This window comes from Lemur catta, chromosome 8 (assembly GCF_020740605.2).
Source record: "Lemur catta isolate mLemCat1 chromosome 8, mLemCat1.pri, whole genome shotgun sequence".
Taxonomy (NCBI): domain Eukaryota; kingdom Metazoa; phylum Chordata; class Mammalia; order Primates; family Lemuridae; genus Lemur; species Lemur catta.
Genome location: NC_059135.1, coordinates 28,826,601 through 28,970,779, shown reverse-complemented (window position 1 = coordinate 28,970,779; position 144,179 = coordinate 28,826,601). Strand labels below are relative to the sequence as shown.

The 144,179-nt window shown below is 39.8% G+C and overlaps 1 protein-coding gene across 2 annotated transcripts; it reads left to right on the top strand.

The window, feature by feature from the left end:
• The first annotated feature begins 70,554 nt into the window (after positions 1-70,554).
• Positions 70,555-108,623, top strand: CD28 (CD28 molecule). 2 transcript variants are annotated; one of them, XM_045559677.1, is made up of 4 exons: positions 70,555-70,757; positions 91,288-91,644; positions 93,601-93,725; positions 98,712-101,436. In XM_045559677.1, the coding sequence occupies exons 1-4, from the start codon at positions 70,703-70,705 to the stop codon at positions 98,838-98,840; spliced, it is 666 nt and encodes a 221-aa protein (XP_045415633.1). In that variant the 5' UTR covers positions 70,555-70,702; the 3' UTR covers positions 98,841-101,436. The 2 variants fall into 2 exon arrangements, with proteins under 2 accessions (XP_045415633.1, XP_045415634.1); XM_045559678.1 differs by lacking the exon at positions 98,712-101,436 and adding an exon at positions 108,436-108,623 and having other exon boundaries at positions 70,615-70,757.
• The last annotated feature ends 35,556 nt before the right edge of the window (positions 108,624-144,179 follow it).

Below are 144,179 nucleotides of genomic sequence, written 5' to 3'. Positions count from 1 at the left end.
GATATAGAATGGCAGACCTGACAAAGCAGACCTCTGGAATCTTGGACAAGTCATTCAATGTATCCAAACTTCATCTGTGAAGCTCATCTGTGAAATGGGGGTTATAATGATACCATATGGGGTTACTGTGAGGATTAAATAAGATGATCCACATAAAAACAGATATTTAGTGCAGTTCCTGGAGCCTAGGGCTCAAAAAATGTTTCCTGTCATTATGATTTAGCTCAGTGGTTGAGTGCATAGACTCCAGGGCCAGCATGTCTGTCTTTGGATCCTGCGTTTACTATTATACTTACTGGCTGTGCAACTTTCAGCAAGTTACATAACCTCTCTATTCATTTCCTCAACTGTTAAATGAGGAAAAGACTACCAACTACCTGTATGGTTATTGTGAAGGTTAAATGAGATAAGCCTTTGGAATACCATTGGGCAGACAGTGAACACATATTAAGTATTAATTATTTTCATTATTCTGTAAATAGAACTTTGTTGATTAGATGCTTTTCCTGTCTGCTCCCCATTGCCTACCTCAAATTTTGGAATTATCGGACTGTATAGCTCATCCTCTCTTTTTAAATTTGAGCTATTAGAAAAGCCCCAATTCATAACCCCTGTGGGGTACTGTTCCCTCTCTCCTGAGGGACATTCTCAGGGGTGCGTTAAGTGGTGGAACCAGAAACCTTAGCTGTGCAAGAGCCTTGATAGTTTCTGTCTGCCTTCCACTTCCCCTACCCATTTCCTAGTTTAGTCCTGGAGGCTCAGGGATGGCCCCAAGGATCTTGGGGGCCCATTGAATTTCCAGTGCCTCAGCTTAACCCAGGTTCTTGAGGAAGACCTAGAGGCTTGGGGAGGACCCCAAACCATAGAACAGAGAAGAACTTCCAGTTCTGTTTGCTAACCAACCTGACCTTTGGTGAATTCCACAGTCTGGGGAGAGTCAAGTCTTAGGAAGGTCACCCAGGGCTGGATGAGCTGGACAAAAAGGCTTCTAGCCTGGAATTTCACCCAGGGATAGACTTTAGCAATTTTCTAGTGGTGGCAGCAGGGTGATAGTGTCTAGATTTTCTCAACTAAATTGCTTCATTAACATACAGCTTCTATTTGCTATTTCTCTCAGTGTTAAAACCCTCTGGGTCTTTCTGCTCATGATCTGTAGGAAAGTCAGCACTAGCCATGAGGGGGAATCCAGTGTAAGGAAACAAGCACAGAAAGGGAAATTGACCCTGAATGGGAACTGTATCTCTTTGAACCCTTACCAGAGCCCTAGGAGGTAGGCAACATAATTATTCCCATTTTATGAATGAGGATGCTGAGATTTAGAGAGGTTGAAAGAGTCACAATGATAGTGGTGGAGTCTGGAATCAAACTTCATTCTTTATAAAAAAATATTTTTAATTTTTTAATTTTTTTAGAGACATCTCACTCTGGCACCCAGGTTGGAGTGCAGTGGCCTCATCATAGCTCACAACAACCTTGAATTCCTGGGCTCAATCAATCCTCCTGCCTCAGCCTCCTGAGTAGCTGGAACTACAAGTACGTACCACAATGCCCAGCTAATTTTTCTATTTTTTGTAGGGATAGGAGTCTCACTCTTGCTCAGGCTGGTCTCAAACTTCTGGCTTCAAGCAATCCTCCCACCTCAGCCTCCCAAAGTGCTAGAATTACAGGCATGTGCCACCACGCCCAGCTAATTTTTGTAGGGAGGAGTCTCACTATACTGCTCAGGCTGGTCTCAAATTCCTGACCTCAAGTGATCCCCTTACCTCGGCCTCCCAAAGTGTTAGGATTACAGGTGTGAGCCACTACGCCCGGCCCAAACCCCATTCTGATTCCAAAGACTGTGTGCCTGGCTGAAAGTTTCCATGATTAGGTGTCGTATCAGGAGCTGCCTTGCCTGAGTCTCTGTCTCACAGAAGCAACAACGGAATTATTCTGTTTCTGGAATCCCAGTGCAAGCGCTACCGAGTCCTGTGATCACCAGAGCCTTAGCTTAGCCCAATACTGCTCTGTTAATCCTGTACCTTGTCGCGGTGAGGTGATGCTTCCAGGCTCCTTTTCTACCTACACAGGTGATTTATAGTGAATTTTCTGAGGAAAATTTTCTGGAAAAAATGGTTGTTTTTGCATATACTCAACTAAATGACCCAGAAATGGAGTTGAAGCATTTCATGGTCCTAGAGATTTCATAGGATATCAGTCCTTCCTGTTTCAGGTCAAACCTCCAAGATAAATACTCAAAATACCCCTAAAATAATTATTCATACTCTCTTGAAAGGAGTCAGAGTTTGTAAAATATAAGAGGGAGCCTCTTACATGGAGGCTTATTTGGAGCCTGAAGACCATTTGCCTCATGCGAGGTTCTCTGTAGGTTCTGTTGACAGGCACCAGAGAAGGTCCACATGCAACGTGCATTCAGTTCTGCTGCAGAAGACAAGAAAGCGAATGGAAGGGTGAAGCACACAGGAAATGTTGAATACACATGGAGATTAAGCTAGCAGCTGACAGGGTATTGGTAAAGCTCCCAGGATGTTAAGTTTAGATAACGAGTAAGGAAATAGCTTGTCAGACAGGCAGAATTCATAAGATGTGTTAAATATAGATAAGAAGTTAGTAATCTGTAAAAGATATTACAGAAAGATGGAATAAAGGAAATATATGATGGGAAAAGAAAGACTGTTACTTATGGATAGAAAGGGATGGAAAGATCAAGTCTTGATAATGCCACCCCTGGGCTGATAGCTTTGTCATTCCTAAATTGGCCATCCATTGGTGACACCCATCTTGGTCATGTATGTTCTCTGTCCAAGAAATGCACATAAAACTCAGAGCTGCTGAGTAGACTAGCTGGGAAGTTACAGCTGTGGCCAAGCCTACTTGCCCCTGCATCCGTCTGAGAGAGCAAGTGTGTGTCATTGGCCCAGGGCACCTTCTCTCTGGGGTCCCCTTGCTGCAACCTCATCACCTTACCTCTGGTCCTCATAACCACACCATTGATGGGGAAGGCTGATATGGCAGAGAGATACAGGAACCATGAGCATTGCCTATCCCAGGACTCAGGTGGTGTGGTCCTTCCACCCAATGCACCCCATCCTACATGTGTTGACTTACCCATCTCTTTTCCTTTGCTTTCCACAGTGTGTTTTAAACTGATTTAATAAATCATGTGATTTGAACATATTCAGTTTTGAGGCTTTGAACCTTTTCATCAGGTAAGTTCTCACAGGACATCCGTATTAGATGGTTCCCATTTGAATCTTTTCACTAGTATCATGTGTTTTCTTGGATAAGACGCCAACAGTAGAGGCTTTCACTTCATCAGAGGACCTGGGAAAGGGCTGTGCCAACAGAGTTTGGAATGGAGGCAAAACTAATTTTGGAGAGCTCCACTGTGTTGAAAAAAAAAGCAATCAAATAAATGTGTTGTATCACATCCTGAATATGGTCTCAGGCCCTCTGCCAGGTAGTCAGTGAACATTTTTTATGAATTTGATTTTATTTCCATTAGGAAAATTACCAAACCTCTGATTCAACCAGAGTAGCTCAAGAGGAACAGCATGGGCTCTCTGCATTCATTCTGAATACACTGGGGAGGGAGGAAGAATGATGGTTTGTAAAATGGGTCCATACATAACAAATGATGTTAATAACTCTGCGTATCTTAGAAGATCACATTGAGTAACCTCCTCAATATATTATTTATGCCTTTCATGTTTTTTCTAGTATAACATCTTTTTCCCCTCTGGTCACAGTATTATATTGCTCATTTGCTGTGTTTTAACCATGAACTTCTTGCCACTAACAGTCACATGACCCTAAATGAAATATAGATTATAAAAGGAAACACTCCCCACACATTTATGAAATGGTTTCCAGCTGGTCTTAAAAGTGTCTCCAATTCCCTTTGGATGTAAGCGTTTATCTGCTAATGCTTATCACTTGGGACATTCCCTGCTCAGTTTCAAAAGTGGGAACATGGAGATTAAAGCCAATGTTTTAGGAGATTAGAACAGTTATGGGCCACATAACGATGTTTCCATCAATGACAGACCACATATACAATGGTGGTCCCACAAGATTATAATACTATATTTTTGCTGTACCCTTTCTATGTTTAGATATATTTAGATACACAAATATTTGCCATCGTGTTACAGTTGCTTACAGTATTCAGTACAGTAACATGTATAGGTTTGTAGCCTAGGAGCAATAGGCTATACCAGATGGCCTAGGTGTGTAGTAGGCTATACCATCTAGGTTTGTGTAAGTACATTCTGTGATGCTCACACAATGACAAAATTGCCTAACATTGCATTTCTCAGAGTGTGTCCCTGTCATTAAGTGATACATGACTGCATTTGAGAAACATAAAATTGAATGGAATACTTATGGCACTTCTATAAAAAGAAAGCTGTAAGCACTATATAGTGAGATTATGTCTCATCCCCCAAACAAACAACAAACATAGAACAATAACCATTTCAATGTGTCAGGGAATGCAAGGTTTGGTCCTTTTGTGATCAGGAGGAATAAAGTTGTGCATTCAGAATGGTAAAGGATAGGTGTGATGAAGTCCCAAGTGATTGTTAAATTCCTGCAGAGGACCCCAGATTGCCTGGTGGAATCTTTATAGGAAGTAGTTTGACAAAGAGAAAAGGATCTATCAGGTACCCCATGTACTGTAGGACCACTGCAGACCGCCCTCTGTGCTAGTGGCTCTGAAGGTTTTTCATGTAGCTACAGATAGTTTGGTCTTGGAGGTGGCTTCTTGGGGACTTGCTAACAGGAAAGGAGTTAGGGATTCATCACTTCCAGGCAACTCCACGGAACAGGGAGATCCCTGTGGCTGAAATTTATGGCATTAGATAAATATTCATTTTCCTTCCTGTTACACAACTTGGTTTTCCTGCCTGTGGTGCTAGGTTTATAACAGTTACAGGGTTCATTTAAGGCAATCCAGCTTTGGAGTTCAATAAGATAAACGGTGGTATCTACCAGAGACATAGTAAAGAAATCACCCTTAATGTGATAAAGCATTGAGATATAAAGTCAAGTCCAGAGAAAGTCTACAAGCTACAACTTTGCTTCTAAAAGTCCTCTGCCTTTGATGTGTCCCATAAGGCCCATTTTGGCTTTGTTTTAGCTGTCTTTGGCTAAAATGGGTGGGGTGAGGCTCTTTGGATAGCAGTAGGTAGTTTTTCCTGTTTTCTATTAGTGGGCAAAGAAGCAACATTTATATCAGGAACACTTGCTGAAAAGAATGGATTGACCACCCAGTTCCTTAGCAGTAATCTTCCAGCTGAAATCATGCTGCCTTGGTGAGCTACAAATCAGGTTGGCATTTCCCATCAGGGTTCCCCAGAACTCTAGTTGCTTAAACTGCTAGTATTTTTGTTTTTTTTTTTTAAACCATTGCATATGGTCAAAAAAAAAAAAAAAAAAAAAAAGGTCCTGGGTTAAACAAATTTCAAGGAATTTCTTTTTTTGCAGGACATTTCAAAATATTTAATGTTCTAATATGCATTGCAGGTCTTGGAATTAATGATTTGCAGAGAGCTGTTTGCGAAACAGGGAACATTGGAAGGAACCTGGAAAGGTGGCCCATGCGAGGGCAACAGCTGATTTCTTGACTGTTAATGGTTAAGCGATGCCATTGGACAGCCCCAGGTATGACTAACGTACAGGTATGAAGAAGGCAAAAAAAGAAAGGGAGACAAAACAAAAATACAGAGGAAAATATAGAAGAAAACAAAAATTCCTGCTTCATACTACCCAGAAATAAGCATTTTTAACTTGAAATGTGTTTCCCTCTAGTCTTTTTACTCCACATGTGTGTATATATGTGATTGTGCTCATTATGTAAACTATAATTTTTATATTATTATAATCATACTACATATATCATTTGACATTCTGCATTTTAAGTTTAATACTTTATATACACATATCTACTTTAAAGCATAAACTAAGTACAGTACTTCCATACAATTATTTTCCTATGAATTGATATTTAAGTTATTCCCAATTTTTCTCTAGTTTAAAAGGCACATTGAAGAAACTGGGCTCATAGGAAACAACCAGGAGGCAGCCATATTTTTGTCTCTCAAAATTTTTACTTTTAAAAATTTATCCAAGGAAGGAAAGTGTTCCCTTGGCCCTGAATGAAAACTTGGGCCGTCCATGGCTTTTCTGATGACAAAGTTGCTTTGAGTCTCGTGATTCAGAAACCAAAAGGTTGAGTCCAAAATATGAAGCCACATTTTAATCTTCATTTAAAGGGAAGTCTCCTCCCATCCCCAGGCAGGCCAGTGGCACGTGGTCGACTTCTTGCTTACCTCCTGCCCTGCTCAGTCGCTGCTGTTGCTGAGCTGAGAGGCAGGGCGGGGAGAGGGATGAGAGGCAAGGGGCTGGGGTGGAAAAGCTCTTTCCTGGTGTTCTCATGAGAAGGGCTGGCAGTTTGGGCTGCCCACTCCTCGGGGGTGTGCTCCCTGATGGCAGTGGTGACGGGCTCCTGTTGGGCTGGCTGCTGTCCCGGCCCGTGATTCCAGCAGTCCATTCCATACAGGCTTTCTCTGTGGGGTTCTGTTATTGCCACCCACGGGCTTTGGGCAGCATTCCTTTCCACAGGACCCCAGGCAGATGGTTCTCCCAGGGGGGTCTGCGTCTGGTTCCTGAGAGACCCACACTATTGATCCACTGCGTCACTTCCCAGATGAAACCCTCCTGCTGCCAGTCACGACTACTTTCTCAGACATGAGTTAGGGACCCGTCTCTGCATCCTTCAGCTGCAGAGGCCACATATCAGACTTTCAAAATGGTCTTTTTGAATCCTCCTCCCTCCGCTTGAAGTGAAGGGGGAAACACCCCTCCCCCCAACACTTAATGGTGGGGAAGAGGGAGACAGCACGATTTCTTCACAAGAAATGCTCTTCAAAAACCTTCTTTCTCCCTCTTCTCTCTCAGTCCTTTTATATCTTCAGTGTGAGTCAGGAATTTAAAAGAGTTACAGAACTAATTTTCAGCTAAATCCTTTAAAAATTTTGCATGTGGACTTCAGCCTCCTTTGGAACATAGCAACTGTTCTTTGTGCCTCAGTTGAAGCTTCAGTTTTAATTCCTGTGACAAAAGTATTTGTGCATAAATCTTTGAATTTCTTTAGGAAGGTAATTTACCTTAGGATGACTTGCCGGAAGAGGAATCATTGCCTCAAAGGATTTGGAAAGAATATTTGCATTTTGAACTTGTGGTTGTTTTTTGCAGTTCAGAGACTGCAGGGGAATGGCCAGGCCGACTTCGGGATGAAGCATGTTGTTACGGAGAAGCTAGACCCTGTGCTAAGTGGTGTTAGCGTGGGTATCAGAATTTTTCTATGTACCTATAATTTCCTTACCTAGTTAGTGCCAATAGTTTGAGGTTTCTTACGCTATAGTTCCTCTAAGCAAATCCCAGGGGAGGAACACTTAGAAAGGGACAAAGCCTGTGTTTGTAATGGAAATAGGAACATCTTAGATGTCAATGATTAGTGGAAATTTTAACAATAGCTAACATTTGTATAGCACTGAGCATGTACCAGGCCCTGTCAAAGCTACATTAACATAAATCAATTCATTTAGACCTTTCACATCAACTCCATGATGAGGCACCATTATCATTCCCATTTTACAGATGAGGAGGCTGAGGCACAGTGAGTTAAGTAATTGACTCATCTAATAAGTGGCACAGCTGAAAATTGAACCCAAGCAGTATATCTTCGAATTTCCACTGCATAGTATGTGTCTAAACTTGCATGGAACTGCCTCTGATGCTACACAAAACACTATCTGTTGGGATTGTCCTCACAGGTTTGGTTACCTTCCCACAAAGAAGACTGGGAAACATTTACAGAAATTAACCTGATTTCCAGGGGCCACAGACTCGAATGTGCAAAAAGAGGATTGTAATCTGGTTGGGTGGATACCAGCTCCACCAGCTTTGGTTTTATTTCTTTTCTCCTTGATGGGGAAGTGGGACCCCACCCCAGTAATGCTTGGTGCATAACAGATGCTTAGTAAAATGTCATTGTATTACTGAATGAATGGTACACAGTTCAAATGCCTGCTTTCCCTATTTATGTTTTCTATCTCTGTATTATTAATATCTTTAATTATTGTAGCAACAATAAAAGGTAGATATTACTGCCTCTGTATTACAAATGAGGAAGCTGAAGTTTAGAGAAATTAAGGGCTTTATCTTGTTCAGGGCCAGACAGCTTGTCAACCACACATGCAGGTTCCAGACCATTGTCAGTCACTCTTGTGTTCACCTGATGTCTGCAACCTGGGACTGTTGCAAGAGTAACATTAAGTGTTAGCTTATGCATTGACCCTTAAGAGACCTCATTCACAAGACCTAGCTAGTTTATCCTCATTTAAATTCCTCGAACTGAGTCTTGCTATTAAAGTAGTTCCTTGTGTCTACAAACTGATTGTTCACATCCTTTTCATTAAAATTAAACCAGAATAAATTTCTACATAATTCAGAACACTATTGTTAGAAAACCGGCTATTGCATTTTTCTCACATGACATCTTTTAAAATTAATTATCCCATTCTGTTATGTCCTCCTTCTGAGCACAAGTCCAGCGGCTCTCCTCTGTGAGGAGCCTGGGAAGAAGGCTTTCTTCCTCCTGCCTTCTGAGGATGAAGCTGTCCCTCCTCCAGCATTGCAAGAATAAATGCTTTGATCTGACATCAGAGGGCCTGAGTCCTCTTCCTATTCTATTCTGTCCCTCACTAGAGTGGGGAAGTATTTTAACTGTTCTTGACTCCAATTTTCTCCTAAATGAAACGAAGAGCTATAACTAGGTCAGGGAAAGTGTTATGTGGCCCAGGGAAGACATCACTCATCATTCCAGGAAGTTCTCCTTACAGACTCAATGCAAATCTCCAAACAGTTTCCATGGATCCACAGAGGGGGCACGTAAGGTGAAAGTTGATTGCTGTCTTTGGTAAATATGAATGCTCAGCTTCCATACAGGTCTGCTCTAACACTTGCAGGTCCCTGGGCATGATTATAAATGGAGGACACATGCTGTGTGTCTAAATATTTAAAAGTTATGGATCATGGGTCTTGAAAAGATATTTGTGCACCCATGTTCATAGCAGCATTATGTCAATAGCCAAAAGGTGGTAGCAGCCCAAGTGTCCATTGACAGATGAATGGATAAAGGAAAGGTGGTGTATATGCACAATGGAATATTACACAGCCTTAAAAAAGAAGGAAATTCTGACACAAGCTACAACATGGATGAATCTTGAGGACATTATGCTAAATGAAATAAGGACAAATACCATATTATTCCACTTATATAAGGTACCTTGAGTAGTCAAATTCATAGAGACAGAAAGTAGAACAGTGGTTACCAGGGGCTGGGGGGAGGGAGGAGTGGGGAATTATTATTTAATGGGTGCAGTTTTAGTTTTGCAAGATGGAAAGAGTCCTGTGGACAGATGGTGGTGATGGTAGCACAACAACGTAAGCATACTTAAGGCCACTGAACTATGCACTTAACAATGGTTAAGATGGAAAATTTTATGTTATGTATATTTTACCACAATTTAAAAAAACAGCGGGGCAAGGTGGCTCACACCTGTAATCCCAGCACTTTGGGAGGCCAAGGCAGGAGGATCGCTTGAGCCCAGGAATTCAAGACCAGCCTGGACAGCACAACAAGACCTCATCTCCACAAAAAATAAAAAAATGAGCTGGGCACATGGTATTGTGTGCCGGTATTTCTAGCTACTCAGGAGGCTGAGCCAGGAGATTGTTTGAGCCTGGGATTGTAGGTTGCAGTGAGCTGTGATTATACCACTGCATTCCAGTCTGAGTGATAGAGCCGAGACCCTGTCCCACAAAAAACAAAACAAAACAAAACAAAGCAGTGTTATCCTACGAGACCTGGCAACCTAAAATTTTATACTTTGCTAAGCTACCATTAAAAAAAAAGAAAACAAAACAAAGATATTTTTATACCAAAAAAGCTATAAATCAATATAACAAACTGTTAAATATATGTTTTTCTCTCCTACCTTAAAAAAATACAGCTTCATAATAACCTGGAATTCCAGATTTGAATTAGAATTCTCCTATCTCCCACTCCTAGAGTTCCATATTGGAATTCCGTCTTGGAGTTCCTGTTGGATTGTGGCAGTATGGGGAGAAACACCACTGGCCACGGCTTACCCCCTTTTCTTTTCACACCTGGCTGTAGCCCTTGCCATGAAGGGTCTCCTTGCAAGCATGTGGTCACCCCAATCTGTGTATCAAAGCTCTGTGCACACGTGTGTAAATAGCTGTCCTCTCCCACTCTTCAGGCCTAGGTATGAGCAGGTGGTGCAGTCTACCCTCAGGATTTGGATAAGAGGATTCTACAAGCTTCAGAAGGCTTGAGGCCATTTGGGTGGTGTATACTGGGGTCCTGGCCTTGAGGAGGTTATGGTTGGTGCACAGGCCCTGCAGACTCCTCGCCCTGTGAGAAGGGGCATAGCTGAAAGAGGGCCAGAGTGGGCTCTCTAAAGCATTAGGCTCCTCTGGCCTTATTGTTTTTCCTCCTCTAGACACTGTCAAGGGCGAGTTCATCCTTTTTGCCACTGGTCACTTATGGCCACCTAAATGCTGGTTACTACCACACTTATATTTCCATGCTAACCAAGGGAAGAGAGAGTTTCACAAAGGAGGGAAACGTCGATAGTGACAAATGCAGCAGAGAAGTTCTGTAAATGAAGGACTGGGCAGTATTCATAGGGAGGGGAAATTGGAGGTCATTTACAGCATTTGATAAAACAGATTCCTATCGAAGAGTGTTGAAGGGTGGTGAGAGGTGAAGAAGTAGAGGCAGACAGTGATGTTGAGGCAGATTGTGGTTGCTTTAAATTTTTTTTTTAATGATGAGATAAAGCCACATACTGAGAATGAAGGGAGAAAAATGTGGATTTAAGGAGAGGGTTGAAATTCTGGAAAACCAACTGCTTAGGAGAATGGGTGAGGTTGCTACTCAAGAAAGTTAAAATAATTGTCCACTGGCACAAGGGCAAAGCTGAGTTTGCTGAACATAAACATTAAGTGGCAAAAATCTGCAAGTTAGCAGCCCAGGTGGTGGGCAGGGGAGAGAGTCTGTGGAAATGACTCAGGATGGGAGTTTGTGTGCTCACGTGCAAAGTAGAAGAACAGATGTGCAAGGGCATGAGGTGTGTGGGAATGCAGCGAGCCCGCCATCCCATTGGCTAGGCCTGGAGGCTGGGTAGGGGCAGAAGGGATTCCAGCAAGGGGGTGATCCGCCCTGATAAGTTGGAGAGGTTAAGGAAGAGGCTGTGTAATCTGAGTGTGGGTCTGAGAGAACCGGGTGGAAAGGAGAGTCCTGGATGTTGGTGCTTAAGGTTCCAGAGGTGCAGCAGGTGCTGTAGCCAGAGTGAGATTTAGGGTGAGAACGCTCTGGATGAAGCCACCGGAGTGAGTGGCTTAGGTGGGGTGGGAGTGCAGATTAGCTTGAGGAGATCATGGAAATCTGATGCCAATGCTGGTTAGGTTTTACACATTGTAGTAAAAGGATGACACAGGGCTTTAAGAAAAGAGGAAACCTGACAACACCATATAAAACTTTCTCCTCATTTAAGACACAGGCCCTGTGGCCATGGTATCTACTCTGCATTTTCATTTCTATCACTTCTAAGCTCCTGATCATTTTTCCTCAGAGACTTGGAAGACTCTGGCACTAAGGTAGAGAAGCAATAGGTTGGAATCAGCATTGGGAAATTAGGGGAATGTATAACAGATCTGGCTCCCAAATGTAGGAGCATGAACAGCCTCCCTGGAGAGAGTGTCACAGGAGGAGCCTGGGCCTCCAGGCAGGAGTAGGTCTCAGGCAAGGCCTGATCGGGGAGGGGGTGCTGCCTGAGGAGCTGCAAAGACCTTATTGCCCTTGAAAAGGAGCCTCAGAGGACGGTGGAAACACATGGGAGTCGGTGGGGAGGTCGAGAGCGGTCAGAGCCAGGAGTGGAAGTGTAGAGCAGAGTTGAGATCATGGGAATTTGAGCCCAGGCTAGTTAGATTTAACAAATGGTAGCTAAAAGATAACACAGGCTTGAAGAAAAGAGGAAACCTGATAACACCATATAAAACTCTCTTCTCATTTAAGACACAGTGCTTGGACACGCTCTGCAGCTACCCTTACAGAGGAAGTGGAATGCTGTGAGGATCTGGGGATGAAAGAACAGGTGGAGAGATGAACCGAGAGGGTGTACATTGGCTCCTGCCCAAGCCTGGCGGGGATGCACGCAAGTTCCAAATGGGGCAGTGGTCACAGTGCCCAGGGCCTGGTCAGGCTGGGGAGGCTGGGCTGGCAGTTTCCACATAGCCTGAGCAGCCTGGGAGCTGGGACTGTTGAGTTGCAGAAGACTCAGTTTAAGAGGATGGTCCATTGAACTGGGATTAGGGTTTGGAGGGAGCAGGGCGAGAGGGAGGAGGGAAGGTAACTCATGTTTATTCGGGCTCTGTGTTGGGCACTTCACCTGTTCTCATTTAATTCTCGTAATAATCCTACAAAGGAAGCATTAGTACCCTCCATTTATAAGTGACAAGTCAACTTGCCTGCAACATAATGTGAATTTCTATGTGAATGGAGATTTTTCTCTCCAAACACCAAAACTAGACTATGCATAAATAGAAAATAAAAAAAATAGAATAATAAAAAAGGCAAGTCAATAAGCATATAGCCTTCATAGCTACCATTAGTTTTTAGATAATATTTTCTTGTACCTTTCCTGTCTCCTTTGTTCAATCTTGGCTCAGGGCCTATCTGTTTTATCATTTGACAGGATTCAAAGTGCTATTTCTAACCTTCGCCAGTAAAGATATTCAAATCATATGCTTTAAAGAGTATTCAAATCATATTCACTTCAGATTGCCTCTCTCTGGGGTGACAGCTCTGATGCGCTGGAAGCCCTGGATCGGGAATCAGAGCTGTGGATTCTGGCTCTGGTCTTTGCTACTGATTAACTGTGGGAAGCTGGCAAGACACTCAACCCCTCCAGCTTCCTGCCTCCAAGACAGGGATAATGGATAAGGATATCTGCATTGCTTTAGGATTGATGCCTAGGTAAAAGAGCTATTAAATGCCCTGCAGATGCAAGCACGGTGTTCTTGAGGCAGGGGCATTCTGAAAACTTTGGGGCCAACTGTGTTTCAGAATGACTCAGATTTTTTCTAACTTTAGAAAACAGAACAGCGCCCATATTGCATAGTACTCAACACCCCCGTTAAGGTCTGGAGCAGCACCCTACAACCCCACACATGAATATTTCTTTAGTGAGACATGATGATTCACATTAAGAGGATCTTTATCATTGATAAAGATCATAATAGCCTTATTTGCATATAGGTTTGTGTAGTAGGCTCATAATGGCTATCTAAAGATTTCAGATCCTAATCCCTGGAACCTGTAAATGTTACCTAATTAGGAAAAATAGTCTTTGCATATGTGATTGAGTTAAGGAGTTTGACATGTGAGATTATCTTGGGTTATTTGAATGGATCCTAACTGTCATCACATGGATGCTTATAAGAGAAAGGCAGAGGGAGATTTCACACATAAGGACGAGAAAAAAGTGATGTAACCATGGAGGTAGGTAGATTGGAGTGGTGTGGCCACAAATCAAGGAACGTGGGCAGCCACCAGAAGCTGGAAGTGGTAATGACAGATTCTCCCCTGGAGCCTCAGGTGTGAGTGTGGCCCTGCCAACACCTTAATTTTGACTTAGCGAAACTGATTTTGGACTTCTGGCCTCCAGAACTATAAAAGAATACATTTCTATAGTTTAAACCACCAAGTTCGTGGTAATTTGTTATAGCAGTCATGGGAAACTAATACAGTTGGGTTTTGCTGTCAAATGAGTAATGAAAAAAAATGGCTGAGTTTTCAGATTTTGTGGGCCCATATCTAGAACTGATATCCAAGTGTCTTTCAAAGTGGTGGTTGTGCTGTCTTGTTCATTCATTGCCTGTCCGAATGGCAGGGAGGGGCCTGGAACTGCTGCTATCATTGCTCACTATGGCAGAGAGATGGGCATCGAGGCATGTTGGGGAAAGGGGGGTGAACAGGCCTATCTAATAGTGAAGTTTGAGCTGGGAGGGCAGGTGTTTCACCCAAGGGGCACAGCAATATTTATCCTCAGTGATTCATGGAGTAGCTGTGTGTCTCCACAGGTAGGTGACTGTCAAGAGCCCAGGTAAATAAGCACAGGTAAGGGAGTCTGGTATCAGTTATCAGTTGAGGTTCAGAGCAAGGGCTAGGACATTGGGGGACATTGGTAGTAGATAGATTACTGCTATGGTTTGAATGTATGTGTCCTTTTAAATTCTTACTTTGGAAATTAAACCCAAGGTAATAGCATTAAGAGGTGGGGCCTTTGGGAAGTGGTTAGGTTATGAGAGCTCTGTCCTCACGAATCGGATTAATACCCTTATAAAAGAAGATTCAAATTCAGAGAGCTCCCTGGCCCTTCCATGGCTTCTGCCATGTGAGGACAGCAACAAAGTGCCATCTTGGAAGCAGAGACCAGGCCCTCACCAGACACCAAACACCAAACCTGCTGATGCCTTGATCTTGGACTTCCCAGTCTTCAGAACAGTGAAAAATAAATTTCTGTTGTTTATAAATCACTCAGTCTAAGGTATTTTTTTTATAGCCACACAAATTGCCTAAGATAGTAAACTAGAATAGAAACTGAAAAAACAGGGACTGATACAGAAGCGTAGTTGTATGAACAGGTATGCGTGTTCACGTGCGTGGCACACTGGCCAGTGTACTTTGGTGAGAGAGGCTCTTTATTAGAGAACATCTTGGGGCGAGGTGGAAATGATGACTTGGGAAGAACGTGGGCTCTGCCATGGTCCTGAGCTGGACTAGCAGCAAGGAAAACTCGAATGCACCCCACAGGAGAATGACTTGGGGAGCAGAGCAGGAGCCTGGGCCAGCAATGGAGTGCTCATCATGGACCAGGACAACAGGAAGACGTAGCCAATGCTCAGCCCAAGGAGGGGTGCTACGGCCCTGGAGGACCTATTGCTTCACGCCCAGGTTGACCAGGAAACTGGGCTAAGCAGGGTATGGGGTGAGAAGGTGAGTGGTCCCAGCAGTTGAGAGCTACAGGCCAATGAAGGGAAAATCTCTGGGGATGGGGGTGGGGAGAGGAGACCTGCTGACATTGCCAAAGTCTTTGTCTGTTTTGTTTGTTTTAAAACCAACTTCCTGATGATAAAATGGTACTCATATCATGAGATAACTGTTGGTCTATGATGAAATTACTTCAAAATCTCCAATTAAAAACTTACCAAGTTTATCTGAAGACTATTTAAAAAGTTATGATCTAACCGAAAGGGACAAAACCAGGCCTGGTTAAGTAAACTATGGGCATCTATACAACCAAATGTTTTGTAGCCATTAAAATTGTGTTTATAAAGAGTTTCTAAAGGGCTGGGAAAATATTTATGCTATAATGCTGTGTGAAAAAGGCAGGATATAAGACTGTTTATAGAGCACAAAGAAACAAACAAAGTTAAAACTATGCACGAAAAACAATCTAGTAGAAAATCCATCCAGATATTAGTATAGTAATAGCCTCTGGATGGTGAGATTAAGAGTATTTTTTTTTTAAAATAAAATTACTGCTTTTCTATTTTCCAAATTATCTGTGTACCACTTTTCGTTTCAGTTGTTTTCCTGTTTTACATATATTTATATATGTGTGTGTATGTATGTATATATATATATATATATATATATATATATATAACTTTTGTCATAGGAAGGATCCAATAAACTCTCCTTTCTGAAAGGGTTGACACATTACTTTCTTTAAATTAATATGGATTCAAAGCATTTTGTGTTTCAAAGGGCAATACTACCTACAAAGAAAAATGCTATGCATTAATACTTCCAATTATATGAAGTCTAAGTACAAAAGGCAAAAAATAAACAGATTCTTCCCCTAAAAATCAAGCCTGAGCTAGGCAAAGTGGCTCACACCTCTAATCCTAGTGCTTTGGGAGACAGAGGGAGGAGGATCATTTGAGGCCAGGAGTCCAAGATCAGCTTGGGCAACATAGTGAGACCTCTATCTCTAAAAATAAAAAAAAAGTTAACTGGGCGTAGTGGCACGTGTCTGTAGTCCCAGCTACTCAGGATGCTGAAGCGAGAGGATCCCTTGAGCCCAGGGGTGCCCAGGAATTTGAGGTTACAAGGAGCTATGATCACACCACATTGCATTTCAGCCTGGGTGACATAGCGAGACCCTGTCTCTTAACAACAAAAAAAAAAAAAAAAAAAAAACAAGCCTAAGGAGAAACAATGTTATTTTTTTCTTCTCCCAAAAGGCGAAACTGGCAAGAATCTTCAAGCTGTGGGAAAGCACCAGAAGATCATAATGTGGCGCAACATGGCTTTAATTTTCCCATTTAAACTGTTTTGCTGCAGGAAGAGGCTGCTTTTAGAGAAAGGTGTGGAAGAGGAGAAGCTGTCTCTCTCGCACTAGCCTGTGGATTTCCCCGAGGGAGTGAATGCTTCAGGATCCTTTCAGGCATTATTTCTTCCAGGTGCTTTTCCTTAACCCCGAGCTGGAATAAGTGTTCTCACTTCCCCAACACCCTGTACAGACCTCTTTCCCTGTCCTTGTCATGTGTTGTCACCTCATGACAAGGCTATAAGAGTCCCAGAGTGGCAGAGAAGGTGTTTTATTTATGGTGCTCTTCACAGCACCTAGCAGAGCCCCTGGCAGATAGTAGGTGCTAAAGAAATGTTTGTTAAATGCACTGAGTTAATTCCCCAAAAGTGTGAGAGAAATTGTATTCGCTTCCTAGGGCTGCCATAACAAAGTACCACAAACGGAGTGACTTAACCAAAATGTATTCTTTCACGATTTTGGAGACTAGGAGTCTAAAATCAAGGTGTTGTTTCTCTTTGAAACTAGAATTTAAAAAAAAATGTTTATTACTCATTGGAAAGAGTAATTAATGTTAGTGAATTTTGAAATGATCTCAGTAAACGAATACCCCAAATGGGAATAGTTCCTATAAGCTATTCCTTTGCAGGAGTCATTTTTCCTAAAATCTCAAATGAACTGTCCACTGCTTAACCTGAGAGGGATGCAGAACAGAACTTTAACATTTCCATGTAAGAGACTTAAGCTGTTACATTTGTGATCCCTTAGTATAAATTACTTGTCCCAAAATATCCAAGTTTATGGACATTTTCAGACTTGAATATCAGAGAGCAAAATGAAAAATTAATGAGCTAAAATGCCTTTGCTTTGATTAGAACCATGTCTTTTAAGTTTAGTTTAGTTGAAGTAAACATATTACAAGCCAAGGAGAAAGACAAGGCAAGTCCAAGACAAGGCCTGAACCAATAGAACAGGGAACTCCGGGATGTGGATGTATCAAAATTCCAGGGAAGACTGTTTACTTCCCAGACTCCTGAATAGGAGATAAAAATTTGCAAAGCAAAAAAGATGAAAACTGGGCCTTGTCAAGCAAAGACGGTTTTCAGTTACTTCATGCATGCCTGGGGTCTGTTTTGATAACCAACCCTATCTTTTGTAACCCAGGCAAAAAGAAAAAAATATTTGTCCTACTGAAGGAGTTGGACTGGATTGGGAGATGGGTTCCAAACATTCCAGCCTCAAAGATAATTAGGACTCAAGAAGTTTTCTTCTTGAGTAAGAGTTCAAGAAAAGTTTATGCTGACTTCACAACTGGCTCTAACCAAAAGTCTCAGCACCCTTTTATTTGAGAAATTAACTTACTTGACCCTAGTTTGTACATAAAACTGGCTAAGGAGAAAGGAGGCCATATGAAAACAGATTTTAAAAATCTGGTTTTGAACTATGCCTGGCACGCTAAAATATTTAATTCTTCAAATCTTGGCATTCAGAGAAGAGGGTGGATTTAAATAGAGGCTAACCAGCTGGCTAATTACACGTTGCCAATGTTCCCCTGGCTACTTATTGCATGGGTCCTGTTTATGTCAAAGGCTTGCTCTGTCCTTCATCCCCTTTCGTGGCCAAGAAATGGAATGCCATGCATTTTACTTAACGTGAAATGTTCTGGTGGAACCCAAAGCAACAAAGGCTGTTTCACTCTCTTGGTGAGCTGGACAAGGCAGGTGGTACTAGGGAGACAGTTGTGGAGAAGTCTCAGGACAGGCTGAAAGTTAGGAACAACTAAGATTCCAGCTTACACCCTTCCCACTTCCTTTTAGTGAAAATAATTTATTATGCTTAATTAAGATACTGTGAAGCCAAAAGCCAAAAAGCTAGGTTTTTCAGTGTGAAAGCAGACACTGACTACTGGAAGCCCCATCAGCCTTTAACCCTGGCTGAGCCCTGTGAATAAAGAGATGGTTGAGCTAAGCGGAGTGGATGAGTATGAAATGCAGTGACCCCTTCTCACTGTGTGATTTAAAAGAAATGAACCTCTAGGGACATGTACACTGGATTGCTCGGGGAAGGAGCCAACTATAAACTTGATGGAGCCTTGAAGAGAATGATGTACCAAGGTAGAGTGGAAATGAGGGTGTGTGAGCACATGCTGCGTGGATCACCAAAGGCCATGCATAAAAGGCATTTTAGACAAAGAGGCAAACTCTAGTAGGAATTCCAAACTCAAATGCCTCCAGGAAGGGACCAGTGGATAATGTAAATATAAGAGGGTGTAAGACAATAGGGAACGGTGGGGACTATGTCAAACTGCAGAGCACATATCCAGTGTAAAGGCATTTAAATTAAATTTTTAAAAAGTAAAACCAGTGTGCTGACCAGACATATCTGTAAGCTGTATTTTGCTCAAGAGCTACCAATTTGTACCTGCTATCTATCGAGAGCTCAAAGTGAAAAATCAGAGATTTTGGATTGTACTTTTTTTTTTTTAAAGTAGTTTGTAAAACTGCATTACACAAGGGGAAGCTAGTGTCTAAACTTTATGTCACAATCTAAAATTGTGTAAAAACTTTTTTTCTGTCCTGTTTCTAGTGCCATGAAATGAAGGACATGTCCTTGGAAGGAAGATGTTCATCTTGGAAATTGTTAGGGGGGCTGCCCTTCACTTTCTCAATGAATAGCTTCAGGCAAACACTCAGAGTCTCCCTCCAATCCCACCCCAACCTCAGGCTCATCAGCACACCACTCGGGGCCTCTCCTTAATCCCAGGCATGCTTGCTTTCTCCTACGTCCTCTCCAAATCCCAGCGGCATCATAAAGGAAGCAAACCATCATAACAGTGAGTGTTAAGTCAGTTTTGTGAATAGGGCTGGAAGTTTTTCCTGATCAGAAGGAGAGATTACTTTGTTGCTTTGTATAAATAAATCAAAATAAATTCCTCTTAAGGTGGGTGCCCCTGTGGGGGGGACGTTTCAATGCATAAGATTTACAGTTGGAATAATATTTAGCCCAAGACCCAGCTATGGCTTTAAAAATCCTCTGGGGCTCTAGAGCCTTATTTTTAGACCTCTTATCTGAGAATTTCTTGGTAAAATCCTCAATAGGGATATGACACCCACCCAAAAAAGCTTTAATATCCAGTGTATATGCCTGAGCACATCTGAGACTAAGCATTGTGGTAGATCTATACTACTGGCCTTAGGCGTACCCCTGTTTCTGCTGCCGAGTGGTCAGGTTGGAGTTTCTGTGCAAACCTTTCCTCTGGCTGGATTATAGCCTTCAGGATGCTCTGCTACAGTTCGACATAAATATGCATACTCCAGGCTGCCACAGCAAAAATAATACTGGCAAACTGTTACTAACCACTTACGTTGTATCCAGTAGTGTGTATATGAAAAGTGAAGTAGGAATATGTATCAAGTAGGTGATGCAAAGAGGGCTATCAGTCTAGCTGGAGGAAAGAGTTGGAAAAGGGTTTGGAGCCAGATTATAGGAAGTTTTGTAAGCTAGATAGAGGAGTTTGGAGATTTTCATGGAGATAGGGAGCCCTTGAAAGTTTTTGAGCAGGGAAGTGAAATGGTGGAAGAGACTTTTTGGAAAGCTTAACTCGGCACACATCTGCAAGGCGGTTCAGAAGGGTGTAGAGGCTAGAGGTTTGGCTATCAATGATAATAAATCTAAGCATTAACGCATCTAGAGACTTATAGCAACAATGGGATACTGAATTATAATGAGGAATGGCTATGATTAACTGTATGCTCTCCGTATGCCAAGTACTGTTATAAGTGCTTTATATGCATTAATTCATATTTGCAACAACATGTTGAGGTGGTTATTATTAAATATCACTCTTTTCAGATAAGGAAACTGAAGCTCAGGGCGGTAAAAAACTTGTTCAGTGTTATCTGGCTAGGTAGTGTCAGAACTGGGGTGCACACCTAGGTAGTCTGGCTTCAGGGCCCTCAACCCCTCCTCTGACATTGTGGTGAGGCTGGGACCTAACCTGGGACTGTTGATGTCACCCGATCACATAATACTCATTGTCTATTATGTCTGCACACAGACCTCTACCTCAGACAGCATCCTTGCCCAGGTTTTGACTTCAAGAAACTCCAAATACATGCCAATGGTTGCATCTATTTCAAAGGAGACGTATGAGCAAAGCAGAGAACAAAGATGAGGTATAAATACTATGAAAATATCCCCCATTACTGCTCATCACATTCTAGGAGAAGAAGGAAGGAAATTCGGATCTTTCTGCCTTCTTGTTTGCCATTAGACATTAATGATGTTACTCGCCTGGCCTGGCTGGCCTTGGTACAGTGGTTTTAGGATGCATTTACTTCCCAAATGGGAGATTCGGAACTCACCTAATGTGAAAATGTTCGACGTTTTACTGGCATCCTTTAATTACCATCAGATGAAGAAAACATATTGTGCACTCGAACTAACTACATGTTTTTCTCAAAGCTATGTGAAAGATCCTCAAACTTTTTTTTTTTTTTCCAGAGACAGGGTTGCACTCTGTCACCAGGCTGGAGTACAGTGGTGCAATTGTAGCTCACTGCAACCTTGAACTCCTGGGCTCAAGGAATTCTCCTGCTTTAGCCTCCCAAGCAGCTAGGACTACACATCACACTTGACTAATTTTAAAAAAATTTTTGTAGAGACAGTCTCACTATGTTGCCCAGGCTGGTCTTGAACTCCCAGCCTCAAGTGGTCCTCCTGCATCAGCCTCCTAAAGTGCTAGCATTATAGATGTGAGCCACTGCACCTAGCCCCCCAAACATTTTGAGCCTGTAGATGATCCAGGCCAACACAACCTTGTAAGAACAAAACCAATAATAAATGTTTGCCATTGAAGTTTCTTTTAACACTTGTTCTTACACATTAAAAGCTTGATGCAGAGTCACCCAGAAGGTGAACTAATAAGATTATGCTTTAATTGAGGTAATTACATATGGGTTGCATAGAACAATTTATATTTTTTTCTCATTACAAAACTTTCCTATATATGGATAGCCATTAACTCAGAGAACATTAAATTTGGCTAGAACTCTAGATTTAAGTGTTTACTCTTTTAATACGACCTAATAATAAATGCTACAGTGTTAGAGGAATTCTATTGTAGAAAATCAGAGAATACTTTAATTGTAGACTGAAACTGTTTACAAATTATTGTCATTAGATCCTATAGTAGAGTTGTGTAACACTCAGGTTGATTCACATCAATTTTGCAAACATTTATTGAGGGTCTGCATATAACTAAATCCATGTGATGGGGTATTATTGCTAGGTTGGATTCTCTATGCTGAATTACATCAAGAATAAGTTGTTTACTGTTTTAGCAGGATGACCTCTGGTCAGGACTAACTATACTTTACTTGCATCAGCAGATCAACTTATTGATTAACTGTTGAGTCTATTTTAACGTGTAAACTTTGGCCAGGCAGTGATTGAAATGGATTTATTTTTGCAAGTAAGCAGATTACAGAGGCAAGCAGCCTCGGAAGGACTATTGAGAAATCTTGTAACCATTTTGTTTGGAAAGTTAAACAAATGTGTTTATTCCACAAGATAACATCTAAATCAGAGTGACTGCACAATCAGAAATTCTCTAGTTGTTGACATTTAAATCTGCATTGATACACTTGTCAATTTTCTATAAAAATATGTTACTGAGACCTGTAAAGTCAAAGATATTAGAAAACTCATGAAAACCAATTTAAAAAATTTTAAGTAATCCTTATTTGATTTAGTATGGGTCCAGCTTTAGTCAGAACTGGTATTAAAAAGTAGGACATTTCTTTCTTTTTTTTTTTTTTTAACAGTAGAGAAAGTTCATCAAATCCTTGAGGAAAAGTTTAACATTTGGGTCACTCTTCCTAATAATATTGAGTTTGCAGAATTGATATTGATCGAGAACTAAGAATTCCATTTCTGCTTAGGAGCTTTAAAAATTGATTTCAGAGAATCAATTTTTAAAAGCCAACCTTCTCCAAGTCTACATTTCTTATTAAATTTTACTTTATATTATTTTACTGTATTTCCCTTAATAGTTTGCCCACAGGCTTAAGCGTTTTTTTTAAAAAACACTTTAAACCCATGTAGTATATAAACATCTTATAATAAAAAATTCAGAGGGTATTGTTTGAAAGAGCCCCTCCCTACTCTTCCCTTCCCCATAACACACCCCCCTAGCTGAGTTTGTGCTCAGCTCCACTTCTCTTTCTAGATGTTGCCATGCACGTACAGCTATATTGACACACAGACAAAAGGCTTTCAAGTTTTTTCCCTACATTTCTATTCCATTTTCATAAAATTCATTTTGTTGATAAAAGCAGTAACAGACTTAATATGATAATGTTTATCTGTTAGTCTACTAGTTTGGAGGTAAACAGTTGAAGCAACTGATGAAACAGATCAATTTCATTAGGGAATCTTTTCTCTGGCCATATTACCCCTGTCCACAGTTGGGTAATTCTTTTTTGTGTCCAGGGGAATGTAGAGGTGCATGCCACACTGTCAGCACCATAAAACAATTTGTTTCTGTCCTCTATTATTACTTTTATGATCAGGAAGAACAGGCCTCTGGAAAGACTTCCAGAGAGAGTCGCCTGAAACATTTTGATGACCTTCAGCCATGCCCATCTTCCTTCCCCTCCTGTCTGCCTTGCCCTCCCCTCCACTCGCCTTTACAGTCACTCTTTTCTTTCTTTACTTTTTCCTTTTCCTGATACTGTCAGGCACCCATGATTGTTGCTGATTTTGGGGGTAAACCCCAAATCTGTTTCAGTCAGGGTTCTTCAGACAGACAGAACCAATAATATACATATATATGTAGAAAGAGACATATGGAGATGAGAAAGGATTTATTAAGGGAATTGGTTTACTCTACTGAGGCTGAGAAATCCAATGATAGGACGTCTGCAAGCTGGAGAACCAGGGAAGCCAGTGGTGTGACTCAGTCCAAGTTCAAAGGCCTCAGAACCAAGGAAGCTGATGGTGTGACTCCGAGGCCAAAGGCCTGAGAGCCCAGGAGGCAGCTGGTTCAACTCCCAGGGTCCTAAAGTCCAGAGAACTTGGGGTATTGACGTTCAAGGGCAAGAGAAGAAAGATGTCTCAGCTCCGGAAGAGAGACAGTATATAACAGTATATACTTTACGCGTGTAGTCACATTTACCTTGTGGATTATACCTAGATACTACTGATTTAGGGGTATTGTGGTACAGTGAGTTCTATAGTCAGAGAGACCCATGACTGAATCCAGCACTTGCTTGCTCTGTGGCCATAGCAAATTGCTTAATCTAGCTCACATCGGATTCTTCAATAAAGTGTGGATAATAAGATCTGCTTTCATATGGCTGCTGTGAGGAAATAATGAAAGAATGCATCTCACATCTGCTGGCCTAATCTCTCAAACAGTGGTTATTATGACCAGAATGTCAGCAGTACTTGCTTGGGGACGGTGTGGAAGAGATAGGCAAAATCTCAGGAGCTTTGATCAGTGGCTTGGCTTCTAGAAAGGCACATCCTGAATTTGCAGGAGTTTGTGTGAGGAAGTGGAGAAAGGAAGGATCAAATGTAAAGTGACTCAGGCAATTTCTTGGGTAAGACATTTTGAATTAGAAAAGTTTGAATGGGGTAAGTGCAAAAAGTTTACGGGACAAAATCAGAATGCTGAGGGGCAAGATGGGGAAAGGTGGACTTCAACCTAGTATGGCAGCCCTGACAGAATGAGTTAAGTAAGTGCCGTTTATTGACAAAGCCAATAAGATAGTGATATGCGTGGAAGGCAAAGGGCAGGAAGTGGCCTGTCTGCTTTTCCCAGCACTGGTCTGACCTCAACTGTGGCTACTTTGTGTCTCCCATTCAGGAGGATGTGGGGAACTGGCAGGACTCCAGAGAAGAGCAAATGTAATTGAGGCTTGGAAAATAAGGGCTATGAGGAAAGGCCAAAAAGCTGTAGCATTATTTAGCTTAGAGAATAAAGGTCCAACAGATTTGAAGAGTCATTGTAAGAAAGACATCGGTTGTTTCCCATCTCCCCAAATAGCAGGACGAGAGGAAAGAAGCTTACAGTGCACTGGAGAAGGTTTTTGGCTGTGAGAATTGTTAACAAGGAGGCTCTCAAGGCTCAGGCTGGCAACTGAAAAAGAAAATGGATTGAAGTGCAACTACTGTGCATCTGTCCACCCACTCACATTACCTGCAAGGGAGAATTAAGGAGGTATTCAAACACCAGCTTTTGCATTAGTTTGAAATCAAGCTGTTACTTACTCTTTGTTTGGAATCATTCAGTTGTTTACTACTTAAATCCAGATATTAACGAAAAGCTAGTTTGAAGGTATAGATGCAAATTAGATAGGTTCAGAACTTTCTGAGACAAGGCCTTGCCCCATTAGATTGGTTTTGGCCATCACCATACTCTTTGAGGCTAAGTTTATTCGCTGCTTCTCAGGAGAAACTACATTGGGTTGTGACTTTTAGGAAGAGTCTGCTAAACCCCAGCACTGGCACCTATATTATTGCACAGCAAGGCTGCAATGCTCCGAAACTGCAGGGCTCTCTGTCCTTCATTCTGGCCCTTTGGCTGAGGGTAGGGAAGGATTATGAGGAGTTTCAGCTCAGGATGTGGTGGTGCCCAAGTTAGAGGGAAAGGAGTACATTTTCTTCTGTAAATATATGGTCCTTTGATGCTTCCAATTTAGGTGGCTGGTGGCTGACTTCAGTTTGGTCTAAGGGAGGGCATGCTTGGTGAGGTTTTAAAAAAGATTCAAAGTGCTTTGTCTATCATATACCTCTTCTCCTTCTTTCCCTCTACCATTCAATTATCATTTCTGTTATTAATTTTTAACTACATCAGTAATACAGAACAGTATGTCTTGGGAGCTTTCCATGTTAGTATGTATAGCTCTATCTCTATGTTTTAACTACTTCTTTTTTATTCCTTGGTATGGATATACTGTCATTTATTTTTGATATCATTTAAAATATTTAGGATTAGGCTGGGCGCGGTGGCTCACACCTGTAATCCTAGCCCTCTGGGAGGCCGAGGCAGGTGGATCGCTCGAGGTCAGGAGTTCGAGACCAGCCTGAGCGAGACCCCGTCTCTACTAAAAAAATAGAAATAAATTATCTGGACAACTAAAAATATATATAGAAAAAATTAGCCGGGCATGGTGGCGCGTGCCTGTAGTCCCAGCTACCCGGGAGGCTGAGGCAGTAGCATCCCTGAAGCCCAGGAGTTTGAGGTTGCTGTGAGCTAGGCTGACGCCACGGCACTCACTCTAGCCCGGGCAACAAAGTGAGACTCTGTCTCAAAAAAAAAAAAAAAAAAAAAAAATTTAGGATTAGTGATAGTGGTGAAAGCAGAATAAGGGTTACCTCTGGAGGGGTGTTGATTGGAGATGACATGCAGGATTCCCCTGGTGTGTGTGTGTGTGTGTGTGTGTGTGTGTGTGTGTGTGTGTGTGTGTGCCGTAAATGAATATTCTATGTTTGGCTCTGAGTAGTGATTACATGGGTGTATGCACTGATAAAAATTGATGTTTGTGTTCTTTACATACCTTATTGTATGTAAATTGTACCTTTTTTGTATGTAAATACAACAGTTAAAAATGAATTAAAATCATTACACTTTAACAATATAAAGTAGTAAATTATATTTCTAAAGAAATAGGGCAAGGAGGCAGAAAAGGAGAGCTGGGGAGGAAGGGAGCTAACATTTATTAATCACCTCTTATCTCATAAGCATATTATAAGTAATTCCTCATTTAATTATCAACAACAACTTTGTGGAGTGAGTACTCTTATTCTATTTTTGTAGATGAGAAGACAGACTTAAAAAGGGTAAGTAAATTGCTCAACTTCACACATGCTTGGTAAATAATAGGATCAGGATTTGAACTGAGATCATCTGACTCTGAAGTTCTGAATGTAGTTCTGAAAAGAGGCTGTTACAGTTGACAGAAGTAAAGCTCAGAGGCTGAGTGAATTGCCTCAGCTCATGCTGTGGGCAAGTGGCGAATCCACTGATCCCCCACTGCTCTTTCGTGCAACAACCCACTGCCTCTCTATTTAATTTTCAGAATGTTCAACTAAGTTATTCTTTTTTATATCCTGGAAAAATATGCTAAGTGAGGATTTACTGCTGGAGAAATTTCTAGAAATTTCCTACTGTCAGAGATTGAAATATTTAACATTCATAAAAGGGCAAACTAAACTACTTGCAAGTCTGAGAACTTTCTTTTCATCTTGGCCCTAGGGCAACTTGAAAATTATATGCTTTTATAGAAAATGATTCAGTTTTTAACCTCAGATACATGTATGGCAGTTAAGGACTTTTCTTGTTTTGGAAGCTGTGGATGATACATCATTTATTTCAGGGTGATGAGAATTGCTCAGATTGACCAATAGGAGCATCTGGGCCAGATTCTGGATCAATTTAGGAAAATTCATATTAAAGTATGAATTGAGTAAATCTCTGTATCATTCTGGTTATAGAGACTGGCTTTCCCTTTTCTGGCTATTTCCCCTCAATTCAATTCATTTAAAAAATTTTACGGTGCTTTTTCTACAATTTTTTTCTTTCTTTCTTTTTTTAGAGACTGGGTCTTGTTCTGTCATCTAGGCTAGAATGCAGTGGCGTGATCACAGTTCACTATAACCTTGAACTCCTAGGCTCAAGCAATCCTCCTGCCTCAGCCTCCTGAGTAGCTGGGACTGACTACAGGCACAAGCTACTGTGCCTGCCTAATTAAAAAAAATTGTTTTTGTAGAGACAGGGTCTTGCTATGTTGCCCAGGCTAGTCTTGAACTCCTGGCCTCAAGCCATTCTCCTGTCTCAGCCTCTCAAAGTGCTGGGATTATAGGTGTGAACCACTTTATCTGGCCACCTTTCATTTTTAAAAACAATTTTTCCTTCATCCTCCTCCTCTTGATAATTTTTTTCTACTTCTCATTCCTGAGTTATATATGTTTTCATTAAATCTCAGCAATTAGCATGAGATTATTTACATCAAATCCACTTAACCATAGTTTAGAAATTGATAATTTTGCTCTTTTAGTAATGATAGGAATGTCTCAAGTACACATGCTTCTGATATAATCAGTTCACTCCCATAATTGGAATAAATTCTACTCTGAAATGTCATCTATTGAGAACCATGCAATTTTTAAGCCCTCAAGAGCACATTTCTTAGATCTGTAAATAATAGAATTGTAGAATGTTAGGCATGAAAAAGTCTTTATTTTGCACAAGAGGAAACAAAAACCCAGGAATCGTTGTGCAAATTAGTTTCTTTCGTCAGCCATCTATCTGACTCACATAACCTAAAGTAAATGATGTTGTTTCTTTATGTTATTGATTGAATGAGTCTGTAATGCCTGCTTCCTTAGTTGCAATGGTTTTGGAGGTGTGTATTATAATGCATACAAAGTTAGGAATACCTTTTGGACTCCTGTCATTTAGTCTGTAAATACAGAATCACTAGTAAAGAAAGAAGAAAGGAGAACAAAAGTACAGCGTATTTCTTCCAGCTACTTGGGGTCTTTGGCATGAAGTCAAGTTACAAATCAGCAGAATCACCTTAGAAAGACCCTCAAAGTTAGTGAGATTTTATTCCTGGTTGCTTCTAGAGTGAATTCAAATAAAAAGCATAGACCTTCATTTTCCCTGCTAGAATATACATTAAATGCTAAATGGAACCTTTGACTCGCTTTGATTGTCCCTCTGCATTGAAGAACAAGGGAGCCAAGTCCAACCTCATGTCCACAAGCTTTGATGTGGTTATGATTTTCTGATGATGACAAATTCATAAAGCAAGTTCAAATCTATTATCTGATGAAGAAAGGGTTTTGTTCAAGGTGTGTTACTACTACTTCAATAGAAATGTATTTTGAAATGCTATTTCTGGAATATATTATTTTATAATATTTAAATCTAAAAGGAGCTACATTCTTTCCCCTCCCCAAAATAAGGTGGTTTTCTTGTTTCTCTTTTCTGATTACAAAAGTAATAGATTCACGCAAAAACTCCAAGCAATACAGAAAAGTGTTAAAAAGGAGGCCGGGCGCGGTGGCTCACGCCTGTAATCCTAGCTCTGGGAGGCCGAGGCGGGTGGATCGCTCGAGGTCAGGAGTTCGAGACCAGCCTGAGCAAGAGTGAGACCCCGTCTCTACTAAAAATAGAAAGAAATTATCTGGCCAACTAAAAATATATATACAAAAAAACAAAAAAAATTAGCCGGGCATGGTGGCTCATGCCTGTAGTCCCAGCTACTCGGGAGGCTGAGGCAGTAGGATCGCTTAAGCCCAGGAGTCTGAGGTTGCTGTGAGCTAGGCTGATGCCACGGCACTCACTCTAGCCAGGGCAAGAAAGTGAGACTCTGTCTCAAAAAAAAAAGGAAAGCCATCCAAATTCCCAACCATTGCCGACATTTTGGTAAACATCCTTCCCAGTATCTTTCTACGCATTTATTTTATCCACGATATGTGTGCCTGTAGGTGTGTACACATGCGTGTATACATATGTATGTATTTTAATGTCAATGATATAGTATTCTTTTGTACTTTATCTTTTACTCAACAATCTGCCATGGAGATTTTCTTTCCTTTACTGAGTGGTAAATTCTATTTAACAGCCTCAGAGCAGCCCATTGCATGTATGGATGTACCAGAATTTAATTAATCCCCAGGTGAGGGACATCAGGTTGTTTCCAGTTTATTATTATAATAATCAAGGACTGAATTAACATCCTTATACATGCAAATATCTTTATCTCAATAGCTTATTAGTTGATAAATTCCTAAAAGTCTGATCCATGTCACTGGTTTGCTTTCCAAAAACTTAATTTTTTTTTTTTTTTACCAATTTTCATTGCTACCAACATTTCAGAGTGTAGAAGCAGATTTTTCAGTTCACTGACTTGAAAGTCTTCAAATATTCAAAATTAATATGCATTAATTTTGGCAAACACATGTTAAATGCTCTTAATGAGTATATTAAAATGGATGTGATATTAATGATTAGCAGGCAAAACAAGTCTTTCCAACTGTTTGTCAAGCAGTTGGAAAAAAATCCATTCTTCCTCTGTGCTCTTACACATAATACTTTGTGTATACCTCGGTTGCAGTACTTATTTGATTTTGACCTATATTCTTAGGTGTCTTTCTAATCAAAATGTTAGCTCCCTGAAGGCAGGAACTGCAGTGTGACTCTGCAAAGATCTGGTACAGTGTGTTTGTCCCCTAATCAACTTTGTGGATGAATAAATAGCCACAAAAATTTCCATTTGCTTCTTCCTCATTTAGCAGCTTCCACCTCCCTCTTTTTCCTTTGCTTCTGAAATACAATTGTAATATTTTCCCAGGGCAAACAGACCTGGAGCTTGGGAGGCAGCATTGTGTAATGGATATTAAATCAGCCTGATTTAACTCTTGAGTCTCTGGATTTATTAGATCTACAACTCTCAGCAAGTTGCTTAACTCCTTTAAGTCTTAATTTCTTCCTCTGTAAAATGAAGATAATAACTTCTACTTCAAAAAATGTAGTATGGGCTGGGTGTGGTGGCTCATGCCTGTAATCCTAGCACTCTGGGAGGCCAAAGTGGGAGAATCGCTTGAGGCCAGGAGTCGCATACCAGCCTAAACAAGAGTGAGACCCCGTCTCTACAAAAAATAGAAAAATTAGCCGGGTGTGCTGGCGTGTGCTTATGGTCCTAGCTACTCGGGAGGCTGAGGCAGGAGAATTGCTTAAGCCCAGGAGTTTGAGGCTGCAGTGAGCTATGAGGACGCCACTGCACTTTAGCCTGGGTGACAGAGTGAGACCCTGTCTCAAAACAAACAAGCAAACAAATAAATGTAGTATATATTAAAGGAGATCATGTTTTAAATCATTTAGCAAGGTGCCTACTATAATACTTAAGGAAGCGTGCCTGTAAACATTGTTATTTCCTCAAAGGTACAGATATCCTTTTATGTATATATGTATATGTATGTACGTATATGCCATTGGCTATTTTCTTGTCTTCCACTCTAGTGGACACATCAACTTCTGGATTGAAGGCAATAAGAAGCTAAAAGTTAATAGAGATTAGGGGCTGAGACTCTCCATAAAATAAATTTGGAACATATGTCAGTTGACAACAATAAGGTTTTTATGTTTTCAAAACTGAAAGAGGTGCTTGGAATATTGAAATAGGAGAAGAATAGGATTGGGCTAGATAGTAGTAACTGTAAGAGTATTTTATTAGGGTAAAAAAATAACTTTAGGTAGTCTCTAGCCTAAGGCACCACATTATACAATTCCAGGGAATAAAAGATAAAAAATAAAAATGTGAAAGTTGAACTATAGTGATCTTTGTTCTTGCCCCACTAGCAACCAGCCTTTCATAGTGGCAACCTGCTTGAGCCTTTTTGTACTAGAACAATTACTGGTTTTACCAGGCTTACTTTTCTGCACTTAAGCTGAGCTTATTTTCCCCCTAACAGTTGAGTCTTAAAAATGTGGGAACATCTCATGGACCTGCTCACTGACTTCTGACAAGGTTTCTGCACTTGCTGCTGGAGACAGCTCAGGAAAATGCAGTATCACTCGTGTGTCCTATTTCCAAAGCTTGCTTCCTTCCACCTAAATTTCTTGTATATCAAGCCAGTTATAAACAGCAAGTGCTCTTATAAAAATCTATAGAGCAAAATATGGCAACATCTTCTACATATAATAAGCATTTTCAGATTTGGGTCAAAGATAGCTCCCTTTGAAAGGCAGAATTTTAAAAAAGATGAACGAAAACGTATATTTCACGGGACCAAGTGATTATCCTCTTCCATGTAAGCAAAAATACATTTCTCTTCTTTTCTCCAAGGAAGCCAGATCCTGATTCATTTTTTATTCAAGACTCAGCAGAAACACAATGCTCCCTTTTATAGAGGCTTATTACAACACAATGACAGCACTATAATTTCCATCAGGATAAAGTGCTTCACTTGGCTTTGGGCCAGCTAAGCTTAGTGTTGTTTAGCACTTCTATAACTTCTGACACAGGCAAATACCTTCATGTTTATGCATTCTGTGTTCTTTTTGGAAATATTTTTAAAAAGTTGTTTTAACAGCATCTCATTAGAAGCAGCAGTTGGATTTTGCGTGTGACCAGATTTCTTATCCCTGGTGTGAACATTCAGAGTCTATAAGCCATTGCAAGGGAAAGTACCACCCAGTTCTTTTAAGGCCAAAGCAGTCATAAAATCAGTTTGGCGTGCAGAGGACTTTTTGGTTCTTTTGTCAAAGCAAACCTGTAATTGTAAAATTCCTCCTTGATTTAATTGTTCACATGGACCTAAATAATGTCCCCTCATTTTTTTTTCTGGTTACGTGGTGTGCGGTCGTTCTTGATGTTGTTTTGAAGAAGTTGTGGACAGTTAAGTAAATAGCTTAGGGAAACAGCTAAGCTCTAAAGCTAGTAACACTTCATATTTTTGTCTATTTAAAAAAAAAAAGACAAAGATTTTTTTTTTTTTTTTTCCCAGAGCCTCCTGGTCCTACCTCCCACGCCTGTCTCTTATTATCACTGTGGACTTTCGCCCCAGGAGACTATTTCTTTACATAAAAGTTTTGTAAGCCTTACTTCGTGGATGGGAACCACTTGAGTGCTTACACATAATACTCACCTCCCATGTGAACAGGCACGGTGGCTGCTATGTACTGGAGTCCTGCAGCTAGAGGAAGAGAGGCAGGAATTCTCTGCATCAAGCACAGCTGTGTGGCAGCCTTTGATCCCACAGCAGAGCCAGGCCTAGGAAGTTAGGGTCATCTCATTCTCCTTTAGCAATCTGGCACGACAAGCATGCTGCAACTACTTCCAAACACTTCCCTCCTTTTTGCTTAGCTTGGGAGTAGAATGAGGATAGAGAATGGGAGGTGTAAGGAAAAGCAAAGTATTTGTTTATTCATACATTTATCGACTCTAAGTGCAAACATTTACTAAGTGCCTTCTGCAGGCCAGGTATATGCATTGTCTCTCTTCATCCTTGTAATAAGGTAGATAAATTCAATCTCCATTTAGCAGATGAGGAAATTGAGCCTTTGGGGAAGTTACGAAACTTGCCCAAGGTCACATAGTAGTAAGAGGTGAAGCTGGGTCTTTAACCTGATGTGATGCCAAGCCTGTTGTTCTTAACCACTGTGCTATACTGCCTCCCTGTGTTAGACTATCTCTTATTTTTTATCCCCAGTACTGTGGAAGATAAGAAAGTAGAAGATAAGAAACCTGTTATATGGCAGATGCCTGGAGATAACATTATATGTATTTGTCATTATGTTTATATTTTATTATTATATTAGGGTACATTAAATTGCTATGTTACATATGAAATGACCAGGAAACTTAACTAGGTTCCAGCAAATGTAATTCAAGCTGTTTGATCTCTAAAATATGATTATAATTATCTCTTTCTGTTGGCCTGTCTCTTGTCTGTCCCTGGTTTTCTGAAGTGATCTTTTGTTTTGCATGAACAATTGTTATTGAGAAATACCAGCTGCAGGGGAACAATTCATGACATTACCTTCTACCCCCTCTTTTGCTTCCCTCCCCACAACCTCCGGTCCTGGCAACTGCTATTATTTTGAATGAATATGATTGACAGAGATGGGAATCTCTCACATTAATTTCTCTTATAAAATTCACTGAGGCAAAAACTTCTCCAAAAGAGGCCTCGGCATTGTCCCCTGGTTCAGACACAAACTTTCAAAGGACAAAAAAATGCTGCCAATAGAATTCAATTGAAAGACAGAGAGGCAGAAGGAGGAGGAACACTTTTGGGAATTTTGGGCACTGTGATGACCATAGTCTTCTATTTTGGGCACCCTGAGGGATAGTTACATCTCAAAGCACAAACTAAAGTAAAGAGAATTCCTGAGATTATAGAATGTCCTCTGATAGACACATCAGATTTAAGGTTGGTCTAATTTTCTTTGACTATTCATTTCTGAAAATTGCCTCTGGGATGCAGAGTCTATCCTTAAATTAAGCCTTCCCCTTATCCCATATTCTGTGTGAGGAAGTATCCTCAGGTAACCAAAATCAGAATAAATCTGTTATCTATTCCCCAGGTCTTCCATGAAAGTATAAAACTTTCTGTTATACTAGAGGCTCTCAATTTTCTCTTGGTAGCACAAAAGTGCTATAATTATTGGCTGCAAATAAAGGGCTAAAGGACTCGAAACTATGTCACCATCTCCATTATGATAAAACAATATCTCATGGTAGCCATAAAAGTAAGTAGGGCAAGGGCATGGCTCACGTGCTTGGCTTTCAGTGCCATGTCTGAGCTTGAGGACAACCAGGTTTACTGCCCTTATCTTGATGTGTTAAAATATATTCATGGAACAAAGTGTTTACGTGCTTTGGAAAGCTTAGAATTGTCCTTGCTGTAGGGGTGCCAGTATGCCACACCTCCTACTCTTTGCAGATGAATCTTGACAGACCTCAGTGTGATAGTATACATACTCAGTTCCAGCAAAAATAAACAAGGTGCTGTAGAGTGCTGTTTAGGGTTCCATAGCATCCTGTTTGAAAACCACTGCCTTATACCCCTGGAAAGTAAATCACAAGAAGAAGAAGAACAGAATGGAAAAAACAGAAATGCATCTGAGGGTACCTGCGCAGTTGCCCTACAAGGGCATCTGAAAGCAGACATTTACTCTTCTCCTTGTGGGGTGCCAAATGCGGGGTTGCTTTTCCAGTTCCCAACACTTAGAATTTTGCTTTAGGGGACATGTGAACATGAGGTAGCTTGGTGAAGGCTGGATAATGTGCCAGGAATTACAGTGGATCCTCACAGTTTGATAAATTGGAGGTGGATATGTGGAAAATGGCATTAAATGTATATACTTAAAAGTTGGTATTTGTTTGGTATTAAAGGATCAGTTTGGCAAGCGCCTGCCTTGCATTTAGAGAAGTGTGGTATTATCACTCCGTGTTAAGCATTACCCAAGTGATTCTAGGGAGATTAGACAAGTTTATTTTATTCCTAAGCACATTAATTTAGGAATTTGGCTGGAAACTTTCTTTTCATTTTTCTTAAAGTAAATATCTAAAGTTGATCCCTTTTAAATACTGCAGAATTCATTTTCCTCAAGTTTCCTAGTATCATAGGCAGATGTAAATCCTGAGCAGTTTTGAGGAGTGGACTAAAAAGAGAAGGGATGAATAAAACCCAACAAATCTCGTTCAGAGTCAGCCTGTGCCTGAGGCTTCCATGCCATGTGGGTAGGGCAAAGCTACCTGCCTGATTCAAATACGTGTGTGGATGGTCTACCCTCCACCAAGCCTATATTCTTGGTTCTGGGGATAAAACAGTGAATAAGACAGATAAGTTCCTGCTGTTGCTGAGCTCAAAGGTTAGTGGGAGAGGCATATGATAAACAAGTATACAAATAAATCTATAAGATGTCAGATAGGAAGGGAATAGAGAGTGATGCGGCAGGGAGGGAGCCACCAGTGCTAATTCATGATGGGAGGTTGGGAAAGGGCTTCTGTGAGGGGACATTTGAGCAGAGAACTGATGAGTCCTGTGGGTGTCTGCGGCAACCTAGTCCAGGCTGAAGAAGATCAAAGACAAAGACCCCCAGGGGGGCAGCATGATCTGCATGTTCAACAGCAGCAAGAGGACCATCATGGCTGGATCACAGTGAGCTGAGAAGGCACTTGGGGGTGTTGAGCTGGGGGTGGGAGAGAAACATGTTGGTCCTCATAGACCACGGTCAAATGTGGCTCTCGTTCTGCGCAAGAGGAGAGTCTTTGGCAGAGGAGTGACATGATCAGGCTCTTGCTTTGGCTGCTGTTGACATGGTGGGCTTTAGAGTGGGTAGGAGGCTATATTGCTCATCTAAGTGAGAGATCATGGTGGTCTGGACCAGGGTGATGGTGGTGGCAGGGATGCAAAGTAGTCAGACTCCGGACATATTTTGAAGATACACTTGACCTGATTTGCTGCTAGATTGAATATGGAGTGTGGAATAAAAGAGTCAAAGATGACTCCAAAGTATTTGCCACTTGATGCCCAGCAAAAGGCCATTTTCCTGGGCAGCATTTCTAGACAAGCCCTGGTGGTAGATCGTGGGGACAGGCATGAGGACATAGGAGGCAGGATGTGCACAGAACAGGGATTTAGGTGGCTTGTTTCTCAGTGCATAATTATAAACTGCTTTGGTGTAACCTACGCACTTGGTGCCTCGAGTCTGTAATGACATTTGGAAAGCCTCAAACCAAACCAAAGCATTTCCTCTGGAATCCTGAAAGCAGCTCTGTGATGCTCCTCCTAAAGAAAGAGAGGAGGGGAGAGAGGAGGATAGGGAGAGGAAAATCGTTTAAACAGCTGGGGGGTAGGGCAAGACGTTTGAAGTCCTTTTTCTGGAAGAGTGGGGGCCAGTTTGAAATTTGTAAAATTATGGGTGACTGGAGGAAAAAGCCCAAAAATTTGTTCACCATTCCTTTCAACATTAGAATTAGCCTGGCCAACAACAAGGATTGTCAAGGAAAAAAAAAAAAAACAGAATTAGTCTGGCTAAGCTTAAAGGAGGTGGTATGTAGGCAGTGTATAGGAATTAGTATTTTGCTTAGCAGATACTAAATACATAGAACTATGCACTCCAAGGATGATAGAAATTGAAAATATAAATATAGTTGAAAAGGGTTTAGAAAATTCAGAGCTGGCGTATATATAATAAATTATTATATAAACTAGGGATTCAGTTATATTCTACCAAAATTTATAGAGTGTCTATTTTGGATATATTAATATATTATGCTAACTGCTATGGGGGATATAGTCATGAATAAAATACAGTCCCTGTGCTCAAGAGTTTGTAACCAATAGGAATAACAGCCTGTGTATAAGCATAAAATGCAAACTCCTTTATAGAGCATGATGGTAGATTGCTTGCAATAATGGCCCCTCCCAGTTTCCATAGCCTTTGCCCTGTGCCTTCGACTTGCTTCCCATTCTGACTCTGGGCTTATCCATGTGATTTGCTTTGGCCCATGTAATGTTAGCAAACATGATGCAAGCAGAGGCTTGAAAAACACATGCCCTCTTGCATAATTGGGTGTGTTCTCCTTTTTATCTCTTCCATGTCATGAGAACGTGCCCAGGCTAACCTACTGCAGATGTGAGAGACATGTGGAGAAGATTCAAGGCCATCCTAAACCTAGTCCCAGCCAGCTAAGTGCCACACATGTGAGACAGCTCAGCCAAAATCAGCAGATGTGCCTCTTGAATGCACACTCTGATGGTAAATGCCTAGGTGACCCTAGTTCAGGCCAGAGGAGCCACCCAGCTGACCTACAGACTTATGAGCAAGAATAAATGACTATTGTTTTAAGCTATAGTTTGGGATGATTTTTAAATTTGGCATCACTGTGGCAATAGATAACCGATATGGGCACTCAAGGCTCTTTGCAATATGCCCCTGCCTCTCCAACCTCTTGTCCCACCTCCCCAGTACACTTCATTCAGGCAACTGGTTTACCTGAATTCCTGAAATGGGACATGGTCTCTTATGTCTTTCAATGTGTGATTCTCTACTCCCGAAGTGCTCTTCACCCCCTTCTCTGCCTGCACAACCATCCTCCCTTCTAGGGTGGCTCCTCTAGAAAGTCATCCTGGGCCCTTGGCTGGGCTCCGTGATCCTTCCCTGTGCCTCCCATGAGCTTCTCCAGCACAGAATGCATACACACGGTTACAATTTAGCATGCTAAGCATTCTCTCTTCCCCACACTCAGAAGTTTCCAGAAAGCAGGGACTGTGTATTCTCTCTATTCTGAATACAGAATTTGGCACAAAATAGAATCTTCACACACACTTGTAAGCTTACTAAAGACATTTCTTTACCTTAATGACACTGAGTTCTAAATCTCATAGAGAAAGGAGAAATTGCCAAGAGAACAGGGGAGGCTTCACAGAAGCAGCAGAATTTGCAATGCTCCTTAGTCTTAGTGGGTGGAAGGGGTTTGAGAGGTGGAGAAGAACATTTCAGGCAGGAGTAACAGCCATGGACAATGGCAAAGTGGTATTCTGGTGGTTGAAGCGTGCAGTTTTATTGTAGTAGGAGATTCATGAGCAGGAGCAATAAGAGACAGGATATTTTGTGGGGGCAGGAATAGCACGTTAAGGTATTTGGGTTTCACTTTATAGGGAAGTGACACCATAAGGAACCATATTTTTAAGAGTTACTTTGGAAGCAGTGCTTAGGGCATATTGGGGGTTAGGAAAGAAAGAGACTGGATACATAGATCTGTCTCTTGGCTTTTGGAACAATCCAGACAGAAGGCAATGGCGATAGTGGGAATGTATGTGTAAGAGGAATATACAGGACATAGTAGCTAAATGTGGGAGTTAGGAAAGGGAAGATGACTGAAGATTACCCCTAGATTTTTCTCCTAGTGTTTGGGAAAGAGAAACAGGCTTGGTAGGAACGTTAAGTGGAGTTTGGACATATCGGGTTTGAGATGTATGTGGGTGGAGATCTCTAGCAGGTAGTGAGAAATGTGGACCTGGAGTTCAGGACAGAATTGGCACATTTGGGGATCTTTTGCCTACAAAGCATCTTTAAAGGAATGAGGCCCAGAGAAGTGAGAAGCCCAGGGCTATATCCATGCATAATTCCTTTACTCCTAGGAAAAGAAGAGAAAGTGGAGTCTGCAAGGGAGATAGAGAAGAAGAAGAAACTAGAGTCAGATAGGGAGAGGTGGTGGACAGTGCAAAGGAGATTCCTAAGAATGGTTTGAGGTACCAGTTTCAGACAGGAAGAGAAGCTGATGGGAATGAGGACTGGGAGAGGGCTGGTGGATTTGATTATTAAGAGAATGATGTGAATAGAATGTTTTGATCTATAATTATAGGTTTTTCATGTCAAGAATTGAGCTGGGATCAATGAGGACGTAGAGGCAGAGAGTGTAGATTCCAAGACATTTTATAAAGAGAAGAAAGAGAGAGATGAAATAGTATCTGAGGCTTGAGAGAAGACATTGATATGATTTGGGCATTTGTGTAGATAAATAGATGGGGATGGGGATGGAATAAGGGCTGGTTCAGAAGCTCCCAGAAGAGATGGGAGAAGGTAGGCTTGAGGGCACATAAGGGGGGATTTGCCTTTAATAGGGGGAACTGCACTTCTTTTTCTTCTGGAATAGAAGAGGAACATTTATCTTTTGCCATTGTTGGGGCCAACTGTGGTTCACACAGTCCACATTTGGGATGTACTTACAGAGACAAAATATTACAGATGATCAGCCACTTGATTTGGTATGGCAGTGGTCATTTTTAAACTTCTTACTTTAGAGGTGAAAAACATTTAAAAGACTACATGTGATTAAATTAGTCTCTTCAGTAACCTACTTTTTGGTATGACCAAGAAATGTCGAACTACTGAGAGGTAAAAAACCGAATTGTATATTTATGGTTTTCTAAAGGGTAGCAAACCAAGCAGATGACATTTATCAAACACTTGTTTATTAATAATCAGTTTTTCTTATGTTTCCAAAATTTGTGGGTAATGGGAATGAATAATAATTCTAGTGTAATATAGGCATGACCTCATATGTGTTTTAGGCTTTATTTGGCATTAGTACATTGCAAAATAGAAAAACATTTCATGCAGGTAGTTTCAAAAATAGACCCATAACTGTGTATATAAATATTTACTTGCTCATATAATTAAGTTGGCAGTAAATATTATAATATTTAATACTTGTATTGAAATGATAGAAATTTATAAATAATTTAAAGATTTATTCATTAAAATTCTCTTTAATGCTGTTCATGCTTTTATGACAAAAAAAGAAAAGAATCTCAAGAACTGATCTTTGAACCAAGTCTTTATATAAGGAACAGCTGAAATGGGGTTTCTCATAGCTATATGGGGTTGGTTTAAGGTAGTTCCAACACTATGAGTCTGCCCTAGAAAATATTTTATTAAAATATTTGTGTTGCCAATTATTTTTTTGACTGGAAATGCCAAAGTGTGGATAAAAAAAGTCTATAGGGCAAACAAGGCTTTTGCAGGTGGTTGGACATTCTTGAGTTGCTTTCATGTCTTGGCAGGAAATGAGCGGCCATCCCCCACACACCCTTTGCCTTTTTTCCTTCCGCCCGTGGGCAGACTGTTGATGACATTCTGTAAGGACAGGCTGGGAGCTGAGGGTGCTTCTCAGAAGGAGGACTGCTTTGATCTCTGCTGGACCTATGAGCGACCCTGCTCTCTTGGGTCATGTCTCTCTTTGAGGATCCCAAGTTCGTGATGGTGTCTGGACAAGGAAGAAACACTGTCCCTGAACTCCCAGCTGCGCGGCTCCGTCCATCACAGCTTCCAACATGCCCTGTTGAAGAGGAAGCCTATGAGCCTGAACTTTGGTTTGGGTGACTAAGAACCAAAGCATTTTTCTTTTGAACCATTTGTGCTTTACTAGACACCTCAAGGGAAAAATCTTTAATCCTGGAGCTCTAATAAAGAACTTAAGAAAATTTGGTTTCTTTGATGAGGAAATACTTTGATGCCTAAAACAGATAATACAAGTAACCCTGCCTCCCTAAATACTGTTACTTAATCTATTCAATAAATTTTGAATTCTTTGGAGATAAAGTAAAATGTAAGCAAAAAAAGGAGAAAGGAAAAAGACAGATTTTTTTTTTTTGCATTTATATTTTACAGACACTAAGGTATGGAAATGATTGCTTGGATGTGTATAATTCTTAATAAAAATTCCAAGGAAATCTACCTTTTTTTTTTAAATAGTGTGCACGAAGCTAAGGAGGAGAGGAATTTCACTTTCTGGGGAATACTCAAGAGCAGATGTCTTAATGGAGTGTCACTTAGGTGTCAAAAAGAAAATTGGTGTGTCACTCAAATTTAGCTCTCCTGCTCCTATTTTCTGTAACTCTTTCTAAGAGTTGACACTGAAGCTAAGGGAGGGGCTTCACATTATTTTCTAAAGGTATCCACGCCTGGTCTCTTTAGCTCTTTGGTGCTGTCAGTTGGGCAGGTGAATAGGCTACTAAGTCCTTTCTCCCGTGTATAGCAAGGTAAGACCTCAATTACAAACCATACATTCATATACTCTGACAGAATATGATCACTAATAATCTAAATCCTGATGGTTCATTTTAGACTTGAAATTCTGATGGCTTTGGGGGATCCATTCTTGATATTTGGATTTTTTTGTGTATGTTTATGTATGAATATATATGTGTTCACACATATATATTTGAGTATCTGTATTGCTCCCTTAAATATGTCAGTGATTTTTCATAGTCCTCGGATAAAGCCCCAGCTCTTTAGCATGCCTGGAATCCTTTTTGCCTTATGCTTTGCTTGGTTGACCCTTCCTCTCTTTATGGGTTTAGCTCAACAGTCATCATTTGCAGGAAATGTCTGAGTCCCCAGAATGTATACAGGTGTCTCACTTCTGCTCCTGTATCACTGAGCATAGTATAATAAAATTATTCACTGATTCATGGGTTCCGCAAATATTTATTAAGCACCTACGCTTATTAACCTAATACTATAAGCTCCACCAGTTCAGTCCTGTCATAAAATAGACCTCAATAAATATTGGTTCAACTAGAATAGATATATATTATTTTTAGTTTTACGAAAAGGCTTAACTGGTTACTGATGAATGAAATTGCTGTTAAAGAAGCAGTGTGATGCGAAAAGGGAGGAAAAAAAAAGACCCCACTGCAGTTCCAATCAGAATAACTTATTATAGGTGGTGGCTAAGAGTCTACATTTCACAGTCAAGCTGCCTGGGTTCAAATCCTGGTTCTTCTGTGTGCTGGCTTTGTGACATCCAGTCAGTTATCCACTCTTGTGTCTCATATGTAAGATGGAGGTTATGACAATACCTGATATACAAGATTAGTGAGAGAATTAAATGAGGAAGTTACAAGGAACTGTATTGTAAATTTCAGAGACATTTTTTTTCAGTTTTTAAATTCAGATTATTAACTTTCTCAATTTCATCCTTAATCATGCTTTTCAAATTTTATTTTAATTTTTATATCATAGAAATAAGATTTATTTCTTATTGTTTCTCTGTTTCTTCCAATAGTAAGATTTCTTAGAATTAAAAAAAAATTATTTTATTTTATTTCAAAAAATTTAGAAGTTACAGTGTTTTTTGTTACATGGGTGACTTGTGTCATGCTGAAGTCAGGGCTTTCAGTGTACCCATCACCAGGATAGTGTACACTGTACACAATAGGTAGATTTTTTATCCCTCACTCCCCCTTCCACCCTGTCCCCTTCCTGATTTCCAAGGGCCATTACACATTTTTAGGACCATCTCAAACTTTAATGTAAATATAAATCACCTGGGAATCATGTTAAACTGCAGTTTCAGATTCAGTAGGTCTAGGGTGGTGTCTGAGATTTTGCATTTCTAACAAGCTCCCAAGGGAGGTGAATGCCCTGGTCCACAGACCACAATTTGGTCTAGTCTAGAGTCATGGTTCTCAAACCTTACTGTGCATCAGAATTCCCTGGAGGGCCTGTTAAAACATGGTGGCTGGGCCCCACACCTATAGCTTCTCCATAGGTAGGTGGACCGTGAGGCTGAGAATTTGCATTTCTAACAAGCTCCCAAGTGACGCTAATGCTGTTGATCTCGGAACCTCATACGTTGAAAACTACTGGTCTAGAAAACAGAAGATTGTTTTCTTGGAGAGTAAATTACCTTGCTGTGCTACAGAGAACAGGAATTGGAGGCTTAAGACTTGGATTCTGACTCATAGATTATAGTTTTGATACCTAAACACATTTAATATTAATTTTTTACAATAATGGGCACTAATGTGTTTCTATGGGCTTCGTATTGTCTAAGCCTGCCACAGCTGTAGTAACCATCTAACCCTAACCTGGGACCCCTGACAAGGATTGCCCTGAGAGCCAATGAGATTTTGACTTTTGACTAGACATCCTCCCTCTGGGATGAAGGTAGAAAAGAGGGGAAACTGTTTTAGTAAGGTTCTAATTAGACATAGTGAACACTAGCCCATGTTTTGATAGCCTTTGCCTTAAGAAATAAATATACTAGGATAATGGATTCTTTTCATGGACTTAATGGGGAGGTTGGTACAGAAACACTTGGAGGACAGCATGGGTTATATGACTCCTCAAGGGTTTATTTGCAGCAAATCATTAAAAAAAGGTGGGAGGTGAAACTTGTCCCTAATTAAAGCAAACATTAGAAAGATGAAATATCTAAATATACTGAACTAAATCTTCCTAGGCTTATTTGGTATTCTAGCTCTTTTGAGGGGAGAGATGTTGGCAGCATGTTCTGGAAGATCAATCGTTCTCCTATGTCAGCCTGATATTATTAGGCTAAGCAGCTTATTCAGTTTAAAGTAGAAAAGTGAAATGCTCATGAAACAAAATCATACTTCCATATCCTGGAAATGAAACAATTGTCTATATTCAAAACTTATTGCCCCTTCTGTACAGGATAGTGGGCTATATTTGGGGAGTGAGTTTAAGAGTAGTTCTTGTCTCCAAGATGTTTATAATTTTGAGAGAGATGAAGATTTATATAAATAATTATACTATAAGCAGAATGGAATAACTGATATATTAGCCATACTACCCATGTGAAGAGGGAAGGCAGAGGAAACAGTGATACATTCTGCCTGACGAAGTTGGAAAAGGCTTAAGGAAAACGTGGCATGTGGGCTGAGACTATATAAGAAAATGTGGTATATAAACACAATGGAATATTATTTGCCATGAAAAAGAAGGAAATTTTGTCATTTCTAGAAACATGGATGGAACTGGAGGACATTATTTTTAGGTGAAATAAACCAGGCACAGAAAGACAAATATTGCATTTTCACACTTATATATGGGACCTAAAAAAATTGATCTCAAGGAGGAAGTGAATAGAATGGTGGCTATCAGAGGTTGGTAAGGGTGGTGGGAAGGGGTAATGAAGACGTGTTGGTGAAGGAGTACTACTGTTAAATAGAAGGAAAAATTTCTAGTGTTCAATAGTGCAATAGAGCAACTATAGTTAACAATAATTTATGATATTTCAAAATAGCTAGAAGTTTTCAAATGTTCCCGACATAAAGCAATGATAAATGTTTGAGGTGAATCATGTCCCAGTTATCCTATTTGATCATTACACATTATATACTTGTATCAAGATATAACATGTACTCCATGAATATGTACAATTATTATGTATCAATTAAAAATTTAAAAAAAATTAAAAGGATTTCAGTAGATGAATGCTATTTAAGGATTTTATACCCATGTACGTACTGGACTGAACCTAGAACAAAGTTTCCACTTAATGTGCCTTGCAAACATTGTAAGGCTTATTTTCTCTCAAATCAGTGATGTATAATCCAGAAAAATAGAAATGAACTTTACCAAAGGAAATGTGTGTTACACTTTGTTACATGAAAGGTCAATGTTTGCTTAGATATGTTTTAGATTTCTGTGCCCTGATTGCCTCAAGAGCCAATGAGATTTTGGTTCTTGACCAGATGACTGATTTTTCTGTTGGCCTCATATGCACAATTCTAAAATAGAATTCAGGGCTGACTGTAGTTTAAAGACTGATAACTTGAACAGTTATCAGTCCAACAGTTATCAACTGGAGGACATTGCTGTGAATTATTTTCTTTACATCTTGCAGAGCCCTTTGGATTATTTATAGTAAGAAAGTTGGACAAGATAAAACAAAGACCTAATGGCCTTTTTAGATCTAAATTTAAATTCGATGGGATTCAAAATTGTTCCTTTGCTGTCAGTGTTATCACACCTGCTTTGGGACCCCATTAACTGTTAATTATTAATACTTGACTGTCCCATTTCCTCAACTGTTCCATTTCCTCCCTGTCAGCAGTCTTCTGGTATCATTTTCTTACAAGCCAACCTAGACTTGTGACCTATTCCTTGCACCACTCTGTCACCATTTTATTTTACTTTCCTGACACCTTTTCCTTCCATTGCAGTCACCCACCAAGTCCTCAACCCTAGATCTATCCAATGTCTGACGAGACATCTTTATCCTTTCACTTGAAACATGGGTTACTCTGTTCAGGTATGTTTCTTGTAAGACACCTGTCATTGCATTAGGTTTTGTTTTTATTCCAATCTGAGGATAACTGTTTTTTAAACTGGTGAGTTTAACTTATTTATGTTTACTGTGATTACTGATTTATTTGGGTATATTTATGTCACCCTTTAAAAGAGATTTTGTTTTTTTATGTGTGTCTTTTCCACTTTTTTAAAGCATCAATTAATTTATCTTTAGAAATGATTTTTCTTCTCCTTGTGTCAAAATATACATTTTGCCATTCTTTTTTTGTTACTTTTAAATTTTTAAAATACCTAACAAGGTCTAACATTAATAAATTTTCTATTCTTCCTCAGAACAATATAAACACTATAGAATACTTGAACACTGACATCCCCATCCCATATTCCATGTTCTTGCTGTCTTAGTTCCATCTTGTTTTTAATTCCCCAATTAGTCATTATTAAAGTAAATTTTTAGTTTTATATATACATATAGAAAAGTGCACAATTCATGACTATACAACTTGAAACATTTTAAAAAGGGAATATGATCCATGCAACAACCACACAGATCAAGAAATGGAATAGTACTAGTACTCCAGAAGCCCCGTTTATGCCCTTATTCAGTCACTACCCCACCAAAAGTAATCATTATCCTAACTTCCATTATCATTGGTTAGTTTTGCCTGCTTTTAACTTTATATGGACTCTTATGTTTGTCTTCCCCTCAATATTGTTTGTGTGAGATTCATCCACGTTTTGGGGTGCAGCAGTCGTTTTTTTATTCCCATTGTTATAAAATATTCCCTTGTGTGAATATATACCTTATTTATTCATTGTTTTATTGATGGACATGTAAGTTATTTTCAGTTTGTCTATAATGAATAATCTACTATGAACATCTTGTACATGTCTTTTGTACCTGTTTCTGGGCATGTGCTCTTGGGTACATGTTCGTATATGTGTCCGTTTCTGCTGGGGAATCCTAAGACACACAATTTACATTTTCACCAATAGTGTCTGAGAGTTCCAGTCTTGTGAAGTACCTGTTCAGATTCTTTCTGTGGTTCGTGCTTCACTCTCATGTACTTCTCAAGCCACATGCCGTGTATCCTCTGCTGCCACCACCCATGGAAACGTCCATGGCTAATAGCAGCTCCACAGTGTTACAGTTAATGATTACTTCTTAATCCTGTCCTACTTGACTTGTGGAAAGCTTCGGCTTTGCTGACTACTGATTCCTTAAAGCAGTCTCTCCCCTTGGCTTCTTTCATAGCACCACAGTTTTCTTTCTACCTATATTGATTCTCCTTTTCAAGCTCCTTCTGGGATTTCCCTTATCATGCCCACCCTCTTCCCATTAACCAAGGGGGATCGGTTCTCAGTCTTATTTCTTTTCTCACTCTATATATCTCCCCAGGGTGATTTCATTCAAATTTCTGGCTTCAAGGATATTTTATGAGATGATGACTTCCAACTAGTCATTTCTGAAACATTAACTCTTGTATTCCCAGTGTTTCCTGCTTCCCATTGGTTTACCACCCATCCCAGCACAAACAAAAAAACAAAATACAAAGCAGCAGGTTTTTCTAGGCTATAAGTTTTAAGAGAAAGCCATAAAACTCCAGTGAGGAAACAGCTGCATGGTGTATTTAGGCAGACCCTTGACCCAGGGCCTTCTACTTTCTCTCCAAGATAATTGTAGGGGACTGCAGCATGAGCATGAATCTTAGAGATATTCTGTCTATTTTAATTAATTAATTGACAAATAAAAATTGTATGTGTTTATGGTGTACCACATGTTTTGATATATGCATACATTGCAGAATAGCTAAATCAAGCTAATTAATATATGCATTACCTCACATATATATCATTTTTGTGTGTGTGTGGTGGGAACTTTGGTCTATTTTTCAGGTGAATAATATGTGGCAGAATTGGTACTGGAACCCAGGTCATCCAGGGATGCTCTACCTTCTGCCATCAACTCAGGACCTAATAAGGTTGTACTCCTCCCCTAAATCTGAGTTACTGTAACGTAAGGAAACTAAGAGAAATACCTATTTCTAGAAGAAACAGGAACCAATACAAAATTCCAAGAGGTTCCAGTTATACCAGTTGTTGCAATTGCTATACAATGGTATAACATCTTATCTATTACAACCAAAACAGCAAATTTATATTTAATATACTTCAAAAATCATGATATTTTCTTTTAGTAGTCATTTTAATTGTGTGTGTGAGAGAAAGAGAGAGAGCGAAGGACGTTATTAAGAGAAACTTTGAAACCTTTTTCTCTAATCCTATGTCTACTTTTAGCCAATATTTATGGGGACCAGCATTATCCCTCCTCACTAATTATATTTTCCTATTTCTTCTAAGGTCATGTGAAAGACTGTGTATAATTTAGAAGAGACATTTCTATGGTGAAAAAAAAATACCCCATATTTAAATCAATTCAAGTCTCTTCCTGACATCTAGGCTGTATCTAGGACACATCTGGACATTTGGAAACATCCAAATTTGACTGACTTTACCAGTTTTCAGCAGAACATTTAGTAAATAAAAGAAAAAGAAACTTATACTAATTATGTGTGTGTGTTTGTAAAGTCAACAGCATTTCAATGGGGTTAATATCCCAACAGCACAGCCTTTATTTCTTGCCCCATGCCAGACTTGCCCCACATTGGCAGAGGAGGCTGACATTCAAAGGGTGTGGTTTTTGAGGTTGCCACATGCCTTGCCATGACTTAAAATATCTCTCTCTGGCTGCCAGATGGCCTGGGGAAGCACCAAACACAGGATCTATTGGCCTCAGAACTTGGTGTCTTAGGACTGGAGGCTTTTCAGAGTCCTTCCTAAAGTTCTGTTTCTAAATATCAGGAGCATGTGAAGCCTTAAACCGGGATCTTCTTCTCCTCATCCTCTCTGTAGTGAAAGCAGAGGGTAAGAATTAATTTCAGGTGCAGAAAGTGAATGCTGACCTTTATTAGTTCCCTTAAGAACATTAATCTTTATTCTCCAAAAGAAAGTCTCCCTTCTTCAGTGCAAATCCTTTGGAAATTGTGTGCATGTGTGGTGTGGAGAAACCCCATGGGGAAACTATTCTGGGACTCTACAAATAGGTGCAGTCTTTGGGGTATACCTGGCAGGGGTGGAAGAAGCAGCCTTAGATATCTTTTCAGGTCCAAATCCCTACTAGGCACAGTTGCCTAAAATGCAATTTACTTCCCGTTATTGAATGATAATGTCTGGAAACATTAGAGAAACAATCATCATGAAGGAAAAGGCAAAAACCATTATTGAGGACAGGAAATATTTTTTATATTTATAGTATGGAAAAATGAGGTACATTGATTTAAAAAGAGAAAAATAAATACATCGCAAGGGAGACTTTGTTCCTCAAACATTTATTGAGCAACTACTATGTGCCAGAGATAGTTCTAGGCTCTGGAGATATAATAGTCCATGGACTAGACAGACATATTCTTTGGCCTCATGAACTTCCCAGTTAGTGAAAGGGCACAGAGGGGCCCTAACTCAGTGTGTGTGGAGAGTTCAGAGGGGATTTCTCTGGAGGAGTCATATGTAAACCGAGACCTGAGTGGGGTTAGATGCACAAAGTCCCCAGTTTAGTTTGGCTTCATTTTTAATGGTCCTGTTACAAAAAAAAACAAAAACAAAACAAAACCTCAGTTCTAAATCATTTATTTTTTCTACCCTTGGATGGTTGCCTGCTCAAGATAACAATTCTGATTATGATCAACGAGAGACAGTTGGATTGCTATTCTCCCCTCCCTTGCATAGATATTTATTTCTTATATCTCACTGTATTATGATTTATTGGTTTATGTCTGTCTCCCTTTATAGATTGTGGGTCCCTTAAGGTCAGCAACTGTGTCTTAATAGTCTCTGTTCAGGCACAGCATAGCTCTAGGATGAGTAAATAAAGAATCAAGACGGACAAGTAAAAGTAATAGATGTCTTCACAGCATCATTTTGCATTGAGAAAAGTGTCATTTTGAAATATTCTTCGTCCATCTGATCTATCCAATCCTTCAACACAAATGCATCGAGCATCTACCACACACAGGCCCCGTGCCTGTCACTGAATGCGATGGAGAGCAGAACAGACAAGGCACTGGCTCTTGTGGAGTGCACAGTCTGATGGGGGAAGAAAGATATCACGTAAATAATCACTCGAGTACTTAATTCCTAATTCTATTAAAAGAAACAGTGTAGATAAAAATATTGAAATAAAAAGGTTTTGCTGAAAATGGCAGGAAAATTTAAAGTTCTGCCAGATTTTTGGATGTCTATAAGAAATGTATCTTGTATTTTCTTCCTCTCCTCCCTCCCTTCCTCCTGCAATAATAAAGTTTTTAAACTCAAGATGGTTAATTTCTATAGGAAAAAGGAAATTAATTGATATTCATTCTAGATATTTTAGCTGCCTGGCTTGATCCAATGGCTAATAGCAAAGCTCATTTTTTTTTGGTAAACACCAATTAATTATTAGTGACACTCTGATTTTCCCCAAAGTTATTTTCCAATTGTCTTGATACTATCTAGTGAGTTAGAATCCAATTTTGCATGGAAGTTTTGGAGCTCTAAACAATTACCAGCATCTATAATCAGGGCTGTATATTCCTGTACACTAGGAATCTGAGAAGACAGACAGATACAGAGGCAGAAAGTAAGAGCAGCAGTGATTTGCACTGCTCTCCAAATGTCAGGAAGACTACTTGTAGAAGCTCATGAAATAATTACACACAGAACAGAATGTATTTTTTTCTGGCTCCAGATATAAGAAAATAACTTAAAAACAACTTTTTAGTATTAAAAGGTGAACATTGGAGGAGCAAACTGACCTTTCATTATGGTAGGATCACATGCTACTATTACACTGAAGTTTCATAGTTCTCTTCGGAATTTTTGGATTTAAATCAGCATCCCCCCTTCCCCACCGGAGTTGTTTTTTTCTCTATCTTTTTCTCATTTTTTTCTTTTCTTTCTTTCCTTTTTTTCCTGAGTGCTATCATGTGGTCCTCTGAGCTGTGCTGCTAAAATAAATGATATTAATATATACGCTATTGACTGTCAACAAGTGTGAAGATGAGAGGGCGCATGAAATGGTGTGGTAACAGCGGATAACAATATTCACAGATATTTTATTTCTCAGGTCAAAGAAACTGCCAATAATCTAAAAGGGAAAAGCTTATTTGCTGCTGTTGCTTAATATTGCACTATTTTTGATGATGAAAATATGATCTCTTTAGTCTTAGTCTGGGGTTGAATTGTTTACCATTTTGATAAAAATATGAGAGCTGAGTTGGTAAGAGTGAAGACAGCAAGTTAAGAAAGACAGAATAGAAGAAACGAACAGACAGAAGCATGGGACACTACTGACAGCTCCACCATTAAAGTAGACCACCTCCCCAAAGGAGTGTCCCATTTGTGTCTGTCTTGTCAGTTGCAGATATCAGCCAAATAAGAACCGCGTATAGGATGCACTTCATGTGCCCTGAGTTACACATTCTCAACAGAGGCGCTATCACCTCCAAGGAGCTGAAATTGGTTGTGTGTGTATGTGTATGTAATCTTACTTTTTAATATATCAAGCATAGCTATACATACAGCACATAAAGAAATATTCAGTATATCTATGGTATTAAAATGTTATGGGGGCAATTAAGAAAAAATGTCTGAAAATGTCCTGTAGTGGGAGGGCGATAATGAAAACAAATGATTGAGAAACACTGCCCTTAATGGTATCTTCGTGTTTGTAGAAGAGATAATTTACTTCTGGGTGAAGCTACTTAACCAATCTTCCTTCCTTCCGTCCTTCCTTCCTTCCTTTCAGCATGGTCTGTTTCTGTCACCCAGGCTGCAGTGCTGTGGCCTGATCATGGCTCACTGTAACCTTGAACTCCTGAGCTCAAGCAATCCTCCTACCTCAACCTCCCCAAATGCTGGAATTACAGGCATGAGCTACCACACCCAGCCATGAAGGTATTTCATCTTAAAGAACTTGATATTTATGCTAGAACATTAACTAGGAAATGACCATTATGGAATGAAGCCAAAATAGTAGCATGGTTACTAAATGATGGAGGAGCTTGAGGCAAATTGATAGTGTTCTCAATAGCTATACAATAAATACAAGAAATGTAGGCCCAAACAGACTACTTATATTGGAAATAAAGAAGTGGTAGGAGGTAAAGCCTTTTGTTTATTTACAGGATCTTATTTACAGATTTTTATTTACAGCAGAATCTATAGTTTGCATGCATACATGTACAATAGACATTCTCTGAACTGACTTTTGCTTAACCAACTTGCCAGATTAACAGAGGTTCTCCACATCCTCTGTGATATATCCTGGCTGAGGTCCATGGCATTTTGAGCACTCTAGGCTGGTAGGCCACTCACTGTTACACCCTACGCTTCTGTTCTCTCCAGCTGAGTTATATGCTCACCAAGAGTAAGCTTGGTTTGTTCCCAAACCTGTTTATACCAGTTACATCTGTTACTATACTTAGTTATTATTTATTTAATGAAATAGCAGGTAAACTTATGAATGAAAAAGGAATATTATTATTTCTACAAAAACCAAGTTGAATGCTTTAGAAAGAGTCAATAAGGAAAGTCACAATTTAAACTGAGAATAAAGTGGTTACATGCTTGTCCCAGCCATGTTCAAGTACAGGTAGGGAGTAGGTAGATGTTTGGATTTAGCCAGGCTTGAGATTTTGCCAGAGGGATATGAATAAGGTAGAGAAGGTACAGGGAATTAAAGGTGTATATAGATTAATGAGTATAGTGATGAATATTGGGCTTTAAGCTGAATAAAGAGGAAAATGAGAACACGAAGGGTGTGAGAGACAATGAAAAGATGGTAGGCTTAGTTGACTGAAGGGCATTGGGGTAACAGAGTGATTCCAAAATTGGAGATTGTGATTAGAGGAAGGAATGCTTGAAATTAAAAGTATGGAGAGGGTTCAGTTAATGGTAACAGCAAGATGGGTGGTTGAAGTGTTGTAAAGAACAACTCAGTAAATGTGAATGAAAGGACATGAGAGGCTAGGCTGTTGGAGAGATATTGAAACCACCAAGAAGTACCCCAGGAATACGGTTGGAGGGAGAGGGTAAAATGGCTCAAAGAATAGAGTGTCATGCCAAGTCAGTAAGTGCCAGAGGTGCTTCGAGGACAGAAAACACCGTGTGCTGCCGTGGTTGGGAAAGGTGTGGTGGAGGGATGGGGAGTGCGTCTGAATGTTGAAGGCTGAAGGGTCAGGTGGGATAGACAGAGAGGACAGAAAAGGGTGTTTCAGGCTGTGAGTTGTAGAATGAGCAAAGGCCAAATGGCAGGAAGAAGCAAAGTGTGTTTTTGACGTCAGTGAGTTTATGAGGTATGGCAGATTTGTATTGTGAAAGGTTTGGAATGCTAGACTAAGGATTTTTTTCTTTTCGCTTTTTCAATAGAAAAGTAATTATTGTTTGGCTGCTGCCTTTTAGAATTCTCTCAATTCTAAAAGGCTAATCTTTACTGATGTTATCCTTTGAGCAAGAAGTTATTCTTGCACATAAGTTTTAGGCTGTGAGAAATTGCTTACATTTGTAAACATAGGCAAATAGTAAAACACATTACAATATAAAAGGGCAGATGGAAATAGATTAGAAAATTGGAAAATAGGCTGGCTGCAGTGGCTCACACCTGTAGTCCTAGCAGTTTGGGAGGCTGAGGCCGGAGGATCACTTGAGGTCATGAGTTCGAGACCAGCCTGAGCAAGAGCAAGACCCCATCTCTACAAAATATAGAAAAATTAGCCAGGCATGGTGGTGCACACCTGTAGTTCCAGCTACTCGGAAGGCTGAGGCAAGAGGATTGCTTAAGTCCAAGAGCTTGAGGTTGCAGTGAGCTATGATGATGCCACTGCACTCTAGCCTGGGCAACAGAGTGAGACCCTAGTTAAAAAAAAAAAAAAAAAAGAAAAGAGAAAGAAAATTAGTAAATGGAGTCTGTATCCAAGCTTACTTACACAGGCTATATTCTCAGAAACTTATGCCTGGTAAACCTCAGATTCTTCATCTTTGAACCAGATTGTAGAGCTCTTTATCTTAGAATGTCACCCCTTCAAATTTATGATTTTTTTCCCCATAGAACTTAAAAGTAAACTGAGTTAATTCTGCCACTTCTACTTCTTTTTGACTTTCCATTTACTACTCATTGATTTGAGAAGATATATTAAACTATCACAAGAACTTGTATACAGGGACAGTTTGACCAGGGTCTTCTATCTCTTTAGCCAGAACAACATGGAAAGCCAAGTTATCAGGAAGTTGCTAGGTAACGTATAAGAAGAATAAAGGTAACTTCCTTGGATAAGACACATGTTTTGGACACTAGGCTATGTATGTCCAATGTGTCCATCTCCAGAAGGGTCTTCCTCTTACTCTTCATCGCTTATTTCAATCAGGGGCCTGGTGGGAAGGAGATGGCACACCAAAAGCTTTCCTTGAAGAGGAAGAGACTTCAGCAAAGGGAATCTTTGTAGGGTGTGGGCACGGTTAGAGCAACTAACTAAGATGACGAAGCACCGAGGGGACTAGAAAGGTTGGGAAGCTGTGCCTGCTCCTGGCCTGAAGGGACAAAGGGAGTGAGTGGTATTAGAGAATCCAGAAACAGCTGTAGCCATGGGAGAGGGGCATCCAACAGGGGATGCTGCCATAGTAGAGGAATGCAACCACTGCCAAAACCTAGCCAGCTAGGAAAAGAGTACACAGAGTAAATACTCTGGTCTTTTTCTCTTCCCACCCTTGAATTTCTTCCAATTGCTGGAACCCAGCTGGAAGCCAGAAGGCAGGAGAGCCCAGATGATGCAGTCCAAGGTGGTCACCTCCTGAGGCCCAGCAAGGAAGAGAAAAACCAAGGCAAAAAGAGAACACCCAGCACCTACTTTTTTTTATTTAAGAGATGGGGTCTCACTCTGTCACCCAGGCTGCAGTGCAGTGGTGCTATCGTAGCTCACTGCAGCCTTGAAATCCTGGGCTCAAGCGATCCTCCTGAATCAGGCTCCCAAGTCGCTAGGACTACTGGTATGAACCACCACGCCTGGCTTTGTTTTGACTGTCAAATCCCCCAGAAATCCGTGTATTTTCAGTTCCTCCTAAGAGCAGTACTTTACTAAAATTCTGAAAAATTAAAAATCTGAAAAAATAGTTTTTGTTACTAAGTCACTGTTGGAGTTTTGGGTAGGGCTCAATAAATAGAACATACTGGAAACAATCCAGATGGCTGGTGGGAGGAAGCCAAAGTGTCATGCTTATGATTGGTCAGGGCAGGCTGGAGGGAATAGATCAGTGTGAGGACCTGTGACCCTACCAACTGACCCTAGAATTCATCAGTCTTTTCCACCCAGTCTCAGATGGCAACAAACCACATGAGGAAAAGTTTGCCTATTCCTGAAGGAAAGTGCAGAATATTTGCTTTCTGTGGGCAATTTGTTCCCCAGAGGACGAGATGGAGGAAAGGGGTAGGCCTATGCACCAGGGCAATGCTGGAAGTAGAGAGCCTGCCATGTGCTCTAGGAGGGCAGCGTGTGCTCAAAGGGGAAGATGTGTGGGGTGGGCCACACATACCTACTTATTCTCCACAAACTCACTGGGCAGAGAAGTCTTTCTGTTGCTTTGGAGCAAAATGAATTAAGGGCATTGGAGGGGAATTCCTTTTCTCCACCACATTTTCTCATTCATTGGTTCATGCAACTTACCTACTTTCAGGAGGTGGGGACACTACAGAGGCTGGAAATGCAAAGATGGATAGGACATGATTTATCTCAAGACAGGAATACTAAGAACAGCCAACTGGTCTTGAAGATATTCCTTAAGGTGGGGTGTGTTTTTCATTCATTATGACGTGTTCACAGCCACCATATTAGGCAGATACTATTACCAACTTTATTTTACAGGTGGAGACACTGAGGCTTGGCGAAGTTAAGGGACTTGTTTAAAGTCACAGAACTAAATTAGTGACAGAGCTAGGATTCAGATCCAGGTAGTTTGGCTCTAGAGTTAGTATTCTTAACTCCTTGCCATGTCACGGGCCAGTGCTGGAGGCAGGCCTGTGAACGAATAATTACAGTGTAATGAATGAGGTAAGTGCTAATGGAGGGACGTACAACGAGCTAAGGGAGCAGAGGAAGGAGTGACTAAACAGCTCTGTGTGTAGGACATTTGTGCAATTTCCCTTGCCTACTGCCAGAAATTAACATAGCAGCGTCTTTTTAGGACATGTTTTATTATTACTATACATGGATTCAGATATAGAGGTCAATTCATGTTGCCCTGCTGTGTCTCCCAAACATAACAACACTTAAAATAATTTCTTCCTGACATCCTGGACCCCCTCCAAGAGTTTTGTTTCAGCTTTTGGACAAGGCAGAAACAGGAAGAGGATGTCCTAACGTTCCCTGACCAGGGAACTCAGTTGGAATTTGGAATAGTCTTGTAATTAAAATCATTGTTAAGATTTTATTGTCCTATATTATAAATGTGTATGTGAGCTACATTATACATCAGCCATGACACATGTGCTATATATAATTACTAAAATCAGCTGTGAGATTGCTTAAGTCTCAACATTTCTATAGTTGGTAGATCTATGTCAAATGAAGATGATTTTGTTTCTTCATAAAGTAGCATTAATATTTCTCACCTTGCATACTTTTTTGCTATGACTTAATCATAATTTAGTAGTAATATATCACAAATATATAATTTCTGCTAATAACAAAACAAATTCACTTCTATGTTTCCTTCCCTCCAGGGAAAAATTGTTTCAGTTTGGCCTAGATCCATCCCTCAGCTTATTTGTGAAACATTGAACATCCATACCCTTTGGTTTTTCATATTATTTGATATTAGAGTATCATTGAGTTTATTTGACCAGATGAGACACTGTAAACAGGTGCTGTCTGCTGCCTCCAAGTGATGGTCTATTCATGCCAGGATATTAAGCACATCCTGCAGATTGGTGTAAACACCAGGTGGGATTCTAATCCATTCAGCCCAGAGCCTCTCATTCCTTCCTCTTTAATGAATGAAAATCTCGGGGAAGTCCCTGCTCAGGAATTCTCTATATCTTTAGAAATCAATGAGTTTCATTCCAAAATGGCCCAAGAGGAGGGCTGGATCAGTGACTCCGAAGCCTCCTCTAAACAAAACCTATTGTTTGGAGTGACCTCAGAAATTTACAGAGAAGTCCCAAGTTGACATGTAGCACCTTTCTTGTGCTAGGTTGCTCTTTTGGGGTTTCAGGGTTGGAGAAATCCCCCCTCCTTTTCAAAGTTGAAGCTTCCTGGGAGCTTTGAGTGCCTGACTCACTACTAGATCATTCTCCTATCAGGGCTGTAGAAAAGACAAAGTGAGACGAGGTGATCCTCGCAACCATGGGATAACCTCTGGGTCTTATGGTCTTCAGAGCAGAGTCTTTGGTCTGTAGGAAAAAGGTAACACTCTCAGACTCAAGCAGAGCCATCATCAAGGGGGTTTCCTAGGAGGAGGGACAGCCCTGCTTCCTGATCTTGTCAGGTATTACCTGAGGCGCACAAGCACTGTATTAATAGCTCTATTCTCATGGCTTTGCATTGCTTAGGCATGCCAAGTATCATGCTGGCACAGGTGGTCTGATAAATGCAGCATTTTGGAGGGAGGCACACTGCTATAGTTTTGCAGGAAAAGAGGCTATGTCTTGTCCACAATTTAAAGGAATAATGTGAAAATTGACAACTGTGGCAAACTACTGGCTATCCCCCAATACCAATTCTCTTTTTTTCAGTAGTAACATAATTCCCAATATGTAGCTGGGAACAGCCATGGAGCTCTTTTGGTCATATGAATAAGTTTTGGCTAACAGGATATAATCAGAAGTGATGTCATTTCTGGGTTGTTCCCTTAAAAGGAAGGGGTGGGCCATGTGGGTCCTGAGCCCATATGGGCCAAAGGATGGCAGAGCTACATGATAGAAGGCACCTGAATTTCTGGCCCTCAAACTGACCTACCAGGCCTGGACTGCTTAGTTCCAGATTGTTAGATGAGATAGGAAAAACCATCTGTTGTGTTTAAACTGTTATTTTGGGTCTCTGTCCAAGTAGTCAAGTCTTTATTCTAAGTCAGTGACTTTGGATTTCAGTAGAACTGAGTCAGTTTTAGTTGAGAACATTGCCTCATTACTCCAACTCATCTGTTTTCAACAGGTGGCCTTACCTCACTCAGAGACATATTCCTTGGACACTCTGTAGCTTCCATTTAGGGTTTTGCCTTTTGAAGACCACCTAGAGAAAGAGGCCTATCATATTAGGCCTCAGCTAGAATAGGGAGTGGAGATCTAGACTTTTCACTTAGATTAAAAAATCCTACCCCAAACTGTTGCTTCTCTACACATTGCCATATTTCTCTGGCACACCCCATGATCGAAGTCTGAAAGAGCAGGAGCACTTTCTCAGACTTGACTACAATGTTTGAATTTGTTGCTAGGGCATCTATGGAATTTCCATATTCTATCTTAGGAAAGAAATCTAATATTTCTTTGATGCTACATTCTTCTTTAGCCAGAAATACAAGGAAAGCACTGTTTGCCATGGCATTTTGGCAGAACTCTGAAATACGGTCTGGATTTGGGAACCCACCATCCAAGAATAAGGCACCATTTATGTACAAAATTGTTGAATTTGGATGGAAACTAGGTTCAGCTATACTTGTGAAGCCACTGTCTTGAGGGTCAAAAAGAGCTTATTTTTCAAGTAAGTGTGTTTCACTGTTTACTGGCGACTACCAAAATAATTATTTCCTGTGTGGGTCAGTAGGAGTGAGGTAATCCCAAGGAAAATGTTCCATTGTGCTTACTGGGCTGGGCAGTGCAGCGGCTCCAGACATTCCCTTAAAGCAACAGTAATTATGTTGAATGGTAAAGTCTGGTTCATGTGCCCCTGGAGAGAGATTCATTTTTTATTTGATATTTTCAGGATCTTGTGAGAGACAGCAAATGTGAATGTACACATACATATATGCCCACATATTATCATATCTCTGGGTGCACTTACCATGTTGGTTCCTTTAAACAGTTTTATAGATGTTTTAGAAAGTAGTTCCAAGTAAGCCAAGAAAATGCTCTCTGCTTCTGTCAATGTGAAAGTAGAAACTTATCTTGCGTGAGTTGTTATTGGTTTACTTGTCTGTCTTGAGCCACTTGAGGGCATGCTTTATTTGTCTTTGTCTTCCCAGCCCATGCTGACGGGCCTATGACTGAGTAAAATTCTCATTAATCATTTGTTGGATGAATGAATGGCTTACAAAGGAAGTGAATTCCAGGAAAGTGACTACTACCCCAAATCTGACTGGCACTATGACACTGAGATGAGAGAGTCTGCCAGAAGGAGCTCCTAGCCAGGATTGGAATATCCCTGGGGTGCCAGATTCCATGATTCCAGAGGTTAAATAACTCTGTGCTGCATACCACCATCCTTCCTGGAATCAGACAAGTAGGCACAGAATTATAAACACCAGTTGTTAGATCCTGGGACAGTAAGTAGAGTGAATTGTGGTAGGTGGAGTAACAGGTGACAGACAATCAAACTAGGCCAATGGGATACCACTTCTGGTCCATGGTATAGAGGGATGCTTTTGAATATACACTATCTAATATTTCACCCTGCTCACTACCTTCTATGACTGCTTTGGTATGGGAGCTTAGTGTGTACATTACAGATTATAGGGCTGCATATTATAAAAGGGAATGTTTGTTACTGATTACGCCACTAACCCACATTTTCATTGAGTGCCTGCTACATGCCAAGCATTGTTTTGCTGCTGGAGTACAGAGGTGAACAAGCTAGACACAGTCCCTGCCCTTAAAAAGTTTAGCCTCTAATGGAGGATAAAGACAAAAACACAAACAAACAAATACATAAAATAATTATAAATTGTGGCCAGTTGTGAAAAATAAAATGGATATTGAAGTAGGGATTAAATGGAGGTGCCTAGAGTGGTCAGATACAGCAGTCACGAGGAGGAATGAACCTTGGGAAGAGAGAAAGGGAAGAACATTTCAAAGAGAGGAAAGAACTCATGTTAAAGACCTGGAGCCAAAAATAAATCGATGTTTTATAGGATAAAAAACCATGCCCATGAGTCTGCAGCAGAGTGACTGAGGGGGAGAGTGTGCCCTAACTGGCAGAAGCCCTCCAAGGAATTTTGGGTCTGCTGTCCAGGACACAATATCAAATGGTGGATGCTGAATGTTTGCAGAGTGGTCAGCGGACTTTACATTATTATCCACAGCAAGAGGTCTGAGCTGGAGTGTGGTCCTCCTACTGCATGTTTAGTCTCATCTCAGTTATATATGTTCCACCCTGCTGAGTAATATTGAGAAGAATGGAAAGTTGGACAAAATTTCTAAAATGTGGGAGAAAAACAAGTACAGGTGAAACTATAGAGCTTATGATTCTGGCCCAAGTATCAGGAGGAAATGAGAAAACCCAGGTTGGGAGTGGCCATCCACACTCAGCTAGTATTTGGAACTGGAGGCTACAGAAAATACTGATATTGAGGTCGACAATGTTATTCACACTTTTTGCTTCTGATCTTTCATGACATAAACTATCTGGGAAGTGTCCTTTATGGACGCCATTAAGATGCTGTCAGATTCTAGTACTGAGACTACAAGGCCTGCAGTGGTGTGTGTGTGTGTGTGTGTGTGTGTGTGTGTGTGTGTGTGTGTGTATGTCACCCACATGCAGGTAAATGAGGTCACCAGATGGACTGACTGACTCAGGGATTCTTAACCAGGGGTCTAATGTAAACTTGGTTGGGAAAAAATTATGTCTTCTTTTTCACTATCCTCTCTCTAACTGAAATTTAACATTTCAATGATATATTTAGGCAACAAACTGCAGGAATGTTAGCAGTACTTGTCACTTTGTCATCAGTAGAACTCACAGATATTTTCATATCACATTATAGTTGTGTATAGGTACTTCAAAATATTGCTTACGCTTATCACTACTTCCAAAATTATGGGAGTTATCACACCACAACTAGATCTTATTTGAGATGTTAATAATGTATATTTATTACCATTTCATGAATATTTGCTTTAAAAAATATTTGAAAACTGCATTTCAATACTTTCAGTTTTTTTTGCAATCCTATGTATTTTATTTTATGCTTTACAAAACATGATTGTGAGAAGGGGTCTTTAGGCTTCTGGAACACCAAAGGGGTCCCTGAGACAAAAAAGGTTAAGAGCTGTCAGATTTATAGGACACAGTCTTGCCAGTTGGCTATAATAGGAGCATTGGGGACAAAATGTCCACACATCTACTTTCTCACTGAGTAGAAAAGGGGAAGAGGCAGTAGATACTTGTCAACCCCATGTATACACAGAAACACATACATATTTTTGTCCAGCTTGTAGACCCATTCAGAGATTGAATTTCTGAGAAATAAAAAGAGAGAATAGATCTAGAGAGCCGAGAGGGACATTTGAGAGAACATACCCACAACCTTGGGTATAAATTGCACATTTCCAAAAACCTTCCCTACGTAGAGATCTGGGAAAAGAACAGATATCATTTTCTCAAAACTTGGATCTCACAACAGGGCCTGGAGAAAGTCCATTCAGACAGCCTGAGCCCTCCCCATTCCCTTGGGTTGTAGTCTCAGAGTCTTCAGAGAGGACATCTGCAAGCACAGTGCAAATCATTAGCCAGTCTGCTACCTCCCGTTGCTCAGCCACTTCATGGAGGCTATTTTTAGGAAGTCTGAATTCTCAGTAGAGACATAGCACCGGCAGCAAGCCCTGAGAAATCAGCCTGTTTCCCAAATGTCTGAGGTGGCACTCAGAGATGAGCATGATACATTCACTCCCCTCTCCTGAAATGAAAATGCTTCTGTTTCTGCCTCCTGAAGGGCGGGAGAAGAGAGGGAAGAAGAGATGTTTGTTTACTTCCTGAGAGATTTTAGAAATTAAACCTTAGGACGCCATTCATTCACCCCTACACTGCCTTCACCACGCAAACTGAGTGATGGTTTCTGGCAATGCCTCTCCCACTGACTCATGTGGTCTGGTGGAAGCTCCTGAAGGACAGTTTAAAAATGGCAATGAGCGCGAAGTCAGAGTCAAACGATCTGTCAGCTTTCCCAAGACTGTAATCACAGAGCTGGAGGAAGAAGTGTGCTTTAGTCCTTTTCTGCTACTTACGAGATCTTCTCATCAACAGAATGGACTAATAATAATGATTCCTACATATGGGCTTTACGAGATACCGTGTGTGAGTTGAAAAGTGCCTGATCAACATTAGTTGATCTGTAACTGCTACAACTTTGGTTTTCCTAGACAAGTGTGAGAGTTTCAAAGAACTTTTCTCCTATTTAATGAATGCTAAAGTATTAGCTGATGTCCTAGGGCCACTTCCTCTCATCACCTCGGTTTCTTCCCTTACAGATTATCCTCTACCTCTCATGCCTTGGGTCTTTCTCTCTATGATGTGTTTTGAACCTGAGCATGAGAAGATGCTTACATCTCTCCCAACTGAAACAAACCCTCCCCTGACCTCATGCTCCTGTGGCTCTTGCTGCCTGCCAGTCCCATCTCTGGGACCTGCCTTTCTGCAGAAAGCAAGCATCCTGCTCTGGGCCACGCGGTAGCGTAGCGGTAAAGACTAAGTGGGACCTGTGGTTTCCTGGCAATGCCTGTGGCTGGTGGGTAAGCCCACCTAATTCTGGGGTGCTTGTTATGTCCACGTGTCTCAGCCACTTTCTCCGGTTGTACTCCATCAGTGATATTCTCATCTCCATCAGCCTGACGGCTTTGTCTTTCCTAGTCGACCTTATTTGATTTAGGACTGAATTAGCAAGTTGAAAGGAGTAATTTATTAGCCACCTCAAACTCCAACAATGGAAAAATGCCACGATTTAAGGGACAGGTGGGGAAGAGCAGGCTACAATCTGATCTGGGTTCACAGCTTTATTATAATCCTGACCCGGAAGTCCCATGAGTGCCATTTTTTATGCTCTCCCTTCCCCTTCCCACGCTTCCCTTGAACTGGTCTGAGGTCCCAGGATCCTGTTAAACACAGTGAGTCAGACAGCCGATATCAATCAATCAGAGCTGATGGAAGAGATTAAATCTATTTGAAATCCTGGCTCTACTATGCTGATGTAGGGGGCCAAGGGAAACTTCCCCTGTACCCTCTGCAGGTTTGCTGAAAAACCAACTCCCAAAGGCAGATTAATAGAAGAAAAGGCACACAAATTTATTTAATGTGTACACACAGGAGCCTTCAGAATGAAGACTCAAAGATACAGGGGAAATTGTCCATTTTTATGCTTAGGTTCAACAAAGTATGGTTAACCTTGTAGAGATATGATTGGACAAAAAGAGTGTGATCTGAGGCTAAGAGACGAGTGGGGAAACCCAGCATGGCCTGTCTGTCTAGATTCTTCTTGGCCTCTGTGAGCATGCATTCCTTCCTTCTGGGTGTGGGGCAGGACCCTCTCTGGAATGGGGGTCTTGTGATCTACAGTCAAACAAGGTAGGTCAGATGATTTCTTTATGGCCAGTTTTTACACAGAATAGTTTTAGGTTTTATGGCTGGCTTTGGGGAAAAGGGATTCTGGTTTTTATGATTCGCCTTGGGGAAGAGGGATTCTAGTTTCTATGGCTAGCTGCGAGGGAGAATGGGACTGAGACACAGGAGGGCAGGAGAAAGCCGGAGAAAAACCTCTGCTTCTGAGGCCTTCATTTTGGGGTATTGTTTTCTGAGCCCAAACATTGATACCTCCTAAATCTATAACAGCAACCCAGGCCTGTGTGCTGACCCATACAGTAAGGGTAGGGTTCCTTACTGCTCTCAGTGCAAAGAGCAAACTCCTTAGCATGGCATATAAGGCCCTTCACGACTACCTGTCATCCCCCTGGTCTTTCCTCAGTGTCCTTTCTGGCCCAGCCACACGGGGTTCCTGCGGTTTCCTTAGCAAGCTGTGCACATTTAGGCTTTGCAAGTAGTACAGACTTTGCTTGGAAGGAAAGTCCCTTTCTTTGCCATTGTTGACCTGGCCAGCTTTGCTTATCTTCAAATCATAGCACTCCCGCCCTGAGAAGTCTCTTCAGGCAAGTTAGAGCCTTCTTCCTCAGTGTTTCTTACAGACTTGAGTTTCCTGGGGACAAGGAGACTGCCTCAGTCTCCCCTGGCACCTCAGGGTGTGCAGCAACACCTTCCATGTCGTAGTCACTGAACACAGTTTCGTTGGAAAAATGAGTGCATTTTCAAGGTCATTATAGGCTCTCCTACTCTTTCTTGTTTGCTCTGCTGGGAAGCCAGCTACACAATTCCAATTATTCTAGAAGAGTCCTATAACAATTTGGCATAGCAAACCTGGGTGAATTTCATAGAATGAACAACAGCATGAAAAATCAGCCTATTAGATTCCTGAAGGGAGTGAGACTTCCCCGTGTTTCCGCTATTGATTCTGGCCCCTCAGTGACGAGAATGAGCCCAGTGTCAGTCACTGCAAATCTGAGCAACCTGTCCCATAATGGAAGCTAAATTCTATTTTGAGTTTAGTTGGAATTTACCTCAAGACAATGTACAAAAGCCATCATACATGCTGTGGTGTTAATGGATTCTTAGACAAATACTACATTTGTCTGGACCTTGCCTTTTTGTTTTTGCTCTTTACTGTTACTGTTGGGTATCTTAGATGGAACATCTCAGATTCAGCTTTTTTTTTCCTCCCCAGGTTCCTTTTTTTCCCTTTAATATTTCTAGGAGAAATACATAGTCTTCGATTTTATGAACTGTACCTAGGGGAGGTTAGTAAAGGCTTTGTGTGTGTGTGTGTGTGTGTGTGTGTGTGTGTGTGTGTGTGTGTATAGAGATGCAGAAGCATAGTCATTTAGGGAGAAAGAAAAGTTCTACTTTTTCTGAAAGAAAAGTTCTACTTTTTCTAAAACTTAAAGGAAAACTTAAAGCTTAAAAATTCGAAATGTTTTTAGCTTTGTACTATACAATCATACGGCAAATGCTTAATAAGTGTTGGCCATAATAATTATTATAGTTATTAATGTTATTATCAGCAGTAAGACGATCCAGTACTTGAAAACAGGTTTGTATTTATACCAGTACCCAAGCAAGTGTGGGGAGTATATCCTACGTCTCCCATAGGAAGTAGAGATTGCATATATTAGCTGGAATTCACCCAACTACTTTTGAGACAAACAGGATAATGTGTTCGGAACAGAGGTCAACAGCTGTTACTCCTCTGTGACATTCCAGAGATGTGGACAGATGTATTCAGATTGACCTCCCTTATTCAGTGAGTGTGGGAACTGGTGGGAAGGGCTGGGGAGGGAGATACAGCCAGGGGGAGGATGAGAAGGTTCCCATGCGGGCCCAGTAACATGAGAGACCACTGAGATCAATGTTGAAGTTAACAGTTCTATTTCCTGGAGGGGCCGTACTAAACAATGTGTTAGAGGATGAAGGCCCTTAAAATGGTTCCAACAGGAGGAAAACCAAGCATGACAGTTTTCCCAAGGCTAGGACAAGACTGCAGTTCCTGGAGGGGTCAGAGGTCGCCTCCTCACCATTCCTCTGATGGCACAGTAGGGAATAGAAGAGGGTCAAATCAGGTTCAATACAAGATGTGGAGTGAAATACATTCCTTACCTTGCCCTCCCAACCTCAGCCATATTTAATTAACATTCCTGTTTCCAGAAAATACCCAAGTGTCCCAGTAGTTTCAAAAAATTAAAAAATAATCAGATACAGCGTCCTTGGTACCTTTGTGTAACGCCAGTAACGAGGCAAGCAGCTGGTCTTCAGCAAGACCAAAAGGAGGTGGCTCAGTGAGACCATAGATTTGCACAATAATAGGATTCTGAGAACAGTAGATTTTCCTGATAACAATTCTCTTTGGGTCCTAAGACCTGTAAGTTTACCTTGTCATAATGGTTTAGCTGGAGTCTGATTGGCAATAATCTTTCTCAATCTTGAATGATGGTGGTTTATGTTTTCCAAAGCTACCGCTCCCCTTCTGCTTTTTTTCAGATGATCAGGGGAAGGGACCTAAAGCTCAGGTCAGCATTGCCTGGGTTCATGACTTATTCCTCTTTCTGACAGTCCACAAGTTCCTGGTCTGGCCAGGATTAATTCCTCCAGGATGATGTCAAGAATACACAAGTTTTGCTTCTTCTCTTGTCTGGGTCTGCATGAGTATAAGGTCAGCAGGGAAGTAATGACAGCCACATATTCCTGAATAAAGGAAGACTTTGCAAGTCACATGTAGACTTCTAGCTGAATCTTTATGAAGTTGGTGGCTGAAGGTCAGATGTGGCAATAAAGAAGGTACATTTCTCTTTAAAAACCTTGCTCTGACCTCTGCATTGCCAAACCTAGTTAAGCTCCTAGTTGATTGGGTCTGTGTCTACCTATCCCATGATGCTCAAATCTAGAGTTCAATTTTTTGAGTTAGATCGAGTTGAATTAAAATCCCCCCTGTTCTACCTATTGTTCCATTGTGGCCAAATTAACCTTTCTAAGCTTCTGTTTTCTTTATGTATAAAATGGAGATAATAATAGCACTAACCTCCTAGGGCTGTTGTGAGGATTAAATGAGATAACACATGCATCATGCTTAGAACAGTAGCTGGCAGCAGGAAGCCTCTAATAAAAGTTAGCTACTGCTTTTATAACTTAGAGTGATGGGCCTGTTTCTCTACATGGTCAAAAGGTTTTTAGGTAAGTGTTTTAAGCTACTTTGCATCATATTTGTCATGTCATCCTTGATAAAGCCTCATAGATAGTTTCTGCAAGTATATCTTTACGTAATACATGTTTATTCAGTGAGATTAGTCAATCAATATGACAGTTATTTCTTATTTTTTTCCCCTTTAGGCTTAGCCATATTTTTTTTTAGGCTTTGGTCCCGCGCGTTTGTGACAATATGCATGGTTTTCTTAACTTCATCTTTATCTATTTTTGTGATAAAGTTTTTCATACCAACAGCTGGAACTGCGTGGTCACACAGCTCAAAGAAAGAATCCCAGGCTTCGTTATTTCCCCACAAACACCATGTGAACATTTGAACCTCTGTAAGGCAGGGCTTTGGGGAAAATTAGAAACTAAAATGAAAGGCAAGTTGCTAGCTGGCATTGAGATCAAAGAAGATATTATCCTGGTAGGCTTGCTCTATATGAGAGACAGCCACAGGGCTCCTCACTGACCAGCCTGACAACTGTAATTCTTAAAGACTCTTCAGTGATACTTTGTAGTTTATACTGGTGCATGTTATTAAACGATTGTGTATCGAGGAAGAATACTATGCTAATTTCTAAATCAGGGTTCTGGTGACACTCATGCTGTAGAGTAAAATCAATCTACATAAATACATCAAACATATATTCAATGATCCATTCTGGTTGATCCAATAAACATTTAATAAGTGTGAAGTAGAGATTCATTAAACCTTATTTTTATATTAAAAGTGGGGGAAATTTACACATTGTGTGAGATATGAACAGCACATTGAGTGAGGTATTTTCACCCCCATTTTACACACAAGGAATTGAGGCTATGACTTTCTGAGATTATATAGCTAGAAAGTGGCCCAGCTGGTTTTGACCCCTAAGCCTGTGGGACTTTCAAGTCCTCTGCAGTTAGCCATTGTAATTCCCAAGTCAGTTATCTTTCCTCTTCTGCATTCAAAGTGGTAAACTGAGTCCGGGGATGCATTCTGTGTGGGAAGCTCCTTATCTCTCAAGGTCCATGTAGGAACCACGGTGGGCTCAGGAGAGAGAGGAGGGAGGTGCTGAGTGGCTAGGCATGCCCCTGGCCTTGGCTGTACGAACAACGAGTTGTGAAGGAAGTAGGTCTTTGTTGAGCACAGCTCGGGGTAAGGAGCAGACAGGAATATGGGGCTGAAGTCCTAGATAGTGGCAAAGTGCACTTTGAGCTGGAATATTCCTAATGTCACATGCTTAGGAAACCAGGCACGGGAAGATTACCCTGGTCAGAGAGAGAAATCCACAATTACAGCCACATTGATGGGTAGGGAGGTGCAGGAAGCAAAGGTGGAGGATTTCATTCCCTCAGTAAATGTCTTATTGAGCACCGACTGTGTGCTGGACACGGGATACAGCTGGGAAGGAGACAGACATGGATTCACCCTCATAATGTTTATAGTCTAATGGGGGATACAGACGTTAACACATAACAACACGAACAAATCTGTAGTTGCTCTTTCTTTGTGGCATTCTACTCCACTTGTGAAGAGTACGATGGAGGTTATAGCAGGGAGACCTGGCTTAGATGGGTCAGAACTGAGGAGTGTGTGTGTGGGTGTGAAAGTGGCTGGAGAAAACTGCTTTGGGGAGGTTCCATCTACTCTGAATCTGGTTTACTCAGACAGATTGAAGAGAAACATCCTGGCCAGAGGGCAGGAAGTGGTGAAGGCCCCGAGATTCAACCCCCAACCAGGGGCTTGCCCTCAGGCTTAGTTCCTGCTATGTTTGTAACAGCTTATAGAATTTGGTCACCTGTATTATATTTTTCTCTAACAAGCCATATGGTTGGGACTTCAATACACTTGATTGATTAATGTCATTTGTTTTATCATTATGCATATATCTTTGAATTTCAAGAACACATGTGGATTTAAGGAATCTGGAATTTCTCCAGAAAAACACAGGTGCACTTTCATGAAGCACAGTTTAATTATGCCTTCCCAGTGTCACTGGGCCACTCTCCTTTTTTCTAAGTGACTCTACATAGGCCGTAATGAGACATTGTGTTACATGACTTGCACCCAAAAGGTAATGCATACCCTTATCCTTTTGTCCTGGTACTACTTAACCCTCACTCAGATCAGTTTACTCGTCTGTAAAATGGGGATGATAATAACCTTCCCCACAGACTGTGTATTAAATGAGATCTGGAACGTAAAGTTCTTGGTGAATCCTAGCCATTATGATTGCTGGAAAGGTAGTAGGGTCTCAGTATCTTGTGCATTGATGGGTTTAAGGTCCTTATTTTACCGCTGTCATTTCTACCTCTTAGTATATGTGAATGCCATTGAATTTCAAGAATGTAAAAAAGCACTCTAATGAAATTATTTGCTTCTTTAGTGTGATACATGTTTATAAAAAGGAATACAAATATCCTTTTTAGAGACAGGGTCTCAGTCTGTCTCCCAGGCTGGAGTGCAGCGGCTTGATCATAGCTCATCGTAACCTTGAATTCCTGGGCTCAAGTGATCCTCCTGCCTCAGCCTCCTGGGTAGCTGGGACTACAGGCATGTGCCACCAAGCCTGGCTAATTTTTAAATTTTTTGTAGAGATAGGGTCTCACTATGTTGCCCAGGCTGGTCTTGAACTTCTGGCTTCAAGCGATTCTCCTGCTTCAGCCTCCCAAAGTACTGGGATTACAGGCATGAGCCACCACACCTGGCCAGCGTTTCTTTTAATTTTACAGAATGAAAACCACATAGGGTTGGTCAAGCAATAAAATCAAGTATACTTAGTTATCGTTTTGTGAATTTGTATAAGTCAACTAACCTCTCTGGGCTTCAGTTTCCTTCTCTGTAGATAAAGGAGTTAGACCAGATATGTGCAATGATTCTCTTTCAGCTAAGTTTCATTTGATTAAGCATTATCATATACATAACATTAACAAGTTGCTATACAGTCATCTTTAATATACTTAAAGACAGTTATTAACTTACTCCTCAGCCTTTTGTTGTCAATTATAGGAAATTGTTGGGAGTCTTTGTTTCTACTGTACATATTCTTAGTCTGTATAATGAGTCTCAGAGCTTTCGTTCTAAATCTGCGTAGTCTGATAGCATTAGAATAGGGGGATTTTTTAGTAAAGGTCACCCTGCAATCTTTAAATTGTCCCCAGTAAGACTGGATAGAGGGTAAGAGCCCAGGAATGCTGAGTCAAATTCTAGAAGTGAATCTTCTCCAGGACTGGGGACATGACTTTGTCATTTACCTGTAGTTCAGAAATATAAGTGAATCATTTCCAAGAATAAATTGCTCCAAAGGGCAGAAAGATGTATCAGTACGGGAGTTTCACAAAGAATGTGCTTGTGAGAAAATTGAAATGTGGACAAAGAGTGTCTACCAGGAGAGGAAATACTTTTGGTCTGTCATTTATCACATCAGGAGGGAGGGACATGAGGCCTGACTCCACTTACAGGTAGGTCATCAAAGATGGTCACCGTAGCGATTTAAAATAGCAAAGAAAAAGAAAGGTGACAATACTAGGGATTTGTTAAACAATTTATAATATGATTATAGGATAAAATATTATACGTCGATTACAAATGATGTTTATAAAGAATACTTAAATGACATGGGGAAATGTTCAAGATACAATAGGTAACAGTACACGTCTGTTGAAAACTATAAGTAAAACATGATATTAAATATATAAAAATCTTAATAGACAAACAGATGTAAGCCAATGGGCCAGAATATTAACTGAGTTTACATTAGGGCAGAAAGAGTATAGATGAATCTTGTTTTAATGTTTGTGTTTTTCTGAATTTTCTGTATGAAATATATCTTACTTTTATAATCAGAATAAAAAGCAATACAAGTTATCTTTTTTTAAAAAACCATACACAAAACCCCAAACTAGGGTAATTATATGAAGTTTAGATTATCAGGAAAGGAGGGAAAAAATTACTGGAAAAGTTTGAGACACCCATTGAGTATGAGATACCGATGCCCCTGAATTGGAGAGCAAAGTTGGCCAGGCTGGTGGAATGTCCCTATCTGCAAGGCCTGGAAGTGGGAGAAGGGTGCAGGGGCTTGGGGGTCTGGAGATGCTGCTTTGGAACCTCCCTTTGTGCCCTATTATTTAAACCTTGAGGGACATAGAGAGCATGAGACACCAAGGTGCTTTTGGTGCCCTCACTGTCCTCCCAAGAACACAGAGTGTTTTTTGACTTTCCCTTAGCCTAGGGAACCTCGTCCTGATACCCAGCTGGCTGGGTACTTGCAGGTGGAATGTGTGTTGCAAAGTTCTTGGAAATGAGTTAGGGGAAGTGTGGAGTAAACTAAGCACTGAGCGCTCAATGCTCCAGAGGGCTACCTTATGTTCAATACAAATGTTATGTTCCTAATGTTTGTAACTCCTTCAAACACTTAAGCAGATGTTTCTTAACTCCTCAATATAATTCTTATTGTTGTCTTTTTCACTATCCTCTTCATCCTATGAAAACCTCTCCTCTGCAAGAGGCTTTTGTTTTTGAAACAGAGTCTTCCTCTGTTGCCTGGGCTAGAGTGCAATGGTGTCAGCTTAGCTCACAGCAACCTCAAACTCCTGGGCTTAAGCAATATTTCTGCCTCAGCCTCCTGAGTAGCTGGGACTACAAGCATGTGCCACCATGCCTGGCTAATTTTTTCTATATATTTTTAGTTGTCCAGCTAATTTCTTTATATTTTTAGTAGCGACAGGGGTCTCACTCTTGCTCAGGCTGGTCTTGAACTCCTGACCTCGAGCGATCCTCTGCCCTCGGCCTCCCAGAGTGCTAGGATTACAGGTGTGAGCCACCACGCCTGGCCTGCAAGAGGCTTTATTCCTTCTTCAGAACACTTTATTTGTCCGCCCTTAACTCTCTGCTGGATTTCAAGCACCCATTTTTCACAACTCTGATGCCCGTCAATAGACAACAATTCTCATGAGCCCATCATGGACACTATTTTTCATGGACAACAAATAAGAAGTCTAACAGTCAGCCTTGTGAAGTTGTGCACCTGTAGTCACAGCTACTCAGGAGGCTGAAGTGGGAGGATCGCTTGAGCCCAGGAGTTGGAGACCAGCCTGGGCAACATAGTGAGACCCTGTCTCAAAAAATAAAAAATGTAAAGTCATCAAAACAATGTAATATCCTGTGTGAAATGTTGCAGTCACGATGCCTTGTGGTTTGAGTTCCTTGATCATGTACCCCTAAGGGAAGTAAGTTGGCGGTGACCGTAGATGACGGATGACAGAGCCTGTCAGCCTTGGCAGGTGCGTCTTCAGTTCACCTCACACTTTGGGCTCCTCAGAAGGAAGGGCTGGAGCCCTCGCCCACTGTTAGGACAATGATGATCAGGCTGCTCTTGGCTCTCAACTTATTTCCCTCATTTCAAGTAACAGGTAAATAATTTTAATTTCTTTCCTCTTCTAAATTTTTTTTGAGGTCTTATGACCAGCTTGATTTATTTTAAATTTCAAACCATCTGTGAAATTTGTATATTTGAAGTCGAGTTCTGCTCTAATATGGCAACCTGTTATTTAGAAACTCACTAATTCTTAGACAATGGTATTTTAACAAAAGTCCCTTGGAAATAAGTAACATTTATTTAACTATTAGTTGATGGTATCTCAAGAATTTTTAACTTATGTATATATTTTTTTTAATTTAAGAAAACTGCTATAAGTAGGTTGGTTCTGAAAGCTTTGAATTTAGGCTGCCTGGGTTCATATCACTGATCCAATTCTTACTAGCTAAGCTTAGGCATCTGTTTAAACTCTCTAAGCCTATTTCCTTATCTGTAAAATGGGAATGATAATAAACCTCATCTCAAGGTCACTGTGAGGATACAATGAAATAATCCATGTGAAATCCTTAGCTCAATCAGGGCTCAGCTGGCAAGATAAATGTTAGTTGTAATTGCTATGTCTACCTAAGTTGAATGAGTGTCAAAATGAATCCTACAGTCACCACAGAAGCGGGTACGATACCAATATTAATAAATTAGTTTTCTTTTGTAATTGGTGAAATCTATTTTCCTCGATTAAAATTCTTTAGGTTCCCAATGATGATGATAAGGAGGGTAATACTTCTAACACTTACAGAGCATTTACTCAGTTCTCACAGCTGGACAGTAGGTATTACAGTTAGCCCCATTTCAGATGGAGAGACCCAGGGGTAGGCATGTTAAGCAATTTGCCCAAACATATGCAGGTACCAGTTGTCGGAGGCAGGGTGGGAGACACCTTAGTCTGACCCCAGAGCTGGTTCTCTTGCCTATTCTGCTATTCTGCCTACCATTATGTGGTTTGTAATTTCATAGACTCAGGTAAATCCAGGCTTAAATCATCTTTGGAAAATCACAATTCCTAGCAGGAAAGGCTTGTTATCTTAGTGGGCTGGAGTAAGATGCTCATTCAGCTTGTTTTCAGAGTTAGAGAAGGGCCCTACTTGGCTCAAAAATTGGACTAATAGGGGTTAACAGGCACGTTTAAATAAGGACAGATATTTTCCCCCAAAAGATACATTGAAAAGCCAGTATCTTCAATTTTATTTCTTATTTGACTTGGAGGTATGGAGACTACATTATTTGTTGTTGTTCTTAAACATTATGTGCATATACCCCAAAGAGTATAAGTTCTCAACCTGCAGAAATATAATAGTTGCATATACACTCATCTATTTTGTGATCTGAGGTACCAATGAGCACAAATTGTGTATATTTATAAAAAGTGTCAGTATAATGAAGACAGGAGCTTGTGATGATATTCCCCAGTATTTGCTAGCAAGCAGTTAGAGATACCAAATATGTTCTAAAAGAATCTTTAAAATTTATTTAAAAATATCATTAAAATTTATTTTTAAGGGATCTTTAAAATTTATTTTTAAAGAATATATAAAATTTCTTAGTTTATTAGAGAGTAAAGAGAAGCCTCACCCCAAGTGAAAACTATTTAAAATTGGCAATTGTACACAAAATGCTTTTCTGATGTGCTTTGTGGACACCTATCTCTCATTAATTTATTTACTCTCTTTTGAAGATTTTTTGGTAAGACTCAAAGCTTTATATTTTTTATTTAGGGCATTTATTAAAAGGCGGATAGCTACAAAGCAGTCAGAGAGTTCACACATATGAAGCCTTTGTCTTCTACTTTGAAATACATTTACTTTTTAAATGCCAACTCACTTTCCTAAAAGCTTTCAGGATTTGCTGCCGAGTGTCTATCTAATGAAGAAGGGAAGAGATGGGGGTAGAGGGGACACTTTTGAAATGTCTTTTCCAGTAAGAAAACTTAGGAGAAAGAAAATAATTACAACATACAAAAATGTATGATTTGTTCTAATCAAATGGTGCAAAGCCTTCTGTGTGCTTTTTGTTTCTCTCTCTCTGTAGTCACCCTGCATTAAAAAATTATAGATACGGAAATTCCCTGGCCAAAGTGTGAGTGTCCTCCCTGGGATTGTGAGAAACTACTGTTATGGCTGTGTGGAGAGATGTGTGTGTGTGCATGTGTATGTATGAAGAACAGGTTTTTTTTCCCAATCATTTAATAATTCTAACCTATTTGTTCACAGCATAGCTTAAAATACTTATTCTATGAAGGTTAAGCCTAATCTGATTCTTCATGATTTGTATGACACTGTAGAAAGATCTTTATGGCTAAATTAAAGTAATATGATTTAGGAAGAATGAGAAAAACTTAACTTAGACAAGTCCTTTGCTAAAGTCATGTGTTTTCTACCAGACTTGGATAATTGTGCAACTGAGACCCACAGAGAGGACTTTGTTGGACTGTGTTATATGAGTCCAGCTTGGAAGTACAGGCTCTTAAAAGAAAAACGTTTGGGATTGATGACAGGAAGGAGTACGCACATAATATGTAGCATGGGTTACATTTTTCGGCCAATACTGGTTATTTTTCAGCAAGCTAATTATGCAGTATGAAGACAAAAATCAGGACAGCACCACTTACTTTTCCACAAGGGCATTCCTTTTCATTTCTCCCAAACCTTATGAAATAAAATGTCAAAATGGTCAGTTTGGACACAGTTATCTCGCCCATGTTGCTGTGTCCCGGCAGCACTTCTTTTTCTGAGAGAGGCACAGAAAACAGGAAAATGACTGGCGTTTGGTGAAAAGTCATAAGGAAAGCGAAGTGATTAGAAACTTTATTTTTACTTCAGTCTTCAGCAAATGACTCCCCTGAGGTAGCTGTATAGAGAACAAAGTCATTTACTTCTCACGGTTGTGTTGCTGAGGGGCTGGGCTTGGGAAAACAGGGTAAAAAGATGAATTTTGAAAAATGCAATGTAATCAACAGATTGCTGTATTTACACGACCTCTAATACACTGTGGTCAGTTTTTCTGACTGTTAAAAAATTGACTGGGTGTTTTGTTGCTTCAGGTAAATTTGATAGATATTTCAAAAGTACAGACATTGCTTAAGAATTTGTTTTACTCTACTACCATGCCCAATATATTTTTTTAAGGTAATCATCCAGCAAGGACTTTTACAGCAAGGACTGTAAAATTAATATCAACATATCAATTCCAGGAAATAGAATGAGTCATTGCCACAGATAGATTAGAAATAGAAATGAATCTGTGATTGTAACTCCGAAGCTCTGACATTCAAACCTTTACTATGGGTGGGGAGGGGATCTCACTGCCTCCTCTTCTTTAGGACACATACTCTCTTCCTTTTTAACATCTTTCTTCTGTTTTTTCATGAGTGGAGAAATGCCATATGATTACCATTTGGCTTTTATCTTGTGTGGATATCTTCCTCCAAGTATTTCCTGCATGCAATGTGCTGACATTTACAAAATGAAAATTTTTTATGCCACCAACATCCCAGAAGAAAATTCCGTTTGTGGTTTATCATCTCTAAAACAATAGCTCTTTATTAACTAGTATAGGCATTGGTGAGGGTACACAGTTCATTTCAGACTTTCTTGTCTAAAAATCAGAGGACAGACACTCCTTCAAAACATAATTATTTCACAGGAGGTCATTGCAAGGGACAAAAACCTTTTTCATCTTGGTTAAATTTCTGTTTGCCTTTTTCTTTAAGGAATTTATTGTTTAGGGAACTTCATAGAGGTTGAACTTTTCTTCCTAGTAGATAGTTAAGCAGAACATTAGGAAAAATGACATCTGGGTGGTTTTGTGACTGACTGAAGGGGTCTCTGGTGTTTTAAGCTGTGTTAAAGTATGTATGTCTTTTTTAAACGGTGATTTCTTTGACCCTTTTTGGATAAAACAAAACAAAAAATGAAAACAAACAAAACATCCCCCCAAAACTTTAGCCTGAGCTTTCTGTCTGACAATTACTGCATGTGAATTGGCTTCTGAAGTTGGAAGGAAGGTAACCCAGGCCCCACAGAAAGGCGGTTGCGAAGTGACTGTCTAACTTTTTGCTTGCTACTCTCACTTTGATGACTGCAAATATGAGAAGAGAGGTGCACTGGATGGGATCCAGAGCTCCTCACGCTGGGTGCAGAGGCTTGCACCTGTAGCCCCAGCTACTCAGGAGGCCAAGGAGGGAGGATTGCTTGAGCCCAGGAGTTGGAGGCTGCAGTGAGCTATGATTGTGACAGAGTGAGAATGCTTCTCTTAAAAGAAAATAAATAAAAGAAAGAGCCCCCCAGTCACTTGGTGGAGCAGAAAAAGAGCATTTAGACTTCTTTAGCTTTAGTATTTCAATGCTAATTTCATAGGCCTATTAATTTAGTGTGGTGTCACCATGCAGGTTATATGTGTTTCTGTTTTCATTGCTGAAGAGATTTGCAAGGTGGTGGACAATTTCTTACTTAACTCTGAGCTACTCCTTTATCTCTGCCATCACCATTACCATCATGTTTTTCTTCGTCATTGTCTTCATTATCTTGGGGACTTTGGCTGACAAGGTAACCAGGTTTATGGTTCCTAATGGTGTCATAGTTACGCACTCATAGTTCATGTTGGCCTCTGATCTAATCATGAGTCCCTTTCTGCAGAATCTGAACTACCTCATTGGTTCACAGTCCACCATGTAATGTACTGATTATAGCACTAACTCCTATTCATCTCCCACTAATTCACACAGAAATCTGAATTATTGACATGTCTGCAAATTTTGATAATGACATGGATTCTTGATTCCCTTTTTGAGAACTTAGGTGAGTGTTTGAAATTTTTTTTAATTTGCTGAGAAGGTAGAGGTTGTGCTTTTCATTGTTTGTGGATACTTGACACATAATGAAGTATCACAACGTCACCAGAGATGCATTTGCAGCTTCTATGTCACCTGATGACTTTCTTTGATTTTGAACACTACCAGTTACAAGGATACATAATTTAATATCAAGAGGGTTCCAGTTTTGATCCATAGACTGTATCTCATAGAAGGTGGCTGAGATGGGTGCATACAAGGAGAATGTTTCCTTCCACCATGAGACTCCTGGGGGACTAAAACAAGGTGTTAGTAGGTTTCTGTCCTCTAAAGTGCCTGCTCCTTCTTATGCTTTGGTGAGACAGGTCCTTATTCATGTGCTCATTCAACAGGTATGTGTTCAATATCTTCTATGTGCAAGATACTAGTCTAGATTCTGTCACAGATACAAAATCCTACTTTGAGCTTCAAGGAAGAAAAATGAAAATTGTGAAATCTTTCTAGAAATTTTATTTCTTTTAATTTAAGGCCATTGTGAATACTCGTCTGTACATACTAATTGATTTTATGAAAAACAATTATAAGCAGAAGCATCCAGAGAATTGTTGAATTCAACCACAGATATTTGGAGATGGGAGGGAATTTAGACATCTCTGAATTTACAGAAAAGGAAATTGTGTTGATGGTTCCTAGAAAGATGACATTGCAAAATTTCCTGGCATTTTTGGATGCTTTTAGGCTAGACCCATCTTACTTATCTAAACTCTCCTTTCATGCCTTAATATAAGACCCTCAACTCCAAGATTTCAGCTTTCTTCGTGGTCCCCACGCCTGCACTCTCCCTTTATGACTTTACTGAGGCTGTTTCCCTCTGGAAATGCACTCTTTCCCCCTTTCTGTCCATCCAAATCCGACTTGTCTTTCACTTTAGATCTTTGGTACAAGACTCCTTTAAGGAAGCTTCTCCTGGACACTTCAGCCTTTATTGCAGGCTTGTAAGGGGAGTTCTGGAAGTGGAGCTCAATTTAACAAATATCTATTAAAGTTCTCTTATATTTTAATCTCTATTGGAGTCTGAGGGAATATAAAAAGAGGAAAAGGAATATAAAGACTTAGCACACAAGAACTACTTGTGTAATTAATTGAGATCTCTTTGCTTTCACAGATTTTATGATTTAGTTGAGATGGCTATATAGAACAAGATATAACATTTTTAAGTAGGCAAATGATAACACTCAGCACTCCCCTACCTCACCATGCTGTTTGGTGGCTTAATGAATTTACATATATTATTCTTATAGTCTGGAATGTCCCCTACACCTCTCACCTGAAGAAGCCTTCTCTGAGACCCAAAATGGTGAAGTGAGGGACTTTTGTCCTCAAAGTTCCAAAAATTATTGTGTGTTGCCACATCTACTTTTTCCACTAGACTGTGAGCTCTTTTAGGGCAGGATCATGTCTTATTTATCCTTATAACCTCCATATTAGGCACAATGCTAGAAGCATGTAGGTATTTAATAAATATTTGTTGAAGAAGGAAACGAATGAATTAGGAAGCATAAGAGGAATGCTCTGGTAAGATTAATGTAGAATGGTAAGTCTTTATGAAGAGTTGGAAATTGAGCTGGACAGTAATGGTGGATAGGATTTAAATGAATGACGTTATTAAAAATAATTGCTAGCTGACATTTATTTTGCACTTATAATGTGCCAGACACTGTTCTACAATGTATGTTACTCCAGTGATGGATGAACTAAAAGTGCTGATTTCACCACTATGCAATCTATCAGTGTAACAAAATTACATTTGCACCCCATAAATGTATACAAATAAAAAATCATTTACTCTTCCCCCAAGTTGTATAAAGTAGTTCCTATGATTACTATGATTATACTATTTTATAGATGGGGAACCTGAAGCACAGAGTGTGTAGAGCAACTCACCTGTGGGCACACAACTACTGAGTATGTAAATCCAGATAGTCTTGGCTCCAGGATTCATGTTCTTACCAATGCTATGTTGCCGCAGGAAGGAGAAGCCATATTAATAAAGAAATTAAACCAGGAATGCTGTTGTTTCATGTTCTTGGAACCGATGGCGAGTCTGAATGTGTGGAGGCATGAAGAAGTAGGACAGACTCAGGTTAAACAAAGGGCTGAATACTGATAACATAAGTTCAAGCTTTATTTTCCAGGTGTTTCTAAGTAGCTGACTGGGTAAGAAGAAAATATGTAGGAGTCCTTACCCTTGGAATGAATCTGAAGTCGTGGGAATGGATGCCTGGTTGAAAGGAGAGGGTATAACTGTAGAAAAGCAGAGAGTTGAGCTGAATCTGGAAAACAGCTCTGCTTAGGAGTCAGCTGAAGAGGGTGGTTAGCGAGGCCGGAGGGGAATGAGGCCAATGGGATGTCACTAGGCCAAGGGGGAAGGAGTTTCAAAAAGAGACAGTGGTTAATGGCAGTACGTGTAGGAGGGAAAGAGGAATGAATAATGGCTTAGGATTTGGCTCAAAGGAGGCCAGCTGGGACTTTGGAGTTTAGGCAGAGTCATGGGGAAGAAAGATAAGACATCAGAGGGTTAAGAAAAAGTGGAAGGTGACAAGACTGAGACAGTGAAAAAGAAGAGGAAATAGATAAAGTGAAGACAATTATATTACCTAAAATGTCTACCATGGTATTTTGTACATGGCAGGTATGTAATAAATGTTTGCAATCTGAATGACTTACTTGGGTTTGACCTGTGGAAGGAGCCAAGGGCTGGACTTGAGTGTGTACATGTGTGTGTGTGTTTGTAGCAACTCAGGGCCAGTGGGGAGAGAAGGCTATTAGGAAAGAAAGCAGGAGGAGGGAGAGGAAAAAAATGAGGGTGGGGCCATTTTCGCAAGGAGATGGGGAGGGAGATTGGCGCATGGAAGATGGGAGTACTGGAGAGAGGAGGATAAATCTCTAAGAAGATGAGGAGGAAGAGAAGAGCTTTATAGGGACAGAGATATGCTGGGATAAAGCTAGGGTAGATGAGTGATTCCATGCTGGTAAACCTGACATTAAAAACTGCTTTGTTAAATAAATCAATAAATAAAAACTATTCTCTCAGAATAGCTCATAGTGTTAAACCTGTACCAACAAGGGCCCCTGGGATAATACATAACTTGACTTTGAAGACTGAGCCCATGTTTACTTTAAATTCTTGCTTGAGTCCTCAAAAATACACAAAGTGGCTGGACTTGACCTCAGCTCATGGCTGCGATAACAGGATCACAAGGTTCAAACCAACCCTGCCCAACATTATGGGCAGGGCTCCAGTTTCCAGTCAGGGATGTTAATGTCAGTATGTCCCCGTGTGTTTCAGTACAAGGATGTGGCTGCTTGACCTTGGCTTTGGGGAGGCCAAATCTGCTATTTTTTTGCCCTGTTTTTTTCAAACTTAAAAGCTAAAGCCAAGGATTTCTCAAGGTTGAGGGGTGTGATTAAGAGTTTTAGTCTGTCACACTGTGACATAATTTTTCTAGGCCACAGTTTCCTCATCTGATATATGAAGAGGTTACACTAGAGCATATCTCAGGACTATTTCCTGGCTTAAAAATGCTCCTAAAGTGGAATTCAAAAATGCCACTTTTTATCAGCTCTATCAAGGCAATTCAACCACCCCAACCCCTTTGCTCTTATAATCTGACAGAGCCAATGCAAGGAATTGCAAACCAGCCATCTCTGAAATCTCTTGGAGGGATTGCTGACCAGGATCTTAGATGCTAATGTGCTTAGAAATGACTGTGGGACTTTGGGGCAATATTACCTTTGTTGTCCCCTATTTTCCTATATAATGTTAAAGTCCAACACAGTTAATCCTTTCCCAATGTCCAGGCCATGACACTTACCCAGGAGATTCTGCATATGCCAAAGTGGTCCTGAGCTGGCTCTTCAGAGGTGTATGATTTAGGGAGACTGGACCAGACAGGAAAAATACACTGTTGTCTTCTTTATACTTGTTTTGAATGAGGGCTGGGAATGATGGTGGTTCAGGGGGAAAATATGATTCTCAAATTTGGTTACTAGATTAAAAAATACATATATTTAGAAAATAACATATTAATAGAGGTGGTCCCTTTGTACCTGTGGATTTTCTTTTGCTCTATTAACTGAATTACTGTCATAATATTTATGTTGAAAGCTATAAAGTCCTGGTTGTCTACTATTTGGACTACAGGCAACCTTTTAGAATAATAAAATTTGATTTTGGGGAATGGTTTGGTGGGTTTTGGTATGGGTACCGCTTTTGTGTAAGTGATACCCATAAGTAGTCATGTTGTCCTCTTAGATTGTCCTTCTAGCATTAGGAGAAGAGAGGAAACTTGTAGACTTGTGAACGGTAGGGGCTGGGTCACATTGCACCCAAGTTTGCTTTGTATTTAGGAAGTTTGGGTCTTGGAGAGCTCACATCCTGCACTGGTGGGCAGTGTCTCTGAGCAGTAGTGATGAATTTCAGTTCAGGCAGTTGTTTTTAGAAGTTTTAAAATATTAACCATCTTCCTGATACAGTTGACTTCTCAATGTACATTTCTATCCTGGACTGGCTTCCTCCAACTCTAGTCCTGCACTTCTAACTTCTCAGGATCTTTTCTCCGGGATGCCTTACCCACCTCTCAAACCCAACTTATCTAAAACTGAACCCAACAAATTTTTCCCAACAAATTTCCTCTCTTAACTTACCTAATTTTGTCAGCAGTGCCTCCACTCTTGCCCTCCCCCAGCCCATGAACTCCATGTCAGTTTCCATTCCTGTTCGTCATGAGTCTGCTCAGCCCGGCACCAGGGCCTGGTGTGCCCACTTGCACCCCAGCTGCCGCTTCCACATCTCAGGCCTTGTGAACCCGCATCAGTGCATTGCATCAGCCTCCTGATTGTCACTCCTCACCTCTGTGCTAGCCTTTCTGAAGCGGCGTGTTCCACACAATTCTCAAGTTAGATGTCTTCAGTGTCTCCTGTGACCTTCCTAGTAAAATCCATGTGCCTTTTCTGGACATTAAAGGCTTTCTAGGAAGTGGTATCAGCCATCTTCATCTGTTCCCTCCATACATAAATGGAATGCCCTGCTGTTCCCCAATAAACTCTTATTACACTAAGGTTATTTCTTTGATTTTAGCCTACCCAAATTTGCCCCAGACCTCACATCCCAGCTAGAGGCCGGTCTGTACAAAAGCATCCAGAATCATCCTGCCTGGAAACAGGGCCTCTTTCATGTGACTGTCAATGACCCTCTATCGGGGTCACGCTACACACGTGGCTTTGGAGTGTAGCTGTTTGTGCACCTGCCTTAGGGTCTCTCCTAGGAGGAAGCAGCGCTGCCTTTTACGTCTTTCTATCTCCTGAGAACCAAGTCCTTCAGGTCCGACGATTTGTTTGCTGAATGAATGGATGACTTTGTCATGGCAGACGTCAGAATACCAAAGGACAATTCTCTGATACATCAGAATTTCTTTTCAGAAAGTACTCATTGATCATTTTGATAATCTTTCTCTCTCAAAAATCAATGCCTTAGGTCTCGGTGCTCAGATGGGGCTTTTTACTACTGAACTATTTGACCTCCGAGTTATTTTCTGACAGCTGCATGTACCACAACAATTTTTTTAAAGGATAAAAACAAGGGTTCTCTATACTACAGTGTCTGGCTGAGCAGGAACAAAAGTAAGGGTTAAATGCGGGGTTTAGACTAGTGCTGGCCAAAAGCAACTTGTTTAGTAAATGTATAAAGCAGGATTATATTTCTGTTTTTATTGTTACCTATAATCAATGTCCTTGTTTGAACTAAAGTCTCTTTAGATTTTGTTTTAAAATCATACTTTCTGCCAATAAGTATTAATGTACATGGTATAACTGATAGTTGTAACAGACACAGTCTTGAACAGGGCTGTTTGCCCGGCCTGGGTCTCTTGACAGAAGTCATTGCTTCTGTCATAGTGGCCTCCTCTACACACTTCACTCTCCTCTGGCTCTGGTAAATTCCCTATCTCCTCGCCTCTTCAGACCTAAGTGTGCTCATAACTTTGCTGCTACAAGCCACTGGTTCCAGCACTACCCCTTGTGGCTATGCTATCTCCACATCTTTGCCAACAGTCCTTTCACGAACAAACCTTCCTACTATTGCCCAATTGCGTGTGTGCCATTTATTTTCTGCTGGGATCCTGAATGAGAAGCACACAGTCAGCTCTCTGTACCCACGGGTTCCGCATCTGTGGATTCAACCAACCACGGATTAAAACTACAGAATTTGTGGGATGCAGAATTCATGGATACAGAGGACCAACTTTTCATATCCGCAGGTTCTGGGGGTTCAACTGTGGGTCTTGAACATCTACAATTTGGGCATCTGTGGGGGTCCTGGAACCAATTCCCCACAGATAGCGAGGGATGACTGAATATACCTGTATATTAAGCTTATCCAAAGCCTTTTTTTAATGGCGAGTTTTTCCTTAAATCTTTATTCCTTGTGAAAATAGGGAGAATTTCAAGATAATAGTCAATAGAAAGCCAGATGAAATGACCACCAAGTTATTTTGAAACTGTAACCTGCATTATTATCCTTTCTTCATTTTAATTTGAATTCCTGGAAGAGAGAGTCTGGGGCCATTCAATGCATGATAGGTCCTTAATAGCTCTATTTTTATCTTCCTAGTAACTCCATAAAGGATGGTGAAAGGTGCTATAGTCTGGTGAACGGTCTGAACTTCCCTTTCTCACATCAGTGTGAAGCCAAACCACCAGCAAAGTTACCAGAGCCGCAGACTCTTGAATCTCCTTTACCCCAAGAGACCACAGTTTGTCTTCGATTCCTAAGCAGCCACTGGGTTGTCCTGAGGGGGAGCCTGCCCCTCATGGAGCCTGAAAAGGAGCCAGTGGTCAGAGGGCCACGTGTTGAGGGGTATCCTGGGCCCAAACAGGAAATGTACTCAGAGGAAAGTTACAGTAACTTAACCAGCTCTGTGGTCGGGAGGGAGGTGTTCTGAGCCAGGGAAACCAGCGTCACCTTCACAATATGCTCACAAACATCACAGGGCAAGATGGCTGAAAGAAGAAACGTTCATATGCTTTGGTTCCTACCTAACATGTTAAATTCTGTTCAGTGAGAATTTAAAAAAGGAAACAGCATGATTAGGATCTTACAACCTGATTTTTCAACTGCAAGAGAAACTCTGGCTGTGATGTACATAAATGGAACCTGATAAAAGTTCTGAAAGGTTCTGGAGGAAAATCACGTTGCTAATTAAACACATGTTATATCTTTCTAACTGCTTTTTTAACTTCCCAGTGCACACTTGAGTCTAGAGTGTTGCTTACTCCACTCTCTGGCTCACCAGCTTCTGTGTGCCATTTTTATTTCTCTGTGTTGCTACGATAAAGGAAAAAACAAAAGTAATTCACAAAAGCCCGGAAGTTAAGGATTTGTCCAGTGAGGTTTAGGCTGAAATGTGACCTTACATGTTGACAAATCCTCCTGTTCAAACCCTTTGTACACTTGGGCAAGCTGGGATGGAAGACCTGCAATGGTATAATCACTGCTTGTGCATCAGAAATAATTTATAAGAGACATTTCATGTGACCAGATTGTAGACCATATCTGGTGTCCATCTATGACCTTCAGGAAGTCTTTTAAATTGTAAGCAAAATGTTTTGTATATGTGCATTAGATGCAAAAAAAGTTTGGAAATATACTTTTTGTAAATATGAGCATGAATTCAATTCAATCTTGCTGAATGAACAAAGTTGTTTTTCTATTCATTCATGATTTAAAACATTACTATAGATGCCTAAATAAATAAATTACACCTTAGCTCTTTCATTATTTGTGTGACTTTGTTCAAAAAGTCATTTACTTCTTTTGTTTTCAGTTGCCTCTTCTGTAAAATAAGGGATTGGCTTTCATCTCCAACTTTCCTTCCAGCTGACTGTTTTTTCCAGGATGGGACTCCAGCAAAATGGTGGAGGAAATGAAATTTATCTTGTTCTGGTTCTCTTCCCATTCCATTTATTCTCTTAATCAGTGACAGCCTCCTCCCTAACTTTCACTTCAGACACCTAGTGCCATCTTCTCTATCAAGTCCAACTTTGAGAGAATCTAGAATCAATTATGAAATTGTGTCAAAATTTTGATGCAACGTGGCAGAGTGAAGAGAACAATAGCTTAGAAGTGCTGAGGCATGACCAGAAGTCTCAAGGGTCACTTACTTTTCTCATAAACTTGGACAACTCACCTTCCTCTTTGACCCGTTTTCCCCATCTGTAAAATGGACATAAGGATGACTGTTCTGCCTTTTTACTTCACAGATTAATATGGGGTTCAGATGAGATAAAATAAGAGAAGATATTTTATAGCCCTATGAATGTAAGCCATAGTTGCTAATTTCAGCCACCGTGTTTCCCACATTGCATTTTAGGCTTCATTTTCTTTGGGAATCTAAAGCATTAATTGAGCTGGTGGGGAGGGTCCTTTTAAGGTCAGAGTTCTTTGATGCTGGGAGCCACACCTTAGAGGTGGTTATCTACTCCACCTGTGCAGAGCATTGACCTGATTTCTGAAGGTAGTAATTGACCCATTTATAATAGGAGAAAAGAGAAAGATTTTTTTTTTTTATAACCAAGATCCCCCCTTGACCCTGGCCCCCATTCTCATGGAAGTCCAAGCAACTTTCAATTTTCCTGAAGTCAGCTATATCACAAGATTATCTGTGGGAAATCTTTTAGTTCTGACTGCCTTGCTCATACGCAGGAGATAAGTACCTTCTCACCTCCGATCTTACTCTTCATGTTGCCTGTTGTCAGGCAGGAGTTGTGAGGGAAAGAGGTTTGAGGTTACTGCTTCCTGTCTCCACACCTTCAGCTGGTTTAGCTGCTAGGAAAGGCTTTGAAAAGCAAAGCACTAAATTCATCATCAAAACAACTTGTCAATGCAGTTAGAGAAATGTCAGTCAAGCCAATCTTTTGATACTGTAAGCAAATACAACTGAAGGGTTGACAACGTTTCTCTTTTAACCTGTAGGTTTGACCTAAGCAGACCTTGACTGAACACTCATAAGAAGGAAAATCAAATATTCACAGGGAAAGGGTTAGGTCTGCTAATACCAAAGTAGCCTAAAAAGGATGCCTTCCACTCCTAACATGAACTGGAAAGTAAAAAGGAATCAAACAGAAGTTAGTCTGGGGAGGCTACATATTTCCCTAATTTCTTCTCAGTCTAGATATGACCTCAAATTTTACAATATGTCATTAAATTATTTGAAGTACTATGGATTCCCAGAAACTCAGAGAACCAAGATACATATAAGAGCCAAATGTCATCTGATGTTCTGATTATCAGCTGTTTTGATTTATCCATGCTTCTACTTTACTCTCAGAGTAAGGGGTGTGCATTTTTACACAGGCTCCATTTTAAGAGAAAATAAGAGGAATCAGAATTGTGTCTACCGTAAGTCATAATGATCACATATATATTCAATATCACTTAGAGTAACTGGTTATCTTTTTCTGTCACCAAAAGGAAATTTCTTTCATTTAGTGTTTCTGTAAAGCAGATGTAAATTTTGAGGTTCTAGGAGATAGTTTCTCATTTAGGTTTCTCTGTATTATTGACATGAATTGAGGTGGGACCAACTGCTATAAGGGAATAAATACTTAAAAAATAAGAGATTCTATCAGCCAACTGTAAACTCAGCTTGAACTCTAAACTAGGAGTCACTTAGCCTTATATTAACATATAATAAGGAAACTATTTTAAGCCCAGGACTTGTGTTTAAGAGTCAGCTAATTAAAAAATTATCTGTATTAACATGGAAGAGAAAGGAAAGTAAATATTGACAGGTAAATTGGATATCTTTTTTTCGTCAAATGGCCATATTGAAAACCAATAGTTTTCAAACTCTTCCCCAGCAAAATCTTAGTACAGAGAGTTATAAAATAAAGTAGTTTTCCTTCCCTTGCTTGGTTTGCTGGACATGCCATCAACCAAGAGAATATTGAATATGTAACAGCCAGCCTAGATACTGGGGTCTCAGATTGTTTGTCCCTGAGAAAGTTCTCATTTTGTAGAGCTGAGACAGAGTGGGCTCTGGAGAAACCCAATCAATCTCAACAATGCTGAGGTTCAAATTTGGAGGCCCTACCATGGACATAAGGAAAATCTATCTTCCAGTTATCTCACTACATTATGCCTTGTGAAGGAAAGACAGTTTCAGGAGAGAAAGATCGCTGCTTCTCCCTTCTGAAAAACAGCAAACACTAGAATAAGCTCCAGGGAGTCCACTGTGTTCCCAGTAACCTTTCAGGCAATTTGTATTTTCTTTGCAATAATACCTCAGGCTGGAAGAATGTCTTCTTCATAGCCCAGATGTCCAGACTTCACCTCAGTTTCTGAGCTGTCTGCTCAAGTTATGTGATGAAGAAGAGATGGATGGAGAAGAGATGTAGGCAAAAGGAAAATAGTTACTTACTCGTTGGGCTGTGTGGACTAAGGACAATTATTTTCAGCTCCTCTTTCCTTGTCACTCACAACACCTAAGCCAGTGTCCAGTTTTGCAAAGTTCATCCTATAAATATTTCTTGAGTTTATCTGCTTCTTTCACACCATATTCCAGTCCATTATCACCTCTTGCCTAGACTACTACAAGTGTATCCTAACTGGTCTCCACGTTTTTACTCTTGTGTCCTTGAAATTTACCTTCCACATTTTTGATAAAGTGATCTATATAAAATGAAAAGTTGTGCACATCATTTTTCTGCATAAAAGCCTTCAATAGATCCCTATCGCCTGCAGGAGAGAGCCCAAGTTCCCTAATGTGGGGAACTGTGCTTGCTTTGCCAAGCTTGTCTTTCCTAACTCATGATCCAGCAAAATTGAGGGAGCTGTAATTCCCTATGTCTGCCATACTTTCTCACCTCCTTCTCTCCTTTACCTAGACTGCTCTTTTTCTCTCTTTGTCTTATCCTCCCCACAGTCCCCCAACTTACCCCACAACCCCAACACATGTTCTTCCACCTTATCCCAGTCCCCAACACAAAGATATATCTTAGCCAGACTAGCTTTTACTTAGTAAAAATTTGTCAAATAAATGTATGCATAATCCTTCAAGACTCAGGTCAACAGTCATCTCCTCCAGAGATGCTTAGCTGGTTCCCCAATGGTCCCCAGAGGCTCTGTGTAGATCACTGTACCACTATTTGTAAAGTAGTATCTATTTAGTTTATATCTTTCTTCTCCACTAGATTGTGGGCTGCCCAAGGAAAGAGTGTGGTTCATTTTTGGGAAATTAATTCTTCTCTCCCATGTGCATCTTAGGAACATGTCACACCCTGAGTTAGTATTCAGCAGACTACTGGAGTATAGACGCTGGAGCTTCTCCTCCTCCCTGCCTTGTTCCACCTCACTGTGGGTGCTGGGAAGAGGGAGCCAAACTAGGTAACAATCTGGGCTTTCTCTCCAGCCTCACTCAGTTTCTACACCCACACTCCCTTTTTATCCCCACAAAGAAGTCCTATTCTCGTCTTTTTCTTTATGTCAGTTCTCAAAGGCAGATGGGGAAGAATTTGAATGCCCATTAAAACAGAATCTAGACAATTAGCAAGGGAAACACAGTTCTCAGAGGGTTCAGTAAACAGAAATACAAATGTCTAGCCTATACTCCCTGAAACAGAGGGGAGCTGCTGGCATTTCTTGCTGGGTTGTTTGTCCTTGCAATCAAAACTGGCCTAATCACTCCTCCCAACTAAACAAAGAAAAAAGCCAAACAAAATAAAAACAAAAAACAAGTGCATTTTTGTATTAAGACAGGTTGAACTTTTCAAATCTTTACATGTTTACTTTTCAGTGTTTCTACAGAATATTTGTTGAATGAATAATAAATTAAACTCAAGTTATTGAGACACAGGTTCTGAAAAAGGATTTAAGGACATGGTAGTCAAATCTAGCTGCTGCTTTGACTACCATATCCTTAAATTCTTAAGAATGATACAGTCAGATCACCATTTTTCACTTAATTATTCAGTGAGGTCCTTTTAGTCACTCAGTATTATGTAAAGAAATATAACATGTAGCCCTTGCTGTCAAGAGACTTGAAAACTAGGGGCCTAAAGGAATTACATATGAATCAAAAGCTAAACAAATAGAAGCATGTGAAACAAGAGGTGTTCAAAAGGTAGAACCCGACCAAATGGCAAATGAGTGATACAGACAATAATCATGTTGAGATCTGAGAAGGGATTGGTACTCTGGGCCATGAAGTTAGTAGACAAAGTATGGAGGTAGAACCTGGGGTTCTCACTTAAATGGTTTGGCTAATTAGGAGGGTTTGGGCTTGAGAAAATGAAGTTAGAAAGGTCTATGGAGGCCCATGGATTTGAAGATAAGAAGTTAGGTTTCATTTGTTAGGCCATTGGTTCTCAAACATGATTGGAATTTAGAATTACCTGAGAAACTTAAAAAAAACACGAATGGATGTCTGAGTCCTATACTCAGAGATTCTGATTTAATTGGCCTGGGAAGCAAAAGTTTTTAAAGTTCCCTAGGTGATTCTAACATGTCAGCTGGAGAAGTCTGTTAGGTCATAGTGGTTTTCAATCCCAACTGAATATTAGAATCAAGTGGCTTTTAAGACAATACAATTGACTTTTAAGACAATACAAAGGACAAACCATGGAATGGGAGAAAATATTTATGAATCACATATCTGATAAGGAATTTGTATCAAAAATATATCAAAAACTCTAATAATACAACAATAAAAATACAAATAACCAGTTAATAAATGGGCAAATGATCCGAATAGACATTTCTCTAAAAATATACAAATGGCAAATAAGCACATGAAAAGATGCTTAACATCATTAGTCATTAGAGAAATTCAAATCAAACCACGATGAGTTACCACTTCATACCCACTTGGATGGCTATAATAGAAAAGATAGACAATAATAAATGCTGGCAAGGAGGTGGAGAAATTGGAGCCACCGTACACTGCTGGTGGGAATGCACAATGGTGCAGTCGCTTTGGAAAACAGTTTGGCAATTCCTCAAAAAGTTAAACAGAGTTACCATTTGACCCAGCAATTCCACTCCTGGTATGTACTCAAGAGAATTGAAAACATATGTCCACATAAAAACCTGTACACAAACATTCACAGTAACATTATTCGTAATAGCTAGAAAGTAATGAATGGAAAAACCAAAGGTGGTATATCCATACAATGGAATATTATTTGTCCATAAAAAGCAATGAAGTTCTGCTACATGTTACAACATGTATGAATTTTGAAAACATTGTGCTAAGTTAAAGAAGCCAGACACAAAAGGCCATATATTATATGATTCCCATTTATATGAAAGGTCCAGAATAGGCAAATCTATATAGACAGAAAGTAGATTAGTGGTCTCTAGGAGTTGAAGGAAGGGAGGAATAAAGAGTGACTGCAAATGAATATGGTGTTTCTTTTGGTGGTAATGAAAATACTCTGGAATCAGACAGCGGTGAGCCATTCACAACTCCATGAATATACAAAAAAATCTACTGAATTGTATGTTTTTTTTTTTTTTTTTGAGACAGAGTGTCACTTTGTTGCCCGGGCTAGAGTGAGTGCCGTGGCATCAGCCTAGCTCACAGCAACCTCAGACTCCTGGGCTTAAGCGATCCTACTGCCTCAGCCTCCCGAGTAGCTGGGACTACAGGCATGTGCCACCATGCCTGGCTAAATTTTTTCTCTATGTATTTTTAGTTGGCCAAGTAATTTCTTTCTATTTTTAGTAGAGATGGGGTCTCACTCTTGCTCAGGCTGGTCTCGAACTCCTGACCTCGAGCGATCCACCCGCCTCGGCCTCCCAGAGCTAGGATTACAGGCGTGAGCCACCGCGCCCGGCCCTGAATTGTATGTTTTAAAGGGGCAAATTTTGTGGTACATAAATTATATCTAAATAAAGTTATTATTTTATAAAAAGAAAAAATATCAATCCTTCCCCACCACTATCTGGAGCCTAGACAAATTAAATCAGAATTTCTGGGAGTAAGAGGACCTGAACACTGGTATTTTTTCTAAAGTTCTTGGCATACAGCCAGCATTGATAACTATATAGGAGACAAAAAAGCTTTTATCATTAATTCAGTTCTATGCAGCTCCCTTATTCTCAAAGCAAAAACAAAACACCTGAGTACATGAATTCAAATTCAGGTTAAATTATAAATTTCATTTTAATGGATTCTGATTTTATTTTGTTTTTCTGTGTGGGTATATGGTATGTTGCTTCAAATAACGTTTTTTTAAACAAATCAAATAGATAATTATTGACATACCCCTAAACAACAAAAATTGTTTTTGTTTGTATTAAAATTTGAATCAACAATACAAAGAAATTTGTTGTTTTAGAAAAATTTTGGAATGTCTTTTGGTTGCAGAGTTGATTCTCAGTGCTTCAGTGGTCCATTTCTCAGGTGATTGTGGCTGATTTGGTCTTTAGTTCTGGGTTTTAGCTTTGGCTTTGCTCACCATTTACTCAGTGACTTTAGATAAACCATCTAATGTTTTTGAGTCGATGAAAAAAAAAAAAAGGAATATACTGTTATGTGCCAGCAATGAGGATACAATGAGGGACAAGATTGATATGTTCTCCTCCCTCATGGAGGTGATAAGCTAGTTTCAGTTTCTTTGCTTTTAAAGTGAAAAGATTGAATTAAATGGTCTTTAAATTCTTTGATTTTTTTTTATTGGGGTAGCATAAAGGTAGAAGATGAACCAGAGAGATAACTCATGTGAAACCCTTCTATTCTTTGTGATGTAAAGAAACAAATCTATGAATTTCTACGAATTTGCTATGTAAGAGAAAATTACAGCAAACTCTTTGGATTATGTGTTTTCTTACTTTTTTATCCCACTCTTGGAATGGCCAATAAACAAAGTCAAAATGTTTCAGAATCCCTACACCTAAACTCTACCCCTAACCCTATACCTAACCCTACCATGATATTAACCCTAAACTTAACCCTAATGCTAACCCTCTAACTCTAATCCAAAATCTAACCTTAAACCCAGACCCCTAAGCCTAAGCCTAACCCTAATACTAACTCCTAACCCCCCAAACACATAACCTTAACCCAAACCTTAACCTCTATCCCTAATCGTAACCCCCTAACTCTAACTCTAAACCTAACCCTATATAACCGTAATCCTAACTCATAACCCATATCCCTAACCCTAAAACTAACATCCTGATCCTAACCATACACCCTTGTCTTTAACCCTAACCCTAACCCCTTAAACTTAACTCTAAACCTAACATTAACCTAACCCTAACAAAAAGTTTCAAAATATTTTAATTCCTTCACAAAAGCCTGTATTACAATTTAAAAACAAACCTATCTGTGCATCTGTGTCAGGCGTTAAAGCCACTTCCAAGTATATCACTCAATCAGGAAATCAGCCTAATGCATGATTAACTTCTCAGGAATCTCAATACAGACTCAAAAATTCCAAGTGCATAGTGGTGGTGCTCAGTGCCAATAGAAAACTATATTCTGCCTTCCAGGGGAAAATATACTCCATTGTTCCATTCAGAGGAGGATGAAAATGATATCAAAATATAAACTTTTAAACTCTTGGTTTAATTATCTCCCCAAGAGCTCCTAAATCTTCATCTGCCAAGAGAAAGCCTTTGCTGGAGATCTGTTGATTTGGTTAATTAATATATCTTGATTTCAGGAAAAAATTATCCTTATACTATTGTTCTAAGCAAATGATTTTTTTCCCCCAGGAAACAAGATTTTGGTGAAGCAGTCACCCATGCTTGTGGTGTATAACAATTTGGTCAACCTTAGCTGCAAGTATACCTATAACCTCTTCTCAAAGGAGTTCCGGGCCTCCCTGTATAAAGGAGTCGACAGTGCCGTGGAAGTCTGTGTTGTGTATGGGAATTACTCCCATCAGCTTCAGTTTCACTCAAACACGGGGTTCAACTGTGATGGGAAATTGGGCAACGAATCAGTGACATTCTACCTCCGGGATTTGTACGTTAACCAAACAGATATTTACTTCTGCAAAATCGAGGTCATGTATCCTCCTCCTTACCTAGACAACGAGAAGAGCAATGGAACCATTATCCATGTGAAAGGTAACGTGCAACTCTACCAGTGGTGCCACCCTAATGTAATGGTTTTCAACTGCAGTCCTGAAAACTAGGCCATCGTCAGTGGCAGGGTCGAGTAAGTCCTAAGTGATCTGATACTAATAAAGATAAACGTTTTTTTTTAAAAAAATTTGTTTCACTTTAGAGGAGATTCAAGGTTATATCTTGAATACCTTCACTTTACCTCACTGACTTTGAGTGGGAGAGCAAGGGATGAAGCTACAGCCCATGGGAATAGATCACTCATAGCATTACTCTGCATTCAAGTGGGCATGGCAGAAAAAAGGTTGTCATAAAATGTAAGCCCAGGCACCCTCAAGAAGCAGCTGGGTCTAATGGATCAAGACTCAAGATGAATGAATTCTATTTCTAATTAATTCTTTTTTAGTGCCCCATGGTCTTCCTCTGAAAAGTACATTTCCATTTTCTAAAATATACAAAGAATGCAGGACTAGAAACCAGGGGATGTAAAATTTGCTATTAATCAACTCTATGATCTTGGATAAGTCGCCCAACCTTTTCCAGGCTCAACATTCAATACCTTGGAGCAGTTCATGAATTAGTGAAAATAAGTCTACTGAGCTTATGTTGAGATTATATTCTCTCTAAATGTTGGGGAGAAAAATCATAAGATTCCCAAACTCAAAATACAGTTTATTGGTAACAGCAAGTAAAATTGAGAGGGGTCAGATCACTTTTTTGGTACACTTTAGGGATACGCTATAGCTTTTCCTTTCTGTGGAATGATAAATAAGAAAATGGATGCTCAGTTTTATATTTAATTCTAGCATAATTCTAATAAATGTTTTTGTCCTCCTATGCCAGAACAGAGCTGTGCTGTGGTGAAAAATAGGACACTAAATAAGGAAAGAACCATTAACTGAATGTGGCAGAGTAGCTTTTGTGTTCTGGCAAAATACAGACAATTAATGTGTGAATATTTTGCTTAATGAGTCCCATTCAGATTTCTAATATCTCCAATGTCCAGGCAGAATATTTTAATTGGATCAAGATAAAAAAAATATGCTATTTTGGAAGTTAAGGGTGGAACATATTTTCTCTATATGAATGATACACTACTTTAGGATAGTATTATATATGGACAAACACATATCATTTATATTAGAACTGGAAAAGACACCAGTGATTCTCTACCCAGTAATTTTCAATCCTATCTACATATTATAAATCTGGGTAGGTTTTTAAAAGACACCAGTGCCCGAGTCCAACCCTGAAATTCTGATGTAATTGCTATAGGTTGAGAAAAGGGTACTTGACACTGTTATATTTTCAAACTTCCTTAGATAATTCTAATGTGGAGCCAGGATTGAAAAATCAATGGACTAGAAGAGTCTTGGTATTCTTTCTAGTTTGAATTTTCTCCGGTTTTGAATAGAAGTTTTCCCCTCCCCTTTCTGATCCTCAAAGATTTAAAGTAACTTGTCCATCATCATATAATCTATTAGACAGTATCGGAGCTAGAAATTTATCTTCTGGTTACCAGTTCAGTGTTCTGACTGCCATATTAGGCCGATGATTTTCTTAAGGCTCAAAACATGTGTATCATTTAACTTATTTTAAGGATAATAGTTCAGGTTTAGATGAATTGTCTTCCAGTGGGGGAAAGGGGAAGAGGTTGGGTTGAGGTCATGTGAAGTCACCATTTTGAATCACACCATGGATTCAGCAAAGTCAAGTGAATGGAGCTCTACTGGTTTACCACCCTAAAGTAATGGTTTTCAACTGTAGTCTTGGACGCCGACAGGGTCATGGTCAAGGGTGGGGTTAGATAAGTCCCAAAGAGCAAGTCTATCTATACATTCTTAAGCTAGTGATATTTTTCATATTTGTACTTCTTTCATATTTTTCTCTGATCTTGAGAAGGAAAGAAATGTACTCAACTGCCATTCCTGTATTATTTCATTCTATTCTATTTTTCAGAGAAATATTTTTGTCCAGAACCCCAATTTCCTGAGTCTTCTAAGCCCTTCTGGGCACTGGTGGTGGTCGGTGGAATCCTGGCTTTCTATAGCTTGCTGGTGACAGTGGCCCTTTGCACTTGCTGGGTAAGAGAAGCAGCACTACTTTTATGTAACTTTTTTACTGCACATGCAATCTGAACATATTCAAGAATTTTGACTATGTGGTTTATTTTCTGTTTAATGTATAATTATTTTCTTTTTCCCATGCATGAGTGGGTTATCTTTTTACCCTGTTCAACTTTGTCTGAGATAACAAATCTGATGTGAGTTCTGTTTTCCAGAAGACACTGAATAGGTGGCCTGGCAAAATAATAAGCTAAATGGGCAAAATAGGGTGTGGGGACTAGGAACAGTTACTTTTCTTCTCCCCATGCGATTTAATTATGACACATACAACAGTTTTAATATATACACATGTATAAAAATCTAGGCAACTTGGGAAGCTAGGCAACTGAAACCAACGAAAAACATTGGTTTGGTCAAAAGTCATGAGAAACTTGGCTACTGGAATTGTGTATTCAAACCTAGCAAAGAAACTAGACCTGTTTATCTGAGTCATATTTTTGTCTCCTCTGAAGCAGTTGAATTGTGTGGAGCCAAGTATAGTGCTGTTCATTATGAAACTATAACGGGAGTTAGACTTTTCCCAGCTCTTGCCACCAAATTGAAGTTTACTAAGTTTTGCAAATGTTTGTGCAATAAACTTGATGTATTTTTCTTTACTTTCCTCAATGCTGAATTTTTGGCCTAGGTTTGAACACATGTCGGTGAACATATCTGCAGTTTAGAAGGGACCTTGTGATCAAGGATCCTTTCCTTACTCAGAAACCTGTGTGTGGTACAGAGTAACTCATGCATTGGCTCCACGTTGTCTTCAGATTTTTTTCAAGAAGTTAACTGCATGTGTGAGTCATTTCCTCAATGAGAAATGTATTCTCTTCAAGGATGAAGGACTATTTCTCTTTATATTCTCCATTCATTTGACACTAAGTACATTTAATCTTAATGAATGCTTATTGGATTGATGAATTGATAACCCCCATAAAGGTCAAATTAAGGATATAAATGAGACTGTTTGAAGTGTGATGCTCATCTTTAAGACATAATCCATATATGTAACTAACCCATAGATGGGTTGGTAATTTCTGGAAGGATGCTGTGTGAAGCCATCCTATTTACTATGGCTTGGTGCTACAGCCCTGATTCGTAGTCATGCTATTCTATCATCCAGCCTTAGATAGTGTTAAACTTTTGTTGTCCTGCTGCCAGTGTTTGCCTCTCAATTGTTTCCCACATGCTCCTTGCAGTTCAGGAGGCCATACAGGGCAGATGGACATTTGTCAGCCTGCCTGTTGCCTAAACTGTACCCTCTGCAAGGTAGGGAACAAAGTGGTTGCTTGTTCCTAGAAATTCTTTATGCTAGGTATCATCTTGGGAATGCCTGGCTTACCTTCTGCAAGTTACCCAACCCTGACGGGGGGCTTTATGTAGTAAAATATTGCCTGTGTTCTGCCTCTGATGTCAGTTGATTACTTTCATCTTTCTGGATCTTGGTGTCTTCGTCCATGGTATCTTCTAGCTTTTTTAGAATTCTTAGTTCTAGTTTCTTTCCCTAATCCCTGGCCATTGGTTTTATGCCTGCTATATAGCTTTTCAATCCTCTCCTTGGGAATCTCAAATTCCTAACTTAAGGGTTAGCTGCAGTGGCCCTTTGGATACCCCTCCAGGAAAGGTGCTCCCCTGTGATGTGCTGACCTAGGTCAAAGTAATTTACTAGCTTTGCAGGAAGTAGTTTTGGAAACTGCTTTAATGTCCAGTGGCCAGAAGAGTACTGCTCATCATTTAAGACTTATTATAAATATGCATTAGAATGTCAGTTACTATAATATAATGAGGCACTAATTTGAGTGACTTGAATCACCCACAGGGACAAAAGCAGCTTCTCACTTTCAATGAGTTTGAACAGTTCACTTTCAACTCAGACACATCATAGACACTCTGGGGTTTTTCTTTGGCAGCACCACAAAATCTTCATAAGGTTCATCTTACTTTGTCTTTTATTTATTTATTTTTTTACTGACTACCCATTTATCAATCGAATCTTTCTTTGTCTTCAGAAAACTTATTTTGGTGTTACTTTGTCTCATAGATTCCCCATGAATTGCATAGCCTTAGTGCTTGGCATGTCTGTCATCTGTGGCCTCTTGTAGTCCATTAGGTTACACAATAAGAACCACCCTTTAGTTGCATCACAAACCTAGGTCTTTGTACTCTCTTAACAAACGAGTGTAAATAAAAATATATCTATATTTCATAGAATATAATAGTATTTTTTACCCTGGGCTCATCTTTTCCTGCTGTTGCTATTTAAGCAACAAGCACCTTGCTGAGCTGGGCATCTAGGCCATTGGGATCCCTGGAGGTTAGCCATGTTCTTGGTAATTTTCTGGGAGTCTATTTTTGGCTGCTCTGCAGCGTGCCTTGGAATAAGGTGCTATTTCCTGGAACTTCCTGAGTGCCTGTGATGTGCTACCGCAGGCAGTTATGGACTGAGTGGGTTTCTGGGAGCAGCTGCAGATTCTATCTCAGTTCTTGACCTGATGTTGACATTTGAGTAAATAAAGAGCGCCCCTCGGTCAGGCTGCCACAGACCAGCACCTGTTACTCTCACTCACTTCTCCATTCACTCAGCTGAGCTGGTAAAACTTGTTCCTTTTCCTAGTCGAAAGGAGCCTTTTAAAAAACATGATGTTCCCATGTGTATAGTTGTGTACAGGTAGAATCTGCCTTTTTATCCAGTAGATCCTTGAAGACCATGTCTTTAAGTAGATTACCTTGTGCATTCCTGTGTGTTGCTGCTGCTCCCAGGAAACAAATGGGTAAGGCTGGTGTGGGGGCCAGGGCAAAGGAGGAGTGTTCCTGAAATCACACATTGTTACCCAACATTGGTGAAAGGGTGGAATAGGTGATAGTCACACAGACACAGGAGGTGGGTACCCCCTGCACACATATACACACATGCTAGATGCACATAGGCACTGTGGGTTCTGTATGGCATTCCCAGCCATACATGTATCATTTCCATCCCACTGCTGTGTTTAGAGTTAGGGTAAATAAGTAAATTCACCATTTGATAATAGCATTAGGGTAAACATGGGAGCTGACTGCAGCAGATCTTTCATTATCTTTCTGTGCAACCTGGAAAACCTCAGAGTCAAGACATCTTTATTATCAGGGCCTCTCTACCAGTTATCATTTTGTTTGGGTGTCTGGAGGCAAAGACTGTCACTTAGGAGTTTGGCAAAGGGAGTCATCAGGGTTGGAGTAAGTACTAAAAATGCTTCCCAGCTTATCATCACCAGTCTTCTACACTTATTTGGGGACACACATTTTCTTTGTCTACCCTCTGCCCTGCTATAACCCTGTGCCCAAGAAAGCTCTAGTCTTTCATTTATAGAAAGGATGTGGAACCAAGATAATTCTTTGTTGCAGGGGGCTGCCTTGTACACATTGTAGGATTTTAGCAGCATCTCTGGCCTTTACTCACAAGATGCCAGTAGCATCCCTCCCTGTTGTGGTACCCAAAATGTCTTCAGATTTTGCTGGATATCTCCTGGGACAGGGGCTAAGAAAGCTTGAAGTGTCAAGGCTGAGGCTTAGGAGGTCTGCCTTGGGCAACTATATACATGGTAGTGTCATTCACTGTGAGAAACACTTGGAAAGGAGTAGACTTTTGGGGAAGATCTTGAGTCTTGTTCTGGACATGTTGAGTTTAGAGTGCCTTTGAGGTCTAGTCCAGAGATATAAATTCAGATGAATAGTTGGTAATTGAAGCTGTGAATGTGGATGAGGATAGAGTGAGTAGAGGAAGAGGCCTAGGACTAAGCTGTGAGGAATTCTAACATTGAATGGCCAGTTAGAGAAGGATGAGCTTACAAAGGAGGCAGGGGAGGAGTGGCCAGAGAGGTAGGATGAAAACCGGATGTCACAGAAGACAAAGAGGAAGAAGGTTGCAAGAAGGAGAGTAATCAATAGTACAGAAGGCTGCTGAGAGTTCATAAAGATGAGGACTGAGAAGGTGGCAATTGTGTCACGTGAAGGTCCGTGTTTACCAAACCTTTCTTTAGTGCTTACTCTTCCATTTGACAAAGAAGGTGTGAAGGGCTCTGGCAGGAGCGTATGGAAATAAGACCAGGGCTGAAGCTGTTCACTTATTTATTCATTCAGGCGTCATGTCATTCACGTACAGCATATGTACTTAGGCATCAGGCCTATGCGCCAGGAAATAGACATTTTTTTTTTCATAATAGAGAATTCTGAATCCAGAAACCTAGATGGCTTTGTATTTTTAGAATTTCTACAGGTCTTTTGTTAAAAATGTAAAATTTACTATCACCTTAATCCAGAAAATGGTGCTCCTAACCCTCAGTCAAAAGCTCTGCTAAGATCATGGTGACTGCAACTTTTGCCCCAGGTTCAGTATTGCCCCTATTTTCAGTCCTGGTAGAAATTCCTTGCGAGGGAGCTGAGCCTACAGAATAGAGACGAGTGACATTATTATCCCTATACTCATAAAGGAATAGGAGTGTAACTAGTTGTCTGGAACTGTAAATCTCCATTAATTGCACTTGACTTTTACAAATTTATGATTATACCAGACTCTGGAGGAGCTGAAGGTCCTTCTGGTTAATTATGGAAAAACAGCTTATTATGCAAATGCTAGTGTATAATAAGAAGATTGCAACGGGGATAGGCTTAACCTACTCAAAGGAGGAAGGGCCTTCAAGTGTACTTAAATATCAACGGTAGGTATGTTAATCAGTATGCTTTTGGAATTCAGGTCAAATAGCAGTATTGAGAATAACATGGATGGGTTTTCTCTAAAATACTTTCTTTTATTGAGATCACTCAGAAGAGTCAGCGGTTAGGTTTGATTAGTCATTCCCCAAGTCCGAGATGCTCAGGGAATGCTGGTGTTCAGTGTCAGTTGACAGTCAACATTCTGCACAGTTAGAACTCCTTCCGTGACATCTCCCTGTCCCTCCACATTGACACTTCTCTTTGCTGCAGATGAGGAGTAGGAGGAGCAGGCTCCTTCAGAGTGACTACATGAACATGACTCCGCGGCGGCCCGGGCCCACCCGCAAACACTACCAGCCCTACGCCCCGGCCCGCGACTTTGCGGCCTACCGCTCCTGACACGGACGCCTATCCAGAAGCCCGCCGGCTGGCACCCCCCACCTGCTCAACGCCACTGCTCTGGATAGGAAAGGACCGCCTCATCGTCAGCCGGCCACCTCGGGCCCCTGTGAGGCCACCAATGCCAAGTGTTCTTGAGCGACTGGACCAAATGTCAAGACCATTTGGAAACTCTGAAATGAAGTTGAAGACATTTCCTGTGGCAGGGCAGGTCTTGCAGTGCCACAACCCAGGTTCAAACTTACCACGTATTATTGGCTTGACTGAGAAGCCAGGGTAGAAAACACAAAGTGAGTGGATTCTGTTAGCCTTGAAATCTGCTTCCAAACTGCTGGCTGAGCCTGTTTCCTTTCCCACTCATCTGCACATCTCAGTCTAGCAAAGTGTGATATCCACGGACGTTTTACACGGAGAAGTAAGGCCAGAAAATCATTCCTTTTGGTTAAATGGGTGTTTAGGGTGGGAACAGCTTAGAGTAGGGGGAGGGGGAGGGAGACTTGAGTATTTTAAAAACCATTAAAACACTGTCTCCTTCTCATGAAATGAGCCATTTAGTTCCTATTTAATGTTTTCCTTTTAGTTTAGAAGGATGTATAGACATTGTCTTTGAGGAATTTTGACCATATTTAGTTATTCTGAGCGATGGAATCCCCTCAAAGTAATACCAGGCAAATCGACTTGCTTTTCTCATTCCCTGTGATAGTAATTCAGTGTTAATGTTCACAGTATGATTTCAAAAGAATGAAATAGTTCTCCCACACCAATGAAGAATGTGTCAGAAAATAAGGTCACTTTAGGTCAAAATTATTTGAATACTAGGAAAGATTATTTGTTTAGCAGCTCATCCCAGTTAAACCATGTTATGGCTTTGCTGTTCCATACGTTTCAGGTTCGCACAGTTGGTCTCTCTATTGTGTGTGTGGAGATCTGAAGTGGGTTGCTGAAAGAGCAGCCAGAGAAGTGAGGATACTGTGAAAAGGGACGTTAGCATTGGTGAGAGTGTGAGGGATGAGTCCCAGAAAGCTTCTTCTGGAGGAGGGAGAATAGAAGGGAATGATGAAATTCTTGCCATGTGCTGAGGAGGTGGATGGCATGGGGTGACAGCTTTCCAGAAGGCATCAGGCAGAAGGAGCCCTGGTGAGAGCTCCTTTACAGGGACTTGAAATGCTTTAGGGATCAGAGCTCCAAAACTCTGGATTCAGCTGCCCCGGTACCCTAGAGGGTCCACTGACATGGGAAAGTATTTTGGAGTGAGTTTTTTGAGACAGAGTAAAAGTTCTCAAGAGACTCTGCAAGGCCTGACCCTGGAATGACCATGGATATTTTTCTGCCTCCAGTTTGGATCAACTGGAATATGCCCAGGGACCTTGAAGAATGGCTCTACTGCTGTCTTTGCAATGTTGCTCAGTGCTTCAGTTAATTCAGGTGTTGGAGGAGCCTAGTTTTGAGAGGCAGATAGACTTGGTTCAAGTCCCATTACTAGTTGAATGGCCTCAGGCAAGTCACCGCAGATCTAAGACTATGGTTCTTCAACTACAAAGTGGAGAAAATGATCACAAAGGTCTGTTCCTATGCTAAAAATCTCCATGAGGCCATGGCCCAAGTCTTTGTCTCTGCTTGTCCCTGGCATTTAGTATCATGCCTGTCATATAATGTTAGCTATTATTATGATTACCATGTAGATAAAAAATTAGGTAAAAAAATTCAACTGGGCAATGACTTAAGAAGGGAGGGAATATTGTAACACAAATTTAAACCCACTACTTGGGGATGAGGTGCTATAATATATGAGAACCTCTTAACTGCCACCATTTTCCTGTTTCTTGGAGTATTTTATCCTGTAATGAAATATACGGCATTCCCCTTCCCCATTTTTAATGTATATGAAGAAGCCTTTTAACTGTTTATTTTTTTAAATGTGGGGAGGAGGTAAGGGATAGGCATCTTATGATTCCAGACAACAAATTTTGTACTCTGGTTGATTTTTAAATGGACTTCCATTGCATGATTTAATCAATCCAAAGAAGGTCAAACTCAGCAGTGCCTGAGTAACAAGGACTGTTGAATTTACACTGGCACTTGTGCCACTTGCTGGCTTCTTGGTACCCAAAGTTCTTCAATCCAGCTTATCAGATTGTATTTGAAAATGACAGAGCTGGAGAAGTTTTAGAGAGGGCAGTAGCAAATAAATAAATTTTTTAAAAATGGAAAGATTTAATCTAATGTAATAAATGGTTCTATTTTCTAACTGGAACAGTAGGTTTACTAAAGATGAATCATACTTGAGATTTTTCTTACTCACTCTGAACAGAAACAAAGTAGAAATGTTATATAGGGAAGGACGTTTTCACTATTAGTATGAACCAAGAAATGGCTTAAAAACAGTGGTTGGAGCAAAGGTTTTATAGTTTCAGATATGGTAATTATGAAGAAAACAATGTCATTTGCTGCTATTATTGTAAAAGTCTTATAATTAATGGTATTCCTGTAATTTTTGATTGTGAGCTTACTATTTTGGGCTAAGCATGCCAATTTAAAGAGACCAAGTGTACATTATGTTCTATGTATTCTGTGATAAAATTACTAAACTACCATATGCCTGTTTTAAATTTGTACTTTAATATTGTCTTTCAGTATTAGGAAAGATACACTTTAAGAGTAGACATGCTTCACTTTGGCAATTATTCTGGAGAAAACTTGCTATTTAAAAGAGGTGTGGGATAAATCCTTTTATAAATCTCCAATTTAGCCTTTTTTTTTAAAGCTAGACTTTCAAATACTAATTTCACTCCAAGCATGGTACATTTCTGGTTTGTTTGCTTAGCTTTAATCACAATTTCTCATTAGACCAACGGTTTACCTCTCTGAGATGTCAGGCTGGGCTTACCTGTGCAATTCTGTGTGATGTGAATGCTTGGATGTTTCAGCCTTGACTCCCTCAGTCCCTAAGGATAACTAACTGAGCCACCAGTCCTGATGGCTATTTTAATGGGGTGTTTGCAGCCAGATGGATGTCTCATCCTTCATCACAGCATTTTACACTGCCAGATGGCAACTATCCAGATCTGGGGACTGATCCCAAGGTGTTAAATTAATTCAGCTACATGCTGGAGATTGAAGATAGTGCCAGTGATGAACCCAGAACAAGGATCATGACCACCACAGACCTCTTATTAACCCAGGTCAAATATAGAGGCGTGGACTCTCTCAAGACCTGGGGTGAGTGAGTCTGTGTTATCTGCAAGGCCATTGGAGGCTCAGGTAATCCATATCAGAGGTATATACATGCTTTCTGACATAGTCTTCCTCAAACGTCACAGGCATGTTCCCATTTCAAGGCCTTTACACATACTGTTCCCTCTATCTACCTAGATTGCTCCCTTGCCTCCTTTGAGTCCCTGCTCAAGTGTCACCTTTCCCCTAAATACCCTCACACACTGTCCACTTTCCTTGCCTGTTTTTCTCCGTAGCATTTTACCATCTCTTACAGTAGACATTTTACTTATTTATTTGTCAATTATTTGTTTCCCCAGCTAGAATGTAAGCTCCATGAGGGAAAGAACTTTGTTTTTTTTGTTTATTGCTGTATCCCCAGTGCCTAGAACAGTGCCTGGCATACAATAAATATTTATTGACTGAGTGGATGGATTTCACATGGCCTTATGAATTAATGGTCAGTCTAAATGTTCTAATCACACTTTCAGAAGAAAGTCAGTTCTATTTTCTACTTTCCTGTTAATAAGTTCAAAAATTCATTTTATTAGAAAAACAGGAGATAAAGCGTATATACACAGCCAAATGTGGTGAAAGAAAAATCTAATGGATATGAGTTCATTTACATTTTAGAAATTTTTGTGTAGTGAGGAAAACCAATACTGTTAGAAAGAATCATGCTAAAAAGTCGTGTTAAATAAGCCACAGTCAGGAGTAAGTTGATTTTCCATTGAAGTCCTCGAATTCCCTCTTAAGGGAATATTGACTAGGTTTTAAACATATCATTAATGTAAGACTTCTGAAAATTTTGCCTTTGTAGTTATAAAATCCTTTCCTGCTGCTGACCTGCCACTCTTTTCTATGGGGTGATTTTACTCCAGTAAATTCTATAAATGCCTTACCTGGCTCTGATTCAAAACTAGCTCAAAAACTGGGAATGCTAGGGACAGAAAATTTCAGCTTCTTCACCTGTCCTGCTCATGTCACAGCTGAACACTCAAATAGCTTGCAATAGTTTGAAAATAAAATAACAACAAACAAAACTTGTGGCATTTGGAGCAAGTTGAAAATTTGAATCATATTTATATCAAACACACACACACACACACAGAGCTATCATCTTGTGGGTAGGGGAAGGCCCTTGAACAACAGACACGAGAGCTGGTCTGATAATTCGTGTAGTAGCTTCTGTTTCCTTGATTGTATATTTTACTTTGAGGGTAACGTGGAGTCAAATCAGTGTGATCTCCAAACTGCCTCTTTTATTTGTTGAAATGGAGCTTGTTAAACTTAATAAAAGTAACTAAAACTTGAAAAATATAAGCTCACATGTCTCTTACTACTCCAAGAAAGACTGAACTCAGGTAGTTGGCTCGTGGTCCAATAGGACAAATAAAATCAACTGGAAAGAAACACGATTGGTAAAAAAAAAAAAAAAAAAAATTAAATTAAAAGAAATCAGCCATTAAGTGAATCTGCTCAATAAGCCTCCTTTACTGTGCTAATAAAAACAGCATACCCTAGTTTTGCAAAAATGGCCTAGTACCTTGAAACTCAAGTTCAAAACAAATTAAAGTGCAAACTTCAAGACTTCGCTTAGTAGACCTTCCACCACATTCTAGCTATACAGCTCTGTGAATACTGCAATTGCTCACAACTCTGAATTCAGTTTTTCCCCTCAAGTCTGATCAAACAGATTGATTCCTTTTTAAGCAGCACCCTTTCTCCGCTCTCATCTTGTCTGGAATAGAGATAATGGATGAATGGGTGAGGAAAATTAAAGAAATTTCTGGATTCATTGCAACGGGGGCCTGACCACCCCACTGAGCCATGGTAAGTGGAGTGGTCTGGGAACCATACCAGAATCTTGCTTGGTAACTTTTACTTCTCCTAATGTCTATTTATGTTTCCTAAACTGAGGCCTAACTCTTGACTTTTCAGTGGTGCTGCTCATAAGAAAGTTTGTTTCTTCAGAAATGTATCTGGGTGCTGGACTGCTCAACTTTGTCCGATTTGGCATCCCAGAAGAAGCATGCTTTCCTTTTGAAGATTCACAAGCTCCCAGCACTTAGAAACTCAGGCTACTGTCCAGAACAAAATGTGACACACTTTCTCAGTGTGTCTCTTGTTCCTTTCAGAGTGCTGACACTGCGACCAACACTTGAAAACTGACTGAGATGAAATTTGGGTGATGGAAGAATACAGCAGCTTTCCAAGCTGACCTCATTCTTGGTGCAACTCTAAGGGCCAGAACGTGTTCTTCACAAAGCCCATTCCCCTATCCTATGTGCCTGTTTAAACCCTGTGAAGGGGTTCTAGAATGCCAAGAATTCAAGGGGTAAAAAAGTCGAAGAAAGGTGAATTGATTCCAGGGTGGGAGTGGATTGGATTTTACTTGCACTTCTTCAGGCAGAGCTATCTCAATGACAGCTTTAAACACTAGTCTGGCTCCAAAGAACAAATCGTGAGCTGGGTGGAAATGTCAGTTGAGACAGAAGAGCAGAAAACAGCTTTGTTTTCCTATAGTTGTGGTTTTACATGGTGATGATGACACACGAAGATGAAAATGTGCAGCATGAACTCCAGTTGTTATCTGAGTAAGCATCTGTGCCAACACTGAAGGATATGTGTGGGTGTCACCTGCAAGCAGAGAGAGAGGGGCCCTGTTTCGGAAAGAAGAGCCAGTTAATCAAAGATCAACAGTGACAAGTGGTGCTGTTTATTTCATATTTGCTTTCCTTCCCCTTGCTAATCTCCACGTCTGAATTTAGTCTCTGGACTAAACATATTTGCATCTGGTGACTGAGGAAGTGGGTGGAAAAGGTGAGCTTGAATGCACATCAGGGCAGTTACCACAGCTGTTTAGTTATTTCTTCAGTCTCTTGGGCACATGCTTAGCTTCCAAAGTCAGGATTTTTGCTAACTTTTGGGAACCCATGACATATTACAAAGGATAGACAAACTTGAGGATGTTGTTGGGGACACTTTTTTTACTCCCAACCCTGTGCAACTCTTGTTGCACTTGCTTTGTGTTTCTCCTTCCTCTTCATTCAGTTGATAACTAGTTAATAAGCACCTACCCTGCTCTAAGAAGTGGGCTAGGTTCAGGGATGTGGCAGTGAGCACCACAGACATTATTATCTCCCTGCTAGTGCTCATCCAGTGTAGAGTGTACACTTTGTATATCCCTCCATAGATTTTCTTTTTCCTGCTCACTATACCCCGCTCCTCAGGGTAACCACTTGGTCTTGATTGTGGGATTTAGACCTTAATGTGGCTGCTTGATAGCCTTAGTCTTGTTGGTTTGCCTGAAATTTATTTCTTTGAGATATTCTTATTTAATATCTCTTAATATTATTTAATATATTTTAATGTCTTAAGCCAGGAATTGGCAATTTTTTCTTTCTGAAAGGGCCAGATAGTAAGTATGTTAGGCTCTGTGACTGTACAGTCTCTTGTAGCTAATTGATTATGCCACTGTAGTAGGAAAGCAGCCATAGACAATATATAAACAAATGGACATGTCTGCATTCCAGTAAACCTTTATGTTTATATTTGAATTTCATATAATTTTCATGTCATGCAATATTACTATTCCTTTGATTTTTTTTTTCCCCTACCATTTACACATATAAAATCCATTTTTAGCTCATGGGCTGTATAAAGGTAGGTGGTGGGCTGAATTGGGCTGCAGATTGCAGTTTGCTGATCCTTGCCTTAGATCTAAGCCACGATTTAGCTACAAGCTTGTATTTCACTTCCAATCACCATCTCCATTTTTAGGGCTGGAAGAAATCAGTTTGGGTGTGTGTAAAGGCTTGTGGGAGTGATTAGTGTCAAGTATCTGATGTGAAAGAAGGGCACAGATCAATTAAGGAGAAGGAAGAAATTTCATCTAAGGAAAAGCCATTTGAGGTAGGAGAAATGGGAAGTTATAAGTAAAGGGAATGAGAAGCTTTTTTTCAGGATGACAGAGTCCTCTGTATCCTAGCGCTGTCTGGAAAGTATCCAGCCATTGTTAATATAATGAAAATGGTTACATGGCTGGATACTTTTCAGACAGCCCTTGTAGTATTGCTAAATGCCTAAAAATCTTTGGAATTGTGGTTACTTTTCTCTCAAATCCTCTTTGCTCTTTCTTCTCTTTTCTAGGCATCCAAGCCTTGTGATCTCCAAGGAAACAAATTTCTATTTACAGAAGGAAGGGGGCCGAGAATGGCCTTCCTCTGTAATGAGCAGGATCGACTTCCCTGCTAATTCTTAGCCACATAGAACACCCAGTCCAACCTGGGGTGGGTGGAGAAGAGGTCTGAAGCAGCTGTCTCAGAATTGGCCTACTATTTATGTTTTTTTCAATTTGCACTTGGATTGCATTTTATGGGTGACCAAGAGCAGTCCCTTGTGAACCTAAAGTAGGCTCAGTATGTCACAGGTAACAGGTGAAATCAGTTTGACCCAGGTCAGAGAGGCACTGTCTTGACCCTTACCATCTCTCGTCCCCTTTCCCCCACTCCCGTCTATAGCTGCTGGTTACACCCAAGGTACAAATTGTTCCTGGAAGCAGCCCAGCGTATGGGGGCACCCTGAGCCACACACCCATTCACACCATCTGGGCTATTTAAAAATAGGGCCAAAATGTTGCATTTAGCCTGGTCTGTCCAGCCAAGATCAGGAAATTGCCTCTAAAATGTCAGATGATTAGGATTATTGCACCAACAGTCTAGAATGTTAGTAATGAAAAAAGCGTCTAGCAGAATAGATTTATCCTGACTTTGTACATGACATTCAAGTTCTGAGTCTGGGTGAACAGCCTCTGGAATGCCAAGATTTTTCTTCTCCAAAATGTAGGACAATTGTGCACATTTATACATTGTGTGCCCTGCACAAGGGCCCCTAATGGAAGGGACAGAGGGGGCTGAAATCGAGCCAGGCTCCCCTCATTCAACTTTGCACCAGCTTGATAAAGGAGGGGGAGCCTTCTCTCATGCCCTCATGTATGGGGCTACTGTGGTCCTGACGGAATGCTTGCCTTTCTGCCACTTGGTTACTGAGCTTTATAGAATAAGTTATATTCCCATTCTCAAAATGGGGATTAAGATGAACAACAGTTAAAACAAAATAAAACAAACCAAAAAAAAAAAAAAAAGGAATGGTTCTTAATACCATAAACATTTCTCTCCTGGGTCTCTTCTATTTAGTCTTTGCTTCCCCTCGTCTCTGCACATTTTAGTTGGTTTTTCTTGACATACATCCGGTGGGGTTGTCTTTGAGGAGTAATGTGAAAAGAAACTTCCTGGTTCAGATCTAAGAGGAAAAAAAAATATGTTTTTGTGACCTGGAGAATACCGGGTTTGGGATTAGTACTTAGGATGTCCCTGGAAACTTTCAGTTAATGCAGAGTCTATTGTTATTTCCCAGTTATTAGTGCATGAGGGGACCAGACTAAATAATCTTGAGGCTGATTCCTATCATAGTTTTCATGCTCTGTATCATAACTCTTTTAGAATTATCTTCCTATGATAAATACCATTGTTTTGGGTTTTCCCCACCATCACATTTCTAAGTCTTACAGACATAAATGTTTTGTTTGATATTTGTCCATCAGGATTATTTGAATAAACCTATAATTTCCTATAGCAGTTACATTCACTAATTTACCAAAATTGCTTACATCACTTTCTTTCAAGAAAATAATGAATTTTATTCATAAGTTTAGGCTAGAAATCTTGAAAATTTGATGAGATTTGTGGATTTTTTTTTGGTAAATTTAAGTTGAAATGCACCTTCACATTATAAACATGAGAAACTGTTACATCATTTTTTCAAGTTTGGCATTTTCCAAATAATAAACTTCTTGATGGAATCAACTTACATATTATTGAATTCTTCATAGTAAACTATATCTTGAATGTGATGGGTACTCAGAATATCTTGACTGAATGACTAAATGGATGGACAAATGAAAGGCTATCTTTCATTTGATAAATATCTATAAGGTATTTTGGTTTTTGATAAATTAGATGAACTAGGTATTATAAAAAGACTTGGGAAATTTACAGTTTCTTAAGTTGTTTTAATGTATCCATTGATATGCATTTTAAGACATTCTTTATCTGTACCTTTCCTTGGCTACAAACAGAACTGTAATTGTGTTCAGGTATTTACCCCTCCACGTGCTTCTGAGGAGTTCCCCAGGGAGTGGATAATGATTGGTTTAAGCCAGAATAGTAGTCCTAGACTTCTCATCAGTGATTGGTTTAGGCAATTTTTGGCAAAATTCTGACCAATAACCTCATGGTGTATTCAGAGAGGACTCTGGGAAAGTTTTTCCTTATTCTTAAAAAGAAATGTTTGGAAATAAACATTCTCCTTTCTGCTGTAGAATGTTGTGTCTACAAGCAGCACCTGAAACAACCATGGTAGGACCATGAAAGAAGCGAGGCAGGCAGAGCAGAAAGAAGGAAAGAACCTGGCTCTTGATGACATTGTTGAGCGGCAGATTGAACCAACCCTGAAACTATTCTTCTTTCCACTTCTTGTCATGTGAGACAATAAATAACTTTATTATTCAAGTCATTTTGAGTTGGTTTTCTATTGCATGAAGCTTAGAGCATTCTAGCACTCTTCATGTTTACTGATGTGTATAAATACTCATAGATTATATTCTTTGGGGATATAATGAACTTGACTCAATAGTGTCTTGTCCTATTGCCATGCTCAATTATCAGTCTCTGGCAACCTTGAATAACTAAATGTTATGATCACATTCAGGACCCTATCCATATCTGCTGACACATGAAATTTGGGCAACTTGCTTCTTTGAACACATTGTGTATTGGGAGTGTTGTAAGTCACAGAATAGCAGAAGATACAAGGACCTCCACAAGAGATCATTAAGACTTTCTCCTCTTCCTTTTGTCATATGAATTGATGAGAAGGAACACCCCCTGGAAGAATCCTGAGGAATTATAGTTGTATTTTGACTTAAACTGTGTATGTGAAAAATAGGAACATTGGCATACAGTTCTTGGGAGTACAATATGTCACACACCAGTAAAATTTTTCAAGATTCTTCTAGCTAAGCAATCTCTTTCTACCCCTGTGTTCCTTAGTGCTGGTCTAAACTCCAGGGGCCTATAGGAGAGATAGGTCTTTATACTTGTAAAATGTACTTTTTGATATGTTACATTTAAAAATTCAAAATATACTCATATTTAAAATTTACTTCTAATGAAATCTTATCAGAAGACCAAGGCAAATGTACTGGGCTTGGATCCTCATCCTTTTAGTCTCTCTTTGCTTCTGGCAGTGGTGCCTTAGGAAACATGAATCTTCTTTGGGGGTCCCGGGATGACACATTAACTTCTAGAATGGTTTGAGGATTTCCCGCTGTGTCCTGTGAAAAGGACACAAACCGACTACACATATGTGCAGTCTAGTGATGGGCACTGAGAAGGACAGAAAGTGATTTGACATAGTCCTGAGCTCAGAAATTTCTGTCTGGTTCCAGAAATAACTGGTCATAAAGGCAGTATATACTAAGTTCCAATTAAGTGATATACAATTCATGTTCAGAGGTAAAAGATTATGCTGGGCTGGAATTCTAAATTTGGCCCTGGACTGGAATGAATATTATTATATACACTGCTTTTCAAACTTGTGGTAAGCAGAATTGCTTTGAGAAGGACTACTTGCATTTTTAATTTTTAGAAACATTGCCAATTTGCTTTGCACAGAGGTTATACTGATATACAATTCCATCAGTCACATATGAGAGAGCCTTCTACCCTAATTATTCTCATTAGCACAGTGTTATCAACACTTTTGATCTTTGCCAATTAATAGTTTTAAGTGGTATCTCATCATCGAGTTAATTTGCATTTCATTTTTTATGAATTGGACTCACCATCTTTTCATTTCTTATGGGAGTCATTTGTATTTCTTTTTCTGTGAACTGTCTTCTCATATTCTTGGCCCATTTTCTTTTTTAGTTGTATTGTTGGCTTTTAATGTAGGACTACTTCCAGGAAACTATTTCTTTGCTTGTAACTCTTTCATTTTAGAGATGAGTAGATGTAAAGCTTTTTGTTTCATTGTTCATTCATCAGCATTTATTAAGTACTCACTCTATGCCAGGCACTGAACTTGGCACAGGAGTTGGAGATAGATTCTATCTTCAGGAAGCTCCCAGGCTATGGGAGATACAACATTTTTCACATGGTTTTCTGCTCTAATGCTAGAGATATGCATACGGAATTAGTGGAGCTCAAAGGTGGGGCACTACCTAGCCCATGGGAGGAGTGGGGGAGGCTCAGGTAAGTATCCGCAGAGATTACAGCAACTAAACCTTAAAGGCCAAAGGAGACATAGCCAAGTGACAAAGAGGGGAATTACATTTCAGGTAGTAACCAACTTGTGCAAAAACACAAGCATAGTGCCTTTGAGGAGTCAACCTGTGAATTTAGAGTGCTTGGGGAGTGGGTTAAGTGTGTGAGACTGTAAGGAGATGAGGCCAGCTGCATGGACTAATCTCATATTAAGACAAACTGTTTATGCTAAGGAATTTGGAGTTTATCCTAAGGGCACTGGAAAGCTAATGTATTTTTAAATCTGCATTTTAAATTATTATTTATAATGTATAATACTCTTACATTATAGAAAGCTACAGAATGAAAACTAAACGTCTTCCTTTTCCTTGTCTCCTCCTCTCAGTTCTAGTCTTCAGAGGTTACCATTTTTTTTTTCAGCAGTTTCTATTTACCTGAATAACTCTCAAAAAGTATATACCCCTATTTCTTTATTTGTCAAAGTTAACAGTATTTATGGACTCTCCACTGTGAAAGAAGAAGAATTTAGTTCACTTCTACTAACTCCCATCCTTCCACTATTTTGGAAGGGTTTTAAGCACAAGGGGACCTGATTAGATTTTAAAAAGGTTATTTTGCTAACACATGAAGGGTGGTTTGACAGCTGCTGCAGTAAGTGAAGCAAGAATGCAGGTTGGAGGGATGGGTTAGTGGAAAGTACTTCGTGGACAGAAAGGTAAGGACTGGTGGCAGACTAGCAGAGGAAAGGAGAAGATTACTCCCCAGGTTCTGACCTGTGCTATGGTAAGTGGTACTTACTATACTCTCTGAGATATGGCTGCAGGAGGAGAAAGTAAATTTAATGGGGGTGGGGGAAAATGGCAAAATTCACTTTGGACATGTTGAATTTCATGACATGCTTTTGGGAATCCAGGCAGAGATGCCTTATGAAGCAGCTGGACACAGAATTGTAGCACTCAGGAGCGAGCAGAGGCTAGGAAGACAGATCTGCGAATCAGCTATCAACATAGACTTTACTCATTTCTCATTCATTCATTTAATAAATATTTATTGAACATCTTCTAAGAGCTACATGCTGGGTATAAAATGGTGAGGAAACAGATCAGTTTCCTTACCTCATGGAAAGGACTAGGTGTAGAGGTCAGCAGGTTTAGGTGTAGAGAAGCCTTGCCTGCCCATCTGTTTCCCTCCCATACCACCCCCTCAGTCTAAATTTGGTTCATGCTGTTTTGTATCACATACGCCTGTATTCTTTTTTTGTAGCACCTATCACAATCTGTAGTTACATATGTATTTGTGAGCTTATGTGTTAATGTCTCTCTCCCTCACAATCTTAAAAGCTCCATTTTGAAGTGGAAGTGATGTTCAGGCCCAGCCCTAATCTTTATGGAGCTTAGGATAAAGTACAATCAATGGGCCAGGCACGGTGGCTCATGCCTGTAATCCTAGCACTCTGGGAGGCTGAGGCGGGTGGATCGCTCGAGGTCAGGAATTCGAGACCAGCCTGAGTGAGACCCAGTCTCTACTAAAGATAGAAATAAAAAAATTATCAGGACAACTAAAAACATATATAGAAAAAATTAGCCAGGCATGGTGGCACATGCCTGTAGTCCCTGCTACTTGGGAGGCTGAAGCAGTAGGATCACTTCAGCCCAGAAGTTTGAGGTTGCTGTGAGCTAGGCTGATGCCACGGCACTCACTCTAGCCCAGGCAACAGAGTGAGACTCTGTCTCAAAAAAAGTACAATCAATAGAGACCCACTAAATATCTAAACATCACCAATCAAAACAACAAGTGTTAATAGATACTATTCCCCTACCTTGACAAATATACCTTCATAATGACAAAATATAGGCAGTACAATTCATAGTTGCAAAGATGTGGAAACAACCCAAGTGCCCATCAATACATGAGTGGATTAATAAAATGTGGTATATGTATACCATGGAGTTCTACTCAGCCACAAAAATCAATGGTGATCTAGTATCTCTTGTATTATCCTGGATAGAGCTGGAGCCCAGTCTACTAAGTGAAGTATCACAAGAATGGAAAAGCAAGCACCACATGTACTCACCATCAAATTGGTGTTAACCGATCAATACTTATGTGCACATATAGTAGTAACATTCATCTGGTGTTTGTTAGGTGGGAGGGGGAGGAGAGGATGAGTATATTCACACCTAATGGGTGCAGTGTGCACTGTCTTGGGGATGGACATGCTTGAAGCTCTGACTCAGGTGGGGCAAAGGCAATATATGTAACCTAAACATTTGTACCCCCATAATATGCTGAAATAAAAAATAAACATTACCAATCAATACAACAAAGTGTTAATAGATACTATTCCCCTACCTTGACAAATATAGTTTCATAATGACAAATTAGAAAAATATGTGTAAAGTAAACTGAAATTTGGCACAGTATCAATGGCAACTGAATTTAATTCTTATCACACATGTCTGGGTCTTCTGTTAATGGGCTGAGATGACTGGATGAGCAACAAAATGAAGATGGATATCATATTCTGTTTTGTGAATCGGATGCTGTTACTATTCGCTCTGTGAAAATTCATTGAGCTTTATAAGTATGATTTGTGTGTGTTTCTGTATTGCTATACCTTAGCAAAAGTTTAAAACATTTATCAAATACTCGTGCCATAAAATTTATTTTTCTTGTCTTTATTAGAGCATAATGTATTCTAATCAAGATTTTCAATATAATTTGTGTATTATTAATTGTAATGTTAAATTAGACAACTTGTCTTTATTCATTGTACTTCTTAGTCTCAACTGAATTTGTGCCTTTATCTCAAATGGCCAGAAAATAGTCTCTAGATAAATTATTTTCAGGATTATTTATGGTTGAAACAACTTCTTCATATCCATGTGAATAATTTTGTGTTTTGTTCTGATTTCTTTATGTTTTGTTTTAATGACATTTTCATTTCATTTTTCCACAGGTAATTTCTTTTTATACAGAAAACTCATTTACTGTAAAGTAAAAAATTACTTTAAATTTCTTTTAAAAATAAAACATTCACATTTAGATTTGTTTCTTTTTGTAATAAGTAGCAAGTAACAACTCATATCAAGTAACTGTAGCTAGAACTAATATAGAAGTAATTTCATTTTCAGACAAAGACCACAATTTGCTGTTTAAGGATCTTCTTCTGTAATTTCACTTACCTCTTCTAATGTATTCTTATATCTTATCTAAGTTAAACCTGGTTGCTTTAACAGTATTTAGCTGGCATTCTCATCTATCTTAGCCAGTTCAGACTGCCACAGCAAATTACCATACACTGGTGGCTTAAACAACAGTTATTTCTCGCAGTTCTGGAGATTGGGAAGTCCAAGATCCAGCATCTTGGTGAGGGCCTACCCTCCTGGTTTGCAGATGACCATCTTCTTGCTGTGCCCTCTTATATGGTAGGGAACAGAGAGAGGAAGCAAGCTCTCTTGAGTCTCTTCTTTTAAGAGTAATAGTCTCATCATGAAGGCCTCACCCTCGTGACCTAATTACCTCCTAAAGCCCCGTCACTTAATACCATCCCATTAGGGGTTAGGGTTTCAACACATGAATTTCAGTGGAACACAAACATACAGACCATAACACCATCATGTGTTCAAAAGCAATTATAAAGTCAAATTTGATATGGTTTCATGAAGGTTTCTATCTTTTGGCAGATCTGTACAATATTGTGTATAATCTTTGAATTTTTTCAAAGAATATCATCACTATATTGACATCAGCATATTTGAAGTAATGTCTCCTAGTGCCAAATACAAACAATGAATCATATGTGGCTTCTGTAAGTTTTGGTCAAAATTTTGACTTGTACACATCTTTCTTTCCAACTGCATTCGTACCATTCTCATAGGCATTCCTTTGACAATTAAAAAAATCATTAAAATAAAACTAAAATTGTTTTAATTTTTTGAAGATTTAAATAAATCATATCACTATTATATAAAAACAAAACTATTTGCAATTCTACCATATAATGTCCATTTAGTTGCCCATGGAAATATGATGGACACTAAGATGTCTAGATTCCTTGTAGGACCAATGTATGCATTCCAGCAGCTGCTGGAATGTTTGCTTCTGATGGCTCACAAGTGAGTCCCTCTCCAGGAATTTTCCTCTGCTGATGGGAGCTGCCTAACCCAAGGCTATGCCTTCTTCCTGGCAACAGTCCTTGACCAATGTCTGGCCAGTTTGGAGGTGACCCATTGGCACCATTGTGAAGGGCCATCCATACCCGCTCCAGAGCTTCCAGTAGTACTGACTGAGGTTTCTGTTTTAACTGCAAATGCATCGCAATTCAATTTCTCCCTCTGCTCAATCCTGTCCCTCCCCACTGCCCTACTGAATATTTTTTTTTCTGTAAAACCTTTAATAAATTTCAGAGTCTCAGAGTCTGTTTCCAGGGAATCTAATGTACAACAGTAAAGAATCGGCATCAATTTTTAGATATGTTTTGTCTAGGCTTACACATATACAAATTTTTGAGTCATTTAAATTATGTAATATTGCAAAATGTTCCAAAATATCATGTGGAACTGTTACAAATACTGTGCTAGTTTGTGAACACCTCAAATTGGAACCACAAATTGGAACTCAAAGAGAAGTCAGAAAAAGAATGTTTAGCAGTAGTGGGAAGTAATATCTTATACAAGAATCTATCGCATTCATGCTATTTGAGAGGAACAATTTAAAGGGTTAATTAATTTTCCTTTTTCCTTGCTGAAAAGTTTCTGCCGCTCAATCCTCCCTGAACTTGGAAGCAGCGTCTGTGTCTGAAGTTGCTAGAAGTACAATCTATGACCTTCTTGGCATTTAGAGGCAGTGACCCATTATTTTGGGGTAATAGGGCAAGAGATGTGGAAGAGCATCTCCTGGAGCCTGACAAGCAAGTAACGACAGAAGCCTTTTTCCTGTGGGGAGTGTTTATAGTGAGAAGAAAACACAGGACCCCGGAGAATACCAAGAGCTAAGGAAAGGACTGGGAGAGCTAAACCCAAGGAGACATAGAAGGAGCTGTTGGACAGGAGGGGAGCAGAACTGTTAGGTCAAACCATAAGAAATTGCTGATATTCGACCTTTTTAAAAAAATTAATAGACTTAATTTTAGAGCTGTTTTAGTTTCACTGTAAAATAGAGCAGAAAGTATAAGAGTTCCCATAGATTCCCTCCACCTCTGACAGCCTCCCCCACTATCAACACCCAGCACCAGAGTGGTACTTTTGTTGTAATCAGTGAACCGTCACTGACACATCCTTATCAACCAAAGTTCATAGTTCACATTAAGGTCTACTCCTGGTGTTGTAGATTCCATGGGTTTTGACAAATGTGTAGTGACATGTATCCACCATTATAGAATCATACAGAAGAGTTTCACTGCCCTAAAAATTCCCTGTGCTCCATCTGTTCATCCCTCCCTCTCCCCAAACTCCTGGCTATTGACCATTTTTTAAAAAACTATTTTTCTTTTTTTGTGTGTGTGTTTTCAATTTATTAACCATTTATGATTTTATAAAAACTGTTCAATGTAAAGAAGAGAAAGGAGCACATTTACCTGAAAGGGGAAGAAAATTTTAAATCTGAATTTATGGTTAACAGTGTCCATTAGATAGTAGATGAGGAATGAGAGCAGCTCTTTGGATTTTGCAACTCGAGACCTTGGCAAGACCAGTTACAGTGGGATAGTGGGGCAGGAAGTGAGATCTTAGGAGGGACAGTTGTGATTAGACGGTGAAGAACAGGAGGCCAAGAGAGTAGAACTTGCAGCAAGAGGTTTCCTTGTGAAGAGAAGCTTCCTAGTATCTAAGTTCCTCTGTTGGTCTGGAAGCTCTTTGAGGGTATCTCCAAAGTGCGGCACACTACATAATAACTGGGCTGTGGTTGGCTCTCAAATGTTTGTTGATTGGAGAGCAAGAGAAAAATGGTAAGGTACAGGAGTTTTGTTGTTGTTGTTAGAAGGCCAAGATTTAAGCCATTTACGTGTTTAGGAAAGAGAGGATCCAGTACTAGAGCCCCACATTCTGTAAGACTCTCTCAGCTTCTTGCTTCTGCTTCCTTCTGGATGTAAGCTCTGCTCTCTCCTCCCTTCTTCACAAGATTAGACACTCTGGGTAGTAAAGTTGCCCTTCCTGTTGGGCTCACATCATTTCAAGAGTGTGACCAAAGAGGAAAAAGAGTATCATCCTCCCAGCTTCAGCCTGAAAAATCTCAGGGAATTATTCTGACTTGCTCAGCTTGGATCATGTGCCAACGGGAAGGAGTCTTTTGTTGGAAGAAGGAAGAAGAGCACAGACATGGTTTCTGGAGAAATCATTGTCCACTGAGCTGCTGCCCCATTTGTGTCTCACACAGGTTTAAGAAATGTCTGGTTCTTCATAAGAAAATAGAGGTTTTGGGATGTCACATTGTTTCATTTACTGACAAAGTTTCATGAATCCTGCCCCATTTTTTTTTTCCCCTCATATAGGGTACATTGTGGGCTTGTTCATATAATATATGTGAGCCACCACCAAATTCAACTGTTTGTAACCTTTTGATGGAGCATGGGCTGTTTGGGGAGTCTTTTAAAAGTCACAAAAATTCTTCCCAGAAAAAAGCACACACAAAAAATTTTTCCTATTTTTTCATAGTATTTATTATAGTACTTAGACTTGTGAAGAAGTACTCCTGAACAAGCCAATGCAAAAGGCCACATTTTAAGAAGGAAATTGTATGTCATCATGGTGTAGTGAATTTCAACATCTTAACAAATGTCAAGGGTTCTACTTTTGCTTGCTTTAGGAATGTGTATTTTTTTTTTTATTTCAGCATATTATAGGGGTACAAAAGTTTAGGTTACGTATATTGCCCTTGCCCCCACCTCTCCCCTCCCTAGTCAGAGCTTCAAGTGTGTATTTTTGAATGTGTATTTTTGAATCCATCCTCATGTAGAATCAATTCATAGGAAGAGTCACAAGTCTGAAGTCATTTCTGTCTAAACAAAAAGAAGAATTCAGTTAGTTGCTTATGTATTTCCAGATATCCTGTGTTTGACATATTATAGTCAAGATACTTGGAAACTATGCTTGGCTGTGAATTTGTTTTCAGTCTTGAAACCTTTCTTTGTAGAAGAGAGAGGGGTAAGTTTCATTTTATGAGGCCCAGAGGTTTAGAATGAGGACCTATGACTTGAAATCCCAGAAGAACCAATTTAAGATTGTTGAAGCCTCTCTCTTTCATTCCAAAATGGCAAGAGAGGTATGTTTAAGGCAAGAATGAAGTGCTTTGTTTGGGCTCAGGAGGAGTGATTTGTTTCAAATATGGAACCAGGGTGTATTGTCCTCAAATTCCTCACCCCAAGTCAAAGCGCTAGGGAGGGAGACCTGGTCTACTAATGGGCACATGGTTCCCAAGGGGTAGTGCCCTAGTTGACATCAGAGCCTTGGTTAACAACTCATTCCTTATAAGAGGGACACAGGCTTCTCCTTAACTCCACTTCCAAACTTCCTAAGAGCAGTGTGGGGAAAATGATGACTCCTTACTTTAATTTGCACACTGGCTATTTCCCTCCCACCTACATAGGAAAAGCAGGGGAGCGAACTCCCAGTTCTTATACACCATGATGCAGTAATTATCCTTGTCATGTTATAAGACTAATATCACAGATGACTCTACACCTGGGACATCTCTTGTGTATCATTCCAAATTTTCTCAACCTCACCTTTCTCTTTTTCTTCCCTCTGTTGAGGCAAACAATTTTATGCAGTTTCAGTGTGACAGTACCTCATCTCTGTGCTCTCTGAATGCCTCTTACCTTCTCTGGGGCTTCTGTGCTGATACTTAGTGTAAATTCCTCAAAAACACAGTTGGGGCCCACATGTACTTGGGTGGATTAGATTATGGCTCTCCATCTTCATTCCCTCCCTGTAATATATTGCACATTGAAACTCATGGTCAAGTAGTTTTATTTTTAGTACCTCCCAGTAGAAGAGATGGAGATTTTATCTCTGCCTCGTTGACTTTGGGTCTGGCAATGTCCTTTGGGATAAACCTTGAACCAATGGGATTTGGGAGATGATGGTTAAATGTTTCCCCCTTTCTACTCTCAGATTTCATACAGTGTCCCATGTAGTCCTAGAGGACTGAGCAATCAGTCACACATAGAGGTAGCTAATTTAATAACTCATCCTCGAGTTGGCTCTGTCCAGGTTTTGTGTCACCTTGCATCCACTCCTGCTTCCTGGATCCCAGTGAATATTCTCTCCAGTAGAATATTCACATAGAAGACTTTGTTTCACACTTTGCTTTCTGAGGAACCCAAGCTAAGACCTTCTACATTTACTCTAATTTTCATTCATTACAGGTTTATATACATTGTTTGAATATTGGAAGGTTCCAAAGTGTTCACAACCTCAACCTTCCACACGTTTGCTAACAATTAGACAGTCAAATTTTTTCAATCTTCTTTCACCAAGCAGGGAGCTTAAGGGAAGGGTGTGCGTGTAGGATGGCTAATGAGATGTTGACCTGATTGAGCCCGAGTTTTTATATTCTTTGCCTGTCTATCTGAATCCACGGCCTCCTATCAGTCATTAATGTAGCCCTTACAATCATCCATCCCCTGGACTCTTCCTCCTTAGATAGCTGGCAATCCCAACAATAAGTATGCACTTTGTAACTCTTGGAAAGTTTTCTAAAGATGGAATGGATTGATTAAAGAAGCAATGAGTTTCTCATCACTGAAGGGGAGTTAAGGCACTAGGTGGTCATTTGTCAACTATGTGGAAATTAAGTAAGTATATAAATAAGATCATGGCTACCATTTATCTGGCACTAGGCACAATGTCAAAGCATCTTAAATACATTACCTCGAATCTTCATGGTAACCCTGCATACTATTTTTTCCTTTTTTCAGTTCAGGGATTTGAGACTCTGTGAGTTTAAATAACTTGTTTAAGATCATGTGACTAGAAGGTGACAGAGCCAACCCTTCCTGCTTGAAAGTCTATTTTCTTTTCATGAGTACACATGCCAATTTAATTATAGGCTAGGTATTTAAACCAACTTGACCTTAAGATCCCTTCTAATTCAGAGATCCTACAAGTCTACTAACGTCTATGTAACTAACTTTTGCACCAAAGCATGGTAGCAAAAGAGTATGAAATAATACGGTATGAGGTTTCCTTTCCACCTGTTTTTCTTCATTTTGGGGGGGGGGGTCCACAAATTGAGAATATTAACACATCATAACTCTTTTAACAAGTAAGTGAGTATAGTGGTTTTCACACTCAAATCAAACCCAGTGTTGTTTTCTGACTCTAGATGGTCCTTTGCAGAATGTAGTCATTTATAACTCAGGTGAAGCTTGTGTTTACTGCTCTAGCTGGAGTGGAGAAAATGAGCCATGGAGGTCTGTGGGAGTACGGAGGTCACACTGGGGAGGTGTAGGTGAGTTTAGAAAGACAACTACCGCAGTCAGAGATATCCTACACCTGGGTGGCCTCTGGGTGTTTGGGAAGGATAAAAAGCACTAAATATGATACGAAAGGAAAAAACAAGGGCAAGGGAGGTGGGTTTGGCCCAAGAACTTATGTGACTCAGAGACGTGAAAACATTTGACAGAGGGGAGGAAGGTTTGTGCTTCAGGAGAATATGAGTGCATACACATAGGGCAGCAAATTTGTGACTTTGCAGGTATACTGGAATTTTTTCATGCCCCATATAAGGAAGTGCCATTTAGGCTATCCTAAGACCTAAAATGTGCTAACTGAAAAAACCTATGTGCTGTTTGTTTTTTTGTTTTTTGTTTGTTTGTTGGAAAATATACACAATAACTTCAAGGACAAAGTAAAAATCTTATGGAAGATATACTTTTAATATTTTGCTTCTGGCCAGGCATGGTGGCTCACACCTGTAATCCTAGAACTTTGGGAGGCCAAGGGAGGAGCTTCAGTTGAGCTCAGTAGTTCGAGAACAGCCTCAGCAAGAGTGAGACCCCGTCTTTACTAAAAATAGAAAAAAATTAGTTGGGTGTGGCAGTGTGTGCCTGTAGTCCCAGCTACTTGGGAGGCTGAGGCAGAAGGATCACTTGAGCCCAGGAGTTGGAGGTCGCAATGAGCTGTGATGATGCCACTGCACTCTATTCAGGCCAACAGAGTGAGACTGTCTCAAAAAACAAACAACCCCCCCAACCTAATTTGTTTCTTGTATACAGTAACATAGTTGACTTTCATACATTGATCTTGCCAAACCCTCTTTTTACTTATAATAATTTTTCTGGATATTCTTTGGTGTTATATATGTAGATAATCATACCATACATGAATAATGACAGCTACCTTTTGCTTTCCAATCCTAATGCCTTTTATTTCTTCCTGCTTTTAGCTGTAACTAAGACCTTCAATATAATATTGAATAGAAGTTGTGAGAGCAGGTATTCCTATCTTGGTCCTGATTTAAGAGAGAAGGATTTCAATGTTCACCATTAAGTTTGAGATTTGCTCTATTTTTTTTTTTTTGTGGATACTCTTTATCAGTGAACTATGTTCACTTCTAGTTATTAATATATTTGCTAAGGATTCTTTTAAAATAACAAATGAACATTGAACCAAAACAAGTACATCTGGTCTTTAAAAGCTAATCCTATAGCTTTTCTAATTTTAATCTATAAATATGGTTGTGATGGCCATGAAAACTTGTCAATCAGATGCCCTGATGCAGGGACCATAATTGACTGAGGACTCCAGCTGCCACCCTACTGGACAGCACCATGTTCACACTGAGGCCAAACTTCTGTGAGCTGCTTTCAGCCAATGACTAAACAGGTACTAATGCAGGACTATTTCCACAAGACACAGGACTCCCTGAGGGGCGACTCTGGCGTGAGAACTCCATGATGGCATGTTTATTACACCATTATTTGTTATAAGGTATATATTTAAGTTTGTTTATTTTTATACACAGAATAGTACCACTGGACTTTTGTTGGAAGCCTCAATCTCCTAAAAGAAACAATTGGTAAGGATTTTCTTATTTTAAACATGTTTTACTGCTTATTTAATACTTCAGGATAACAGAGGATAAAATGAGAAAAACCATAACTCTGAAATAATTGATCAGCAATGAAGAAATAGTTGCTGTGAATGTTAAGTCAACAATGGGGGGAAACTGACTATACCCCACTGTAAAGGTCATAAAATAGTCAATGAGGACAATATTGGGCTCATTCTAGCTTGTGAAAACTGATTTCAAGATGTTTTAGAGGGTTTTCTCGTAACCAGACACTCCAAAAGTTCCAAAAGTGTAGATAATGCAAAGAAGATGGGCATGTCTTAAAATGAAATCTTGAAAATGTGTTGAAAATGATTACAGTAAGGAAGAAGTGGAAATAACAGAGACAATGAAGTTGCCGAGGGGTCTGCTGGCGAGATAAGAGTTTAAAAAGACATATCCCAGTGATGGAAAATGAGAAAGTAGCCAAATGTCACTGGGCCATATTTCAGGATATAAATTCTCAGGTTTTTTTCTCCCTGTGTTTTCTTTTTCCCCTAACTCTATTCAAGTAAGAAAGTGACTCTAAATGTCATTGTCTCAGGAGAGATTTGTGGTATGGTGAAATATCTAAAAGACATTCTAGCTTTTGTTTTCAAGAACTTGAGCCCTTAGGAGTTCTTAAGCGAAAAGGAGGATAGCTTTCTTGGGTGTGGGCAGAAGGAGGATAGGACTTTCCGGGGTTAAAAACAGATTGTCCTTAGGATAGTAGGAGGAAGGGTGGTCTGCAGAGGCCTTGCTCTCTGGCTGTGCTTGTTCAAGGCGACAGCCCACCATCCTTCAGCACAGAGTTTGCTATTAGGCAAAGGCTTATAAATATTTGTTAAATATGTGAGAGTCTGAAACCCAGAATGCAATAACTTGTGAGGAATTCTAAGGATAACAGAAAGAACTTTGGAAGAGCTTCTGAATAGAAGTGAGATAAAGGAAGGAAGAACCTACTATTTGGCCATGTTGGTATATAACATGACACCAAGAAGACAATTATTAAATTCTTATTTTGTTTCCCTGTTTTCTGGAGTGGAAACTTACCTTTCAATGGAGTCATGTAAAGTAAATGTGGCTAAGAGGCTTTGTCAGGCTAAGTGTGCCAGTTGGTCTCCATCTCTACCCTTCTCTGTGTGACAGGGGCTCCCTTGCTAACTGGCTTCTAAGTGGGGGTTTGGCCAATGGGAGGCACTGGTATGAAGTTAAGAGCTGGGGGGGAGAGAGGGAGGGAGGGGGAGAGAGGGGGAGAGAGGCATTTCTTCCCTGCACCCCTGCTGCTTTGGTGCCTCCTTCCTTTGTATCAACAGCCTTCCACAGATGGCCCCTCCTCCTGTTCCAGCTCCACATTGCAGAAGGCTCTACAACATTTCCTCCTCTTGCCCTTTGGGCATCAGAGGCTGTACTGGCTGTTCTTTGCCCTTCTGGATCCACTCACTCCCCTCCCTCCACCTTGCTGTGTGCCTAGGAGCCTACCCTGTGAAGTATGGACTTCACTGAAGGGCTTCCTTTCCTCTGGCTTCCAAGTGGGTTCAGCCAATGACAGGCATCAATGGGATTTCAGAGGGTGAGGAGAGGGAGTTGGGGCATCTATTCCCCTGTGCCCCACCCCTCCCCATACCCAGCCCCCAATCACACTGGGTTGGTTGTGGGCTGTGGGCCTCTAGCAAAGGCCACACGCAGCTGCTGTCAGGGGCTAGCCCATGCTATAACCTCTGTAGATTCTAGGAATAGGTTTTTCCACTTAGTCATTCAGGCTCAGGGGATATTCACTCTCCCTGTTCTTACCAGCCCCAAGATACTGAACCATTACTTCCTATTTCTCCTAAACACTGTTCACAGCTTTGTAAGTGTCCTCTCCCTTGGTCACCTAGTTTAAGTGTGCCGTCTATTTCTTGTGGACTGATTCAGAGTCTTAGCAGCTCCCCCTTGTCTCTGGGTGCTTCACCATCTCTGTTTGTTTCCTTAATTCTGCCCACATCCCTGTAAGTAGCCCTTCTATTGAAGTTTCTTCATGTTCTCCTTCTGGGGTAAGGAGGGGATTGATTCAGTATCCTGCCAGCATGCTGAATGATATACTAAGTGAGGATATAGTTAAACATTTACTTACTGTATTGAAGAAATTTACTTTCTCAGCCACAAAGAGATTATAACTCACAGAGCTGAAGTCACCTGTATTAGCACTCTTGAATTATTGCCAATAATTTCTTAAAAATTGTAGATGTGGGGGCATGATAGAAAGCTAGAGGTGGACAGTTTGGCCCTTGAAGTTCCAAAAACAGAGAGAAAAATGGCTTCCATAAAATTCATATCCATGAAAATATAGGCTCCCAGCAAAATGCCAGTGCCAGAATAAAATTTTTTGGGGTAGAATAAACTTTTTTTTTTTTTTTTTGAGACAGAGTCTCGCTCTGTTGCCCGGGCTAGAATGAGTGCCGTGGCATTAGCCTAGCTCACAGCAACCTCAAACTCCTGGGCTTAAGCGATCCTACTGCCTCAGCCTCCCGAGTAGCTGGGACTACAGGCATGCGCCACCATGCCCGGCTAAATTTTTTCTCTATGTATTTTTAGTTGGCCAAGTAATTTCTTTCTATTTTTAGTAGAGATGGGGTCTCACTCTTGCTCAGGCTGGTCTCAAACTCCTGACCTCGAGCGATCCACCCGCCTCGGCCTCCCAGAGTGCTAGGATTACAGGCGTGAGCCACCACGCCTGGCCAGAATAAACTCTTAAACAGACATTTCATGATGACTTGGAAGGAGAAGTAGTCATCACCAAGAAGCCCGTATAGTTATTACTATTCATCAAGAGAAAGGAGCAAGTATAAACGTTTTACATTTTACATAGGATCTTCAGTCTAAAGTAACTTTAGACTGAAGAAAACAAAGGAAATTGTTGGTCTGTAAAATATATGAGCTTCAAATAAAATTTGATGAAACATCTTGTGATGTTCTAGGGAAGAAATGGATGCTGGCCGAGACATATGTAGATGGATCAAGTGATAGTTTGAGTACTTGCATCGGGAGAGTACTAATTAATGACTAGTTTTAACTTGAAAGCAAGTCTCCTGGGGTATTCTCCATGGCTTTGTTTTTAGCCTTTTCTTGTGTAAAAATTGTTGGGCACCAATTTGAATGAGCACACAGAATGCATGTTTATCATCCACATATTTCATAAATTGCTAGGGAAGATAATATTCTGGTTTATAAAATTATGAGCTGAAATTACCTCAACCAAGTTGGAATTTTAGACTTAAAAATGAAGGATAAAATGCAATAGAGATAAGCATAAGGATTGGAAGGGAAAACAAAACATGCTAATTTTAAAGAAAAAGCTGATCAATTGTTCCATATTAAGAAATTCTATTTTATCAAATATACCATTTAGAGAATGGACAGTATATTTACATAGTGTAGTATTATCTAATAAGGAGAATAAATCAACAATAACCATATACAACATTGGGAATGAATCTTATAAATACAATACTGGGCAAAAAGTACACATTGTATGATTCCATTCATGTAAAACAAAATCACAAAAATTAATCTGTGCTATTAGAAGTCAGGGTGGTGCTTACTCTGGGCTGAAAGAGGGCAGGAAGGGGCTTCTGAGGTGCCAGTAATGTTCTCTTTTTTGTTAGTTACCATGTGTGTGTTCAGTGTGTGAAAATTTATGGAATTAATTCACTTATGATATGGCACTTTTCTGTAGGTATATAGTGTATGAGTGGAATTTTTAAAACTTAATAGGAATAAAGTTTTGAATTAAAGTGCAAACAAATGAAATGCATAAGTACCACATTGTAGAGTCAGGTTAATTAATGTTAGATGCCACAACAGACAAACTCTGACATTTTAGTATTTTAACAATAAATGTTTATTTCTCATTTATGCAAAGTCTGATGGGAAGCCTACTTTCATCTAGAATGTGTTCTCCAAGGCCCCTGGCAGCAGGGGGGAGAGAGAAATGGAAGAGGCATACTGGCTCTTAACTGCCTCAGCCCATAAGTGACACACGTTATTTCTGCTCCTAGAGATATAAACATAGCCCCAAGCAAACTGAGGGAGGCCGGGAAGAGTAGGGAAGCAAATAGGATATTTGGTGAACACTGACTATGCCACACGTAGCTTAACAGCAGTTGGCCTGAAAAATACCTCAGTGTTTTTAGTTAATTACAAACGTAACTTGTGCCACCTGTGTATGCATAATGTGGTTGCTAAGCGTAAGGCAACTTTGGAAAGTACGGGGAGTTAGCTACACTCCCAGCAAAGATGGAGTCCCTTAGGCTGGGGTCGTTGCAAAGGAAAAGAAATAGAAAATAGAAAATAATAGAATAGAGAAATAAAAGAATACCCAGAGATGAAAGTACAGTTTTATAAAGAATAGATTTTAGAAGTGGGGGCTCGGGAGACCCCACAGCATTCCCATGAGCTGTGAAGCCCTGAGTAGTTTCACATGGGTATTTATTGGTATAGTGATTGGTTGCCAGGGGTAGCAGATTTACATAATAACAGGTAGTTCATTTTTAGGTTAAAAGTCTCCCAAAAGACTTCTAGAGATCCCTTAATTAACTATGTGAGCAAACAGTTACGAAATCTTTCTAAGACAAACTTTTAAGTTCTAAGATAAAGCTACAAGGTAACAGAAAGGCTAAACAGAGATATAGTGGCTCTATATTTCTTTATCTAGTTTTTGTGGATTGAGACAGGTAGTGGGGAGTGAAGCAGGAACTGTCCCTTAGGCTAATTGCTTTTAGCCGCAGGTATCTGTCTCTCGGGCAGGCACTCTTTGATCAGTTCTCATCCCGTGGCTCCATGCAAACCTGCTTTGTCACACAAAACAGGCAAAAGCCACAGGTTTGAGACTCAGTCACCTTAGAAAGCAGCTGCCACTGACCTGTGAGATGCCCTCCTGAGGTGAGGCAGCTTTTGACATGTGAACTAACATGTTCACATATTCCTTCAGGGCAAAGCCCTGCAAAACTCCTGCAATCACTGCTGTCTCTATATAGCAATATTAATCTATGGGGCAACAGGAAAGCACTGATAAAAATACGGTACTCAGAAAAACACCAAAGGAAGGAAGTAGTTTTCCAGTGTCATTCTATCAGGGTTAGATCACATTTGAAAAATTGTGTTCAGTTCTGGATGTCATCTTTTAAGTGTCATTGATAAACTGGTGTAGGTCCAGGGAAGGGTAACTTTGAAGATATATTAGCCACGATAGGCTATGTTGCAATAATGGATAAACACTCAAATGTTAATGGCTTAATATAACAAAGGTATATTTCTCATTCATGTCGCACTCTGACAGGTGTTTGACAGGTATCCTTCTATGGAGTGACACAGAGATTCAAGCTTCTTCCATCTTATAGCTTCCACGTAAATTTCAAGGGTCTCCTTGGAGTTTTCCACTGGGTCCACTGCATTAAGCAGACCAATGAGTGAAAGCGAAGAGGAGGACCTTGTGAGACATATGGCATGGAAGTAGCACACATGCCTTTTACTCTAGTGTTATTGGCCAGAACTTAGTCACCTGACTCCAACCTAATGGCAGATATTCTTATAAGCCCAAGAAGAGGAAATGGGATCAGGAAGCATCTAGCTAGGTCTGGCACAGATGGTGATGGATCCAAAGTCATGTGGGGTGCAGTTGAAGGAACTAGACACAATCAAACTGGAAAAATGATAGCTTTCCTCAAATATATGAAAGGAGGCATGTGATAGCTTCCTCAAATATTTAAAGTGCTATATGTGGAAGAAGGAAATATGCTTATTCTGGATAGCTTCTTAAGGCAGAACCAGGAAGAATGATGTCATTTTGACCCTAATTTTAATCTGTTTAGTATAAGAACAAACTTGCTATCAATAGAGCTTTTCATCTCAGAATGGATTACTTTGTGAGTACTAATAAATAATAATTTTTAAGTGTTTAGTATGTGCTAACTTCTTAAATCATTTAGTTGTAACAACTACTCCGAGGTAGTACTATTGTTATCCATACTTTGCAGATGAGGAAACAATTCTTAGATCATGTGACTTGCTCAGTGACAGACAGATAGTAAGGGGCAGAGTCAGGATTTGAATCCTGGTCTTTCTGAACTCAGAGTGTGTGCACTTAAACCTTAAGCCACACTGCCCTTATGGAATTTTCTTATTTGTGTGGCTAACAGATCAGCAGGGATATTTCAAAGAGGATTTCTTCATTGTATCCGAATTAGACTGATATGGAAGCTGTTCTATGATAGAAATATGTAAAGAAACGACTAGGAACATTGGGAGGCTCAGTTAAGTGACTAGTACCTTTCTGTTGGAGGGTGCTGAGGAAAGCAGAGGAATCACACAGGGCAGTGGAGTTAAGCAACATCCATTGCTGATCCAACCCAAATTTTGCCATGAGTGTGTGGTTGCCATGAAACATAAATAAGTATTAGGAGGTTTGGGGGATGAAAATGATCCGTGGTGCTACTTCTTGTGTGTGAGGGTTTGGCTACTATCAAAGCAAACCTTGATTAGAGCCACTGCCAGGAATATTGCTGGGCTTTAGTTGGATGCTCAACATCTCCCCCTGCTGCAGGGCTTGGGGTTGCAAATCCTCTATTGTGTTGGCTATAGTCATTTGTTTAGTTCACACTGTCACATAGATGCAGGCGCAGGCAGCCTTAGTAATTGTCAGGTAGCCATGGAGACGCTGTGCTGCTTCAGAAATTCATAGCCTACAAAGGGAGAATGGATTCTGAAAGCATTGGAAGTGCATCATAACTTCCTGTCTCTGGCTTGCATTTGTAAAAGTAGATGCGCAAAACAGATACAGCTGGACCCAAGTATCCAAACCAATTAAGAGACTCATTGGAGAGAACACAATGCTACTAGTCCTGCATCCTATAACAAGCAAGTTTTTAATCTTGATTCAAGTGGTTGTTCAGGAATTGCTGCATGCCAAGAATTCAACCTGCAAGAAAATGTACATTCTCTAGTTTGTAAAAATTTATACCCTGTCTAAAGTGGTTCAGAGGTCACCACAGACCACAACAGTTACAATATGCCATTTAAATGTAAAGCAAAACAGAGTTCACCTAAAAGGAGGAGTAGTAAATATATTTAGACCAATGAGTTGAACAGATTGCCACACTTGGGCAAGAAAATTGCTATAAGATTTCCAGTAGCTAAAGCTGTAAGAGAAACATGGTTATATATTTTTCATTTTCTGACAACAGGAAGCAAATAAATCCATCGGCAGATAGATTTCTCCCCCTGCAGGTAAATGAAATCACAAATGAATGGTATGGGTTCTTGTATATAATAAAAAGATTTATGGTGTGAACAGAATCTTAAGTTCAGTGTGAGATACTGAAATGAGCCCTAGATGGCTCTTGAATCAGCCATCCATAAAGACAGAAGGCATAACTTTAAGTAACAATCAAGTAGTTTTTGCAACAGGTTCTGTTGACATGGTGGTGCAAAAATTCTTTTTCCAGGGTTTAATAGAGGGATAGGACTATGAGGCTCTATTATCAGAATTCTCAAGCTTGAGTGAATTACCTTGGGAACCTGATAAAAAGGTGGATTCTTAGGCCCCTTTTCCAGAACTTTAGATTCAGTAGATCTGGAGAAGGGCCCAGAAATCTGCATTTTTAACCCTCACCTCCCCCACCCCAAGTGTCTGAGATGGAGGTGGTCTGTGGATCTGATTTTGAGAAACCAGATGGGATGACATCAGTGGACTGTGGGCAGGTGCTAGACCAAGACCCGTTTGCAATGGGAAGGAAACCAGCTGGGGGCATTTCACAGCCTCTGAGGAGCTGAAGCTCCTCTGGAAAGGGAGGGGTTCAAGGTCTAATGTGGGCCAGGAACTGTGCTAAGTGCCTTGCATATACTGACTCATTTAAAGAGCCAGGGAGCCACAGGCTGTATTTCTCTTTACAACACATTAGATTAGATATCTATTTAAAGCATCTCTCATGAATTACTTAGAGTAAAAAGCCTACTATATCTTTCTAGTTACAGAATTATGGGAGCATGTTGGTATGTCCAGAGTCCCAGGAATGTGAAGTGTATCCTTAAATGGCTCCATTTTTTTCTATTGCTCAGTTATGAAACACGCAGTTTAAAGGCTGAGTCCCCATGAGAAGAATTCATGCTTTGACGTTCTTTCGACATCTGAGAAATCTAAACATGTGAATAGTCATCGTAAACTAACCCTGTAGGCCTGGGGTGGGGAGGAGCTTGCACATACGTGATGGGCAGATAACCTGGGGACAAGGTCAGAGAGCTCCTTCCACTTTCCCCATTGCTGTCCCCACAGGTTGTGCCAGTGTTGAAAACAGAAACAAAACAGACAAGCAAAAACTCATCTGGTTTTGGGGGTCAAAGATTTAGCTTTTGGGGCCTGTTGGAGCACATCCCCATTCATGATGGGTACAGGTCAGGGGGCCCCCGTGGGTGGGAGAGGGAAAAAATCCATGACTACTTCTTAGGTCTGATTCAAGGACATGTCCCAACGACGGTGGTACAGCATGAAACTTTGAAGGGCCACATAAGAGATTTCCAAGCCATGGATTTTTTTTTTTTTTAAACTTTTGTTATACTGGAGCACAGGATATCTATTTTGGGGCAAAGTTATAGAAAGTAAGAAAAAGCCCAGTCTTCTGGATTCAGACCAGTTAAAGATTGGACAATGGCAATCTATGTATAATAATTCCCCCATACCAATTTGAAAAATTAAAAATCTTATCAGACATTTTGTTTTAACAACATGAAACAATTGGAACTTTTTTCCCTTCATTAAATGGCTGATTAAACAGCAGTTTCAACTCAATGCCCTTTATTTTGACGATTTGTTGTTTAACATTTGGCCCTGATAATATTACCAATTCTAAGTGCTAAGAATGTTTAAATATGTTAAATACCAAAATATTTCAGTTATGTTTTATTTAAGGAACTTTTTTTCCCCCCTGCCTGTCTTTTAACCTCCTAAAACCAGGTAGCCAAATTATTAGCTCATCTATTTTGGCAGAATAAAGCAGTGAATGGTTTTAAAAGCTCGGAAAATGTAAAACTTCAGAGAAATCATAACATTCAACTTATAATGCTGTTTATGTACTTTCTGTGGGATGTGCAGCTTCATCCTGTGGAAGGATTTCCTTCATGAGAATCCCCCAAGGCCTCTGACTGACTTTCCTCTTCCTCTGGCACTGCTTGTGTTTAAAAATAATGCCCAAGAAAAAGATAACTATCATTCTGTTGCTTTGTGGATACACATGCATTCTCATCCACTTTCTGTTCCCCCTTCCTTGTAAGTGATGAGATGAAAAACTGAGTTTAATTAAGCACATCATCAAAATTGCACAGTAAGTGGTTAGGAGTCTTTCAAACAGCACTAAAAGAGGCTGAATTACCAGTGAGGAAAGCGCAGCTGAAGGCTAAATATTGCATCATCTGGCCTTCCTCTGCTGAACAAAGAAAATTATTTTGTGAAGTATGTACAGATGCTCTTATTTCAAGTGACATAATGCATTTGTTTCAGTGGAGGTTTTCAATCTGTGACTCTGAAACTTTCCTTAGTACGGAAAACCCCATGACAACTCATCGTACCCTAGGGTATATTTGAAAGAAAACAATCGAATCTTAAAGCCAAACTAGCAATTTGAACAAACTTGGAGGATGATTTTTTGGGGGATCTTTCCATTTTATATTACAACACAGAGGTTTTGCATTTTTGTCAAGAGAGAAGAACTAGAAAAAGGGTTTCTGTAGGCCATGAAACTAGTTGTAAGGTTTTAAGACCGGAGTCCACAGGAGGTGGGCAGCACAGCTGAAAGTTAAGGTACCCTCCCGGTTTGGGCACCAAATGTAAGGTGTTTTGGACTGGCAGGCACCAGAGAAAGAAAGATGAACAGAGTTGAAAGGGATAAGTAAAGAGGCTTTATTGGGGCACTCCCAGGTGGGGGTAACGAGTCCCGAGAGAGAGGGGCCCGGGCAAGCTTCACAGGACCCACAGAGTGATACCAGGAAAGTCACCCTGCCCAGAAGTCTGAGTGGGTTTATATACGTTTTTAGGGCTGGGGGATGGGAGTTTCTCTGGAGGGAAGGTTTCGGTGGGAAGAGCGAGGAATTTGTTTCAGCTTTAGGGCGGGCATTAAGGAATAGGAGGGGCTTCTTCTTTTTCATTAGGGAAGGAAAGGGTGCCGGCCACCAGCCTTACACTAGTTATGTTTTGTGATTTTAAATCTGTATTTGTAGCAGCAGCTTTTTGCTCCAGAGCTTGGTAGTGAAGGAATAATTACTCAAAACACATAGCACTTAGAGAGAAGGAGAGAGGCCAAAGTCTGAAGGAGAAAATGGCCTCCTCAGCTAAGTTCCTCCCTGTATTTATTTCCAAGGACACGTGCAAAACGTCAGGGCCGTTTGCTAATTTCTTTAACAACTTCCATACAGGTCAGCTGTTTTCAGCTGACCTTGGCACACAGCAGAAAGCAGCTTTGGGCAGGCGTTTTCGCCTGTCCCTTCATTCACCTTGCTTTCCATCCATCCAGACATTCTTCTAGGTCCAGCCCCCACAGTATTGACCACTATAGTTCAAATTTCAAACTGATATTCTCAGAAATTAAGAATTTTTCAGAAAAGCAAACATCAATATAGGCTTCAAAAATCAAAGCAATTGTTATCATTTGTTTATGATTACCAGGTTAAAGCTTCCTTCAAAAGTCCTGTGCAGAGCAACCAAAGACAGATGACAAAAATCCAAATATTTCCTCATTTATTCTAAAGATTAGTGGTAAAGATATTGCTGGATATTTTATGACCATGAATTAATTGCTCCCCAGATTTAATAAAGGAAAAGAGGAGGTTCTTCATGAGCCAGTTAAAATCATGGATGTGATTCACCCCACTCTATCAGGCAGGAAACTAGCTTGTGGAAGTGAGGAACATGCAAATTGTTTAAGCAGGCTGAGAAACTGAAAAAGTGGAAGAGGAGAAGGTTGTCTGGACTGAAGTAACTCATATCTTTCTGATTCAGAATCTGGGGGGAGTTTCTCTTTGTATCTGTTGCTCTTTACTTGACAAACCAAAATAAACAGGAGTACCAGGAAGAATTTGTTCAGATTTTTTATTTTAGTTGCAGTTCCCCAGTTTCTCAGAATTGGAGACCAACAATATTCCCTCCATATGATGATTCATCTCTCCAGCTTCATTTCTTACTAGAGTCAGTGCTTGAGAAAGTACAACACGTTGTGTTGGAGTTCGGTTGACTCAATGAATCATCCAGAATTTATTTATTACCTAAATCATAAAATGTCCTGTGCTAGGTACTATTGCAGGGGGTCATATAGAAGTGTATGACCTTTTCCAATAAGGAATCTGGATTTTTACATTCTTCAGTAGGGTCCTTCTGCTCTAGCCAAGTCAATTCACCTGCTGTTTATACCCTGGCCTTAAATCCCTCCCTCTGCAAAGCTGCTTAACCTTTCCACCTGGAATACCTTCTCCCTACCACTCTGGCAGTTCTCATCCTTCAAGCACAGCTCTAAAGTTGGTTCTTTTAAAAAGCCTTTACAGGTGAAACTCACCCACTTTGATGTTGCTGTGTCACCTCTGCAATTATGTATGATAGTTCCCACTTTGTATTTTCTAATGAATTTTTTGACTATGGGGGCCACAATTAATTCATATTTGTGTGCCTTGTGCCTGAAAAAACCCATTTTAAAAGTCCATAAAAATGATAAATACACACCTTTATTTATTTTCAGTGAAAGGATTGATCTAAAAAACTAGTCTGCCATTATTGGAATTAGAAGCATGAATCTCTTTTAAGAACATTATGTGCCTCGGTTTCCTTATCGCTTTTCCCACATAATAGTATCTTTAGCTTGAGGAGATAATGAAAAGAAGCCTCTAAGCATTTGGTAATATTGTTTTAAAAATGTGCTTTTTGTTGATCCCAACATACATATATATATATGTATCTATGATTTGTTCACCCCTTGACATAATTCCCTAAGCTCCTTAAGAGTTTTCTGCCCTCTGGGAAGCATTTATTTAAAATATTAATTTTTGACTGAATTTACTGGACCTGTATAGTGAAATTTTAGACTAACATAACAAGACAAATACCAGACCTTTTAAAAGATAATTTTTAAACCTTAAATTTAGGCTCCAGATTTTATTTCCTTATTACCTTCTTTATTTTCTTTCTGCCTCTCTCCCTTCCTTCCTTTCTTTCTCCCTTCTTTTCCTTTCATTTGCTAGGCTGGATGCCTTCATCATTTAAATGACGCATTAAGGCTAATTCATTTTGGCTGATACTAAAGGTAGATTTGAACCTCGTAATAGATAATAATAATAACCATTTACATAAAGTTTACCGTGTGTTTAGACAAAGGCTTTACATATATTATGTCATTTAGCTCTCATATCTCTAGGAGGTAGGTTCTATTATTATTATCATCATCTCTTTTCTCCTTTTATATGTCAGCCTGAGTACAGATTCTCTTCTCTTCATTATGTAGGTTGACTCTTAGGCTGCAGGTTTAGCAGTTGCTAAAAAGCAAAAATCAACCCAGCTCTTATTTCTGTCCTAAGTTGCCAAAAACAAGGGCTGGGAAGAACTTTTCCAGGCTGACAATTCTTGTCAAAAGCAGCTTTCCCCTTAGGCTGCCTGGCCAAGGCAGGAGGACAGGAGGGGTCTCCCATAATTGCCAAAGCAAGGAGGGCTTCTGGTGGAAATGGAGTTCTGTGGTATATTTGTCTCCTAGGCTTAGCCGCTTTTTTATTTCTTCTCTTTCACTGGTGTGTGTGTGTGTGTTTACTTCAGGTCCTGATCTGCTTCTTTCTTCTGTCTTCAAGTACACTTGGAGCTCTTTCCACAGAGATAATTTCAAACTTTTGGGAGCCATGTTCTGGGTTTTATCCTAAGGGCAAATGTTATGATTTCCAAACATCTATAGGGAGTGTTAAAATTCATTATCTGTCAACTGCCTTTTGGCCTAAGTATAAGGGAAGCTGAGGCACCCTTCCCTAGGTTCCATCTGCTACTCTTTATGAGGGGACAATAATAATATGAATCAAAGGGCAAGTCAGTTAATAATGTCTTTGATACCATCCATGATATCATCTTTACTGCAAGTACAATAACAAGTTTCACAGGGCCATTCTTTACAGTACACTTGAACATCTGACTATGACATAATGCCAAAACTCACATCAGTAAAATTAATTTACAAGGGGTAAAATACATTGTGCAAGTTTCTGATGGTTTGACTTAATTTGAGGATAAACTTACCCAATGCAATGAAGAAATCCATCACAAATATTACTTCTTTTTTTCTTTTATAAGTTTGTTTATTTCAGCATATTACGGGGGCACAAATGTTACAAAATATTACTTCTTGTACAGCTGTGAATTCTAGGTTAAACCCTTGGATGAGTGAAGATATTTTATGCTGGCCATTGCCTTTAAGGCTGTGAGGAACCCAAGAAATCACTGAAGATCTGCATCTAAATACACAGTCATCCCCCTTCTCTAATCATGTGCTGTGGGAGAATCCTAGTGAGCAGAGAGAACTTCTAGATGTTCTTATAAAGCAATTTGGGGTTGATGCTATTGCAGAAGAATGGATGACTGTAGAACCAAAAAATCATAAGCCCCAAATTTATTAATTCAGCCTTGATTAAAATTAAGCTGAAATCAGAAATTTCAAACATTTAGTAATAGGAACCTTGAAATAATAAGAAACTGCTGATACACATGTTTTGGCAATACAAAACACTGAGTTGATTTCTTAACATCTTGTATTGAAATATAAGAAAGTTAGAAAATGATTGTATACCAGGTACCAGAAAACCTGGGTTAATTTAATCTCTATTCTCTTTTTTTTCTTCTTATGTTGTGTTTCTGTCTACTGCTCTTTGATAAAAAGAGCAAAGACTTTCCCTAAAATATTGAAATTCTATTAGTTTTTAATAGTTTCAAAAACTGCTGACTTATAATCTTGAGGCTTTGAATGTTTGTTATAAAAGATTACATTTGTAGAGTGTTCAATGAGGAAAGCTGCTAAAGTAGAAGACTATGTTTTCCATAGGAAGTTGATTTTATTTATCAACTGTGAAGAGATTTCTGTTGTCTTCTGTTGTACTCATATTTGTTCACCCCTTCCTCCGCAGCAACAGAATTTCTCGCTGGGTACAGGGCTACCTGGACTATAGGCAGTGTGGTATAGCCATCTGACTGAATTATGGCCAATAGGATGTGAGCAGAAGTAATATTTTAAAAATATTCTTAAAGGGAAAGGATATGCCCTACTTCTTCCCTTCCTCTTTCTTGGGGTCTGGGATGTCGATGGAATGGCAAATTATCTTGGAAAATGCAGATGAGGACAGAACTCTAGTGATGCAGAGCAAAGATAGAAGGACCTGGGTTTCTGACCCTGTAGACGGGGTCATACCTGCTTAAGACCTCTTATCTCCAGGCATTATTTATAAGAGAAAGAAATAAACAGATGTTTTATTTAAGTCACTACTATTTTGGGACTATTTGCATGCTGCCAGAGCAAACCCTAACAAATCCTAGTCCACAAACTTTGTGCTAACTGACCTGCTGACTGTGACTTCATTGATTAACTTCAGATGAACTCAATCAAAATAAAGACTTCCAGATCATCTGGAGACACATCCCTAAATATATCCTCACTTTAAAAAAGTTATTTTACAAGTAGAACAAATAAGTGACCCTATTAATTACAGAAACACAATATAGAAACTCAGTTTTCTGAGATAATTGTCAAAGCTCCAAAGTTGTATGCCTTAGACTCAGAGCTATCCAACAGAACTTTCCCCATGGATGGAAATGTTCTATATCTGCGCTACCTAATATTGCAGCCATTAGCTAAAAGTGGCTATTAAGTGCCTGAAATATGGCTGGTATAATTGAGAAATTTTTAATTTTATATAATTTTAAGTAATTTAAAGGTAAATAGCTATAGCCTTAGTCATGGCTATAATAATTTTAGTTTTCAAAACTTATAAAGTTCAATGACATACCTACAGAATTTCTCTCTCTGAAAATTTTAACTCTCTGGTGAACATTCCAACATAAATGGATTACAAAATAAAAGCTTAGGTATCTTAAGCATTTATAAGGTTGTTAGCCGTAAATCAGTTAAATATTGGGGAAAGAGTGGTCATCTACAAAATATGATCTTTTTGATTTAGTATAATTGATATTTAGCTCTACTTTGGAACAATAATTAAAAGTAGGGCCAATGATCTATTGAGGCCTTTCCTAGATTATGACAATAAAGCCAAGTAATTAAGTAAAGGAGAATGCTTACTTTCTGTCTTCTCTGGTGGGAATAACATGTATTCAGTTCAGCCAAAAGTGGTAATATCCACAGATTAAAAGCACAAATGAAATTAGAACAAGATTCTAGTCCAGCTCAACTATTAATAACTTACTGTGTGACCTTGAGCATGTTGCCTAATTATCAGTTTCAGTTCATCGTCTACAAAATGAAGAGAACAATAATACCTACCTAATAGATTTGTTAGGCTCACATGAGATAATTTGCATTAAGCACTTGGTGCAGCATCAGGATCAGAGTAAACACCTGAACCTTATAGAAAGGTCACAATCTGGTTCTAGAACCAAAGGATGAAAATGAAAAAGATAAATAAGGAGAAATACTCCAAAGCAGACAGGCTTGGCCACCAACGGGAAGGCACTGATCTTGCAAACGCTTCGGGATACATCTCTGTGGAGGAAGAGGTAGGATATATAAAAGTTAGAAGATTATTACGTAATTAACATATGACCAAATAGAGTGTGATTTAATAGGGGTGATGTAAGTGTTAAGAAAAATCATGTCTACTTTTCTAGAAAGCTGAATCAGGACCAGAGATTTCTATCATACGATTCAGAAAGCTTAAAAGCAGCCTCGTGTGGTTGACAAAGATAAAGATGGGTCAAATTTACCCTGATTATTTATTTATTACCCTAAAAGGACAAAAACCAGTGCAGATGGAAAATTGAATGTTCTATGAGAAGATTTGATACACTTTGTTTGTACTCATCAAATTAACCATCTTTAGAAAAACTACCTTTTTTTGTTTGTATTGGGGTGGTGATGTTGGGTGAGAAACTTCACATAAGAAATTAATAAATTGACTAATTCTCACTTTGTAACACTTTTGGTGCTGAAATATTTGCTGGACATTTGCTATTTTCTTAACTTAGACATAAAGGGGAAGAAAGAATTTAGGAGTAAAAGAAAACAGGAGTAAGGAATAAAATATGGTCTTAATAAAAGTGGGCAAATCTAAAGAAAATTGTGTGGACCAAATAAAAATGTTGTTCATATAATAACCTCTAATAGCATATATCAGATTGCTTTACCCAGTTTTCAGCCTGATTTTTTATTATCTTAATATTTTGTGTATTCTTGCCCTAAAGCCAGTGATATACCAGAGGATGTTACTACAAAATCGTATGACTCTCATCTCAAAATAAAAATATGAGTAAAAAAATAAGTAATCTGAAATATGAGATTTTCTTACTTTTATGACCTCACCTGGCTGCCTTTAAGGAGAGGAATGTCAATTATTTCAGGGACTGTAGTCCCTAGAAGACAGGAGTGTGTTGGGATAGGGTGGGGTTTAAAGGAATAGTGATAAAAAACTGGTGTTGCTTAGAACCGGCTAAAGCCGTAGCCACTAGCATAGCATGACATCCTGGATTTGGCAAACTAAGTTGATTTGTTTTGAGGTAGGGGCATCTAACCAGTTCCTAGACTTGGAGGAGTTTTCTGGCATTCTGGATCCATCAGGTTTTTGGTTGTAAGCACCAAAAATCAACCCCAGCTAACTTAAATTAAAAAAGAATTGTCGGGCAACTCGTAGAATCAACAGGAGGTCAGAAGAATTAGGCTTGGAAAACAGGAATCAAAGGAGGTTTGGCTGCAGGAAACAGCAGCCTTTATCACTAGACCCACGATGCTGGTGCTGTCACCAAGTACAATTTCTCAGCCATCCCTAGATCTTTGTGTCACCACCACGAGAGTCAAAGTTTCCGATGAAAGCATCTGATTGGCCAAAACTATGTCATTTACCTTATCTGTTAGGGCTGAGGCAAATTATTGAGTCCTTTTGGCTTCCATTTCAAGATACACAGACAGTAGAGAATTATCCTCCAGAGAAAAGGTGTTGAAATTAGAAAAGGTAAGTGTTCACCATGCTTTCTGGACTAGGTCCCTTAGAGGTGGATTTACTGATACATCAAACAAGCAGGAAGCTCTTTAAGGAGGTAGAGTTGGCCCAGGTGGAGTTGGGTAATGTGAGGAAGCTGCTTGAAGGAGAGGCATGTATTACATCAGTGAAGGACAATTTAAATCTTTGTGGTACTTACATAATCAACGTATATATTAAACATGGAACAGGGCATGCTGGGAAGATGATGGCTCAACAAGTCCCACCATCCCTTCCCTTTAATCACTAATAACTCCAACCCCAAACCTCTCCTGGGCTAACTAGGAGCTGGGGCTGGGAGGCAGGTGGGGCCTGGAGCAGGTGTGGCACGAGCCACACTCATGTTGCTGAGCTTCCCGTCCCACTACTGCCCTCCCCAAAGCCAGAGAAAGTCCAGACAAAGCCTGAGGAAAGATTTTAAAGCTATAGTTCCTGGGGAGGGCTTGGCCCATGGACGTCTCTGAGCACTCAGGGAGAAGGGTGACATTGGTTAGCATGAGTGTGCCTGGAAGCTAAAGGGGAAGGCTGGGTTCTCTCCACTTCTGAGGTTGAGAGAAGATGAGTGGCCCACTGAGAAGAGAGATGTCCTCCCAGTTCCTCAGTTGGGGATGGAAAACCTTTGCACCAGTGCAATGGGTCACAGGGTCAGAGACTGCTGTGCTTCTACCACTCTTCAAGACTGCTGTTGTTAAAGTATCTTCAAGAATAGATAAAAGAAAATAACACTATATCTCAGGGGCCAGCAGCCATAGAGAGGAAGAGTGAATAAAATAAACAAAATCTGAGGAATTACTTGAAGAAAGATTTTAAGCAAACAATAGATAAATCCAAAGACCTCAAGATAGGAAAAGATACTTAGGGGAGAAAATGGTTGTATGGAAGGAATCTTGCAATATTTATCATTAAATCAAAATGGACAACCATATCCATTTAACCATATATACAGTCAAATGATAGTGGATCATATACTGTAATAGCTGAGTATATATAACCTAAGAGAAAACTAATACAGAAAGTAGCTAAAATTAGTGAAATAGAAATTTTAAAATGGTAAAGTCTAAAAAAAACCCTGAAAACTGGTTCTTTGTAAAAGCTGATAGAATAGATAAGTCTCTTGAGTATTTGATTAAGGAAAAAAGAGATAGAGCAAATAAGAAATCCAGAAATCCTACTGCAGAGAACCTACCTCACAGAAATAAAAGGAGCACAGTAAGTAAGAATATGAGATGATGTTTAGTTTAGCATTTCTATAGTGATAAAAAACTGGAAACAAATGCCTAAAGATAAGAAAATGGAGAAATTAGAATACCTTCACATCATGGAATATCATATAATCATTAAAAAGAATGAAATCAATTGACTTGTGGGGACTGCCACAAACTATTGTTGAAAGAAAAAAATAAGAAACAGAGATATACACACTATGACACTATTTTTGTAAAGCAAGCAATACCAAAAATCTCACTATTTATCTGACAATTTATGAATATCTATGTATATGTATCTATAAATATGCTTGTCTGTGGCCATATGTATATGAAAAGTACAGAAGGGTACACATTGGTGTTTACGTGAGTATAAGGATGGAGAGTAGGTCAGGCTGAGTGGAGTGGGGATGAAGGGGGAAGACAGAAGGACATAAAAAAAGGCTGTATTTAAGAAGGGCCCATCATGTAAAATATAATCCTATTTATGGAAAAGGATGTATATGTGCGTGTATATTTATATATAAATACATTTTTAGGCAAATTAAATTAAGCAAATAAATAATTTTATGTAAACCGCAAATACAATTTCATCTTATTGAAATATTTCAGTAAGAGTCCCCATATATTTTTATGTATGCTTGTATTGGTATTATGAACCAGGAGAAAGGAAAGAGGTGGAAGGATGCCCTCTGGGTTGCTAGCATTGGTCCCCTCAGGGGGTGGAAGTGGAGCAGTGGGGGGCAGGAGGGATATAATTAGCCTTGCTTTTATACGTTTTTGAACTGCGTTGCTTCACTTGTTGCTCCACTCATGGAAAAACTGGCTATTCAGTCCTTTGGTCGCCTTAGAATTGGAAAAGCCTTTGGCAATATCTGCCATCTTTTCTCTCATACTCAAAGGAGCATGCTCGAGCAGTTGTAAACATAAAATTGTTAAATAGCAAACTGTTAGTGAGGAAATAAATGCATGACTCTTTACCAAACTTGTTAAAGTTAATATTTAACAGTCAAAGGCACCACAAAGCAGTAGGGGAAAGAGCTTATGAATTTGGAGGTGAAGAATTTTATATGCATTATTGCATATTCCAAAGAAACAAATCTAAATTTTGAAAATATTTTGTATGAAATGCTTTGAAGTAGATATATTTAACTATTCTCCAGTTTTTGGACATATGAATTGTTTTCCAAATAATAAGTTTTTTTTTGTGCTGTCATTAAAAGTGATATTTAGAAAGATCATAGGCAAATGCTTTTTCAAGAATAAAGGTTAAAAAAACAAAGAATGATAGGTGTGAAAATATCCCTCTGCCCCTGCAAAAAAAAAAGACCTATTCATAGAAAGAAGACAGAAAGGAAATACAGTGCACCAGAACACTAACATCAGTTGTTCTTCAAAAGCAATGTTATACGTATTTACAAATAGTTCTATTATTCTGTTTTGTCAAACTTTCTGTAATGAGTTTATACTATTTTATAATGCAAAGTAAAACCCACAAACTTAAAGAAACCAGTAAACTTAAAAAAATTCAAGTATAAAACTTTATTTTGACAAAAAGCATTATAAGCATGCTATTGAGGTTTTTTTTTATAGTGTTCTTTCATCATTTTTGGCATTACACAGATATGTGAAATATTAAGGGCAGAATTACACATAATATCTTTAGTTGGGCCAAAAAAAAATCTCTGTATTCAAAAACAGAACTATATAAGACATTGTAGACAGGAAAATATGAGAATGTTCTGAAATTAGCATTTTGGATCAACTATCAGGAAAATACTAGCTTGGCATGAGGTATTGAAGAGAGGGGAAAAACAAAAAAGATAGGCCATTTCATTACTAATATGAGAAAAGCAGAAACATTACCAGACCAGGCCTGGAATAGTTCAACTTCCTTTTCCATTTAGTTAGTTAATTTCATTCATTCATTTTCACTTATTCATTCATACAAATATTCATTCATTCGTATATCATACACTAAGACAGGCAAGTTGACCTCTCTGAATGGCAGTTTCTTCATGTGTTAAATGGGGACAATTTGTAGGTACTACTTACCTCCCTTACAGGATACTTCTGAAAGAAAGGGTTAATGAATGTGAAGTTCCTGGCACCTAATAGATACTCAAAAAATAGAACCTGATGTTGTTATTATCAATTTCATTAGTGCTAACCACTAAAATTAGTGCTAATTTTATCAGTGCTAACCACTCTTGGCAAAGGGTTTCACAATTATTCCAGTGAGGAGGAATTGACACCACAGTGTGTTAGATGTTACATAAAATTAATGGTGTAGAAAACTGTGTGTGTTTTATCCCACAAAGTAGATTCAGTACTTCTCTACAAAATTTAAATTAATCTTTATTGTCTATGGTAAGTCCTTAGTTGAAAGATGTCTTTTGGTCCCTGAGTCAGGGTGGCCTAACCTGTATTTTCACTAGCTCTGCCACTGAGACAGGCTATACCCCTTGCCAAGTAGCAGCTGAAAGGCTTCTTGCTGGTAGGTGAGTCACCCCTTCCCTGTATGTGAGGTGATGACATGGACCCTCGAATCCTTCCAGAGTCTGCTGCTAGGCTTCCTGGTAGAAACTGCTAGATGGAAGTTTTTCTGTGAGCACCTGGCAACAGTAACCATGTTTCCCAGTGGCAAATGCATCTCTTGGCCACTTGGAATAGCAACAAGAATCTCTAGATGGAAGGTTGCTACAAATGAGATTTTATATAGTTAAAAGAACAGTTGGAAGTCTGGGGATATACATGTACTTTATGTAAACCTAAATTCAATTTAGACAAACACCATGGCCTTCTGGCACCTGATAAAGGAAGGCAACCGAGATGCATATTCCCATCAGGTGGTAACTCATTAGCCGGAGTAGTCTAACCTTTCAGCGGTTGTGGTGAGGGTTCCATGAGAAAACGCGTGCAAAGTGCCTAGCATAGCCAGCAGTCAATAATGGTAACTATTATTTCTGTTGTCAACATCCTAATCATTATTGTGACCCGTGATGATTACCTGAGGGCTCAACTAAGCCTAAGTCTAGTCCATTGCAGAATGAATTTAGTGCAAGGGACACTGCTTTTCTGGTTATAAAATCTGGCTTAGGGAACACAGGGTTTGTGACATATAGAGGTATCCTGTTTTTTCCTCCTGATTACATATGCTGGCTGTTCTTTTTCTGTACTAGAAATCAGTATTTCAGAACACCATTTTAATGCCCATTCCCCTTTTATGCTGGGATACACACGTGCTACATGCTCCCATTGAACTTACCCAAATTTGATTAAAACCAGCAAATTGTGGCGAAATAAACACCATAGAAATTCATGAATGCCACAACTATCAGCAAAACTGATGGCTGTCTTAGTTTGGACCCCTCTCTGAAGCAGAGCCTGGGACAAGGACTCAGGTGTAGGTAGTTTATTTGGGAGGTGATCCTACGAAGTAGGAGTGAAGGACTGGGGAGAGTGAGGCAGGAAAGGAGGAAAAACTACATCAGGGGGCATTGCAGAGGTTGTCACATTAAGCAAGGGGGGCTAGATTCTCCCAGGACCTCTGGGAAGTATCCATCTGAAAGACTGGCTCTAGTCACATGTTGTCAAAGACTGCCCAAAGCTTTACTGCTCTGAAATTCTGTGCTTGTGTTTGTACATTGTCAGGTAGAATTCAGAAAAGGTCATGAAGTAAAACAAAAACAAAACCAAAACAAATAAATCAGGGGTGTGTGTGTGGGGGGGACTTCTAGAAAGGTGGGGTAAAGACCTCCAAAAATCTGTTCTTCCATACAAGCAATAAGAACTGTCAAAATCATATTTTTCCAGAACTATGGAAATTAATTAAAGGCTTGCAACAATTCAAGGAGTGTTTATTCAAGAAAAACAGCTGAATCTCTGTAAGAAGAGCAAGACTCCTGGCATTTCCAAGTGCCCTACCTCCATCCCACCCTCATAGCTTGGTGAGGCATTGTAAATCAGCAACCTTGAAACTGTGGTAGCTGTGAAAACAGCAACCTATAGCCGCTGCTGCGGGGTGTAGAGCAGGTTTGGAGCTCCTCAAAAGCCCACCCCCAGAAAGGTATCACTATTTTGACCTGTCAGTTCACTCAAAATCTTTATTCCCAGGGTTTGTCTTTGTTTGACCTGACCCAGAGCTTGCTCTGTGCAAATAGCCCTTCTCACAGTGAATTTATCAATAATAAGCAAGAGGCAATTGTTTAACATTATTAAACTCACCATACAAAAACTTCAAATTAGCTATTATAAATATGTTCAAAGATCTAAAGGAAATCATGTCTAAAGAATTAAAAGAAAATGCGAGAATAGTG

Bases quoted from the DNA above. Each gene is read 5' to 3' on its own strand.
- CD28 (XM_045559677.1), top strand. From the start codon at position 70,703: ATGATGATCAGGCTGCTCTTGGCTCTCAACTTATTTCCCTCATTTCAA. The intron at 70,758-91,287 runs GTAAATAATTTT...TTTTTCCCCCAG, and splicing joins TCCCTCATTTCAAGTAACAG to GAAACAAGATTTTGGTGAAG. The intron at 91,645-93,600 runs GTAACGTGCAAC...TCTATTTTTCAG, and splicing joins AACCATTATCCATGTGAAAG to AGAAATATTTTTGTCCAGAA.